We start from the raw sequence: 125,306 nt of genomic DNA on the forward strand, positions 1-125,306 counted from the left end.
GCTGTGACTTACTGTTGTAACATAGCACTGAGTGATGATCTTTAAGTGAATTTTCATATAGGAATGCCAAATGCTCACGTAGCAAATGAAACATTGTGAATTAAACCAGCCAAACCACCATGGCACAAGGGCCAGCCAAACCACCGTGGCGTAAGGGCCAACATTCTGAAAGCTCTCTTTACCACTGCACACCACAGTTTTGAGCAGCTCCGCTGAACCCACAGGGGCTTTGCCCTTCCAAAAGGGCTGAAAATGGTGGAAAATCTGACACAAACGAGTAATGAATTAATTTGTAAAAACAAATACTAACAAATGGTTGAAAGGAGTGCTACAAGAACACCTTCTTATTGTAAAGGGCTTTCCAATTCGCATATTTACAGCTCTTTTTGCATTTCAGAAGAAAGATGTTTTTCTAGTTTTTACTGAAGCAATAGTTGTTAACAATTCATTTGGACTGTTTTTGCCTTTTTGCAGTGCTAATTGCCCAGAAATCCACTCTTTATATCACTCTTGCCACATGACCTAACAGATGTTTGCATGCCCCTCTTCTGTCAACATGGCTTCACCTCATGGACCTCATCAAGGTTTCCATCATTACCACTATGACAAATAGTTTCTCAGTGTCACCCCCCCTTGTGACTGGCCATGGAAAGAAGAGCTTCTCCTCTGCTCCCTGAGAGTTTATAAACCCAGTAAGATCTTTCAAAGCAATGACACAAGGGCTGTCAGTGTAGTACTCATGCTTAAAGTCACTCAAGGCAACAGGTTTTCGTTACTTTTCCCCCAAGTGGCCTTTAGTGCATCGCCCCTGACACAAACACCTGTTGCAGAGACCTGAAATACCTCACAGAGCCGAGGTGGGGCTTTAACCTCCCCAGTACCCTCTAGCCTCGTTTTTCACGGGTGTAACCCAGGCCATTCCCCCTCTTCCTCACTATGTCGTAAGGCCGTGCCTAGGCAACACAGGCCGATACTAGACCTCGGGCGGCCGCCCGGCCCCGCCAAGCGGCCGCCCCCTCCCGCTGGCACAGCCCCAGCCACAGCCCCGCCCGCCAGCGCCACCCCAGCCTCGTTCTCGGCCCGCCCTCAGCCACGCCCCCCTGAGGGCGCGCAGCGCTGCTCCCGCCCCCCTGCCCGGGGCAGCGCCTGCGCCTGCGCCGCCCCTCGCCCTCCCGTTGCTCGGTCGGCCGGCGTGGGGGGCGGGGGGAACTGTCACCTTCCGCCGGCCCTATTGGTCGCCGGCTGGGCCAGGGCGGGTGCGCGCGCATCCCCGTGCCCGCCTACCCCCGCTGCCCGGGAGGCCCCTCAGCCTGTGCCAGCGGCGTCGGCGTCCTGCGCCGCCGGCCCCAGCCCGGCCCCCGCTGCCGCTGCGCGAGGGGGCCCGCCCCGAGCGGGGAAGGAGCCGCGGCCGCCGGGGCGGCCGTAGCAGCGTTACTCCTCCGGTACGTCCGTGGCGGTTGGCTCTGCTCCCCTCTCCCCTCACCCGCGCGGCTCCGTGGGCCGCAGTGCGGGGCCGCCCCCGGGCTCGGGGGGGCGGCCGGTGGCCAGGCCGCCCGCCTGCCTGCTCGCCCTGCGCGCACGGCGACCTGCTGGCCGGAGGGAGGCGGGGCGGCCTTGCCGCGGCGGGGCTGGGCGGCCCGGGGGCCTGCGTGAGTGTCCCGGGGCGCGGTGGGCGCTCCGGGGCGGCTGCTCGTTCCTCGCCTGGCCTCGCGGGCCGCGTGGTGACCGGGGCCGGGGGGTGCGCGGCGGTGCCGCCTCTTTGACCTCTCCGGCGGCAGGTGCCGCGGGAGATCTGGCCCCGGTTGCCGAGGGGTGCGCGCCGCCGCCGCTGGTGTCTCCTTAACGAGTTGCAAGTAACTTTCCTCGTTAGGGACGGCGAGACCCGCCCGCGGCCTGGCGGCGGAGCCGGGGCAAGAGCCGGGGGGGTGGCAGCCGCCGGCCGCTTGGCGTGGCGGGTTCCCGGCCGCGGTGCTGCCCCGCCGGGCCGCAGCGGTGCTGGGCGTGCGTGTGCTGGCAGGTGCCGGCTTGGCGGCGTGGGTCCGCCGCCCCGGCCCTGGGAGTTCTGAACAGCTCTCCGCAAACAGCAGCTCGCCCCGGTTTGCACAGCGGCGTGTGACGCTGAAGCCGGTGCGCACACGCAGACCTGGTGGCGCAGGGATCCCGGTGCTCGCCGCTGAGGCTGGCTGCGCTTGCTGTCAGCAGCGCGCGGTGTGCATGATATTTATGTGAAATTATTTTAAAAAAAAATCCCGTGTTTCCTTCCCGTAGTTCTGTTGGCTTCGAAAGTCAAACACAGCAAGATTTGTATATTTCTTAATGTTTCTTTTGGCTTTCATGAATTTTAAAACTTAAGTTTGTTGTTTGTTGTTGTTGTTTGGGTTTTTTTTATAGGACCCTTTTAAAATTATACAGAATTCTAGGAGTTCTGGCCTGTTCCAACATAAAGCCCTTTAACATTTGGATGTGGGATACTGGATTTATAGCTTAGAATATTTGCCTTTCATCTTCATACATGCTTTAAAAAGTTGTATGCAGAAGGTGAATTGACAAGGATATCTAAATATTTTCCTGCCTTTGCTCATAAAGACGGTGCTGATGAATATGAGTTCATAAATCTATTGCTGTGTTCAAGCCTCTTATAAAAACAGTATTTTTTTTTTTAAAGGCTACTTCTAGTTTGAGTACTTAAGTATGAGCCTGTAGTTTTGAGTATGTGTTTGCCAGATAGGTCTGATATTTCATAATCTTTTTCATGTGTGGTGTTTAGCATGTGTGTTTTATTTTCTAGTATTTTGTCCACAAAAATCTTTTCACTGCCCAGGTTTGGTCAAGGAGCTGTGTGTAGCTTGACTTCACTATGCAGTTAGTCAAAATCAGTAAGACTATGTATGCATTTACTTTGCTGACTGGTCCTGCTGAAATGCACAATAGTCCCTCCTCTGCAAGCAGTTTGTATGTCCACATTCCAGGATGCAGTTTCCTGGGAAAATAAAAGTATTCAATACTAGTAGCAAGGTCACTGGGGACTTCTAAGGACACAACTTGGTAGCTGAGGCTCTAAACCGTATTTTATGTAGTGGCAGCTTCAGACTAGCCCTGTGTTAGGTTTGCTTAAAGTTTCATCTCAATGTGGGCTTTGAAAGGAAGAAAGAATTTTGTGTGTGTGTTTTCCCCCACACTCACCCCCAAATCTCCTGTACTTCCTGCACTTTCTTTTGTGGAGTTTCTTTTGCCATCTTCCTCCACCCCCGCCTCTGAGGGATTCCACTGCTTCTCTTTTTATATCTTTCACACAAGATTCTGAGTAACAGCTGTGAAATGTAGTGTTCTTGTCGATCTCTGTCTGTAGCTGTCTGGCAAATTGGTAAGATGTAGTAGTATAAGGCAAATGCTTCATGTCCAGCTTTGTGTGATGGCACAGGGACAGGGGAGGCGCTGTAAAACTGTCTCTTCTGAACAGTTGGATTTCTTAGTGCACCTCTTACAAAAATCAAACACTGACACTGAAATTTCACTGTGCAGTAGCTGCTGAACTTGCAATACTTACTGCTGACTAATTTACTTCATCTCGCAGACTGAAAATACTGTTGAAGAAAACGACAAAATGAGTAGTCGTCGAAAACGTGCACCTCCATCAAAAGTAGATGAGGAGAAACAGAAAGAGCTCTGCTGGAATATGCATGAAGACCGGAGAAATGAGGTGATAACATTAGATGATGAACTGACTGATGAGGACCACGTTCCAGGTCCAAGCACTTCTTCTGCATCTTTCATTGTTATAGATGATGATAGCATTGATGAAGATCTCATTCAAAAAGAAGGTAGTGGCTCAAAATCTGTTAAGTTTTTGACAGTTAATGATGAGGAAGACTCTTACTCCATCTTGACTCCTGTGTCAGTACAGCTAAATATTATAGTCTTGCCATATCGTGTAGATGGGTCCTGGAAAGCTTTGTTGGGAGAATTTGCTCTTCGTCTTCCTTCTGAGCAAATTCTGACTGAGGAATTCCATGAAAGGAGCTTTACCTTGATGAGAGGAGACTCTGATGATCAGCTACAGGTTTGTGTTCATGAAAGAAGTGAAGAGGAGTACAGTAATGAAACAAAAGAATACCTGGGTGCTTATGAACAACGTATTTTGGTGGAGCCAACTTTAAGTGGTGAAATATTGGAAGGCTTGAGATGGCTGCAAAAGAAAAAGATAATTGGACTTTATCAAAGACCTGGAGAGGCTCAGGTTTTAAAGGTATGGGTTAATATATTTGTTTTGCATTTTAAATGTTCATTTGTTTGTTTGAAATATAAAATAAAAACCTCAGAACAACAAAGTCTGGCAACTGCTGTGCATTTATATAATGTGATGAAAATATGTAGTTTCTGCTTGCCTTTATGAATGTCTTCAGTATGTTTTTGCCTAAAAATCTGTTTTTACTTTTGCACCATTAGTAATGCGTTACCCAAAGGAATCACAGAAGCTTTTACCTGCAGTGTTCTGTATCCTCTATGTGGTGATTTTTAATGGATATATCTGCCTGTCTACTAATTTTCAAAGCACTGCTGTTATTTTCATACTTTTCTAACAGTTATTGAAATGATTAACTGTATAACCATTTCACAGGTTGGAATTTACCTTCTGGAAGCTGGGCTAAGTAAACCAGAGTTTCTCAGTGATGGAGGTGGGAGACCCAAGAAAGCTAATCAGCTGATCCAAAAACTCATGGAAAAGTTCTATAGCTTTTTAATTCCAGGTAATGCAATTCAGTTGAATGTTGATTAATTTTTGTTATTAAAGCATGTTGGTTTGTTTTTTTTCAGTAGTATTAAATGTAAGTGAAAATAATAAGTTATTCCTCTATCTAGAGCAAGGTAATTTTTTTCAAGGTAATGTTATTAGTGATTCTCTCTGTGTTAGCATATGAATAATGGCCAGATAATGATTAGTTTATGGTCAAATTACAGGTGATAATATTCCTTGTCTACAGATAAGACCCAGAGGCACATAGAAGTTTGAGTCCTTACCTTTTTGCAAGTAAATACAGTTTTCACTGATTCTTGTTGGCTGATTGAACAGTTCTACAGTAGCTTGTCTTAAGTTACACAGGGAACTGTTTAAAAGAACCATGAATTAAGTTTGGAAAGCTTTTGTTCCTGGTTAGTGCCTAACACACAACTGTGACTACATTATAACTGCTTTACAATATAAGCCAAGGAGAAATTTTGTGAAGTACTACAAAATGCGCCTTTACAACAGTTTTAAAATTACACCAGTGCAAACTTATAAATATGGGCCTTGTTGTCATTTTGAAATTGAAGATACGTTTGCCAGATTATACTGGGTAGAGAGACAGATTTTTATAGAGTGATCAATGACCACTTTATAGTGTCATGGCTTAGGAAACTTAAGAAAACCCAACCTTTGTCTTGTTCCTCAGTGTAGAATGGCTTCAAAATCTTAGTTGAATACTGACTCAATGACAGTGACAGTAATACACTGAGTTTTAATGCTTTTGCAGAAGCAACAGAAGCATAGCGCACACCCACCCACCCCCAATACTTGTACTTCATTTCAGAAGGCAGAAGTGTATAAAAAATTAGGCAGCTTGCTAAAGAGAAGCTAAAAGGAAGAGGTAACGGTAGAATATGTACATCCGTGTCTGCTGCAAAGAGTAAATGCACAACTGTCAGAAAAGACGAGATATACCAAGAAAGGGCCAGGACCAGTATAACTTTAGTATGTGGGGAAGAGAAGATACTGCATCTAAGAGGTCATCCTTCAAAAAACTGAAGTAATCTGACTATAGCAACTTGTCAGTTTAGGTTTAAAAGCACACTGAAGCAGATCCAAAAAGAAGTCTGAAGAATAAAGAGCTTAAGATAGAGAAATGAATAATAATATTTTTAAATGCATAAAGAGAAATGTGGTATCATAAATACATTAGAAGTAGAATATCTCCTGAGAATTTGTAGACTTGAGATGACTAAGGCATTTGAAAGAGTGCTCAAATAAAATATTGCTATAGCAGGAAGCACAGTTTGCCTCTCTGCCAGTCTTCTTATTGTGGAAGAGTTGGGGAAAGGTACTGTTCACAGACAAAATGAATAGTGACCTATTTGGAGAACCAAAAATAATTTTCTGCTGGAACCTGGGACATTTGTCCTCAGTACGCTAAAGAATAGATTTTTACGGACTGCGTGATTCAGTATAGCTTACAGTTGAAGAGGTGGTGTAGCGTCTGAAATGGAAGATATGCCCCTGAATGTTACTAGAGCAAGAATGTGGACCTGAGCAATGGGTTGTTATACCTTGACTTATCTTTTCCAAAGCCATTCAACCCCTCATGCTCCTAAAGGAGCTGTGTTGCCAGTTGGTAAAATTTCTAACTTTTTCAGCATGTGCAGTTTGATGTGGTGTAAAATAATAATAGTCTTGATTCTACAGCAATGAATGCCATGTAAACAACTAAATAAAGGGTGCGGAGAATCAAAATAAATGGTTGTGAGTATGTATGAAGGTCACCAGTCAAGTCCTACAAAGGATGCACAAGGCATGTGCAGCTTAATGTATTCTGTTATTATTAATGTATTCCTAATGCTTTTGGAAATACGATTGGTGAGATGGCATCATCAACAAACTTTAAATGTCTTATTCAGCATAATAGAGATGAAGAACAACTGAAAGCTTGCAAGCAGGCTGACCAATGGAGATTCAGTATAAATTTAATGTAGATAAATATTTCCACACTGTGAAACCAGTTACATTTTCTAACAGTTTTTAAGTACAGATGGAGCATAAAGTAATATAGCCTTGATTCTACGGTGATGAAGGTTCTTAAGAAGCATAAATGGATTTATGTTAGAATAAATTCTAACAGCTTAGTCTGTGTTTGAATTTCACCTGTTTTAAAACAGAATAAATTGAAATTTTTGTAAAACTGCACATAAGTATGTATTTTAACACTCGCAATATACACCTAAAATGGACTCTACGCAGCATTCCAAGATGAGGCTTCTTATCTCCATTGATGAACAATTTCTTACATTGATGGAGTTGCACACAGGGATCTCTGTTTGCTTTAATAAATATCTGGTTTTATAATAGTTTGTATCCTTTATCCGCTGTATAATGTTGCATGTTTGTTCTTGTTGCTCCAGTGAACACATAGACACAGATCACCTATAGATCCAGCTAGCTTTGTTCTTAATATGAAAAAAATGGTCTGCGTAATTGATTTTTTTTTTTTAATTAAAGAAAAAAGATGCCTATTTAATTGCTTTTCTAGTGAATGGTAAATGTTTCGGAGTTTGTTTTCCCATAGTCTCATGGAACTGTAGTATCACATGCAGTAGCATGCCAATAGAATAGACCATATACGATCTTCCTTCAGTTTTCTTAAGAAGAAGAAATTCTTTGTACAAAGAAGAGGGTTTTGGTCTTTGTATGGCAATTTTTAATACCAAATGTGAAGCAACAAATTTTCTATTCATCCATAATAAAGGAGGAAAACAATTACATTTTCAGTGATGCAGATAGTCTTATACAGCAACCTGGAAACTGCCATACAGATAAAATGTAAAGATCCTACTGCAGGTTCAATAGTGGAACTTTAGTTCAGTCATTGAAGGAATTAAGTAGGATACTTGATGAAACCTATCAGAGAAATTGATTTTTCAGGTAGTGTAATACCATCTGTTTCTTGAAGGTTTAAAAAAACCCAAACAAACCAGAAACAAAAGCTATGTAATTGAATTATGTTTCGTTATGGTTGAAAGCATAATTAAATATTCACTGTTTAATAAGTAACTGAGAGAGGGGTAACTTCCTTAGTGTCCTTTTAAAACTCCCTGTGGTACATGAACTTTTTAATCAGGGGGGGGAAATTATCTTTGAGAGAATGAACAAAAAGGTATGGACAAAGCATACCAAGTCATATGAAAAGAACATTTTACATTATATTGTAATCTTTTCTTTCACGTAAAATTCTGGAATTACTTAGTTTATACAGAAGTCAATTTATTAAGCTCTGAAATGTGGGACTTGAAAACTGTTACTTTACCAAGTGTAATGATAAGTGTCATTATGAATCAACTTCATCGATCAAAGTTATACCCTGCAATCACTCTGATTTCTCTGTTCTTTCCGTGAAGTGAGGAATGTGTGTGAGAGGATCCCTTGGAATGGTTCTGTAATATATAAAGCTGCATGTTCTGCTTGGTGCTTTCATTTGGCTGGAACGTGAATAATCCTACACGTGCACTCTGGTTGCCTTCTTTGCAAGTCTATTTTATAAACATGGATTTATAGAAACTTCATGTCTTTTAGAATTCTTTTGTTCCTCGTGAAGCCCTGGAATTGTTCCATTGACTTCAAAGGATTAGATGAGGGCACTCCTGGCTGCCATACATAGGCACATAATTTCCTGCTGTTTGTTTTGGAAACCATTCTTCACCTTCACTATTCACTTGAATGAAAGAAAGCTTTTGCTTTCCATGAGAGTCCTAATAGCAGCCCCAAACCTTATTTTAGGATTAAGCTCTCTGATGTTTGTGCCAGGTACATCTCCTCTTTGTTAGCAGAAAGCATTGTTATTATAATTTGATTTAATTGTACCTGCCGATAGCTGTTTTCTCTTTTTTTATCAGTATATTATACTTTTAAATATACCTTAAAGTCACTTTGTGTTGAAAATGCTGGCCTTGACTTGCTTCTAAATGTTTTTGGGTTGGTTTTTTTTGAGAAAAATACTGCAAGGTAGCTTTACCTCCAATACTAGCTGGAGTTACCGTCTTGTCTTTGAACTGTAGAACTGTACAGCTATGGTATTGGTACTGATGTTTTTAATTTGAGACCTAAAACACTGTTAAAACTTGTCCTCTAAGACCATTGTTCCCTCATCTTATATCCCAAAATGCTGAGCCTTTAATTTTTCATGAATTTTTGTTCTATCGTGCTTAAATTCTGTGTGTGCCCATATATCCACTTCATGTGAAAAACAAATAAGCACAAGGCTTTCTTTCCTAGAGGATAAAAAAGAAGGCTATGCTTTCTGTCCTAGAGGGTACATGCTTCTCTTGAGGTAGGATTTTAATTTCTAAAGTACACCTTGTCTGAATTTTTGTAATGATGCAAGTGGTGAGAATTTCATGTTGTCCTACTGCTACAATTTTTTTATCCAGATAGATAATTTAATGTGAAAACTCATTGAAGAGAATCGCCTGTGGGTTTTTTAATACATTATTTTATCCAGAAAGGCTTTGTTTCATGAAAAATACACAAATCCTTGACAGCCCGCTGTGTTTTTTCTGCTTTCTAGAAGATCATGAACTCGTTAACATTTAAGTCTGAAATGTGAGTTACTTGTAGTTCTGTATCAGTTGGAAATGTTTAGTGGAAGGTCTTGGTTAAATAAATGAGGTCTGGTTGCTCTATCCCTAAATACTAAAAGAACAGCTTTGCTGATTATGTATACCTCTGTGATTGCCATAGTGTGTTAATCTTAAATTTTGGGACAGTAGTGCTCATTGTTTCCTGCTGCTGCCTAGCTGAGTCAGGTACAGCCATGGCACGTTTAAATGATGTTTTGCATTGCTTGCTTTCATATGATATTTTGAAACATGTTATTTCATATTTCAAATAAATGTATTGCAGCAAAATTTACTGAAGTGTTGACCACGGTTGATTGATAATGCATGTCTTGAATTATTTGGTGTACGCAGATGAGCTGGAGGAAGATGAGGAAGAGTCTGACATGGAACTAGAGCGACAAAATATTGAAGAGCTTTATGACTTTGTAAGGCATACCCATCAGCAGGATATCGACTTACTGAGAGAGGATGTGCAGCATCCTGCATTAATTCCTATTCTGAGGCCATACCAAAGTGAGGCTGTGAACTGGATGCTTCGCCGAGAGAACCTTGCAAGCACTCCGAGCAGTGGCAAGTATATGAGTCTGGAAAACTGGTGTAATTGAGGAAAGTGGCATTGTATTGATTGAAGCTTTGTTAATGATTTCATTGCCATTTTTATAAAAGCTGTTGTTTGGGTAGTACCCTAAATGATAAACTAAATTTTGCTGAGCAGCAGTTGTATCTTGTTGGTCATGAAGCACTGTGGAGGTAGAGGTCTGCTTTTTGTCTCTGAAAGTCGCAGTAAGGCTGAGCAATTTTAAGCGGTATGCTGTTTCTAGAGAAACCTCATAATGAACTCTTTTCTTCATAGAAAATGGACTGCACTTCTTATGGCGGGAGGTCATCACTCTGGATGGAGTAAAAATCTACTATAATCCATTTACAGGCTGGTATGTTTTTATAGTTACCTGCTTCTGAGAACGCCTCAGGGTTGTACTTTTTGAAAACCATATTGGCAGCTTTTACCTTGAGGATATGAGATAATTCATAACTGTCATTTTTCAGTTAGCAATTGAAGGAGTAGAACAGTGATATTTTTAATTTGGAAAAAAAAAAGGCAAACTGGAGTACATAAAGCACAGGTAAATATGTAAATCTCAAGTTGAAGACATTCTTAACTTTTTTTTTTTAGTTTTGGTACAGATTTATGGGTTTAAGATTAACATTTTTTTTAAAAAAATAGAGCATTGGAGGCTTCAACCTTCTGGTCCAATGTTTTTAAAGTCTAAAGGAAAGAGGTACTATAATGCTTTTTATTAATGCTGAGTATTGCATTACAAATTCTATTTCATTTTTCTCATTAATTTGTTTAGAATAGAACCTTTTGATTACTAGTTTGCTTTTTATTTTTTCCCTATATAACTTTCAGATGTTTAACATGTGAACATGAATGTATTTCAATAGTTTGGAGACAAATGTTATGATATGCTAAGGTATAGGAAGGTGAGGCCTGTTAAGGGGAAAAAAAATCCAAAAAGTTCTGGCATACGAATTCCTCTCGGTCAGGTCTGTACACCCAAAAAACTTGCTAGTTTTTGTCAGTCTCAGTTTATCTAATAAAAGATAATGCCTCACCTTAGAAACTTTGCCTTGCTGAAGCTATGCTGTGTGTGTCCCTGAACATGTGCTTCTCTGTTACACCATGCTACAGTTTAATTTGGGAATGTACTTGAATTTTAGTATTATCCGTGAGTATCCAATTGCTGGACCCCAGTGGCCTGGAGGTATTTTAGCAGATGAGATGGGTCTTGGAAAAACAGTAGAAGTGTTGGCTCTTATTCTGACTCATACTGGACCAGACATTAAACAAGATGATCTGATGTTACCTGAGGTAAGAAAACCAGGATAAGATTTAGTACGAAGAGTTAATGGAAATGCACTTCTCTTGAGTTTGTTGCTTTCTGGTTTATAGAGGTCCAGGTCTAAAGCTGGATTAAAGTACAGTGAAAGTGTTTGCTTTGTAGGCGGTGGTACTTGGTGGCATAAATAGTGGAATGGTTTGCATGAGAAGTGATTGATAGTTTGCCATTGCTGAAGAGTGTTAGCAGGCAACTGCACTCTTAATAGGCTGTTGGTAGTTTACACACAGTGCAGGAGTGTATAAATATGTAACTTAGTGTACAATGTTGGAAATAATTCTCCCCTTAATTTCATTGTGTTGATGAGTGTCAAACATCCATTGGACATGCATTCTGTGCTAAAATAGGGGTGATTTAAACTCTGTGAATAAAGATTTCTGCTCCTCCTCTATTTCATATGATAAATGGGCTTAGTTTTGTATCTTTTCACTTTCCTCATCTGTGCATTCTGTGAAAACTTAGCACACTCACTAAAACCAAAAATTCTTCTTGCAGGGAGAATTTTAAGTAAACTTTTGCCACTTCTGTGAGTTCCATCCTTTTGAATTGATGGCAGCCCATTTCACTGTACATCTATTCATAATGATCTCCTGCCTGATTGTAATTTTATCAGCTAAAAAGACCCAGTTTTAAAGATAATAAGATGATTCTTAAATGTATCAGAGAGTCAGCGCTGAGGAGTGTGAAGAAGGGAGTATTGGCACTAAAGCATCTAGACATCAACTGGCAGCAATAGCTAGAGACCATAACTTTTGGAGAGCTGGAGTTAGAAACTGTTTCATCATATGAGTAGTTGGGACAAACACTTAGCTAAAATTTTAGGATCTTTATGAACAGAATTACGTGACATTGTCTGTGATTAAAAGGTACTGTTCCACTCATCCAGAAGACCCCTTTTCATCTGTATTTTTCTTGTCTTCAAACACAAAATGACTTTGTCCTGAAGAAAAAGAAAACAGAAGCGCTTTATTCCAACAGACACTTTCTGAATGACTCCTGGCTTGTGTCAGAGTTACTCCAAGTATTTCAATTCATCGTAAGGCTCAAACAGTGTTTGGAATTTTATTGCAGTTAGTGTTTAAGAATTCAGCAAAGAAACCAGTTGGACAGGGCAGAGTGATGTGTCAATGAATACAGCTATAACAGTTAATCCAGTTAATCATAGAATCATTTGTTCCAGCTTTGGGATTCTTTTTTTTATGTCCTGGTTCTTCAATATGCATCTCCTTGAATTAAATCACTATTCCTGAATCATTAATAATTAAGTAAATTTGGGGGGGGCAGTCCCTAAAAAGCAACTGACTTGTTACACAGGTGACTAGGGCTTTTCAATCTATATTGTGTACCTCCTTTTGTGTTTCTAGCTACATATTAAGTACATATTTTCCTTCCCCCATCAGTAACCTAGATCACTTACCACTACAGTCCTGCAACAATTCTGAAGTAGCGGAGGACCCAAGTGGCTTGCACAGGGTTGTTTTTTCTGTCAGCGTAAGGTGCTGAACAGTTTGCTGAGAAACTGAACTGAATGGGGTATCACTCTGTACACTAAAAATGAGCTATCTGAGCAAATTTGTGAGATCAGACTACACATCTGTAGCAGCTTATGCTTATTTTCAAATGTGAAAAGATTAATGAAGTTCAGAATGACTGTGAAGAAATGTGAGCTAATAACTTATTTAATGTTGTCTGCATTAGGGTAAGCTCGTGAACTTCTTTGTTCCACCTCAACCTTCGGAAGGAAATAAAAAGAAAAAACCAAAGGAAATGGAGCTTAAATTGAAGGAAAAAATACAATATCCTAGTAAGTATTTTTGATGACTTTTAAAATACCTTTTGCTTTTGGCATCAGTCTTATATTGGCTGCTGACTATGAGTTCAAGACTACTCTTCAGTTCTGCAGAGTGAAATTATTCTTTTGCTGAGCACTCTGATCGAGGATTGCAATGCTACAGTCATCCACAGTTAAAAGTTACCAACTCAGAACTCTGTTCTACAGAGCTCCATGTAACTGAAGGTTGTTGTAAAAGAGTTTATGCATTTAACTGAAATACACTGCCTTTTTATAAACTTCAGTAAAAAAGAGTGGCTTCTGTTGCTATTCATTATTGTCTAAGAATCATTGAAAAACAGTGATTAGTAGGGCTACCTCAAGTAAAGCATTGTCAAAACTCCTGCCTGTCTTTATTTTGCATTTTTTGGATGAACACAGTGTTTATAGTTCCCTTGATGTGCATTCTCCAAGGCAACTTTCATTTTATCTGAGCTGTAAGTTTTTTGGCATTGATTCTACATACAGGCTTACGAGTGATGATACTAGCAGCTGTCAAGGAAATGAATGTGAAGAAAGGAGCATCCATTATTGCAATATTTAAGTACATCAGTGCTATATATCGGTATGACATACAGAGAAATAGACGGCTTCTCAAAAGGACTCTAGAAAAACTAATAGCAGAACGAGTAGTAGAGCAAGTCAAAGGACATGGTCTGGCTGGGTCTTTCAGGCTGGGAAAGAATTACAAGGAACAGAAGAAGCGAGAGAGAACCAAAGAGCAGGTAAAACATGCTGCTGTAGTTACTGCAAAGAATGTTGCAAATGCAGATCTTATTTCTACCAATTGCATGCTACTGTCAGCTGTGTTGTCTGTGTGCACTATTTCAGCGTCACTGGCTTATTGATAAAAATGAAGAAAATTGAAGCATTTACTTTTGACATTCATGAACAAAGAAGCAGAAATCATAAGTAGATTAAATTTGGGCCTAAAATATTAACTATATCTGTCATAAATCTTTTAAAATAGTGTTGTGGGAGCTGGTGGTGTATTGTTCTGTGAAGTTGTCTTTTGAACACTGGTAAATATTAACCAAATCTTCAAACTGGAAATTAATATAAAATCTTAATATCTGTGTCTTGATGTGTTTATACATTAAAAAAAAAGGTGAGGAGAAAGTCTGTATATTCTTGGTTAATTTTGCTTTGTAGATAGCAAGGTCTTCAGAAAGTGTTCAGAAGAAGCAGCTGATTGATGCTAAAACTCAAACCAAAGAATCAAGAAATAGTAATGTCACTTCTGAAAATGTCATTAAAATCCCTTCGCGGGTGGATATCACCATGGAAGAACATGATTATTGTACAACTAGCAAAAATAACAGGAAATTTGAAGCAGATCGTGAGAACTCTGTAAAAGAGAATAATGTGCAGCAGGAAGCTGTGGTCCCAAAGTCTCCTGATTTGCAAGGCAGCCTCCTTGTCTCCAGTGATGTGAGCAGTCATCCTGATTTTGATGTTTCAAAAACTACAGCTGATGTCCAGCAGGAAATTCCAAAGGACCAATCCTCACATTCCCAAGAACATGCCAGCGGTAACATACAACATAGCAGTTCTGTATTTCCATTTAACACCTCTGAATACCGATTTGAATGCATCTGTGGTGAGCTTGGGTTGGCTGACTATAAAGCTCGTGTGCAGTGCCTGAAATGTTACTTATGGCAGCATGCGGAATGTGTAAACTACAAAGAGGAAAACCTGAAGATCAAGCCCTTCTACTGTCCCCATTGCCTTGTGGCAATGAAACCTGTTTCCACAGGAGCAACTCTGATCATTTCTCCAAGTTCTATTTGTCATCAGTGGGTAGATGAGATCAACAGGCATGTAAGATCATCTTCTCTTCGAGTTCTGGTAAGGTTGTGTTCATATTCTGGCGAGCTACTTTGTCAAGGCTCAGGGCTTCCTGTCTGACGCATCACATAAAGTTCGGGGGTTTCTTTGTCCTGTGTGTCAGAATTGTGCGTTTCTTGTTATTAGACCTATGTTTTGGCATCACATGGTGCATTGGTGTCCCAGAAAGACTGGCTGCATTTAGTTCTTCATTTTTTATCTCATTAGTTGGTCACTGGGAGGTGATACATTGGACTAGGTATCTATCAAATGGAAGCAAATTTTGAGCAGTTACAACAGCAGGTGATTTGAGAGGGAAGGTTTTGTGTGTGTGGTTTTTTTTTTTTTTTTCTGAAAGCTTACCAAGGAACTTAGAAAGGCCTAACTATAGTTGTTCTGGTAGTGTTGTCTCACATTTGCACCCAAGCAGCTCTCTAACAGTTGCTTCTCATTTTTTTTCTAGATAAAATCGAATGTTTCAGTAGGTAAAGTGTGCTTGTGAATTTCTGGTTCTTGGGCTTTACAAGAGAAGTCTTGGGCCTTGGTGTTTCCAGAAAATAACACCTTTGCAACTGGGGCACAGTGTCTATAACATCTGCCATATCTTTTAGGATCTTGCTCATCTGGAGACCATGTATTGTCCTTTTACTTGATTTCTAATAGCTGTATGTGTATAAAATAATTACACATATAGCAACTATGGCTATACAGGATTTTTTAAAATATAGTTATCGCAGTATTCAAGGGTAGCCATTGTCTTTTATTAATGATGTAGTCAAGTTTTGTCCTTTGTATTTTTAGTAGGCAAGAACCTTTGCAAGGATAAAGTACTCTGAGAACCGTACATCCCTTCTGTTTTGAATAAAATAATAGTAGTAGCAGATTGATGAAGAGGGAAAGCTTTGTATTCAGGGATATATCTGATGTCTTCAGCTATGCTGCATAGATGCCCGATGTATACGTGAATTCTAGGCTTCCGGTGAGCTATTTGTGTGAGAAGTGTAATTAGTTTTAGTGCAGCAGCTAACAAATGTGTAAAACTTGCACAGTTTTCTTAGGATCCAGTCCAAGTTTTATACCAGCTTTGATGAAAACTGTCAGAAATAGATTTACATGGTAACAGTAAAAGAGCTTAAATCCCGCATGTCTGTACGTTAAGCTGTGTAACACCTTCCATTCTAAGACACTGTTTTCAATTTTTTTTAACTGCCAACTATAAGTCATCCAGACTTCCTTTCAGTGTTGCTTCAAAATGAGAATTTGTTGGGTTTTTTCTGTAACATTAACGTGAAAATAGTGCAGACATTTCAAAGAACTAGTTTCTCATGTTAACAGGCTTTGCATTGCATGCAAAGGGTGGTTTTTATTTTTCCACCAGCTTGCAACCCATGGGAAATTCTGATGGCTTTATGTAATAGACAAAGAAATTAAAATTTATCTGTAGATCTTGCTTTGTGGCAGGTTGTCTTTTCCTGCCGCTGTGAAAACAACCAACACTTGGCCAAGTTACAAACCTCCGGAAAATCTGTTCATAAATACTATGGAAGAGATCATTAGACTTCGACAGCTACTTTTTTTTCTTCTTCACAGTTGCTTCAGTGAGCATGCTCTTTTTTTTTTTTTTCCCCTTCTTTTTCCTCCTCTTTCGTTCTTTCTCTTTTGTTCATGTGCATTGACTTGGTTGCACGTCCTCCATTGTCACACTCTGAAGCTGAACAGAAATTTTCTGCAAGTGTTTCTTCCAGTTGACGGAAACACTGTTGCCGTATGCACAAACATAAAGGAAGATTATTACTTGAAGAAAAAGACCGTTAACAGTGAAATTAACAAATGTGAAATCACATACTGATCATCAAGGGGTAAAGATGGGGGGGAATCAACTAAGGTTTTATAGTGCCACCTTAATTTTGGTATTTTTAACTATTGGTTGTGTGATTGAGAGTGATAAAGTTTGTGCCAATATGAGGGACTGAAAGACACTGTGATTTTCTTAAATGGTAAAAGTGTTTGTAGGTAGTTGCAGGTAAACACTAAGCAAGATTGTGCATTCTTATATGATAAATCATGAACTTGCAGAATGAGAGACGAATAGAAAGATGCTAGTTATTTCAAGATGAGACTAAAATACAGATTCTTGCTAAAAAAGATAGGGATATTCCTGTATCTGTCAGAAGGAGGCCTTATTTATTTTAATACTGTGATTAACCTACAGACCTAGATGAGTGTTAAGGAGTAGGTAATGATAAAACTCTTAAAGTAAGCAATGGATGCCTGTAATTTTGAAGTAGGTTCCTGAAGTAAATTGGGAGCAAGAGAAAAAGTTTGTATGAGAAGGAAAAAAAAGGCGATTGATACATAGCTCTAGTAATAATTGTTCTTAGTACCTGAAAATCCAGGACATGAGGAATTGCTCCTATTCTAAAAATAGATTGTGTACTGTACCACATATTATTTGAAATTTTAACATGTTTTGGTATTGTAAGTATACTGGGACTCGTACTACGTGCTGTATTTATTTTCTTTAGATTAAGAATATTATCCTGGGGAAGCACGTAGTAAGATATTTGGTGTAGCTTGTTAATTTTTTTATTTAAACTGTATTTGGTGTAGCTTGTTAATTTTTTTATTTAAACTGTAGTATGTTTCCAAAGGATTAAAATGCTTTAAAAAGCATTACACTTAAAAAAAAGCTTTATGCTTAAAATGCTGGGAGATAAGAAAAATACTTCTGATATTAGAACAAATGTCAACATGAAAGGTTTATAATAATATTCTGTGGATGCACAGGGACTGTTTCTTACTAGGTATTCTTTCTTTCTCTTGAGTCTCTGTAGAAGTCTTTTTTTTTTTTTTTTTTTTTAGATAAAACATTACCCAGAGTATCATTTCTGGGTTTTAAATGTTTTGCTGCATAATTCTGTCTTTGCTTAATTATCCATGAAATTTTTGGGGCATTGGGGAGAAAGGTAATATACCTATGGTAAAGAAGGAGAGGACTGAATATGTAACACTGACTTACATAATGTTGCTCTGTACAACATTATGAAATAATTAATTTTGCAAAGTAACTGTTACAACAGATAACTATTGTAGAAAATACTGAAGTCCTTTTCTGTTTTTCTTCAAAGGAGGAAAAGCTTGTTTTGTAAAAATATAAATAATCATACATAAAAATTTTGCATCAGTGTCTGGATTGCATTTATTATTGGTGTTACTTCTGTGTATTTCCCACCATGCTACTATATGAATACAGGTTTTATGAACAGTTTCTTCTTATATAACACTGCTAAAAGCATGCATGTTGTAAGCTGTATGGGTGTGTTAGAATTTTTATTGAAGTGGCTCTTACCTTCATTCTTTGCTATTGTGCTATTGAACACAAATCTGTGTAGGTGTATCAAGGCGTGAAGAAGCATGGCTTTTTGCAGCCACACATGTTGGCAGAGCAGGAGGTAGTTATCACCACATATGATGTCCTCCGCACTGAACTGAACTATGTAGATATACCCCACAGTAACAGTGAAGATGGGCGCCGTTTCCGCAACCAGAAGCGGTACATGGCCATTCCCAGCCCCTTGGTAGCAGTGGAGTGGTGGAGGATCTGCCTTGATGAAGCACAAATGGTTGAATGCACTACTGCAAAGGTATGACGTTCCTGGTCATGAATTTATTTAACTTGAAAAGGTTTTGACAAGCTTATTGTAAATAATACAATAAACTTCCCTCTCCCCTTCTTAACGTTCATTGCACTCAGGTAATTTGTCCTTGCAGCTTGTTCTTTATAAGTGAATTTTTTGTTGGAGTTATTTACTAGTAAGTGGTTCTTCTCTTGGGATTTTGGCAGACTCTGAAGTATACCCACCTCAAAAAATACTTAGCGTAATCTATACCGACAGTTCAAAAAACTAGGTCATCACGTTGTATATGGTGTTTGATAATTTCAGACAAGACACTGGCCTATTCGGTGACGTGATTCAGAGGCATAGATACATCCTTTGAGTTAGAAGCTAAAATGGTCAACAGTCTGTCTGCAAACTCTAGGGCTGTAGTCTGCAGAGGGTGATTAATTAGTATTTGTCCAGTCTTTTTGCCCAAGACAGGAAGACAAAAATGCTACTTACATAATGAATTATGGGCTTTAATTGTTTGTTTTGGTTTTTTTTTCCCCCCGCATACTGTTTCTTTTGCTGTTTGTCGTCTTTGAACCTGTATGTGGTGGGTTGACCTTGGCTGAATACTAGGTGCCTCCCAAGCCACTCTTATCACTCTCCTCCTCAGCAGAACAATAGGGGAGAAAATAAGATGGAAAAAAAAAAAACACCTTACGGGTCAAGATGAAGGCAGTTTAATGAAGCAATAGTAAAGGTCACGCTTGTGGAAGTGAAGAAAACCAGAAAATTTATTCTCTACTTCCCATCAGCAGGTGATGTTTGGCCACTTTCTGGGAAGCAAGACTTCATTATGTGTAGTGGCTGCTCCAGAAGGCAAACGTTGTAAATAATGATTGCCCCTCCCCTTCCTCCTCCTTTCTTCTGGCTTTTATATCTGAGCAGACGTCGTATGCTATGGAATATCCTGTTGGTCACTTCGGTTCAGCTGTCCTGGCTGTGTCCCCTTCCAAGATTTTATGCACCCCCAGCCTGCTGGGGGCTGGTGGGGGATGTTGGAGAGGCAGCCTGGATGCTGTGCGAGCGCTGCTCAGCAGCAGTCAAACCACTGGTGTGGTATCACCACCTTTCTAGCTACCAGTGCAAGCACAGCACTGTGAGGGCTGCCGTGGGGCTCAGCCAGACCCAATACACCTTAATTGCACTTAATTATTTGGAAGTGGATATGACTTTTACCAGCTTTCAGTTACCCTCAAAAAAGCTCAGTACAGTAATTTTATACACATTTTTATAATATATTGTATCAATGCTGCTTACAGGTCTGCTAATCTCACATACTGAAAAAATGTTCAGACCTTTTAAAAATAAGGTCCACGTCTTTACAGACTGTGTTCCACTCTGTTCTTCCTTTCCAACTGTTGGTTCTATCTTCTTTTGCTAGGCTGCTGAAATGGCACTCCGCTTAAGTGGAATCAATCGCTGGTGTGTCAGTGGCACTCCTGTGCAGCGAGGATTAGAAGGTGAGATTTTATGTAGCAGTGTCTTCTGTGGGTTTTTCTTGTGCTGATAATTAGGTGTAGTGGTTTGAAGCAGTTAAAATGTCTGCTATTTTTTCTCTGAATTCTTTAGATGCTCTGACTTGGGAAGCAATAATCTTTAAGAATGTAATAAAACCATCAATAAATAAATGTATCAGTACAAAAATTGCAGAGCTGAAATCTTTTTATCTCCCTGAATTAGCAAATACTTTGAGGAGAAAAGCTGTATGGTGGAACAGCTGACTCAAGGCTGTTCTCCAATTTTCACTTAGTAAAGTGGGTAAATATTAACCCTTCCTTATTGCAGCTAAAGATAGTCTGCACTGCTTACAGAACCCTTCTGTCCAATACAGCAAGCAAAGCTGTATTTGCTTTTTGCATAGCCCCGTATGAACTACTGTGGGCATCAGCTGCCATGAATATAAATTCTAAAAATTGTACTAAAGCTTTATGAAACTGTCTTAAGTCCTTATGTAAGGACTTAATGAATTGAGATGAGTGGCGTAGGGAGCTGTATGTTAGCAGGTGTCATTTATCTTGTCTTTTTTGTGAGGTACTCAAGTTTCTGTAGACAGGCTTCATACAGAGATAGAAAAAAGAAAGGAAACAGAGTAACTTCTTTATCTCCCTGTGTTCTTTGGATTTAGAAATATGTGGTGCACATTGAGGCAATTTGAAGGTGGATAAATCGGTGTAAGCATTTGTGCATTTGTGAAGTATTGTTCAGATACCAAGCTATTATAAAAGTCAATATTGTAGATTAATTCATTATGGAATTATGGATTAAATTTATAAATACACACAGTAGTTGTGAGAATACATAGTTAATAAAGCAAACACTATAGAAGTGATTCATTTGACTGTCATGATTAACTTGTTCAAGTCCTTATGTATGATAGTGTTGATTTAATACATATCTGAAATGTTACGTTGTCCATAATACGTGTTGGCCAGGTGCTCAGGCTATATTGAGGCAGCCCCCATCACAGAGGGGAGAAAACTGCTGACTGATTTCAGTTTGTGCACCAGTGTTGTAATTAAATGGGATAGAATGTCTGGGTAAAAATTGCTTCCTGCATAGAAATAATTCTTAGAATTTTTCTTCCCCTGGTCTGTGATGTATTTGGTGAATGTCTCGCATTTCTCATCTTTTCCAGTAAGATTTAGATATGAGCTTAAAGTCAGTATGTCCTTAAATTTTGTCCCCCAGAATGATGGGTTTCTGAACCATCTCTCAATTAGTAAGAAAACAATAAAAGTGTGTTTTGTTAATGTCTTATGCCTTAGTAGAAAAGTGAATGTCTTCTGAATTGCAGCCCTTTCTAGGATTGTGGGCAACAGACAGTTGGTGCACAGCAGGCTGTGAAGTAATGATACTGAGCAGTATTGCTTTAGAAAAACCTGGCAAATCCAGTTAACCATATGCAATCATGTAATTTCTACCTCTCACCTCTGCTCTGAATAGGTTTACGTTCATTGCTCTTGAAAACTTGAAAAGAGGGAAGTGTCTCACAAATAGTTATAGTCCAGAAAGTTCTATGAAAATCAACAACTAGCTAAAGGAGAGAACCTCAGTCGTCCTCCACTTGGTCAAATTACCTATTTTGGTGAGGGAATGACTGGAAAACAAGTGGAAAGATGACAGCCAGGATGTAGTTGCTTTATGTCTGGTAACCTTTGTATGAAATGTAATTTTTTTGGAGGCATATTGTGAAGTATTAGAGCACAAACACTGTACTAAAACACTTCCTTTTCTTGGCAGATCTGTATGGATTAGTCCTTTTTCTTGGAGTTGATCCTTACTGGGTCAAACATTGGTGGGACCAGCTTTTATATCGACCTTATTGTAGGAAAAATCCCCGGCCTCTCTACAGTCTAATTGCCAAAATAATGTGGAGATCAGCAAAGAAGGATGTGATTGACCAAGTAAATAAGAGTTTTGGCTTTTAAAATTCCTGAACAACATTTATCAATACCTTTATTTGCAAATTACTTTTCTTTTTTAATTGCAGATTCAAATCCCTCCTCAGACAGAAAATGTACACTGGCTTCACTTTTCTCCTGTGGAGAGACACTTCTATCATCGCCAGCACGAGGTGTGCTGCCAGGATGCATTGGCAAAACTCAGGAAGATTTCAGACTGGACTCTTAAGCTTAGTAGCCTAGATAGAAGGACTGTGACTTCTATTCTGTACCCTTTGCTGCGGCTGAGGCAGGCCTGCTGTCATCCACAAGCTGTTCGGGGAGAGTTCTTGCCATTACAGAAAAGGTGAATTTCTGTCACTTCTTAAATGGCTGGCTTTATCCAAAGCAAAAACTCTGATTGTCTCCAGCAGTGCAAGATCCTGTACAGTTCTCAAACAAGCTTAATTTTAAGCTTATTTAGTTAAATATGCAGCTATGGCACACCAAGGTATCTGACTTCTGAAGCTGAGTAGGATGCAGTAGGGTAGTTAATGTAGTTCTTGTGTAAAAGACTATGATACTGGGAGGCAGTTGTTAGTGCAGTAACATTTTAACCTTACGATGCTGATGGATACTGATGGTGTTGCAGGTGACAGAGTTTGAAACAAACCCGATTCTTTTTCAGTTTTAAATAAGCCCACTGATTTTTTTATTCATCTTAGAAAACTCATGTTTATAAATGAGAACAAAAACCAAAATGAACCAACAGAATGGTATAATTCTTTAATTCAAAGAAAATGTTGTTAATCTAAGGTTGCAGAATTGGTAAAGATAGATCCAACATTGAAAGCTGTTTAAATCCTTCGTTCTTTTTTTTCCTCCTTTGTGTGCTTTCAAGATCATCTTCAAGTGCCCTGCAGATACCAGTTTGGTCTTAGCCTTTGTTAGACCAACAGCATGTTGCTAGCACTCTTTGTGAAATATAGCTACTATTACTTTTTCAGTCATTTAGAGGGGCGTTGTGAAAGAACAGGCTGTTTTCATTCCAGGCTCTCAAAGTACTGTCTATGTTGTTTCTGTTTGAAGCTACAGGTAGGGAAAAAATTAACACTGCCAGTGTTATTTCTGCTGTGCCCTGTTCTTGTTCATCCATTCTATTCAGTCGTTTTCTATCCTTTTATGAAGTTTTGTGCCTACTCCTTCCCCTTTCTCACACAGGGCACCTACATTGCCTAAGCAGCTGTAACGGACGTTGCACCTACTTTAGCAAGTACCAGTAGTAGGCGCTATGCTATAGCACTTTCTGTCCAACAGTCTGCTAGTGTGGAAGCAAGGACTCAGACATGGGAGAAATCAATATTCCCACCAGCCTATACAAGATTATTTGCATTAAAATGAGCCCGTGGAGTACAAATGAAACATCTAAACGGAGCTGAGTATGCTGGGGACAGCTTAGTAGGGTGTTGGCTTTGGTGGAATGGTTGCGGACTAGCAATGAAAATTTTTCTTAAAATTTTATGTACAAAGAAAATTTGTTTCCCAGCACTGTTTACATATCTTTTTTGTGAACCAAGCTTGACAGCAGCAGTGGACGTTCCTAGAACAGAAGATTTGGCTCCTGGCCCTGGCTTTGATTATATTTAGGAGAATAATGAAGAAATTCAGTGCTAGGAGTTTTGATGAATAAGAGAAATCTACTGAAACAAGCAAGTTGATGCTGGAGCATATGGATAAGAGAAACCGGCCCGAAACAAGAAAGCTGAGTTTGAAGCATGTTGCATGTTAGATGACATTTTTTCCCACTTGTGTAGCAAAGGCAGTAAATGAGAGCATCTACTCAGCAAAAATATAGCCCTCAAAAGGGAGTTTTCTAGGCTCCTCTAGTTAAACTGAGTAAAAAACGTTTGGTTTTGTCTCATTTGGTAGTCTCAGGCTATGTATCAAGTTGCATACTCTTTATGTACATCATTTTGCTTTTACAATTTTTCTTGAAACTGCTGATGGTTTTGAAAATGAAAGGTAAGTAGTAATAGCAGAATTATCAGAGTATGAACAGCAGGTGCTATGTGTATATGCCAATACCCCTCCAGAATTCAGCTAATTACAAAGTCATTTTATTGATCTAAAGCCTACTGTAGTGTAAACTCGAGGGCAAATGGAACAGTGTTGCAAGGCAGGTAAACTAAAGGCTTAGTCAAGAATACCCTTCCAGCATATCTTGGGACCAAACTGCACAGGAGTTACATCACCTCTTACCCTACTCCATCTACAGCACTATACACCAAATAGTAGATGCTTCTCCTGAAGGTCAGTGAGGCTGAGGAGCAGAGTTTCAGGGAGCACGGGGTGGTGTCTGTTCTCACAGAAACAACTGGTCACAGAAGCAGCCTCAGGTCAGCTGTTGTAGACTGTTGCAGTTTACTCTCCTATCTGTTCACATCAGTCTTGCTGCCTGGATTCTTTGTCCCTTGGCCTTACTCCAAGCTGTTCTTCATGCTTCTTTCTTTCTTCGTTTTCATCTCTGTTCTTCCTCTTACCTGTCAATTTCCTGTATTTTTATGTTAAGCTAATTCTCTCCGGACTAAATTCTTCTCATGAATTACAAATATTACAAACAAAAGTAGACAAGGAAGTTTGAACGATAATTGCTAATCTTTACTACTCTCATTTCACATAATTTTCTGTTTACCTTGACACCTCATGTGTTTTGCATGTTTAAATTGGTAGAAGAGGGGAGAAACACAGTCTCATAGCTGTTTTCATTTGAACAGCTTCTAGCAAAATTAGGTCTATTTTTGCTTGTTTCCAGGAACGATTTATTTTGCCTTGTGAAGGAATATTTTACCCAGTTCTAATTTTCCTTTTGCTTCTTATTTCTTGCTTTTAGGAGCTGTCAACCCCTTGACATAATCAAGTTAGGGTAAAGCTCCAGCTGGAAGAAAAGCTGACTAGGTGTTTTTTTTTAATAAGTAAATAAATCACAAGTAAACATTTGCACAGTATGTTGCATGCAAGTAATAATCTTCTATGCTGCACAGCATGACAGTTTTACCTCTCTAGTGTTGTGGTTTTGTTTCAAATTTGAGCCATTTGGTCTCCATTTCAGCACCATGACCATGGAGGAACTGTTAACATCTCTACAGAAGAAATGTCGAACAGAGTGCGAGGAAGCTCACCGACAACTGGTGTGTGCTCTAAATGGCTTAGCTGGCATCCATATCATTAAAGGTAAGATTGGGTGGCTGTAGCATATTCTTTACTCCTTTTAGTAGGCTAATAATGGTTTAGACAACACAATGTAAAAACAGTGGCTTTTTCTAATTGAGGGAGAAAGCCATAGTGAAATCCAGGGAAGCTAGAGAGGCTTGTAACAGTATTTGTAACAAAAACCAACATTCATTCTAGATGATGGAAACAAGGTGTAGTTTGGTGTATCTTTGAGATGTCTCAGAGTATTTCTGGCTTTTATGTTTTATATTCTTTCTTGATTCTACAACCTGTGTACTGAGAGGATAAAAGAAGTAGTACTTGTGTAATTGTACTTAAGCTGCTTTTGTTTTATCAGTACTGCTTTCTGGGCTTCCTTTGTGCCCCCTGCCATGCAAACTGCTATCCTGACTGTGGAATCTCTTTGCTACTGCTTGCTATAGAGCTTTGTATGTATGTAGTTTGTCTGAGTTGAGGGGAAAAAAGCTTTGAATGGGAAACAAAACTAATTGTGTTAATCTCAAATGTCCCATTAAACAATATTAGAATAAACTAAAATAACTTAGTCATGAATGTGGAACAAATGCCTCTTTGCCAAGTAATAAGACTTTTAAAGTTGACAAACTGCTTGAGTTTTTCCAGCTCATGTTAAAGTCTTCCTTCAAAGAGGAGAACAAGCGAACTGCCTGTTCTGTTACTTTCAGAAAGACTACAGAGTCTGTAGTTAGTAGGTTTTTTTACTTTGTTTTGATTGCAGGATGGAGATCAAGTGTTCCAGGTAGAATCAAGTGCTTAAAAATTTAAATACTTCTAAATTACATTATTAGCCAAAGTAAAGTTTGGCCTTTTTTGAAAAGTAGGTTGATGAAAATTGCATCTGGTGAGAAATAAAAACAGGACCGAGGCAGAGTTCTGGTCTATAACACACACACACACCATGCCCCCCAGCATTACTGTTACTCAGTCGTCTTTATCAGCAAGGAGGAAGTGCATATTATATGGAAATGACGCCATGAATTTATTGTTGGTACAGTTGAAATCTTAGAAGTCTAATTGTTATTAGTCCAACTCTAATTGCTCTGGGCAAAAAAAGAATAATCATCGCGCTTATTTCTACTGCTGGTCCTGCTTTTATGCTTACCTTTTTACTGCCCTTCTGGGTCCTGAGGTCAGTGGTTTCATACTGGGGGTGGCAATGCTATGGCTAGTTATCATTTGGAGTTCTTTGTCAGGAAGAGTAAGATGTTTCTGTTGATGGTTTCTTCTTTCTTACTCAAGGATCCAGTTGGGGTCATTTTTATGTTTGCTAGCACACTTTTACACCTTTCTCGTTCATCACTGGTCTGCAGTTCCACATTAACACCAAACTTCGTGTACATGATGCCTTTTATGAATGTTACATACTATTTCTTTGTTCTCTTTGTTGCCCCTAAAACCAGTTTTGTCCAGCTCTAGGTCTTCATTTCTTTGACTGTGGGTGAGTTACTTATAGCCATGGCTTCCTTATTCACTGCCGAGCCTGTGCACCATCTCTTAGCATCCCATGGCTGTACTCTACACTGCATCCTAATCTTTACTTTTCAAGTTCTCTGCTGTTGTTACTAGGCCTGTATTTCTCTACACTACATCGTTGTGTTAGTTGTAAATATCTCATTCTATGTGGAATAACTGCTTGTTACTGCTGTGTATATAAAGCTGTGATTGTACCACACAGAAAAAAGTTCAAAAAGAAAAAAAAGACAAAATTAGTCATAGACACCTAGCGAATTAAAGAAATTGCTGTCACAGCTCAGCCAAGGAAAAGGTCCAGGTGGGTCAAGAAGAGTTCAAAGGAGGCCTGACAAGCCTCAAGCTTGAGGCCATGCAAATTCAGCAAATTTCAGCACTTTTGGCCTGTTACTAGTAATAGCAACAGTATATTGCAGGACTACACTCTTACAACTGGCAACTGTTTCAATGTAAGAATAAACAATCTTGTTGAAATAGAGTTGTTACACTTACAGATAGGTAGGAAGATGATTTTTGTTTTACTGTTATTTGTTTTTATACTTTTCATGTCCCTGTACTTCTCCATGTTTTAAGAGTCTGCTAAGGCTCTTACTGACTTAAGTAAATTTCAATCGGTTGAGAAAAGAAAATAAAAATTGATTATTTTTTTGCTGCTTTTCCATACGCAAGTTCAATTTTATATTTCTTTTTTAATTTATATATATTTAATTTATAAATATATTTCCTGAGATGTGATTGTGATGTTAGCAGCTTACATCAGTAGTTATGCTCCCTGCATGTATTTAATCATTTCTGCATTTCTGAAGTATGACACAACTTTCATTGTTTTCACTGGAGGAGTGAATTTGCAGTGCAAATTTAGTAATGCACCACTGCAGTGAGTTGTAGATTATGGGGTTTTCAGACTTATGCAACTGTGAATACGTATTCTAGGATCAAGAATTCTACGGATTTTGCAGTCACAAAAGATAGTTAATTTGGAAACTGCTTTAGTATTTGTGAAATATAATACTCTGTCTTTTACCAGATTTTTGGGGTTTGGGGTTTTTTTGATTTATTTTTTTTGGGGGGAGAGGGTGGAATGAATAAGGAAGGTTTGCTTGAAGACAAGTAAATACTATACAGCCTCTCTGAAAACATCTCTAGTATGTTACAAGTGACGGCCAGTTGTGACTGCTTGTATGTTTAAAAACCAACACAATATGTGTATGTTTTTGTTACTTTTTTCAATTCAGGAGAATATATATTGGCTGCAGAGCTGTGTATATTTACAAAACAACACAATATGTGTATGTTTTTGTTACTCTTTTTTTAATTCAGGAGAATATGCATTGGCTGCAGAGCTGTACAGAGAAGTTTTACGATCATCTGAAGAGCACAAAGAAAAGCTCAAAACAGATTCCTTGCAAGTGAGTGAGCATTCAAATGTAAAGAGATGTAGTTAAGAACTGGAATACTTTAGATTTAATTTACCAGGTCACTCTTTTCTTCCTCCCATTGGTGTGCTGAATGACTCTTTCAGTCTGCTGTCGTTGTCATGATCTTTAGATAGGAGTCTGTCCAGTGATCTTCATGTTTCCTTTTTTCTTTTTTCTAAAGATACCGTGAGTCTTCACGGTATCCCAGAAGCAGTGTATGATCTCCACCTGCTGTTCTGCAATAAACTTAACAAGCTGAATTCCTAGACTTGTGTATGTAGCTGTGACTACTCACATTAATGGTACCATATTACATCCTGCAAATACAGGCTGCTGGGTTTTTGTTGAGAATGATATTAATGTGCTAAATGGTAGAGAATAATAACATTGTTGCACTGCAGATGATGTTCTCTGGAGGGGCGTCAAAGCGTGAAAAAGAATAAAAGTGAATTTTCTCTTCAGGCAATATATTAATACATTTTGAATACTGTATTAAAAATATGAATATATTTTCCTGGTAAAAAAGCAGTGGTTCTCTAAGTAACGTATTTTATGTCTTCAAGAAATGTCAGTTCTAAATTGACCAAAATTTTCTTAAGCATAACAAGATATTTAAAATGTTAATGACAGGTAAATAAGTGTTCAATTATCTATTTCTTTACTTTGCTTGCTTCCATAAGTTACTGTTTGATGATCCTGCCTGTGGTCATCTCCTGGCTCTGTTGTGTTCCTTTGATCTTCCTTTCTCCTTTGTGACTTCCCAGAGGCGTTTTTCACTTAGCATAGCCATATCAGCATAAACTTTTTAAGCTACTCATAACAAGATTAATTAAGCTGTTTTATTGGATTATGCAATCCAGTAAAGCTTTTTTTTTCCTTCTGAAAAATGTACACTGGTTAATATAGCCTTTGTGTAATAAAACTCAGCTTCTGTTGAGTGCTTCCCAGTTGTGTAGGCTTAGCTCTTTATGATAATGGCAAACTACTGCTGGCCAGTGCTCTTCAGTGGCTGAGATAGTAATAGGGCAAAGGGGAACTGAATCCAGTAGGTGAGAACTGCACAAGTTCGCGATAGTTGAAGTTATTAGTATGAGTTTGTGGGAGATGAGCAGTCAGCGTAATATTAGGGGTCTGGTTTAGGATGCGTAGGGTGAACCTAGGTAAAAGGAATTGCCTTATATTAACAATCAAGTTTATTTTCCCTAAAAACAAACAGAAATGTCATGTTCTATTCAGTCACCTTTTATTTTAGAAAAATGAAAAACATGAAAAAAGATTGAAGCTTTTGGAAGCTGTTTTGTTTTTCTAATAGCTTATCTAAAGCAAAATAAAGTTAAATGAATTATAATACTCTGAAAGATATTTACAAAAGAATGGGCTCTGAGATAAATAATTCATTTTCCATACTGTCAAGGGCTGTTTTAATTAAGAGGGTGAGTATAGGACAGAATCTGATGACTTGGCATCAAAATTGCCTGCCGATTTGCTTTCGAGGTGTTGAAGGTCTTTTTAATGTTTCATTTCCAACCTCGAAGAATCTTCATTGCCTCTAGAAGATGCTTCTAGATTAACAAAGAAAAAATAAAATTAATTGTAAATGACTACTAACTTCTTGCTCTAAGCTTTCTTTGCTGTTAAAGCTTTTCCTGTCACAGATGTTGCAATGTATTTTTTCATGATTGCTGTTGACTTTCTGTATTTAGAGACTTCATTCTACACACAATTTGATGGAATTGTTGGCAAAGCACCCAGGAATTCCCCCAACTTTGCGTGACAGCCGACTTGCAGAAGAGGTAAATGTTCATTTATTATATATGAATAAATTTTGAAGAGGACCTCTTCAGTTTTTTATTTTTCAATATTTTCTGTAACAGAAGAATTAACATTAACTAGATTTCAAATAAGTGCAACTTAAAATGTAACTACGTACAGTTCCTTTCAGGTTAGTAAAATCAAGAGGTGTTTATTGTGTGAGGTGAGAGCAGAAATGTCCAGTAAAATGCTGCTGTTCCGAGTGCTTGGTAATCTCTGTTTTGTGAGCGTCTTTTATTGAGGTTTTAATAATTTTCATGTCTAAAATGTGCTTTTCCCCACCCCACAATGTTCTTGTGGAAATAACTTGCATAGATGTTACTGATAAAGAATACATCATCCAGAATTCTGAGTCCTTTATTTCCTCAGATTTTCTTTACTTTTCTCATTTTGACTGCAGACAGTCACAGTCTTCTCTAGGTGAAGTTTGTTTCTTGCATAGATGCCCTAATCATCTTCTCAGTCATGCCTTGAAGCTGGTTTTATACCTCTTTTTTTGGTCCTGTGTGTGGTACTGATAACATCTTCTTTGAATCCTTCTTGAGAAGGTCCTGATTTGCAGTGTTCTTTGTAGCCTAAAGTTTGCCAGTGGCATCTGCCCAGGTCCTCCCTGTATTATCTATATTGTATTCACATGCCCTACAGCAACTGGTTCACCCCATCACTCTTATACTGCCTAAACATATAGAAAGGTTGACAGTCTTTGGCCAGATGAGTGAGTCGCTGTGTGTTACTCTGTGTCCCTGTTTAACTATATCCTTAACCTTAACTGGGGAAATACCTGGTAAGATAGCTGGGATCACTGGGCCTCCTCACTGGTTACTCATAGTGGATATATGGACTACATTTGCAAAAGAACATTGTTACTGTGGCATCATTTAGGTTGGAAGGGACCTTGGGAGGTGTCTAGCTGTACCTCTCGGGCAGAGCAGGGTCAACACTGATTTCTGGCAAGATAACTCAGGGCTTTATCCAATTGGGCTGTTAAAACCTCCAAGGAAAGAGATTTCACAATGTATCTAAACAGCCTGTTCCAATACTTAATAATCCTCGTATTGGGGGCAAAAAGTAATGACATAGAACCTCCCATTCCAATTTATAGCCATTGTCCCTTGTTCACTTGCCATCTACTTCAGTGGAGTGCCTGGCTCCCAGTTCTTGGTGATTCCCTTCTAGCTGCTGGAAGGGTGCTATTTTATATCCTCTAAGCCTCTCTTCTCCAAGCTGACAAGCCCAGTTCTTTCAACATCTCCAGTTATATGGTGGTGTTCAGTATCTGTCTTATTATTTGAATATCTTGTGATATTTTATCATTTTTATGCAAATTCTATGCATAGGTAGTATTTACTCTCTTTTAATGAGACTTGTTCTTTAAAATATTTAAAGAAGTTTCTACCTGCTTTTATAGAAATACTGCCCATTTTTTCTATTGGCCTGCAGCTCTAGCAATTTTTTTTATATCACCTTCTTCTGATATTGTAAAGAGGAGGACTGGAGAATTTGTATTTTGCTTACAAATAATGAAGCAGAGATTGTTTTTTGTAGCTATCTTTTGCCAGTAGCTCATCCAAATACCTGAGAGTCCTATACACTCCTGGTAAACTGAGCTTCATCTGTAACAATAATACTATAATTATTTTGATACTAGCAAACAAAAAGAAGACACTTAAACACATCCTAAGATGCACAGAATAAGAATACCTAGTGAAATCACAATGTAATGGTGAAAGATACATATGTGTGTACATGTTACTTGTAAGAAATGTAACTTGTTCATCAGTTGTTAAAATATCAAATAAACTGGTACTCACTGTATTGTGGAGACACCTGCATACCAAGAGGGGTTTTCACTGTCAGAAGTATTTTTTATGAAAAAATTGTGATCCACCTAAAAATAATGAAATATAAACCTTTCTTGGTTTTTTATGGGTAAGTTTTCTATGTAGGTAAGTTAAATTGTCCTGTTCTCATGTTGTTCTAGGGTCGTTTTATTGTTTGCCTGTTCAACACAATGTATTTTAATTTACAGAGAAGTAAGAATTAAGAATTAAATTCCAGTTCATTTTTGTAACGCAGCGTATCCTGTTGTGTTGTTTGAGCTTGTCCAAAAGCAAAATTGCATAGTTAGCATCTTTGTAGTCATTTCTCTTCTGAAATTCTTTTGTGGGCTTGCTAATAAATGCTAGATTCTAGAGGAAAAAAATGCTAGATACTACTTATAAATGAAAGGTAGAAGTAGGAAGCTTAAGATTTTAAAATTTTATGGTAACTGGGAAGTTTTTATATTTTCAGTTATTCTTCATAGATATGATTTGTGCATAATTTAAGCTCTTATTTCCATACAGGCAGAACAGCTCCGACAGCATTATATGAGTAAATCCAATGCGGAAGTTGCAGAAGCCCATCAGGCCTTACAACCAGTTCTTCAGACCATTCGGGAGCTCCAGAGAAAGGCAAGTACCTCTTATATGTTTAGTGTCTGAATTATGAGGTTTTTAAAAAAATATTAGTTTCATCTGGCTATCCAGTACTCCAGCTGTTTATTATCTGAGTTCTTTGAAGGCCTATTTTAAATGGGACTTTGGCAGTGTGTGCACACACGCACAGCTCCAAAACATATTCTGTGTTCCCCGCATAGAGGCACACAGTCCTCAAAGAACAGATGACTAAAACCAGAAGTACATGGAGAGATGATTCAAGTAGTTTAACATCATGCTTGATTTTTGTTTTGACTGTGCTGCACTTGTAATTTAGGTAAATGTTACAGGTTTTGGCCTTGAACATTCCTGTGTTGTATCAGATGGCGTTTCAGTTACTTTCAAAGGAACTGTTCTTCGACATGCATTTAGTCATTGTGCTTTGGGTTTAATTGTGTTTAGTCAATATGACAATTCAGGTTTCATGGAAAGATGGAAACCGTTAATGAATTGATGAACACCTGAGTTGAAATGCTGCTTGTCATTTGCACAATAGGGGAGAAATAATAAAGAAATAGGGGGAAATGGCACATGAGGAAGTAAACTTCTGCATCTTCTTTCACATTAATTTCACAGAGAGCTTGCTTTCTCTGATTAAATGATCCTTTCATCTCTTTGAGAGAGAGAGAAAGAGGAAACTTTGAGATTACAGTATCTGTGTGGCTCTTCTGTGTAGATGGCCTCAGTGAATGTAACTACTGCAGCAATTTGAAGGTGTGGAAGTAGGTGGGTATGTAGAAAATTCCTTAATCATATTCACTTAAACAGGAAAGGGAATATTTTTTTAAACATACTCTCATATTCCACTTTCCATGGAATTTACCAGTCTGAGTGTGGCCTAAAGAGCACTGTAAGCCTTTGCTGCAATGAGTAGATTGGTTGTTTGTTGAATGATCATGGAGAAATCTGTTTTTACATACAGATACATTCAGGTTCTCCTTGGTGGTTGGATGTCATCCAGACAGCAATACAGTATGCCATCGATGAGGAGCTTGTTCAACGTGTGCAAAATGAAATAACCATCAACTACAAACAGCAGACTAATAAACTCTCCATGGCAGAGAAGTAAGAGAATAGCTAAAATAAGCTAATTAATACAGTTGAATCTGCTCAAGTCCTCTTACCAGTTTGTGCTAACAATTGCAATTAAATAGCAGGCGTTTGCTTCAGAGCATCTGGGCTGCAATTAAGTTTCAAAAACAGTCCCCCAAAAAGCATAACTAGATAAAAGACTTAGAAAAGCAGGAGAATTACAGGTTTTTCCTAGACTAGCATTCTTTTAAATGTTCCTTTTTATTATCTACTGTGATTTTACAGTCTTCTGTACTCACGCAACTGCTGAGCAAGAAAGATTCAAAGCTTACTGCATTAAAATTGAGTAACCTCTAAAAAAAACCTGAAGTGCTTAAATGGAAAGTAGACAATATGAGAAAGTCCTCGTGTAACAACATAAAATAGCATCACTTCTTTTCTAAGGGAAGAATTTTGGTCTGGTTTCATGTTAGAGACAAAACTACCGCTATTGTGTAGAATTACAGAGTAATGGATTGGAAGTGATATCTGGAGGTCACCTAGACCAACTCCCAGCTCAGAGATTCAGCCCAGTTAGGTTGCACAGGGAGATTTGTCCTGCTAAGTTTAGGATATCTCCAAGGAGGGAAATTTCATAGCTTCTATGTGAAACCTCTTTTGGTATTTGACCCATTGGTGGGGGAAAAAAATATAATTAAAATCCTTCTATCTAGTTAATATTTCCTGTGTTGCATCTTGTGTCTGTTTTCTGTTGTCCTTTCACCATACACCTCTGAGAAAAGTTTGGCTCAGTCTTCTCTGTACGTTCCAGTTAGGTGGATGTAGAAAGCAATAGTGTCTCCCATGAGCAATCTCATTTTAAGGCTGAATAAACCCTTTTCTCCCAGCCTTTTTTTGTATGTCCTGTGCTCCAGCTCTGTAAGTTCATACAGAAAAGGGAGACGTAGGACAGAGAATGCTCTCACAGTTTAACTTCAGGCAGTTTTCTCAGCTACATGAACAATCGTTATGCTCTTAAATACGATCTTTCTGAATCTTGTTTTAGTTAAATACATATTTTTATTTATATATATAATATATAAGTACATGCATATACATATGTATATAAATACCTAATGTTGTTATAAAAATGTGTATATGTGTGTAAATTTAAATACTTAAAACTGCACAGGTGTTAGTTAAATATGTGAAGATACATCATCCACTATGACTACTCCGTTATCATGATCACAAAAGGTGGCACAGTTCCTTGCCCTTGCTGGAAGTAAGCTTCATTTGCTTTTTGTACTTAACATAATTCTGTCGAATAATCTAAATAAAGATACAAAACTTTACCTCTTCTTTCTTCAAAACTCAGAATTATGGTGAGAAGGAAGAAGGACGTTCTGTCTGTTCAAAGTGGATATTTGGGACACCCAGCTGGAAAGTAGCTTTGCGGAAAAGGAACCTGGGGGTTCTGGTGGGACACCAAGTTGACCAAGAGCCATCTATGTGCCTTTTGTGGCAAGGAGGGCTAATGGTATCCTGGACTGCATTAGACAAAATATTGCCAGCAGGTTGAGGGAGGTGATCTTTTCTGTCTGCTCAGTGCTGGTGAGGCAACACCTGGAGTACTCTTTGTCCAGTTCTGGGCTCTCCAGTATGAGAGAGATGGACATACTGGAGAGTGTCCAACAAAGGGCCAAGAACATGATGAAAAGGCTGGAGCATCTCTCACATGAGAAGCTTAGAGACTTGGGACTGTTCAGCAATTCAGGGGGGATCCCCTTAATATATATAAATACCTAAAGGTGAGGTGCAAAAAGATGGAGCCAGGCTATTTTTTAGCGGTGCTCAGTGACAGCACAAGAGACAGTGGGCACAAACTGAAACACAGGAGGTTCCTCTGAAGATCAGGAAATGCTTTTTTTACTGTGGGAGTAACTGAACACTGGCACAGGCTACCCAGAGATGTGGTGGAGGCTCCTCTCCATCCTTGAAGATGCTCAAAAGCTGTCTGAGCATTGTCCTAGGCAACCAGCTCTAGGTGACCCTGCTTGAGGAAAGGGGTTGAGCAAGGAAGCCTCCAGAGTCCCCTTCCAGCCTCAACCAGTCTGTGAGTCTGGATATGAGTGTTTTATGGTTAAGTGTTATTTAAGAGTGATAGCATCTCATTCTGGTTAAAATAAATTTGAGGAAAGGATTGTTCGCGTGTTCACACTGTGCTCATGTGCCTGTGTGTCTGTCTATATGATTGTCTGGGTCATACTGGGAAAAAAATTCGAGGTTTTTTTTTTCTTACTAGGAAGTATGTTTTTAAATTGTTGCTGCTTACAGGTTATATAACTTTGGAAGAGCTATCTGCGACTCATATCACCTTTATAAAATAGGGATAAAACTTATTTTCTTTTTAATTCATCTTAGCATGTGCAATAAAACCTTAAAGAATAGTGTCTTGTGAAGTACTACTGGTCAGTGGTGGAAGTAACGAGTGCTAATCTCTGGTTGAGTATTAGAGATGGTTAATCCAGGGTGTAGTGTGGGAGATTTTTATAAATCTGGAATATTTGACAACTGATGATACTAACAACAGACTTGTGATTGCAATTTACATGTATTTTCAGGCTACCTGGTTAGGCAGACTTCTCTATTTTATTTTAAAATATATACTGCTTAAGTAGGTCATCTTAAATGCCAGACTTTCCTAGTGGTGTTAAACCTGTGCTTTTCTCTCCACACTTTATAAAAGGGATGTTTTGGATCAAACTTTCCATATGGGGTAGAACCATAGTCTTGTAATGCACTGTCCTGTCCATGGATGCCAGACCTTGCATAACCGGTGCATTCTCAGCAAGAGACCTCTGCTCACAAGAAGAACACAACAATACAGGAGGTGTTTAATTGGTGTTCATGTTCCCACTCCAATCAAGACAAGACAGCTGAGTTTTAGGAAAATAGTTCAGTGTTACGTCCATTTAGTAATTTTAACTTTGAAAGCTAACTTGCAAAATGCAGTGTAATTTTGTGATGGGTGCACGTGTCTGCTGTGAATGGCACAGGTGCACTGAAAATCAGTTTGTTGGCCAACAGATGCAAATAAAACTAAGTATATGGAGTTGTTTACCTTTAGTAGATTTGCATTGTGGACCAGAATGTTGCAGGTTGGTGTTGCCTGCTAATATTCAGCTGCATCTCTCAAGTCATGGAAAGTGTCTTTCTGTTCTAGAAATATCAGGCATCATCTCAGGGGACACGATGGTATGATTTCTAACAGCATTACACGTAGCAGTAATAAGCATTTACTTATTATATGATCTTTGTATGTTGTCCTGGATTGCTATTTCTCTTATACTTCAAAATACTGAATTAAGTTTGAATTTGGTGTCTCGGTGTGCAATTAGTTCCCTTTTTCTTTAAATCAGATTCCGTGATTGCAGAGGCCTTCAATACCTGCTCACAACCCAGTTGGAAGAAGTGAAGAAGTTCCAGAAGATTGTAAGAGAAGCAGTGAAAAACTTAGAAGGCCCTCCCTCTAAGCAGGTTATTGAGGCTGCCACTATCTGCCATTTGCGACCTGTTAGACTTCCACTTAACAAGTATGTCTTGAAAATGGAAAATACACTTTAGAAGTGTTTCATTAAATTTTTCTTTCATTTTAAATAAGAGATTAAAGTCTTTATTCTGTATTCAGGATTTGTACGCACACAGATATTGCAGATCTATTTGTTAGAATCACGACCTTAATTTGGTTTTATTCTTACAAAATCTTTTCCTGTCATTACTGTATCAAGTATACATAGGACTGTTAAATTGTTCTTTTTTTAAGGACTTTTTGTGGTTTTATATATTGGAATAGGGAATTGCAGGAATTACTTTGATTTCTGATGAAGCAAACACTTGGAATTTCAATCTTCTGTATTGCAGCTGTGTCTTTTGTAAGGCTGATGAGTTGTTCACAGAATATGAGTCGAAGCTCTTTTCTCATACGTAAGTTCATAGCTTTATAAACTTCTCACTATAAAAAAAAGTGAAAGTTGGACTCTTTTGTATTTTCTCCTTTAAGTTTTCTGAAATAACTTTATGCACAAATTACAGCAACTTCTTGCTAGTGGCCTTGATGGCAATTTTACTACTCAAGTTTAATTTTTTATGTAAATTTCATCTGGAGAAGTTGTGCACAAGGAATGAATACATGCCACTTTTTCTCAAGCTCCTGTAATATAACCATACATTTGAAATGAAGTGTTTAAGTGTTCAGAAAGTGTGTATAAATACAAGTATCCTAATTAAACGCATATTCCTGTTTGTGCAAATATTTATTTTCAGTCCAATTGCAAGTGGTATTATACCATACTCATTCATAGATTTATTGTTTTAATTCTGTATAATAGTAACAGAATTTAACTAAAGCTGTAATGTGACAGGAGATTTCAGACACGAAGGCAGCTGTGAGCTGAAAGAAGGGTTGCATCAGCACATGGTGTGAGAGAAGTATGCATAGTGGACATTACTGAGAGGCATAGATTACAGCCCTCTTCATGCTTTCTCTTTGAGTTTTATCTCTCATGTCCCTCACAATGTCAAAATTAGATTGAAAAATCTTGAGGTCGCTGAGAATACATTTTGAAAAGTCTTTACTAGTGGGATCTCTGTTACATAATGATGCTGGAATCATTAGGAAATGTTAGTGTGTTTCTGAATTAATATTATTTGTCAAGGAGTGAACTGGGAAGCTGTAGTGTTTTTAAATAGTGCAATACACAGCAAATTTTGCATTAGAGTTTAACTGCAACTCTTGCTGCTTTAAAAAGTCAATATTGCATTTTTTTAAATGAATGTGACATTAATCATTAATAACTACTGAAAGATAATTAAGATGTGTAAGCCTTTATTAATAGCTATAGATGATTTTGAGCTGACAAAATGGCCTGTACAGTGATTTCATTGCTGGTACTGAGGGCACTGTGTTTGAAGCAAGCTTTTGGGATATTGAGTAAGAAAACAGCTGTTTGTATTTGTTGGGTTTGCATTATCCTTTAACCAAATATTAGAAGGTGAATAAGTAGAAATGGATGTGGAAGTACAAAACCAGTGATAAGTATTGTATTGGGTTTGTTTTTAAGTGTTAAAGGCCAAATGGCAATATTTGAGGAGATGATAGAAGATGAAGAAGGGCTCGTTGATGACCGTTTGCCCACCACAAGTAGAGGTCTGTGGGCGACCAGTGAAACTGAACGTGCCTTGAAAGCTCTTCTCTCCTTTGCCAAAGCTCACCGAATGGATATCAAGCTAACTGAAGAAGGCAGCATATTTCTGGAACTGTATGAAGCATGGAAAAAGGAATATAAGGTACAGTAAATGCGATGGTGATGGAACAGTCATGTAGTCCATTTAATGTAATATAAACAAATTTAGGTTGAACATGAACAAATCTAAGCTGTATTCCTGAAATTAGGGTTTACCTACACAAAGCTTATTTGCAGTGCTTATTACAAGATTTGATTTTAAATGGTTTATATATGATTTAAGAGTTTCTAAAAGCTATACTGGCTACTAAGCATGTTAGTAAGCAATGTAATTGCATCTATTAAGACAGTATACAGATAAAATTAAATGTATTAATCTGTTCAGTTAAATCAGAATATAGCAAAACTCAGCTAATAGAACATTGGTCCATTCTGTAATTCAGTTTACTTTCAGTCTTATGCTAGCTACAGACATCCTTTCATTATTGCTTTATTTCCTGGATCTTGTTTACTGCACAATGCAACCTGAAATTAGTCTTCTGTTTGGATCAGAGAACTGCAGGAGTATACTGTGAATTTCTTTATGCATGTGTGTGTGTGTGTGTGTTTCCTTGTAGTGAATATATACTGGTGATGGAGAAGAGGGAATACCTGTTGCACACATGGGTATCATCCTGTCTTACAGCTTAGGTGCCATCAAAAGTGTTTTCTCTTGAATGCTTCTCCTCATTAACACGGACCTCAGCTTCAGTAGAACACACTTGGTACACTAGTGCCAGGTTTGACTCTTCTGTATGGGTTGGGTTTCTTTGTGGTCTGACATCAGAGGAAATTCCTGTTCCTTGAAGGGTTATCGCCCTTGTGATCTTTCTCCTAGGCTTTCTGTTTCATGAGTCTAGGAAATTGTCACTCATTTTTTTCAAAACTAGGAGGTTTTGAAAAAGGCAAGATAATTCTTGCAGAAGTATGCTATTGAAGAATTTAAACATTTGTTATTAGCTTTTGTCTATAGAAGAAGAGACTATATTCTAGAGTGATTTGCTTTATATGTCTTAGATTGACTAATGGAATTCTGTCTGTCTTTATTTTTCAGCAAACTTGGTTACTGATCACCTATTTTCCTCAAATTGGTAGCGCTACTTAAGAGTGAGACTTAATCCAGAGCTGCCTTAAAAAAAATTTAGCAGGTTACAGTGTAACATAGTGCAAAACCTTTTTAAACAAAATGACATCTCGATCAGTATTTAGTTATCTGATAGTTGAAGTTATTAAACCCTTAAAGTTGTGCTGCTGTCAGCAAAGTCAGGTCACTCACTTAGGGTACCCAAATGGTGATTGGAGAATAATAATGCTAGCTCTTCTTGTGCTTTGTTATTTTATATCCTCAGCTTGTAGCAGTTCACAAAAGGAGGAGGACATAAGATAACTAGTTACCAAGGCATTACTATGTATTGGAGATTTTCTGCTGCAGGAAAGGAACCCAGTCTCTTCGTGTCCTTTTACTTTAGGAAACAAAAGTTGGGGCTAAAATACCAATGAGAATGAAAATAGTGCTGTTGTGATTCCATCTTTTGTGACTTGGAAATACTGAGTCAATTGTCTGTACTATTCTCATCTACATTGAGCTACAGGGATGACACTCTTTAAAATAAGCCTTTAAATCTAAAAAAAAAATTGTGGTGTTTTTTTTTTTTTTTTTAGCAAAAGCAATTTTAGTTTAGTTTCCTTAATTTTGGGGAAGCAAGCTCCTTTCATCTTATTCACTGTCCTTACCCTGAATGCCAGATTTAATACACAGTAATTTTATGTTTCTCATATAGGCATAGCTCCAAACAAATGCATCATTAGTCTTTCTTATGCTAAAAGAAAATCCCCAGACTTTCAACCAGCACACCCCCCAGCAGCTGAGTGTTTAGAAATATCTCTACAATTCAAAAATCAGAAATCAACAAATAGTAATTTTTGGCATTTGCAAAAGGTCTTAGGATTTCAGTAAGATCACTGGAGATATTTTTTTTTATAAAATATGTAAAAAGTGGAAAGTAGGGAAGAAATATTTTACTGTACTATTAGTAATTTAAAAATAATGTCTGTTTTATATGTATAGTATACTTCCAGTTGTATCTGTCTGTTTTGTAGAAAGCAAGAATTTTTCTTGGGAGAATTGAATCTGCTGTTATCTTCGCCTTGTACTTGTCTGTGCCTTTATCAAGACCACTCAAACTGTTAACGTTTCTTTAAAACATACTTCATCATTAAGAAGCAGTCTTAGTACTATTATAGCTAGCTATTTAAAATTGATTAATCACTTTTCCTTATTTTATTCAGCATTTGCTTAGTCTTGTAAAGCATTTTGTTTCTGACCTTTTATTGCATGAGTTAAAGCAATTGTAGAAGAAATGAGAGACAGCTATTTATAGCTGTTCATAAAGAGAGGCTGGGAAAGACAGCAGGCAAGATGATCTCTTTATCGTTTGTTTTCCTTCATAATTATTTGTTGTTGTGGCTGAATTACTGTAAAGAAATATTATCCCTTACTCCAAAAAGATTTTCACATTATACATTGTATGGCAGAATCATATAAAGGGAACTCAGCTCAGTTCTGCTACCAACTCATTTGGACTTTTCTTACAGTTACTTCATGAATATTGGATGGTGCTTAGGGATCATGTGTCTGCCATTGATGAACTGGCAATGGCTACAGAACGGCTGAGAGTGCGTCATCCTGATGAACCAAAACCAAATCCACCAGTTCTCCACATCATAGAACCACATGAGGTAAAGTACTTGGCTGGAAATAAATGGTTTTTTTCTGAAAGAACCTATACCTTCTACAAAAAAAAGTCTGTATCTAGATCTATGTATAATGTCTGTAATATGCCCGTTTCCATTTGAGAACATCTTGGTGGAGTAGAGTTCCTGTCTGTTTCTACATTCAGTGTAGGCCTTTTGAGCCTGTAACTTTTATTTTGAGATATTTTTGTCAGCCTTCTGACTGTAAGAGTGGCATGCTTCCAAAAGATTGCTGTCCTCCAGCAGCAGGTGAATGGCTCTGGGACCTTTCTCTGCAATTGCCCAGTTTTCCCAAGCTGGTGGAAAATTAAGTTGATCTGTTTTCTCACCTATATTGCTACTTTCCATAAGGACCTAAAAACGAGCCGTGAAAACCTAAAATACAATTACTATTTTTTTCCAGTATCTTGGATTTCCTGAACCAGGTCTGAGACTTTCTGTTCATGAACACAGAGAAAATGCTGGGTTGATTTAACCTCAGTTTTGGTTTTGGTTTTTTTTTCCTCCCCACCAATAGAAATATGTTTTCAGTAGAACATTTTGTGCTTTTTTTCAGTGAGATTCAGTGTTAGATAAAAGTGGTTTTTTTTCTTTCTGTAGGGAAACAGTCAATTTTGTCTGTGTATTAAAGCAATTTTTAAAATGGAGCACTGTCCTTAACAAATGTTTAACAAAGTCTAAGATCTGTGTATGAATTTTTAAACATAAAAGAAACACTCATTACTTTATCCTTCATCCTTCGGGTGCTTGCCTCTTCTGTAGTATTAACAACTGTACCACTACCAACTGTAGTTAATTTAAAAGGTGTCAGCTTGATGTTTTTGTCTTTGTATAGGTTACATGAAAATTAAGGGCTTCTAAGAAGTATAAAAAAAATAATTGTTTCTTACACATTGTTTTTGAAACCAGCAGTAGAATCTAGGATCTATTTGGCTGTAAGAAGATAGATGATAAATTGAACTAAATTTGAAAGAAAGTTTTTAAAAAATGCTATTTTAATTTTTTTTCTCTGTAAAGAACCAATAATGCAAATAAAACAATAAAGACCAAGTTTATATACTTCCTGGGTCTTAACCTGTTCACAGTACTGTGTTCATACTGGGTACAGGAAAGGAATAGTAATTTGCTTGGTGAGAAGTGTGTCTTAAATTTACGGCATGAGCTGTTCTTCTGTCTGTCCCCCATAAATTATTCCGTTGAATTTTGCCAAAAACGTTAATGTAATCCTTATTGTAAAACTTCACTTTTTTTTTCTTTTTATTAATTTGTTTAATACCGTTTCCTTAGGTAGAGCAAAATCGAGTGAAACTTTTGAATGACAAGGCAGTTGCCAAATCACAGCTTCAAAAGAAACTAGGACAACTTCTGTATCTCACCAATCTGGAGAAAGTAAGGTTTACGGTTCCTTGGTCTTTACCGAACTGATGTACTCTGTTTACCTAGTGGAAGAAACCTGCCATTATTTTTATTGACAACTTACATTTTAAAGAAAATATATTTTCTGTAAAAATTCATTACATATTAAAATTCCATGTGTCATTCTTTGTGTTGCTGAATAGTTGTATTTTGCCTGTTTGCTTCATTACACAGTTACAAAACTATGAACTAGTTTTAGATGGTTAAAAATTTAATTAAAACTAACTGGACCATATTTAGTAGAAGTCTTGTAAAATTACGTACCTCTCCATGTACCCTTGATATTTTATGAAGAGCTTATCTTCTTAAACAAAGTCAAAGAGATCTGTAGGTTAAATAAGTGTAAAGAAACCAACAAACCAAAACAGTCAAAACCTATGTATTATACATTATTTTAATCATACTGTACCAGTAAGTACAATTATGCCTAAATAAGCATAGTTAAGCATGATGAGGTATATTAACCTGTTTTTACAACAGTGTGAAGCTAGTGAGGAGTTTCTTGTTTGAACCACGATTTTACTTGGATTTTTCAAAGTTCGAGTAGAAATTCAGATACTATCTGAAGGACTGCAGTATGAACAGTGCTCCTTTTATTTACCAAAAATGACATATTTTTTTAACTTCTCAAAGACTTAATTATTCACGAATGATCTTTACTTTGCTCATACAGGTTTTTTTAAGGACTTCATTGTTCATTTTTTCTAGAAGCATGTCTTAAATATAGAAGAACTTTTTATTTGTTGAAACACCAAGTTTGTATTTTTTTTCTACTTTGCAGTCTCAGGATAAAACTACTGGGGGAGTTAACCCAGAGCCGTGTCCAATCTGTGCACGTCAGCTGGGAAAACAGGTAAGATACTTAGCCAGCAGGTTTTGTTCTTACAGTGTCTACCTAGATCTGAGTCAGTTGTGTGTCGGTTTTTTTCAGCATCTGATTTTCAATGAACATTGTATTGAAACAGGGGAAATAGGCCCTTTCCTGTAGTGCACCAGGCAGCCGCTCCCCTGAAATAACATCTTGCTCAGATGCAGGCGCCTCTTCTGCCTTCGGCTGTTGACATCAGTGCTTAAGTGTTCCAACAAAAATATTCCAAAAATGTGTATTGCTGCTTGTTTTAAAACTTCGAAGTTTTGCTTTCATACTTCTGTCAGAAAAAAATCTTTGTCATTTATAAGCTAACAGATTGAAGAAATAGGTAAGCTTCTGTAGTATACTGTTGTATTTTACTGTAACAGCTCTCATTGATAGTATGTTTTTTCTTCTAGACTTTTAAAGAAATAGCTATCAGCTACTTAAACAGTACTAAAGCCCAGTAGAATAAAGACTGGCAATCTGGATTTTTTTCCCCACCACTTAGCTGCTGAACTACAGGAGCTGAAATTTAAATGAGATTTAATCAGAACTGATCTGTATCATAAAGTACAAAGCCATAGTTTATCCTTTACATGCATTAGGTAAAAGCATGAGCAGACTCCTATATAGTCAAACTGAATTGTCTCTTTTTTTAGGATAGCTATTTTAAGGTTGTTTAGCTTCTGTTAGCTTTATAGACATGTATAAGCACGAACCGGTGTCCTGCAATGTTTGCAAAATTCTCTCTGCATTCCTCTTCCAAGGGTTTTTACAGAAAACAGTTGTTTGCACTGTTTCATCTCTGAGTTGGAGGAGCTTACTGAAAGGAAAAATAATCTTTTCTTTAACTTTGGCTGAGACTGCCACTTTGGATGGTAGTAGCAGTCATGTTGCAAGGAAATTTTCAAGTGCTTTACATCCCATTTTGATTGAAAGAACCTTACAAAGCCTAAAATATCTTCAAATTGATAGTCATGTAGTCAGTTTCCTTTGCTACTTGGACCCATGAAAACTATTTTTTTTCCTTTTAGGTTGGCCTATAGAACAGACTAGTACAGAGAAAGACACTATTTCTAGGTGCAAAAACACTGGTTTACAAATTACTTCTCTGTTACGGAAGGTCACAGCTGACACATAGATATTCTATGCCTGCAAAAGAACAGCTTCTTCAATGTAAACTTCTGTTTCTAATGCATTCTATCAAAAAAAGTTAAGCCTCTCTATTCAAAATCTTCTAAATTCCCAAGATGTTATCTAGGACGTAACAATTGATAAAAGTTAAAGCAGTTTGTTTATGATTTTTTAATAAAGAGTGATCTGTTATGAATGTATAGATAAAGACTTTTAAAGAAGGCTAATATAAACAGGTTTGTAATTTTTTTAAAAATGGTGTAAATACTTAACCTGTTTACTTAACCTATGCATTAAGAATCATGATTCATAGAAATGTAAGACTTTAATGTTTTTCCTGAAGTTTAGGACTAGGGAAATGCAAAAAAGAACAATAAATGCAGAGAACTTCTGTGGATTGTGAATCTTTCTGTGCTGGAAAACGTTGAAATCCAGGCTTTTTAGCAGTTGGAATGCTAAAAATTTAAAAATTCTTCAGTTTTAATCTGAGTTTCATAAAAATAATGTTTCTATGAAAATCTAAATTATCACGTATTAGTACACTGTTTTCCTTTTGCATTGATCTAAAACTGATACTGTGTTGTGTTGTTTTTCTTAATTCCCTGCATAGTGGGCAGTGCTGACATGCGGACATTGTTTTTGTAATGAGTGTATAGCTATCATCATAGAACAGTACAGCGTTGGCACCCGCCGGAGCTCAATTAAATGTGCCATTTGCAGGCAGACAACATCTCATAAAGAAATATCTTACGTCTTCACTGCAGAATCTGCAAATCAGGAGGATGATATTCCTGTAAAGGTATGTTGTTTATATGAGCTTTGTGGCCCAAACTTTTTCAGCAGTGTGTATTTGTTGTGTTTTGTTGCACGCTGCATCTATGTAGATGAATCTACCCAGTTCTTATAAGTAGGTTCACTTTTTTTTTTGTTTATAATGGGTATAGTTCTTTTCCTTTTGAATTGGATGAGATGTATATAGGCTTTTCTTATAATGTAATCAATGTTTTTGGATTCTTCCCCAAGGAAGGTTGCACATTTTCCTGTCAAGTAAAAGATTTCTTGGGTTTTTTTTGTTTTTTTTTGGTTCAGGTGGTTTTTTTCTAACTTACCCTTTTCACAACATTTAAGGCTTTTGGAAACAAAACATGAAAGTAAACAGTGTGAAAGAGGGTATCTTTTTAACACCTACTCTTTAAATGTGCCTGAGGAAAGGAAATTACACATCTGTTAAAGTAATGCTGTCTTAAGGTGTGGCGGGGAGGGACAGCTTTTGCTGAGCTTTGGTTATGTTTGGGGTATTTTTTTAAGCATTTGGCACCGGGTAGAATAAATTGCTGTTTGTATCCAGGTGATCAGGGTTGGGTTTTTTTTTTTCTTATGGTGGTTTTGGCTTTTTGTAGCCAAGGAGAGATGAGGCATAGTTGTGATGTGTTTGCTTGAAATGATTAGTTTGAGAAAGCTGTCTGTACTATGAGGCTGTTAGGATGATGTAAATATTTCAAATTAAATCTTCATTGTGAGCCAGAGAACATGAATCCTGACTCTCAACTTAAGATTCATTATCTGGAATGTTTCTTGAGCTACCTGAGAAGCAGAGTAGTTGTTTTGAATTTTGCATATCTATGGTAATATTGTCTGCTGTAGGAACCATAATTAGGAGGAAAGAAACTGACTGCTTTTTTAGTAGAGGTGAACGAAAAACCTGAAGGGAGTTTATTTCTATGCTTTCTCCATCTAACTTGGCCAATAACAAATTAGTGGACAGATTTTATTGAGTATATCCAGTAACTTGTCCCAAAGTTTATTCAGTAATAAATCAAATAATAGTGAAGAAAATAGAAAAATGTTAATCCTGTAAAATACTATTTCTCAAAAATAATGCTTTCCATTGGAACCCGTTGACCATGAATTTGTTCTTTGGAGAAGGGTTTCTCTGGTGTGGTGTTAGGGACATTCTCTTTTCCTCACAAGTGTCATCCATAACATGGTTGTGAGGCCTCTTTCTTCAAGATCACCCCCAATTCTTTCCATCTAGTAGTGTGCTGTAAGCTTTTTCTCTGTATTCTGGATGAGTGTTGACTCGATGTAGCTGGATACTCTGCAAGTATTCTTTCTGGGTTTTTTTGGTTTTGTTTGAAAAATCAGAAGGAAAACCTTGGGAAAACTATTCGTGCTTCTTGCCTATCTCTGTGTTTTAAACTTGTCGGTATTTGGCTAAAACTTCACTGACTTGATACATATACCTACTGAAAAGTTGACTGTCGATTAAAGACTGAATTTTAGTCTTAAAATAGCTCCCTATCTGAGCAGTTTGTTTCTCATGGCTTTCCGCTAACAAAGTACAGCTCTGTTGAAGACTGGTAGCTGTTCTCTGCAGTAACTTTCTGTTTATTCCTTTTAGCCTAACTTTCTGAGGAGACAAGGTCTTTTCATTGTACTGTCTTACTTATCCCTTAATTTAGCAACCCATTAGATCATTTCAAACAGCTTGGCAGAGAGTCTGAGTTTCAAAGGTAATCAATTTTCTTCAAGTCTTATTAAAATAGCCATACACATAAAGTATGTCTCCTACTTAAAAAAATACTGTAGCTTGACTTTACTACAAAAGAGATCTTAAAGTTCAAGTCTGTGGGGGAAACTTTATTTGTAATTTGTATGCTGCCTTAATGACAAACGTTAATGAACCTCTAGACAGAAATATGTAGGAGATTGGTTCTGATTGCACTGTTTTATCTACTTTTCTTAGTAACAGAGGGTTTTCCTTGGGCTGAAGGCAGGGGTGGAGGAAGAGACAGCATCTCCATGAGTCTTTAGTAATACTGACATATATGTGGCGCATAGGTACATTTTTTGCTTTGCAGAAATCTGTTATAGAATAGTGTTAAACCAAAAAACTGGTTATTACAGTTGTGGAAAAAACCAGAGGATTCTGGAATAAAATGCAAACATGAAAAAAAGAATACTTATAATATTTTTATTTAGATGATCCTGCTATCTTTAATTAAACTATGATTATAATATAGCTGGACATACCAATCATAGTTTGATTAGTATAGTTAAAAGTAATAACACAATGTGCTGACAAAGACTTCTGTGGTATCTGTGCAAGTCTCCGTCAACCTTGCGGGTATACTAGGGTTGCTGTCTTGTACTGAAGTCAGTGCTACCACGTTCACAGTAGTTCATGTCAGCCTCCCTGAACAACTGGAATTCCATTTTGAGCTCAAATCATTAGATTTGAAGTAGTTGACAGCATGTGGCGCCAGGGGGAGTAAATACACCGTGTATTTGAAGTGCTAGTTCTTAGGACCTTGCTATATATGTGTTTTAACAGATTATTTCCTCAGTGTTTAGAGATACCACCCTATTTCTAACAAGAAAAATTCAAATATTTTTAATAGATTACATTGAGCAACTAAATTTCATAAATAAAACACAGAAGGATAATGTCATTTACTGTCCTTTGCAAAGAGTTGTAGTGTTTTCTTGTAGTATTTCTTCATCAACACTTTGGGCAAAGCAAAAACACGAATTCTGTGAATTTGCATGGTGTCTTGAGCAAGGCCCCGTTCATGAAAAGTCTTCATTCATGGAGAACATTAATGAAACATTCATGAAAAATTAACAGTTCATACTGTAGCTTCACTGTATGTACTATCGAAACAACCAGCATTTTAGCATTGTTAAAAATTTCTACCTCGTATTCCTTTAAGGACTGTTAACAAAGAATTACTAACTTACTATGGTTTCTATAGAATACTGAGGTTAAGATCAGTATCTTACAGCATATAATATGAAAATTGTGTGATTTATTCAGCATTTACATTTTTACCTGAACTTTCTCAGACCTCTGGTCTCTTTATTTTCTTCTGTTGTGTTGTATACATCTTGCTTTTCATTGTACCAGGACTAGCTATCTTAAGTTAATGTCTTAGATGCAAAATGAGTGCTGTAAATGGCAGCATTTTATTCTAAGAGATTACTGGCATCCTTGCCTGTTCTGGTTCCGTAAAAGCTTCCACTGTGGTCAGTATCGCAGTGGGTATTGCCAGCCTGTCACCTGAGACAGAAATTGTTTGTTAGAGGGTAGTTTTGATTCTAATGTGTCCTGCTCCATAATTAATTACAACTAGCTAATCAGTTTATAAATACTTATCTGGATATTCAACAAAATGGCAAACTCGGGTTGAATGGGTAATGAGTGGGGTAACATTTTTTTTAAGATGCACTGAAAACAAATAACTCATAATAGCAAGGGTATTTCTGTCAGTTTCACCTCTTCCTAAATATTGAGAACAAAACTGAATTTTGTGTGCTGTGAATGAAAACTTTAGTCATTTGTTAGTTCAATGACAAGCCTATATGTAGTTTGTCTACTATAATGTAAGCAGAGAGGTGGATAACTTTTCACACTTGGTTATCTTATTTTTAAAAATAGAGCAAAAAGACTGTAACCACTTTGATTGTTGTGCTGTTCTTTGCCAGAGTTCCTCTGACCAATCTTGTACAAAGTTCCATTTGTAACACCTGAGTCACAGGAAGTCTGGAGGGTGGAATAATCAACAACAGTGGCTAAAGCTGCTATCTCTTACAGTAGGAAAAAATAGGACCTATGGTAAGGTCCAAAAAATGTCTCTGAGGAAAAGACAGAGCAGATTAGCTAGAATTTTCATCATTGAATCAAAGATGAATTGTATCAGAAAAGCACATAAATGACCCTGGAATATATAGGAATATTAGGAATATATAAGAAAAAAGTTAGTTTCAGATCTTCTAACTGCAGGTGATTATGATTGGCAGGCAGCTGCCATAGGGCTGCAAATGTGTCATTCATCCTTGCAGATCATAACACCTACTGACATACCAATTGTTCATTGTCTATCTGACTTTTGGAAACAGTGTTAATGTCTACCAGGTGCAACAGAGGTGACGTGGAAAAAAGCGGGTTTGTGTCTGTGACAGAGTTGGAATCGGTATGGAAGACCCTGGGAAATAAAATGGTACTGCTTATTGCAGCCTCTGGTAACAGTGCGCAGAAAGTCTTTTACATGTATTTCTGGAGCGTTCATTTAGCTGCATAATGTATGAATGATCAAGTAGCCCAGCATCGGTTCCCAACTTGTGCCTAGACTGCTGACATCCTTCCCTGCCAGTTCTGCAGGCAGCATAACTTCAGTAAATTTGATCTGTCATTGTAGGAAGCCAACATAGTTAATTCAATGTTCAGAGGACAGGTGCAGACAGAAATAAAATAATATTTGTCCAGCTGAATCTAGCATGGCTTGAAATGACTATGCATGTAAGAGCTAGTAGGAATTAAATAAGGGCTTCTTAAAAAAGCCACATTAGGTAAAATTACTGTGATACAAAGTACATACTGGAGGAAATAGAGGGAGAAACTAAAGAACTGTTTCTTGAAATCATCTTCCCAACTTAAGGGGAAAAGAGTACAGAAATCAAAGTGGACAAGAAGTAGAATGTAGTATTGGATTCATTAAGCACTGAAATACTTCTGAATGCAGAATATGAAGATGTTTTCATTGCAGCGTGCAATCCTTCAATAATTAATTTTATTAACCAGTTTCTTATTATTTTAAAAATAATTAACAAGCATCATAGTACTGAGTATAAGTTTGGTGTTGCCAGAGTGAGAAACAAAAGCAACAGAAAGAGCATTCAGGTAAGTGTTTTTTCATTGCCGGTTTTCAAGAGATGTGAAGGAAGGGAAACTTAAAAGTGCGTTTGGAAGATTCTGTAAAGATTGTACCACTAAGTCAAACCTCCGGGGGCTTAACTGCTATGTTTGGTGCAGCTGCACTGCTTGGGCTACCCACTCTGCCTCATGCAGAACTAGATAGGTGTATCTGTGTGGCGCTTCATTTTTCCGTGTACTGTACATGCTGTAATACACTGCTGATCCTACAGCAGTGCATTATAAGGGAGACATAAAAGCAGTTCAGTGCTACTTAACCTGCCCTTCCTCCAGGTTGCTTATTTTTCAAATTTCTGTAAGACAGTGCAAGAGTCCTAATATAATTTTATTTAATAAAGCAATGAATGTGGAAGGAGTTGTTTAATATCCTACTTTACTAATGCTCTTCCTTGACTTTTCAAAGGGAAGTCATTCCACAAAAGTGGAAGCTGTGGTCCGAACGCTGAAGAGAATTCAATTTAAGGATCCAGGGGCTAAATCCTTAGTTTTCTCAACGGTATTAATCACCATTTTCTGTTTTGTCTTTGTGTGTGTTTAAAACGGTCATAATATTTTCAGGCTTTAGTTTAGCTACAAAAATGTTGAATCACTCTGTACAGCCACTTGATTGTTTTGAGAATTTGTAGGGCAATTCATGTAACTGGGACATGAACAATGATTGTAGTCAACAGATGTAAAAGCTTGTTTCTTCAAAGGGCAAACAGATTTATATGGGAGCATTAGAAATTCTAGATATTTTTCTTCAGATATTTTTGATATATTGTAAAACTGGTTTTGTGATGGCTGCCAAATTATTTTATTCAAGGTTATCTTTTTAATTGCATTTCTTATTTAGTTTTATGGTAGGTTCAGTTCCTGGCACATTAGTCTCTTTTTTCTTTCTCATTTCCCCCCCCCTGTTTTTAAATTGCAAATGCCAGTATTTTGAAAGTAGTTTCTATCTACTGTTTTTTAGGGAAGTTAATTGTATGTTTTAGTTGTTGTTTGTAATGTTGAGTTACTTTTACTGTGTTGTGTGCTTTTGTTTTGTTTGTTTTTTACAGTGGCAAGATGTGTTGGACATAATTTCAAAAGCTTTATATGACAACAACATGATTTTTTCTCAGATCAATGGAATCAGTAAATTTCAGGTACACAAAGAATATTTTTCTTAAAAGTATTTTCAGTGGGGAAAATTACAGTTCATAGAAGTTAATATGATCCTTTCAATTCATTGCTTCATTTGAGAAACTGAAAGGTCAGCAAATTTGTTCAGCAGAAGCTTTGATCTCTGAACTCCTTAATTCTGAGAATTGTAATCACAAAAAGCCACAATTTAAACCCTTCAGAGATAAACAGTTCATTCACATTTGAAAAGGAAGTGTTGGCATGGATGTTAAGGATGAGGCACACTGATCAGCCAGGATGCAGGATTGTCACTCTGGGGCCCATAGTAGCTGCTATAATTTCTTGAAAATACAGAGATGTTCTCCACACGCTTCATTGAGGAACTTTTGTCATGCTGCCGTGATGTTTGCCTTTTAGGAAAATCTCTCTGCATTTAAATATGATCCCAACATCAACATTTTGTTGCTGCCTCTTCACACGGGTTCCAATGGACTAAACATCATCGAGGCAACTCACGTTCTGCTTGTGGAACCCATTCTGAATCCTGCACATGAGCTACAGGCTATTGGCAGAGTACATCGTATTGGTCAAACAAAGTAAGAATTAAAATTGCGTTAACTGGTTTAGATATGGTCCAGAGTAGAACTGCATACTGCAATAAGAATAAATCTAGTTCACTGAACTTCTCAGTTTTGGAGATGAGTGTTTTCACAGGAATCCTATTTTTAAAGATGATAAGAGACAGAAAGATTTTTTTTTTAAAAAAAAAGTTTGCTGAAAATACACAATGTGTATTTTAAGGAATTCTTTTGTGTTATGAGAGTAAGATGCAGAAGCAAATTGCAGTTAGGAAGAGTAGTAGACTCTTGAGTCCAAAGTCCTGAAAAGACTTGTTCAGCTTCTGCCCTATTTTATATGTGCCATTGATACCTTGTTTTTTAACTTCAAGGTTCTGCTTGTAAGCATGTCCAGAATGTCTTCGATTTGCAGGTCTGAGCAACTTGCCATTTATGTCACAAGTTCAGGCATGGTCCTTCCTAGTGTCATTGAGAGGTTCCTTCTAGCTGGTCATTCCCACTTCCAGATTAGAAGCTGCATAAGTTGTTGGGTTTTCACTTAACAAAGGTTTTGGAATGTTTATCCTGAACAGATAAGATGTATATGTTTTACCTTAGGTTTTATGTCATTTGAAAAAGTAATTTAAAATCCCTGTACATGAACAAGAAAAATAGCTGGAATCAATTCTGGAATAATAATATTCTAGAATAACTGTGCATTTTGTGTTCTGGAAATGGATACAAAGCAAGAGGACATGAATGAGCATGTGTGTGAAAGAATGTTTTTGAACAGGTGTGTATTTGGGAGTGTTGGTAAAGATTTTGAATTAACTGCAGGCATGGGAAAGATTGATTGCAACAGCCTCCATTATAATTTTACATGACGCTGGCACAAAAGGTCTGGCAAAAACCTCACAATAAAACCAGCAAGAATGTGTGCTGTACTTAAGAACTAAGACTTCAGCAATGCTTACTTGAAAAAGGGCTGTGTTCAAGTACAGTGATCATAAGGGAACACTGTGTTTAGTTTCACTGGTGCAACTATTACCATTCCCGCTGCGTTCTTACTCTTTTTTTTTTTTTTTTGGTAGGCTTTTGTTTGTGAACCACAAAGTATTCCCCCATCATTTCTGTGTGTAACATTACCTACCAAAGTTTCAATATAAGATCTGAAAATCATCCAAGCACTTTCGAGGGTTCATATCTTGAGAAGTGTTTATACTGGGGGGCCTGGAATGACTTTCCATTTTTATCTTTGGAGCAGACTCTTTTCCATTTCACTTGTGCCTGACACTTTTGAAATTTTATTTGGTAAATGGAGCTCTCATTTTATGTTTATTGACGTTTTGGGTTATGTATGAGTGCTTACGATTTCATGTTTGCTGACTACAGTTACTGACTTCTAAAAGAAAAAAGTATAGTATTTTGCCATCTTCAAGAACAACATTGTTAAAACTCTGGGACTGAGCTTTAATTGTCCATCACACTGAGCTCTCTCTCCTGGACTGACTTGTGACAGTGCAGTATAAACATTGTATATAGCCAGTGGGCCAAAGTCATTTCTTTAAACAACAATCTAGGTTCTTGAAGGCTGTTTGTTTGTAGCAGGGACACAGAAAGCAGAACTTTGCCCAGCATCTGCTTTAGGATTTTAGTTAATACAGCTTATATTCATTTAGTATGTGATCCAGCCAAGTGGAAGTGTGTGCTCTGGGACCCACTAAGTATCCTTAAATGTCAATGAAAGTTGTTAATCGCCTTGTAAGATTTTTTTTTTTCTTAATACAGAGGTGGTTTTTTTTAAACACTTAAAATAATTAGTATAAGACTTAAATGTAGTCTTGAACTTTGACAGGAACAGCATAACTTCTGCTGACTTCTGGTTTTGTTTGCTTTTTTTTAAAAAAAACACATTCAGGTCTACCATTGTTCATAGGTTCCTGATAAAAGCAACAATAGAAGAGAGAATGCAGGCTATGCTGAAAACTGTAGATCGAAGGTATGTGTTGAATTGTTTTTTAAAACATCATTAATGCACGGAAAATGAAAAGGTGGTTCTCAACCATACTTTTATTACAGTTAGATATGTGTATCTTAAATATAAACATCAACTGTTCTTCAAATTGTTTTGACTGACAAAAAAGTTTGAAGACTTGAAAAATTGATCTTTTAACCTCGTTCTTGTAACTTGAAGCTTAAGGTATTTTAATTCTCTGGAGAATATTTTGGTTACATTTTGTATTTCATAAAAGCCCAATTGATTAATAAATCATGTGTTAGGCAAACCGAAAAGATAAATCATATTTCCATTAGTATGAAAGCATTGCAATTAATGGAGTAATACAAAGTCTGCCACTGGAGTAACAGCATATGTTACAAGTTCTAATATAGGACATTAATTCTTTCTGTCATTATTTGTAAATTCTGCAAACCTAGTCTGTCAGTGCTGTGTCACAGTGGTTGGATTTGCAGTCAGTGCAAGTGTTGTCCAGATGCTAGCTCATAAGTCAGTCTGGTGAGCAGACACAGAAAGCTGTTTTCACTGTTTATCTTACCAAAATCTACAAGTAATAACGGACTGGGAGTGGAACAAAAGTGATACTTATGTTCTTTATGCAGGAAGTATAAGAGGTTGTTTGTACTTCTTTAGCTATATTGCATACACATATAAAATCAAGGACGAGGCCTTAGTTTAAGGCAATTAGTTATTTTTCCAGTTTTGTGACTGTTACAGAGTATGAGACTAAAAGTTTGCATATCTTTGGCTGTAGTTATGAAAGATTTCAGCTTTAGGTTTGAAAGAAGGATTTAATCAGTTTCCATATCTGTAAAGTAGCACTACTTTTGCATATAAAATTCAGATAAATGTACAGTGGCTGAACGATCCAATGAAGGCTATTGTTTTGAAAGTAATATCAAACTTTACGCTTGGAAGCTGAAGCCAATTCCTGAAATGTTAAGAGGGCAAAGCGGATTATCCCACGTTCTGCTGCCTCTGCAGCGTTTGGTGTTGACCACTGGTAGGGACAGTAGATGGACTTTGTACCTTGCTCAGAATGTGCAAGAGAAGTAGCTGATCGGTGTAATTTCCCTGGCAGAAAATACGTTTTCTGCTGAGCTTCAAAGCTGAACAGTTACTGGGCTCTGAACCATGTGGTCTCTTCCATGTGTACAGCTTGTTACTTCAGTTGATTCCTTCTCTGATGCCTGCATGCAATTTTTTCCCACAGCCACACGAGCTCTTCCATGAAACAGTCAGAAGCCTCAGTTCTGACAGTGGCAGATTTGGCTGACCTTTTTACAGAGGAAACTGAAGAACTTGAGTAAAAACATTGGTTTGGCCTAATGAAATCAGAAAGTACCTGACGTAATAAGCACTGGTATATAATCCGCTTGATCTGTTACTCCTGTAAACATCATATAACATTTGTCCATAACAGAGCTATTGGAAACTGAAGTCTTAATTGTTACTATTTTATTCTGTGGTGAAGTTCTTAGCAGCACATACTTCTGATAGCACTGGAGAAAACTTGCACTTTGCACATTATACGAAAACATGGATTTTATTCCCAAAGAGCATTTGAGCTGGATGCTAAAACTGAGATCCTGGACCCTTGGTTGAGAGGATTTTTACCATCAGGTTTGACTGGCTAGTAGCTCAGTCTGAGAGCAAAACTATGTGGGTGGTTGGGTGGGAAAGGGAAGCAGATAAACACAAATCTAATTTTTTTTACTGTACAAAGAATTGTTAGAAAGAATGACTGTAAATTAATATTCTTCTAGAAAGGGCTTGTTAGCTTTTAATGCAGAGTTACTGCACGTCTTATTGGTAACACTTTAAATAATCTTTACTAATAATTTGGATATTTGTATTAGGCTTTTAGATATTCAGAAAGACTTGTGACAGTTAAAAAATCGTTGTTAATGCTTACTCACTGCAAAATTATGATAATTAAATTATGCTTTTTGTATGTGTGTTGGTCTGGTAATCAGTTAAATACTTGAACTTACTGTACGTGTTTTCACTTATTCCTGAAGCCATGACTAATTTGGTACTTTGTTTAGAAAAAAATAAATAATGCTTTTGTTACAGAATTTTTCAAAATTTAATTGGTTAAGCTGCTGATCACTTTATTTGGTATATACATTTGCTCACCCTGATTTTTTTTCTGTAGGTCTCCCCTTTAAAGGTGCAGCAATTCACATATTCAAAATAGATAAAATTAAGATAGGTGGTCTAATTATTAGGTACATAATCCAAGTTAGATAATCAGTGAAGAGAGGTGAAACTTCATCCTTAGGTATGTGAGATCACTCTACCCTATCTCTATTGACAGTAGAGAGTTTAGAAAACAAATCCAAGCTAACTTTTAGGCTGCTGAAAGTAGATACGTTTTAAGCCTTTGGCATAAATTGTGGGTATACATTTACACAACATCATTTCTGAAAGTATTACAGAAGCAAGCTCGGTTACACAGTAGATGTTAAACACAGTTTTGTATTTAGAGACTGGGCAAATGTGTATGCATAAGCAACAGGCTACTTCCCGCAAATCACAATATTTACTGTTTCAGTACACGATGGTTTTTCTATATTTTAGAAATCTTACTTGGGGTTGAAATTGAGACCTTTGAGAAATCTCATCTTGGAATTTGTAATAGTCTTCTAAATAGATTTGCCATATAGTTACTGAGCTTCTTGAGTTCTGTTTTCAGTCATACTACATTTGAGTTGCACTGTTGTGTATTAAGCCTATCCACGTGACAGACAGGGTTTCCGCTGGTAACAACAAATGTGTGTAGAATTTACAAGAAAAATATTGTGGCTTTTTTGGCATTTATAGTCTGTTGTCTTTCTGAACTGATTAGATACTTTGTTCTAATGACTATTTGAGTAAATTTACAGACAATGTATCTTTATTTCCCATATTTGTAAAAGGTATTAGTATTATCTATATGTTTTGGTTTGGAGATTACTGGTTTTTTGCAGATTACAGTTTGAAGCAAGGGAAATAGAATAGATACTAGACTTTTTTAAAATTAGATTGATCAAACACAGACTGTGGCATCTCCATCCTTGGATGTATTGGGAACTCAAATGACCCTGAGCAACTTGATCCAGCTTCAAATTTGGCCCTGCTACGAGTGGTGTGTTGGACCAGATGACCTCTCCATGGATCTGTTCCAGCCTAAATTATTGTACAGTGTACTGGAGATCACGCTGTACAGACACTCCAGGAACTCTGAGGGCAGCAACATTCCAGTTCCTCATCGTCCTCAGTGAATTTTAATATTGTACAATGTAATGTGGCTGAACAAGGAGCTGCTGTTTACTCTGAGAACTGTGGAAGCACATAAACTGTGGAAACATGTAGTGTTTACATCCATAGCTCTCATTTTAAGTAACTAGATGTGGGAATAATAGTTGTCAGTGAATGTGAAGAAGAGAGGCAAACTGAAACATATCTGCTGAGAGGTTTCCTGAGCTCTGCTAGGTTTTGGATTATTTATATAAGGACAATGGCATCATTGTTTGTTTACAAAAATGTGGCTTTTGGATTCCTAACCAAAAGCATAGCTTCTCATCAAGCAATGCATGTTCCTTTACTCCTGACTTCTTTATTTTATGCTCACATAACGGCACGGAATGCCAAAGATCTGGTTCTAGGCGCACTCCCAACTGCCCTGGAGTGCCAGTACCTAAAGCTCTGGAGGTATAATCTTAAAATGTGTATACTAATTGTGTTAAAGCACCTTGTGAAATTGGAAGGTTGAACCATCGGCGTATATAGCCTGTGTCAGTAGTAAAATGGATTCTTCAAGTTGCACATAATACTAAGTACAGAGACTAAATTTAAAGAATTACCTTGAAAAAGAAACCAAACTGTAATCTACTGCTTTTTGCCATTCTCTGCAACATTTTCTTTGACACCTTGTGAGGTAAACTTTTTTCCTTTACTCCCCCGTCCGCCCCCTTGCTAAGGGTGCAGCTTGTACGTCTGCAGTTTTTCTCTTACCAAAGCACAGTGAGACGGTTTTCATGGTGCTGCCATGATTTTGCTGTCTCAGGAGAACACTCTTTTGAAAGACAGTATCTTAGCTGAGAACAAACTTTGTTCTATCATAATAGTTCCAGTATATTCATGGAAATGGTGTTTTCTACAGAAGACACAAATCTATAAATACTGACTACAGTGTTTACATAACTATTGTGTGGACATACCCACAGGCACGTACCAGATTCTCATGTGTTCTCCTGCTAAAACATGGAAACACGATCGAATTGACAGTATTGCTTACCCAGTGAAGTCAATCCCTTTAAAAATGAGGCTCCAACGGATCCCAAAGAACTCAGTGCTGACCTTTCATCTCTTTCAGTTCCCTGACAAATAATTTTGGGAGGTTTTTGGCTGTAGTTGGTGAGGATTTCAGGACAGGTTTTTCTCCCTGTATGTAAGTTCAGTGCCTTATAGAACCGAGCCGTCCTCTTACTTGGGTATCTGTAAAAGCTTGATGCAAGTAGTAGACTTCCTCGAACTATACGATATGAATGGGTTGGAAACTAAGGAGTAGATACCCTTGTGGTGTTAAATTGAGCTCTGTGAATTTCACTGTTGATCTTTAAATGAGTTTGTAAGGTTCTCATCTGTTCCTGGCATAGACTGATTTAGAAAGCATTTTGTCTTAACCTGTCAGGTAATGTTTTAGCATACTACTGAAAGTCCAGGATGCACTATAGTTTTCACGCATGTTGGATACTACAAAAGAATATTTACCTCAGTCTTTTCATGCATATTAAGGAATGGACATAAGAGTCAATGCATTTTGTTAGATAGGTCTTCCAAAACCACTTTTCTGCCAATACCTGCAGATGGATTCAAGTTGTCTCCCAGCAGACAACCCTCTACTTCAAAAGCAACTGTGCTTCAATACAAATGTGACTGGGATCCGACAGAAGAAAAAATGCGTAGTTGTTTCTGGGTAAAACCATAATTAGACACACTTCCTCCTGTAAGATTCTGTCTGGATTCATGGCTGAGGACCAGTTTATGGTCTTTCTGACACAAACGGTGCTGTCCTCTTTCCATCTGTTTTTGCAATCCTTATGTTATATTTTCCAGGAGTCCCAGAATTATTCATTTAATTAGCAATTACGCTTCAGGTAAATCAGAGGGGAAAAAGTCTGTATTGGTCAATCTTGGCATTGACCAATGTAAGAAAAACTAATCTTGAAATTTATTGCTCCCCCAAGGTAAGGAATTAGATGGGTTTCTAAAGGAAAATCTGGGGTTTTTTTCTAGCTATGAATGGAGCCTGTTGCTGAAGTTAAGCTTCGGAAGACTTACTGCTTTAAAACTGTGATAAGCTTTTCTATAGACTTAAAGGCTATTTGCAAAACCACTGTGCCTGCACTTTTCTTCCTTTTTTTTTGGTTGACTGACACAAGTATAATCTTGTAAAGACCTTATACTATAAATGTGGGTTGTAGGTTAAAGGAATTTCATAACAGCGGAAAAAGGAGGTCCAAGACATCCCTCTCTCTCCCCTGTCTGTCTGTCTCCCTTCCTCCATGTTTGTCATCACACCCCCTACACCCCCCCACCCCAACCTTGCTCAGTTTGTTACAAAGAATGTTTGTGTTTGGTCAGTGGAAGTACAGTAAAAGAGTCTTAATCCATCAAATGGCTACAGCAACACTAGCTTATTGTGTCAGAGGGAAAGTGTCAGGGGTAAAGGAAACTTTAACTTGGTACAAATTCTTTTTAGTACTTGTAATGTCTTCATGCGGGTCTGTTGTTCACCACTGCAGAAGCAAATGTTGAATTTCACTCTAGTAACTTATGTTTCTGGTTTTATATTTTACAGCTGACGTATATAAAGGACCTGGTAAAGTAAGCCTCACTGATTGCTCAGTAATTAGAAGTTTTTTAGTTTTAAAGTCTATAGGTTTTGGGTTCCTAAAGTACACCCGAACCACTGTCGCAAGTCCCAGTGCATCCACTGTCTTCTCTTCAGAGGAGAAGGAAAGAATAGGTAACTACTGAATCACTGCAGGATTGACTTCAAGTCGCAAGTAGTCATTCTAGGTACTCTGCAGTCATACACCATGTAAAGAGCACAGTTAGTTGAACTTGTAGCTTTCAAATGTAGTTAAGGAACGAAGTCATCTTGCGGGGGGGAGGTAAATGACGTAGGGTTTCTAAATACTTGAGTAATTCTACTTAGAAAATTGGGATGTGAGGTACCCATAAACCTCTGGCTCAATTTCCTTCTGCATACAAGATGTCAGCCATCCAGGGCTTAAATTCCAAGTCCCTTTGTTTTGTGTATTTATAGATTTCATACAAGCAAGTGCCCAGCCCTCTTCATTCAACTGGACACATACTAAATTTTATCAGTTTATAGCAACAGATGTCGTTATTTCTATGGTGTAACATCTCTTGGTTTGATAACAACTTCCGTATCGGGTAGAAACTACCTTTCCAAATTCCACCAAGTGCAATGTCTGACTGCTGACAGGGTGCCCCAAAGTGTAAGTTGTTAGTGTAGCCTGGCTTGGATAGTTGTGGGGGGGTTATTATGCTATTCTTCCTATCCTGTGGGGGCTAGTGAGCTAGCTGGATTCATGCTACGTTGCCATGAATTGCCCCCTCTTTAGGCTAACAGGTTATCATCCTACATCAAACAAGTTTTGCTGATGAATCTAGGCTTTTTCTTGACTGTGTCATTTGGTTAAGGAAGAAAATCTAGACTGCCTGTCTTGTTACCCTGGCAGAGTTTTGTCCTAATCACTCTTGGAGACCCCTGAGATGGAGGACCACAAGTGTGGAAACAGTGACTTTCCATTTGTGGATGCTGATATTGTAAAGGATCAGCTCAATGTTCACAAGCCCATGGGGCCTGCTGGGATTCATCCCAGAGTTCGGAAGAAGCTGGTAGATAATTCTGGCAGGACACTTCTCGATCATCTACCAAAGGCCTTGGGAGTCTGGGGAGGTCCCTGCTGACCGGAGGCTAGCCAGTGTTATTCCAGTTTACAAGAAGGACCCAGTAAAATACAGACATCTTGGTCTAACCTCAGTTCCTGGAAAAAATTACAGAGATAATACCAAATACTATTGATAGTAATTTACAAAATAATGCAATCATCAGGCAGTCAGCATGGGTTCACAAAGGGAGAGTCCTGCTTGATTTTATATTCTTCCGTGATAAGGTCACCCACCTAGTGGATGAAGGGAAGGTGGTGGATGTATTTTATTCTGGATTTTAGTAAGGCTTTTGATACTGTCCCAAACAGCATCCTTCTGGACAAGTTGTCCGGCTGTGGTGACACAGGTCAAGGTGGACCGAAAAAACCACTATGTCTGTGTGGCAGGGTTTGGACAAAATGGCCTTTATTGTTTATACAAATTATTTATATATCTTAGACAGTACGCTGGGAACAAGTATGAACTGGGAGAGTGGCTGGAGAGCAGCCCTGCAGAAAGGGATCTGGGGGTGCTGGTGGACAGCAGGTTCAGTGTGAGCCAGCCAAGAGGGCAAACTGCATCCTGGGGGCAACAAACACAGCAGAACCAGCTGGTCAAGAGAGGCAGTTATCCCCCCCGTGTTCAGTGGTGGTGCAGCCTCACCTTGAGCACTGTGCGCAGTTCTGGGCCCCACAGGTAAAGAAGGATGTGAAGGTCCTTGAATGTGTCCAGAGGGCAACAGAGCTGGTGAAAGGGTGGAAAGGATGTCCTAGGAGGGGCAGCTAAGGACTTTGGGCTTGTCTAGACTGGAGAAAAGGAGGCCAAGGGGTGACCTCATAGCTTTCTGCAGCTGCCCGATGAGGGGAAGCGGAAAGGGAGCTGCCCATCTCTTCTCCCTGGTATCCAGTGATAGGATGTGTGGGAATGGTTCAGAGCTGCACCAGGGGAGGTTAAGGCTGGACTTGAGAAGCATTTCTTTACGGAGAGGGTGGTCAAACGCTGGAACAGGCTTCCAGAGAGGCGTTCTGTGCCCCAGGCCTGTCAGTGTTTAAGGCATTTGGGTAATGCCCTTAACAACGTGCTTTAATGTTTGGTCAGCCCTGAATTGCTTAGGCAGTTGGACTAGATGGCTGTCATAGGTCCCTTCCAACTGAAATATTCTGTATGAAAACTGCACTTAAAATGCCAAGGTGCATTCAACCATTTTTAATGGCTTGTTTTGCTCTAATAAAGTGTATGTATATATTCATATGTGTATTCAGCATGTTATGTTGGATAGCCAAATAATTACTATTAAAATATATGAATATAATATAATATTAAATAATAAAAATTAAATAATTAAATACAAAATAAAAATATATAATATGAATATAAAATATATAAAAATATAGGGCCACTGCTCTGCTAGGTGCTTCATAACGCATTTATAAAAACTCAGCTTTAAGGTACATTGATAAGATAGGGAATACATTTTATAAAGAACAGACAAAGCCATTATATTTAATATATTTATTTCTCATTCTCCCACCGTGACATTTTTTTGTTTTCCTTCTTCCCTGTGTGCCATTGATTTGGTTTGTATTCTGTACTGTAGACTTTGAAGCAACACTAGAACAAATGGTGAGGGAATAGAGGACACACTTGACTGAAGTGGTGAGCACCTGCTTTTACATCCCCAAACTGGAAGTTTACTTAAGCAATGTGAAAGTCAGTCAGCCTAAGTCTTTTTTTTTTTTTTTTTTTTTTTCCATTTGGCAGGGAGGAGTATTTTTGTGTAACTTCTATACTAAATTCTAAACATTATCATATTGCACTGTGGAATAATAATTCCTGGGAATGCCTCTGTTTCCCCTTTGGCTACCCAGGTTCTGCAAATGGGAAATCTCAATTGCAAAAACTTTCTGGTTTCCTGTTTGTTTACATAAAGGCCATTTCCTGCTCACAGAATGACAAATAATGATACTAATTCTTCCTTCCATGTATATTAACACACACTTATAAGACTATTCAGTCGCTGTAAGCAGCGGAATTGGTTTCTATTCCAGCTTCTCCCAACTTTCTGGAAAGTAAACCTAAGTAGTGCAGGTGTAAACCTAATAGCTCCTCTCTGCAATGCTTGCTTTGATATGGGGCACTTTTGAAAGCATATACGCTATTCTGCTGCAGATTAATAATACTAAATATGATGAGATTTTCCGTAGTGTACTGCTGTTCTCTTATGTGTGCCACCCTCACAGTGCTAACCTTCAAATACCACAGAGAGCATGCTGTGTGCCTTGTCCGCACAGGAGGAGGGCCAGCAGCAAGGAAAGGATGTATATGTGTTGTTTCTCTTCTAGTCTTCTACAAAGTCTTAGTAAAGCAATGTAGGACTGTGGAAATTAATACTGTGCTAAGTGCTGCCACCATTGTTAGGTCTTGAAAGCAGATCTGATGAAAAGACACTGTCCTACAGCTCCTCTTACAGAGACAGAAAGCCCAGAGCATTTCACCACCAGCCAGAAAGAGATGGAGGGAGTATCTGCCAAGCCCCGGTGGTCCATTCATTGCTGCTGCTCTTGCACATGCTGCAGTGGAGCTAGAACCTGCGCTAGATGGAGTTGGAAGAGATGGGGAGGAAGCCGAGGGGAAAATTTGAGGAACAATTGTAAAACCTTCCTCTGAGTGCCCTTCTGCTGATTTTCCTCAGGAAGGAATGAGGAATGATAGGAGCAATGAATAAACAAAGGGTGAAAGATCCTAAGTGTAATCTACTCATTGGAGCTTAATGTTCATCTAAATGCAGCAGCCCATTTTTGTGTGTTCATGATTTGAGAGTATAGTAATTTTCTTATTGAAACCTTGGGGTTTGAATGTGCAGGGCTTTGCAGTCATTGAGCAAATGGGAACATTAAGAAGTTCTACCCCTGTGATGTGATAGGTATTTTAATGTGCACTTCAGAAAGTCACAGGACTCCCTAGCCAGAGTTATGCTGTGGATTTATGAAGGATGACAGTTCAAACTCATAAGATATAAATTTATAGACCTCCCCAAAACAAATTGACAAGTTTTGCTTAATAAAGGGAAGGTAATTAATCACTTCTGCTGAAATGCACGAGTGTCTCTGAAGGGGCGAGACAGTGGACTTCGTAATTGCCGCTTGGGAAGTTTTGCACTTCGTGAGCTTCCATGCCAGCCGAGGGGACGAAGGGCAGTAACCCCACAGCAGTCCCACTGTGCAGGGAAGTGGAGTGCTGAGGCTTGCCAGAGGTTTGAGCCTGCTCTGTCATAAGAGGACTATGTCAAAGATATTTCTGGGGAATCTCTCCTTTTGCATACTTTAATCATTGGGCCTCTTGTAAGCATAGATTTTCTGTAAAGTTTCTACAATTCTTAACATACGCTCCATTAGCAAACTACCACTGTTCAAAAGGATTTCTCTGTTTTCCCTGTGGAGCATGTATTTAGTTTTTGTTACTCATGCTTAACAATGGGGTGGGTGCCTCTAAATCATGTACAGCTCTCCTTAAAAGCCTCTGAAGTGGAACTGAAGGATATGAAACACCAAGGGGGTAGACACAGGGAACGAAGTGAGGGAGGTTCTACACCTGCCTAGCAAGGGGCACCCTGTGCTGCTGCTGGAGCACGAGAGAGAAACGTGCGAGTCGGGGTACAGGAGGGAGCGGGTCTGGTCCTGTCCTGGTGGCATCAATTCTAAAATAGGTAGAAAAAGCTCTGAGTGGTGTTGGTCTCCACTAACTACACTTTAGGACTCCTATTGTTGGGCACAGGACTTTTTTTTTTTTTTTTTTGAGGCACTTGGTCCTGTGGAGAGGTTTTAAAGGCCAAAACTATGACCCTGGACTTAACAAGTCTTGAGGGATTCTTTCACTTTTCATTGAACTGAAAACCCCACCTCTTAGTCCCACCAGAGAAAGCAGCTGGAAGGGCAAGGGTACGGGAGGGCTTCCGAGGTGCCCTGACTTGGAACTGCAGATGGAAGTTTGGTGCTGACTGTGCTTTGCAACCTATTGTTGCTGGTTTGCTGGCTGCTTCTGCGCCAGTGATTTCAGCAGATGATGCTGATGTGGGAGAGGGTGAGTTGTGTATTTTGCTTGAAGAAAATACCATCGTTGATTATTTAAATAAGGGTGTTTCCATGGAGCACCTATAGCAACACAGAAACCCTGTAAGCCAGGTTCTTAACATACGCTGCTGCAATTGGCAGCTTTAAAACTTAACCTGAAATCAGAATCCATCATAGCTATGTAATAACAGAAGACAGTCCTTCCTTGGTGTCATGCTGATGTACAGTGGGATGTGGAATAATTTTAGGTGGTACCAAAACAGAATTTATTTCATAACCCTAATTCATCCCCTGGATTAGTTTTCTGCTATAACTTTGTTGCTTACAAAAGGATCACTAGAGCCTTTGTAATATTTTAAGTCAAAACTGATACAGATTTTAAAATAAAACGGTCAGTTGCCTTAGTGTCAGTGGTGCCAGTTCCTTGTTTATTCATGATGTTATTTGGTTACTGTAATAATGTTAAATTTAAAAATAATTTGCAAATGAATCATGGGATAGATCTTTGAATTAATTTAGGGGTTTTTCCTCATATATTGTTTTAGTAATCAAATTACTATGAAGTCTGTAAGTTACCCACTTTTTGTTAGAAAATGCTTTCTTTTATATAAATACATATTAACAAATACTTTGTCAGGTATTTGCAAGCGATCTGGTGTCCTGTAATTTAATTATAGATTTCTGTATGGAAACAGAAAATAATTGAACTGTTCTAGTAACAGAATAGTGTGACTAATCAGCTTTTGCAGTGGCAAGTTAATGAATTTTAGAAAGCAACCCACAGGAGAGAAAAGAGCAGTTTTCAATTGTGTTCCAAAACTGAAGTTCCTGGATGATAAGCTAAGAAACAGTACTCGGATTACCTGATCTATTTCCTTGCATTATATAGACGCTGTAGCATCAATGGAATAATTTATCTAGAAAGTAGCAAAACTAAATTTTAATTTGAAAAATTACCAGGGATGGATAAATGTGCAACTTAATGCTCTCTTGGTCTCTGAGTACCTTAACATTCCTGCAATCGCCTTTCTTTTGTATTCACAATTTGCTGTCAGATTTACATCCTACTGTCTCTTCAGGTTTGCAGCTTTTTCAGAGTCTTTGTAAACACAGATTTTTGTCTTGTATTATCCTGCTACTGATATAATACTTATTGTTGTAATATTCATTAAATATCCTTTTTTTTTCTGTCTTTCTGGTTTGTGGAGAAATAGCTGGCGCCTCTTCTGAGAGACAGTGCTTCATAATTTGTGTTCCTATTCCTCAGCGTGTAACTGAACTGTCTGATAGATGTTACCTGTTAAATAGTATCAATTAATAGGAATGCTCTGCATGTGTAAAGAATTGTTATTCAAAACTACAATTACAATATGTGTCGAAGCCTGGGGTCCATAATTATTCTTTTCAGTGTGGTTGGTTGAGCCCAGCTCCAAAACTGCTGCCTTCTGGAAGCAGCTAACACTTCTCTGCAGCAGTTCTTCTCTGCAGCAGTTCTTCACTGCAGTCTCCTGCTCTCTAGAGACTGGCCCGTGACATCTCCCTGATAAAATCATCTGTCAGATCAGTTGTGTCATATTTTCCTTCCTAGAACTGTAAATCAGATTTTCTTAATCCCAATATATGCAGAACGATTTTTAAGAGTGTGGTATAATTAAGAGACTTCTTTGGCCCACTGCTGTATTGCAGTTCCTGTGTTACTGGTTCTAATTCTTTTAACATTTTAAAAAATGAGTAAAAAAAAAAAAAAAAGTGTTAGTTATATCTAGATAGAACCTAGAGGGTGAAGAAAATAGCTGATATGCTGCAAAAAACTACACTTCTTGACAGAGCATGAGAAATGATGTTGACAATAAGGTATCTTAACTGAGTTTAAAGTCAGCCCGACCAGCAGGTCCTTATTTTTCTGGGCACTGTACAAATGCTTGGCATATAATCCAAAGTCCAGATCCAAAGTGGGAGATTCTCTGAGTTAAATGGTCTGTGGGCCAGTCACACAGGGATGGACTAGTCACACAGGGAGAGAGGACCTGCAACCAAAGCGCACCGAGGCTGCAGAGGACGTCAGGTCAGTGAAGGGACTTGCCCAAAGGCAGACGCTGGCGGAGGGGAGATGAGAGCCCCGGGACGCATCCTGGGGGGAGGATGAGGCGCCCACCTGAGCCCGCCGGCACCCTGCGTGTGGCGCCCGTACCACATGGAGCTGTTGGCACAGTCACTGTTGGAACATTCAGCCAAGCTGTTGTGCACGGTGCCCGCTGGCACACAACGGCATCCCGCTCCGGCTCTTACTGTGGTATTGCATATTGATGCAAGTCCACAAAGGCTCTTGTAACTTGTCAGGTCGTTCCTTGCAACGCTCCCTGTTCCTGTGTGTCATGGGCAGGCAGGGCAAGAGTTTCTTCCATGTCCCCCATGCCTCGGCAGATGGCTTTCAACAGCCCTCCTGCACTGAGCAGCCACTCAGCCTTCTTCAAGGGGTGCCTGTTTGAGCAATAATGTGGAAGAAAGTGTGACCCTGGAGAAAACACCACCTCTACTGATGGGCCAGAGCATTTTATGAGTGGATATGCTGAAATATTTATGCTATAAATAGGGCAGGAGATTAAGTTTTTCTATCAAAAGGCAGTACACCCATCAGAAATGCTGAACGCATCAATCGGGGGTGTTACAGATGGTTATACTCTGGAACAGCAAAGTGTCCATGCGTTAGGGGAAGGCACTAAGGCTCTCCAGGGTCCAGTTATTAAAAGATGGTCTCACAGAAGGTCCATCGTGGGGTCTCATTAAATCAAAAGGAAAAGAGCTGGTGTGAGTGACGTACCAACTTTCAATAAGATGTGTTATGATGACACTGTCTTATGACATCACTTGTACCAGCACTCGCACTAAGGAAGGAGCAACTTTTTTTCAGTTGTTTTCCACCTTGCTGGAGAGAGGTCTCTTTAGTTTTAAATACTGTAATATGTGGTGAGAAATGAAAGGTAGGGCTTCAATGGAATCACCCTGAAAATTTCTGTTTCGTATTGAAATTTCACTGTGTCAACTCCCCTCTGGCTTTGGGAGCCTTGCTGGCCAGGCTTGGGGCAGGTGGGGGTGCGTGACCCATAAGCATATGTGACTGAAGGCTGCGAAGGAGCCTGTACAGTGTGCCAATTCCACCACCCACTGCGGGGAAGCCCTGGCTTGAGGAAAGGTGGGTGCACACTGGTGATGACTGGGAGCTGTAATCATCATCCAGGGAGGTGGAAAACAGGGGAGGGTGAAGTAGAACTGCAATGACAGAAGTGGGAGCACATGGGTAACGCTTTGAGAAGCAACTTTTTCCTCCCACCACACACAAAAAACCAAATTATTGCTACATCTAGTTTCCCTTTGCTTAGCTATCCATGGTATCCCAGATAAGGAAGATGGTGTCTTAACAGAACAAGTTGTTAGGTGTTCATGTGGTGAGGGAAAAGGGAAAATCTGGACTTGTGACAGAGCTAAAAAGCTGAACAGAAGTCACAGCTGGAGGGAAAGGTCAAAAGTTAAGGTGTGCTGCTGGCTATTTCCAACGAGATGCTTGAACAAGTTGGTTCCTTTGGGTAAGTTTCAGTATCTTGGAACACATTTTGCTGTCAGTCAGTCCACTGTAAATCTGGAGCTTCATGGAGTTTTTCCATGCTCCTGCCAGTGCAACTGAGAGTAAACTTTGGCTCTGGTTACATCCATCTAGAGCAAGCTGCAGCTTGCCTTATCCACAGAAGAATTCCTGTTGACTTCATGAAGTTTTTCGTGAGTTGGGACATCTGGATTTGGTACAGTACTCCTTAACATTGGGATGTTGCTGTAAACACTAGGATGTTTACAGAAATGAGAGACGAATCAGACCCCTGCTAATTATTTCACAGGAGCATAGGGTTTCTTCCAAGAAAAATATCTGAGCACTCTAGGGCAGCATCTGCTCCCAGTATTTTGTTGTGCAGGAAAATCTACATTCGGGAAGATTAAAATTAGCTTCCCTGGATTCCTGCACAAAACTGTCAGCTTGAGAATCTCCTCTTCCTCGCAACTGTTAATTGCGGTAATGCCCTTAAGTGTCAGTGAAACTGTAATGGGTGCTGAGCATCTGTCTCCCATCCCTCGGGAGTTCCAGCCTCAGTCTACCCCGAGCCAGGGCATGCATCACTGGATGATTAAAGGCTCGGCCTCTGTTCCAAGTGAACTGTAAGTAGGCTACTATGGAAATTAAGGATGAAGATGAATATTTAGAAAGTGAGAGCTGTGTTTTAGATACCCTTCCCTTGTACCCGAGTCTAAATTTCTTTCTGAGTTAGATACACTGTACGGTTGCATTTTTGTTCCTTGGTTAGACACCTTCTTAAATACAAATCATACATTCCAAGCAGAAACTGATCTAGCCTATTTTTCTACCTCCTGCAGCTCATGATCCACTCCAGCATGTAAATTTTAAATGAGTAGCCGTGTGACAATTGGGAAGACAGTACATAAAAACTTTCATGAGCTGCTTCAGTTACAGTAAGAACTGGACATAAACCGGCAGGAACTTAGCTTCTGCCATGTGGCAGAAGCGTTTGGAGCTCTCTGTGCCAGAGGTTAGCTGGCAGCCAGAGGGAACTGCTGCTGCTGCTGAGGTGGAATTAACTGGCTGCAGCTTACACGGGTTGGTCAAGTTGATGCTAAGCCAGTGACTCAGTGGTAAACAGAGAGCTGGGGCTCTCCTTGTGCAAACCCTGCAAGTACAAGAAATAACCTTCCCTTAATTTTGCAAAATACCAGATTTTTTACAAACACTTGCAAAGGTCATATAGAAAACGTAAGATTTTCCTCACCCTGGCCAGTATAATTAAAATGCTCCCTGACACGATTGCCTTGGGATTTTAGCACCAGCCTTGAACCTGAGATGCTGCTGGAGCTCTGCCCTCGCTTACCAGAGGGGGGAGGACAGCAGCACTGGCTGATGCTGTTTTCAGTAACCATACTGGCACAGCTTCACGTGGTCAGGAACCCAGCTCCAGCAGATGAGTCACACTCAAAGAAAAATCTCTTGTGGCTGGAGATCGTCTCTTCCACATCACCAACTGGATTTGCTGTAACAGCAATATGAGGCTGAATATCATCTATTACTTTACTGTACTTACTGAGTATTATTATGCAGTACTCGGTATTTCCTTGTTACTTTTCCTAGAGACTTCACATATGCACTAAAGGAGGGAAAAGACACGGCAGGACCTTCCTCTATCTATTTTTCAGCTTGGGGGCTGATGTTCCCACATTGCTGAACAGGAGGAGAGTACTCCGCTCCTCTCTGGAAATGTCTGTCCCTGCTCCAGTGCTTCAGGAGGTGTTTTTCAGATCTGGTACTCGGCCGTGAACTGCCTTGCTCAGTGGAACTGGCTGAGCTGGGGCGCGGTAGTTCAGGGCTGTTGCATACTGATGCGGAGCGGTGCCAAGCCATCCCTTGGAGTCAGAGCAGGCACTTCCAGAGCCTTCTGGTTCCAGCAGCCTTACTGGGCAGTTCATCCAAATTAGTGTTTCATACTGAGGGGTAGGAATGCGTCTTTGTAACTCCCTGACACAGTGGGTCAGGGAGCCAGCCAGGGGAGATGCCCTGCTGGACCTGCTCTTTACAAACAAGGAAGGAACTGGTGGGCGATGTGGTGGTGAGAGGGTGTTGTGGGCATAACAATCGTGAGATGATAGTTTTCAATTCTCAGAGAAGCAAGGAGGGTGGTCAGTAGAACTGCTGCCTTGGACTTCTGGAGGGCAGACTGGCCTGTTCAAGAGCCTGGTCTACAGAGTCCCCTGGGAGAGAGTCCTGAAGGGCCAAGGGATCCAGGAAGGCTGGACATTCCTCAGGGAGGAAATTTAAAGGTGCAAGAGCAAGCTATCTCCATGTGCTGAAAGACAAGCTGGCAGGAAAGAAGACCAGCCAGGCTGAACAGAGAGCTTTGGCTGGAATTCAGGGAAAAAAGGAGAGTGTACCACCTTTGGAAGAAGGGGCAGGCAGCTCTGGAGGACTGTCAGCATGTCACAAGGTTATGCAAGGAGAAGATTAGATGTGAAAGCCCAGCTAGAACTTGGGCTGGCCGCTGCCATAAAAGATAACAAAAAATGTTTATACAAATGCATTAGAAACAAAAGGAGCGCCAAGGATAATCTTCATCCTTTATTGGATGTGGCGGGGAACATTGCCACAAGGGATGAGGAAAAGGCTGAGGTACTTAATGCTTTCTTTGCCTCGGTCTTTAACAGTAAGACGAGCTTCCCTCTGGGTACTCAGCCCCCTGTGCTGGAGAACGGGGATGAGGAGGAGCAGAATGAAGCCCCCACAGTCCAGGAGGAAACTGTTAGTGAACTGCTGCCCCACTTAGACATGCACCTGTCTATGGGCAGGATGGGATCCCCCTGAGGGTACTGAGGGAGCTGATGGAGGAGCTCGCCAAGCTGTTCTCCATCATTTATCAACAATTCTGGCAAACTGGGGAGGTCCCAGAAGACTGGAGGTTAGCAAATGTGATGCCCATCTACAAGAAGGGCAGGAAGGAGCATCTGGAGAGCTACAGGCCTCTAATATGCCAGGGAAGGTTATGGAGCAGATAGATCATCCTGAGTGCTGTCATGTGGCACATGCAGGACAACAGGGGATCAGGCCCAGCCAGCAAGGGTTTATGAAAGGCAGGTCCTGCCTAAAGAACCTGATCTGCTAGAACAAGATGACCCATCTAGTGGATGAGGGAAAGGCTGTGGATATTGTCTACCTGGACTTTAGTGCCACAACATTCTCCTGGGGAAGCTGGCTGCTCATGGCTGGGATGGCTGTACTCTGCGCTGGGTAAAAATCTGGCTGGACAGCTGAGCCCAAAGGGTGGTGGTGAATGGAGTTACATCCATGTGGTGGCCAGTCACAGGTGGTGTTCCCCAGGGCTCAGTATTGAGGCCATTTCTGTTTAACATCTTTATTGACAGTCTGGATGAGGGGATCGAGTGCACCCTCAGTAAGTTTGCAAATGACACCAAGCTGGGGAGGGGATCGTTGATCTTCCTGAGAGCAGGAGGGCTCTGCAGAGGGACCCGGACAGGCTGGATGGGCTGAGGCCAATTGTATGAGGTTCAACAGGGCTCAGTGCCGGGTCCTGCACTTGGGTCACACCAGCCCCACACAGCGCTACAGGCTGGGGCAGAGCAGCTGGAAAGGGCCTGGGGGTGCTGGGTGACAGCCATGAACATGAGCCAGCAGTGTGCCCAGGTGGCCAAGGTGGCCAACAGCATCCTGGCTGGTGTCAGAAGCAGCGTGGCCAGCAGGACGAGGGCAGTGATCGCCCCCCTGTACCCGGCACCGGTGAGGCCGCACCTGGAACCCTGTGTTCAGGTTGGGGCCCCTCACTGCAAGGCAGACACTGAGGTGCTGGAGCGTGTCCAGAGACGGGCAACGGAGCTGGGGAAGGGTCTGGAGCACAAGTCTGATGGGGAGCGGCTGAGGGAGCTGGGGGTGTTTAGTCTGGAGAAAAGGAGGCTCAGGGGGCACCTTCTTGCTTTCTGCAACTACCTGAAAGGAGGCTGTATACAGGTGGTGGTAGGTCTCTTCTCCCAGACAAAAAGCAACAGGACAAGAGCAAATGGCCTCAAGTTGCAGAAGGGGAGGTTTAGTTTGGATATCAGGAAAAAATTCTTCACTGAAAGGCTGGACAAGAGCATTGGAGCAGGCTGCCTAGGGAGGCTGGTGGAATCACCATCCCTGGAGGCAGTAAAAAAATGTGTAGATGCAACGCTTAGGGACATGGTTTATTGGCGGACTCGGCAGTGCTGGGTTAATGGTTGGGCTTGATGATCTCAAAGGTGTTTTCCAGCCTAAATGATTCTATGATTCAGTACCACGGTTTGTGACAAACATTGCACTCTTCCCTATACCATCCAAAGATGTCAGTGCTTAAAAGCTTTTTTGGTCTCGGTATCTATGCACATACCCAAGTCAGACTTTGCACTGAAAACAGCTCTGTGTGTGTGGCACACACTACCTTCAGCACCAGGAGGGTCATTACAAGGAAGAACCTGAAAGATTAGCTACATTTTCCCTAATACGAACTCCACATTAGGATTTGTTCATTGCACCATTTGCTAAGATCTGAGCAGAAGGGTCCTGCATTTGACAGGGAAAAACAAAGGATGTTCCTTTCCATTCCTGCCTTTTCTCCAGGGACACTGTGTCCCTGTGCTAGGCACTGGTGTGAGGGAAGAGGATCTTCAACTCCTGGACACAAGACAGAAACATTCTGGATCTCCACAAGCCAATTTCCAGTTCCCCAGAATCTATATTTAGCAGTACTAATGAAACTGCAAAGAAACACCTTGGGTTACCCTGAACAGATTTTTGTTTTCTTTATCTTTTAACCATTTCTCAGGCTGCTGCAGTTGCTCCCTCACTTGAATTCCAGGGCCACATGACAACTGAGCCGTTCCTTGGTCGGCTGCTGGTCTCAACCTTAACTCTGTGCTGTGGCTGTGAGGCCCCTTGGTAAGCTGAGAGAGAGGAACCTGTGGCATTGGTAATATTGGAGCATGGGGTAAGCTTGATTTCTTGCTCAGTCTTCACTCAGGCTGTTGTTCTTCTCATGAATGGATTGGCAGTGGACAGGTTTGCGTTGCTGCTATTTAACGTGGTATCATTTATTAAGGAACTTGCTGGTTGGTGGCTTAGGTAAGGAAAAAGAAGGCCCTAAAAGGAGCTTAAATGATCTCTCAAAGAAAGCTTTTTCAAGTTTGCACTCTATTTCACAACTTAAAAATTGGACTATGTTAAAGAAAAAAGATAAAGTTTCAGAACTTTTTTAATGATGGAAGTCATTTGGTATCATGTGTAAAAGCTTTATTGTATCTCTATTACAAGCAGTGGAAAAAGCACTGGGCTGGTTCCTAATTTCAGTGATCATTAACCACCCTGGTGTGATAAGGTGTGAGGCAGTAATTACTGTTTTTCTGGCACATTCTTTCAGTGATCTCTGAGTTAGGGACCTGCTAAATTAGGTTAGGGCATGGTAAGATTTCATGAAGATGGGCTGAGTCACGCATTCAAGCAATGAGGGATGAAAGCTTCCAAACCAAGCTTTGTCCCCCAAGATGTCCGTCCCACTGCATTAGTTTCCAAAAATGACAAGGACTGCCAAGTATTTGGCAAAACAGGCCCAAGGAAACATCCCAATGAACAGCTGACTGCTTTCCTCAAAAGATGCGTGTTACACTAGCGCTTACAGCTAGGCACGTGCAGATTTTAAATACCTTTTTCCTATGCGGAACAATACAGAACGCTTCATGGAAGTCCAACCTTGGGGTCAGAGACTGATCCAAACATGATCCAAAGAGAAGAAACCATTTCCTAAAAATAAAACCTGTATATGAGCTGGACTTGTTCTGTACTATATACAGCATCACACATAGTTAGGGGCTCGTAAGGCATAACTGGTAAGTTGAGAGCAGAGTTGTTACTCTACTCCTGTTTCTATAGCTGACCTGGGATTTCTAGGAAAAATATACTTTAAATACAATATCCAGTTTCTGTAAAAGTTTTCCTTGAGTCATTTCCCTTTGAGAGTGCTAGTCTAAATGCCTCATGTATCACACGGACCAAGTTCTTTACTTCATGGTGCATCACGGGATTTATGGGAAAGCTGCAATGAGTGGCAGGAGGTATAGCGCAGGGAAGAAAGCACAGCTTAAAGAATAGAGTTGAAGCATGAAGGGTCTGAAGAAAAATGTTCCCAAGGCACTCTGGCCACTTACTCAAGCACAGTTCTATGTCAAACTGACCTGAAATTAAAAAAATGCCATTCTTAAATGTCAAAGTATTTAAATTTTTACATTTTTGAATCAGCATGTTCAAAAATCTTCTGTTTAATAGAGAAGATACTATTTCTGATTCAGGATGATGATTAATATCAAAGTATTAGGAAATTATGAAAAATGGACATACTGACTTTTTTTTCCTTAGCTGTACTTATTTCATTGTACTTTTTGTGACTGAAACTCAGAATAGTTGTATTTCCACATAAATTTCAGTCCAGCAATCTTTTGTTGATTTCTTCATCAAAAAATTCAAAAAATTCAAAAAATTTTGTTGGTTTTTTTGTTGATTTTGTTGATTTTGTTGATCTTCAGGTAGAAGGGTTTCTGTTAAATCTGAATTAGGATTTAATATGATGAAGAATCAAACTGGACTAGACTGTATAAACTCAAGTGCTTAATTTTAATATTTATACAGAAATCAATGAAACTCTTGTCTGTACTAGGGACCTGACTGAGGTGGAGATTCCAAGCACCTATTTTTCTGAAAAAGAAATCACCAGTAAGCACTCATCCACATTAAACAAATAGGATATTTTTATGCCTTCAACTGTGGTTTTTTTCCCTTTGATCTCAGTGGCAATTACACATTCCTGTAGTCAGCCTTGCTGGAATAATGATAAACTTACTGAATTCGGACAGACAGATAACACAAGACTGTGGATGTCATGGGGGAACTGCACCTGCAGGACAGTGGGCTCTCTAGACTTTAATCTGAATTCAAATGTCTCACTAGATATCTTCGTGGCAAAGGAAAGAGCAGAAACAATAAACTATTTTATCTTTAAATCCTTCTAATTTTCCCACCCCTTTCAGCAGTAGAGGAAATAGAAATTGGTGGCGGTAGCACAGAGACAACTTGGCTTTCATGGTGAAAGACCAGAACATGTTAGACCCAAAATGACAAAACAGCATCTGTCCCATCACTTCTTGAGTTCAGCTGCAAACCTCTTGGGCTCAGTGTTGTCTGATCATCACAAGGACTTTACATGACACAATGAGACCCATTTCCCACCTGACATAAATCAGCAGAGGCCCAAAGAAGTCAGATGAGGAAGATCTTCCGTAATAGCTCTTTCCAGAATCAATGATGTGAGGTTATTCCTGTCATTCAGTCAGTCTCTGAAGCACAGAGGAGGAACCAGCAGCCTTTGTCACTGTCCCCTCCAGCAGCAGCTGGGAATTCAACCTCATTCACTATGAATTCTGATGGATAACATTAAAAAACAGTCACAGGTCTTCAGATGCAGAAGAGCCTGCAACAAAACCCTGGCCCTATTGTAGTTCTATTAATATTTCTAAAAGAGTAAAGGTTTGCTTTGCAATTCTTGCACTTGAGTATTTCACCGGTCTCTTTTCTCTTACTTTCACATAAACAGATACAATCTTTACATCCTATATTACAAATGATACAAATTTACATACAGCTCAGTTTGTCATGTGAAAATCCTTTTTTGTCCTACCTACTTGAGTTGAATGAAAATGTGATGGTGAGTAAAAGGCTCTGCTTTCCCACTTTACTACATATTTTGCTCAGTTGCAAGGGACTTGTGTTCCTTTTTGTTGACTGCCTACAGTCAACAGCACACAGTGACTTGCATTTCAGGGTGCAAGAAGAGATAATGTGGAAAATAACACAAATATGGTTAACATCCAGCTGTTCTTTGCATGAATTTTGCTGGAGCTGGATAGTAAACACCTACATGGTGTTTACTGTCCCTACACGGTATTTACTTCTGCTCTTTGACCTCTTACCTAGTGCTGGGCAATTTATTATTCTCTCAGCCCATTAACCAAACATAGTTGAAAAATGAAATTTTGTATCATGAGAAGGAAGGCAGAAATACATAACTTTAGGCTGAATTTTTCAATGTGCTCCAGTCAATACCAAGGAGAAGACAATTATGAAAGTACTGGAATACTTTGCTTTGACATTTTAATGACTTGTTTAATGTTGGAAAAGTAAAAAGAAAATAAAATTTTTCAGTGCCTTCAGGAAGAAATATGTTAGTTGGCTTTAAAATCACATTTCTCATTTTGCAATTAACCCAAGGGAAAAAGTGAACATCTGAATTGATTCAGAATATTCTTCTTTGTTGGCCTCCTTGTTTTATCAGAGATAAAAATACATTTAATTTCTATCCAAACAATTTTTTCTGGTTGTTTTCTTTTTTAAGAAAGAAATTTTTTTTGTTCTTTCTTTCCTTCTTTCTTGGCAATTGATTCAAAAAAGTCTGTATTTGTACAAACAAGCTGACAACATTTAAGTTATCAGAAATGTCATCTTTTATGTGTCATGGTTTAACCCCAGCCAGCAACTAAGCACCACCCAGCTTCTCCCTCCCTCATGCTTCGTGGGATGGAGGAGAGAATCATAAGGGTAAAAGTGAGAAAACTCATGGGCTGAGATAAAGACAGTTTAACAGGTAAAGCAAAAGTCACACACAAGTAAAGCAAAACCGGAATTCATTCACCACTTCCCATGGGCAGGCAGGGGTTCAGCCATCTCCAGGAAAGCCGGGCTCCATCATGCATAATGGTTACTTGGGAAGACAAACGCCGTAACGCTGAATGTCCCCCCGTTCCTCCTTCCCCCAGCTCTGTATGCTGAGCATGATGCCATACAGTATGGAATATCCCTTGGGTCAGTTGGGGTCAGCTGTCCCGGCTGTCCCCCCTCCCAGCTTCTTGTGCACCCCCAGCCTACTCGCTGGTGGGGTGGGATGAGAAGCAGAAAAGGCCTTGGTGCTGTGTGAGCCCTGCTCAGCAGAAACAAAACATCCCTGTATAACCAATGCTGTTTCCAGTACAAATCCAAAACATAGCCCTACACCAGCTACTGTGGGGAAGATTAACTCTATCCCAGCCAAAACCATCACAGTAAGAAAATTGTTTTGCAGCATAAGCCAAACAGTAAAAGAGGAACAAAGTTTATACTGGAGCTCCCTAAATCAAGCTCAGAGGATTTTGTTGTGGCTGCCTTCCAGCTCAGATGATCCAGGCAGGTGATTAGACACAAGAGATTTGCCCCTCACAATTCAACATAAAAAATCTGCAAGAAAAAATCCCAGTGTTTCGGCCTACATTACTCCAGGGCTGCGTACAGAGCCTAAATGGGAGCTCTACTCAGCTGCCAAAGAAATTCTGGGTAAATGGGGACATAAATCTCCTGCTGCTGAGCATTCTCCACCAGTGCAGCTCCTAGCTATCAACTGTGCATCCCGCGGGTCTGCAAGCCAGAGTTCTCCATGCTGTGGTTGAGAGTTTGATTCAAAGAAAAGACCTAAACTCCCATTTCAACACTTTGGACCTCTGTTCTTTCTGCTGTACTGCACAGTTAAAATTAATAGCTCCTTGTTTATTTTATTCTTTAGAAAGGAAATGCTCTGTTTCAGAGCCTGGAATGTATGTATATAAGGTTATGACCACCTAGCTATAAAGTGAGCTGACGCTAGCACATTACATGCTGCTATAAATCATCATTTCATTGCAGATCTCTGATTTACACCTGAATGACCCCAAATGCCATGGTACTGGAAAAGGGAAAGGTTTATGTACTCAGCATTAAAACCAATTTGACAGACTGCAGAAGCAGAGTGGCAATATGCACAATGATCTGCTGTTGAAAAGAAACCTTATTTTCCCTAAATGCCATGTTTATTTGTTCTGGTGCTGCAGCTGGGGTGGCTTAAGCTACAGAATAGCACACGTGTTTGACGATGAAGCACACAGTTTTGTATTTTCTGTGTCTTTCATTGCTGCTGCTGCCCTACACTAGTTTCTTATTATTCACTGAAACTTCCGTGAGGACTGCTGATGTCTCCAGAAATTTTATGACCATGAAGAGTTTGTATAAACTTAATGCACCATTTGAATAACTAATATCATTTGTAAGATATTAGAAGCATTAGGCAATGAAAGCAAGTATGCCTATTCTGCAAAACTACATTTTCTTTGAAAGACTGATGGACACCAAGCAATAAGCTGATGTTGCTCAAAGTCCATGCGAATGGATCTTTGCATAGACAAGAACAAAAACTTGCTATATGTGTGGTTTCAGAATATACATTAAAGAAATAATCTTACAGCTATAAAAAGGCCAAATTCAGATTTATCATAGGTGTAACTTGAAAAAAAAATATCAAAGAAGGCTCAGCAGCTTTCTCCAGTTACATACCTTCAATTAATAGCCATAATTATATTTTGCAATATGAATTAAAGAAAGATGAAAAAAATTAGGATAAACACATGTGCACGTTGGTGAAAAGAGGGAAACACTTTGCCCGAAGCCCAGACATTCCATGCAGAAGGAAGGGGCATGTGAGACCGCCTGAGTTTTAGGTTTTAAACACCTGTCATCAAAAAGGGGATGTACTTTTGGCTCCACTGCCTTATGCAGTGTGAGTTTAATCATGTCTGGCACCACCTGTTAGTTTGAAATTACTTTAATGAATGTTCATTTTCTCCTCTTAAGCTGCTCCACTTTGAGAGCTAACAAAGCTTGGCTCCTTACAGATTTGCATGTCACCTCCTGCTTCCACTGCCGTAACATCAGCCTCTGCCAATGCCTCCATCACGAGGTTTTGTTTCCTTTCAGATTTTCTGGAGCTACCTTCTGCCAAGCATTCAGAGAATCTGCCCCAGAACCCCTGGGCTGGAAGGGACCGCGGAGACCACCTGGTCCCAGCTTCTGCTGAAAGGTGGTGCTTATCCAGGACCTCATCAGGCCAAGCCTGAAGTGTTCCCTCCTCTAGACACTTGCACAATCAGACCCCTAGCTCTCCCACATGTCCCTTTTGGTCCTTCACCAATCCCCCCACACATTCACCACCCACCCCACCATGGTCCACAGCCAGGCAGCCTGGGGCCAGGGCTGTGCTCGCTGGACCCATGTGCCAGCAGCCCACATCCAGGGAGGGAAAGGGAAGGGACAGACCCTTCTCCCTCTCAGCACTTGCAAGGTTTCCCTTCTCCATCGGGGTGTAGTTTTACACGCAATGTGTGTGCAACCTTACTGCCCGTGGGAACGACGCCGTAGCAAACATGGCTGAGGGCAGGCTGCAGCCTCAGAAGCTGCCAGGACTGCTGGCAGGTAGATGATGGGGTGGTGCTCCACACTGATTTCCCATGGCTCCTGTCTGTGTCTTTGCGTGCCTCACAGCAACGTACAGAAGTGCTCGCTCAGATGCCCTGGCGTGAGAGCGAAAGCAAGCCTGGAGCATGTGCCTAAGGCCCCCCTCAGGTTACCCCATCCCAAAAAGCAGTCTGCCTGCAGAGCTGCGGCGAGGCCAGGCATTAAGGCTGGGAACCCTCCAGAGCAGAGCAGCCCACCTGCAGTTGGTGTAGCACCTGGCTCAGAGGAGCAGAGGTCTCTCTTCACATCTCAGTGTTAACAAAATAACCACAATTGTTATTAATGACGGTTGTTTTTAATGGAGCTGTGTGGTGCAGCATGATAGAAATGTGCCCATTATGAAGGTCTGTACAAACAGCAACTGCTGACAAGTCTTCCTGTCTCCTGATATTTATTAACTTTCAGACTTCCAATGATGCACGTGTTATCTTCACAAACACAATACAGGGTGATTTCTCCAAAATAGTTGCAAGAACCTGTGTCAATATTACATTTGCTTGCCAATACCCTACCCATTACATGAAACAACAGCCTGACGGGGAGAATAAAGCCGGTGTTGACCTCAGGTAATTTTATTTTTCCTCCTAACTGGAGCTAATAAATTGCTCTGTTTAAAGATCCACTAGAAGAACCAGCAAATTTGTCTAGGGAAATTCCCCACCTTGTAAGCGTGCCTTCTCACATGACTTCTGTAATAAAGAACGAGGCTAGCAGAATTTGCCTTAGTCTGCTTCAAACCGTAAGATGTCATGATCGATTTCCATAAGCACAATACTTACTGCAGTGGGGTTTTAGCTTCAGTCATGGCCTCTCTCCAGACCACGCAGCCCTATAAATTTCCAGTACATTTACTGGGATCCTGCAGATCAAAGTCTCGCAGTCAGAAAGCTCTTGAGCTAGTGCCTTAGTTTGCTGCAGGGATTGCAGCAAACACCTACAAGCAGCTGGTCAGATGTGCGCCCCCAGGGAAGGACAGACAAGTCCCACAGCTGAAAGCCTCCCGTGCATCCTCAGTGTGGCTTCTGTTGAAATAGACACAAGCACTGCCCACTGCTGGGCCACAGACGCTGGTTAGCCTGGGTTAGGCATTTCTGCCACGAACACTGACTCAAAGCCTCACAGGACCCACCACTTCTCCTTCTCCGTGGTTTAGAGTGAGGAATTTCTGGGTCACGCGCTGGACAAATGGCCACTGAACATGCACGAAGCTGCTGTGCAGCCCATGCTGGGGCACCCAGCTGTGTCACACCTACCCTGCACCTGCAGCAACGAGAGGACATAAGCTTGCATGGACTGCGGGCTTTGGAAGCACTGAACCCAGGCGCTGCACAGAGCAGTCACCCGGGGCAGCAGGGTAAGCTGGCTGTGCTGTGTTTGATCCGACAGTGTGGGCAGGTCTGGGCCAACTTTCGTATTTTTCTGAAAAGTTCAATGGAGCCTTTCACACCACAGATCCCAGTTCAGCAGAGCACTGAAATCGTGCTGCAGTTAATGTGCATGTGTCCTACCGACTTCATTAGGATTTGAGTTTTAATTTCTGGCTTTGCTGAACTGGGCTCTGGAGCAAACTCAGCTTCATGTATCGCCTGGCAAATGGTGGCATCAGAAGCACGGTGCGTCTGGCACCATCATAGTTTAGAAAATGTGCTAGTTCATGTGATTTCAAAGCAGTAATTCTGTTTCTCAAACTATGAGGCTCTTCAAAGACAATTCAAAATTAAGATTTAAAGCACCAAAATATGGATAGCTGTAAAGCATGCAAAGAGTGATTTTCCAGTTCAGACATGCTTCTTATGATCTGTTCACACACTGTCTCAGTCTAACTATGTGATTGATCCGAACTGTTTACAGAACAATTACATTGAATACAGAAGATGGGAATTTCTCTGTCTCAGTGCTGCTATACAAAGATCTGAAGTTTGAGGATATATAGACCACCCTTTTTAACTCTGTAAAACATTTTTGTTGAAGTCGATTTGATATGTTATGTGATTGTATTGGGTTTTGGTAGCAGGGGGCTATAGGGGTGGCTTCTGTGAGAAGCTGCCAGAACCTGCCCCCGTGTCTGATGGAGCCCATCCCAGCTGGCTGCAAGATGGACCCACTGCTGGTCAAGGCTCAGCCCATCAGCCATGGTGGCAACACCTCTGGGGTAATGTGGGGTAAAGCCCGCGGTGAAGCCCAGGCTGAGGCAGGCTGTCCCCTCAGCCCCGGGAGCCCACGGTGGAGCAGATCCCCCCGCAGCCCGTGGGGACCCCACGCCGGAGCAGGGGGATGCCCGCAGGAGGCTGTGACCCCGTGGGCAGCCCGCGCTGGAGCCGGCTCCTGGCAGGGCCTGTGGCCCCGCGGAGGGGTGAGCCCAGGCCGGGGCAGGGCTGCTGGCCGGGCTGTGACCCCACGGGGACACACGCTGGGGCCGTTCCTGAAGGATGGCACCGTGTGGGAGGGACCCACGCTGGACATGGAGAACTGTAGACTGTGGGAAGCGCTCGTGTTGGAGAAGTTCATGGAGTGTGCCTCCTCTGGGAGGCAAAGCTCTGTCCTGTTTTCCTTCTGTTCCAGTGATGACCACCACAATGACTAGCCCAAGCCATCAGTCCCAGGTCTCAACCCGAGAGAGAAGTCTCAACTCCTGTTCATGCTCCCCTATTCATGCATCGTTCTGGTTCCTACAGTTTTGTCTTTTCATAGGAAAGATCCATTACAAAGTCAGATCATGCTTCAGATGAGCAAAATGAGTGACTGGATGATGTGACTTGCAACAGAATTGGGCTCTCCGACCTTCCTAGCCTGATGGGCCACATCTCTCCGTGGGCAGGTCAGTGGAAGGCACCCTTTGTTGTATCCCCATAATGATGGACATAAGGCAGATGGAGGCCAAGATGGGGAGTAAACTACTCACCAGGTGTATCCTCACCTAGCTGGTAAATAATGCATAGCTTTCAGTAAAGGGAGGAGATCATAGAGAATGGGAGGCCTGAGAAACAGAAGAACCTCATCTGACAAACCTGCCGTGGCCAACCAACAGAGCAGGTATCCTTGCTGCGATGAGTCAGTACTGCAGTCAGGCCAAACAGTATCTTCACAGCTTTTGTGATCCATTACCTCCTGGGTTGGCTTTTCTCCTGTCTCTAGAGCTCTCCTCCTGGTTCTCCTGCTCGCTGAGTGAGAGTTGTTCCCACACAGAAGACCTCAGTTTTTCTGTCTTGTGTCTGTACCTTGTACTTTCTCACTGTGTGTTTTCTCTGCCCCACTCCTCTACCCTCCCTGGCCACACATGGCCAACATTGCCCCTGCACTTTCACTGCTCCTCTGTCCCTGGAACTTTGTTTCCAGCCACAGCCTCTGTAGCATCTGCCTTTCAAAGGCTGATCCATTTTGGTGGTGGATTTCTTACTCTCAAAGCAAGATGAAGCCATTGGGAAAAAAAAAAACCAAACCAAAAATCTGTTTTAGATTAAAATATTTTAGTTAGCTTCAGGTTATTAAACCATTTCTAACTTACGGTGAAATTTAGATTTCTGAAAAAAAGTATTACTTTAAATGTGAGGGTCAGAACTTTTCATTTTAAAAGTGTTGGAAAAAAATGTTGGGAAAAGATTTTAACAATGTCCCTTCTCCCTTTTAGTCAAAACTAGTTACTTAACTGAAGTGAGTTAGGTTCAGCTTCATTCCAAACTATATTTGAAGGGAATTAATTGTAAAGTACTGTTATATTTTGAAAAAAATATAAACCAAGTGAAAGTCCGAATCAGTTAGTATTACAAGAATTTTCACCTAACAATAACTATCCTCTCTTCTGAGTCTGTCACAAGTACCAATGAGGTGAAGGCACAACCAAGACGCCTTTAACTTTGGAGCTAAAGATTTATAATCATCACAAAATTATATCTGTCCCCTTCAGGCTCCAGGTCATTTATTAATTCAAACTGAAAACTGCTGGACTATACCAACAAAAGACCTTCCCATGCTGTCCAGTACTCCTTTACAGAAGAAGGTTTGTATTCCTACATCATACATCAAACATTATTCAGAAACTAGGGTTGACTGAATTTTTTCGGAACAGCATATTTTTTGTTAGAGAAAATATGCTGTGAAATTGAGTATTTTTCCACAGGAATATACTGACTTTTAGAAAAAAAGTAATGGAAAGAATTATTGCTTTGGTGAAATTCAGTGTGCTTCATTTGGACTTAATAGGTTCTGAATAAGGCTGAAGCTATTCCAAACAAAGGTCCTTACTTTCTGAGATTAAATACTTCAAAAAGACCTGTTTGAAACTTTCAAATAATACTGTCTTGAATTCTCCCTTCATAGGAAGTTTGAAAATTTAACTTTCCCTTTCAACTCATGACACAAGGAAAAATCAAAGTGGTACTTTGTATGTACTGAATATACTGTAAAGGAGAAATTTTATATATTTACCAACTCCATTATAAGATCATCAGCTGAACCATATGTACAGTCTGACCACGCAGCCACACATATTTTTGTATTACAATAAGTTCCCATGTAATTTTATTCCTGAATTTAAGAATGCATTAAAATAGTCACTAGCTAAAGCAGCTGGGAAAGAAAACTTAGAACATGTTAAGTAAATGTAGATTTTCACTGTGATATCTCCATAAACCTGCACAAAACACATACTTCTGCAAGGAGCTTGCAGTTCATCTCTATGAACTAGTAAAATGGAGACTGATATTAATTTAAAGATATTGCCTTTTCTCTGATGATAATTTGAGCGGAAACGCCACACTAATGTGTTTATCTGCCGGTAATGAATGGAATGACAAGCCAGGGATGAGCAATAGCTGCTGCTGCAGACTGCGGGGATGGGGACGTGGGCTGCCGTCTGACAAATTATCAGCTGCTCTTGATCCAGGTTAAGACATTGCTAAATCGCTGTCTCCCAGCTGCTCACCACATCTTTCTCCTCAAATCCTCATCTCTGCAATTTTAGCAGTTCAGCTGAAGCTCTAAGTTACAAAGGGAAACAAGTATTTTACATAGCAGCAGGTCTTAACGTGGACCACTGTGCAGAAGCAGGTTACTGACTGATGAGCCAAACCAAAGGCCAGTTAGCAGAAACTGTCCCCTCCAACAGGCTTCTTTACAAGGCAGGCGCTTTCCCTTATGGCTTGCAGCTGGATGCATGTAACCCTTCACGGAATTTTTGCTGGGAGCACTCAAATACTTTCTGAAATTCATCCAGAAACACGCATGCCAGTAATTTTAGGGTGGCCTGTCTTGCAATTTTACTGTTAAATCTTTCAATAAGATGATCACCACAGCTTTCACTTTAAGGGAAAATTAAATTTTACAGTGTGCAGAAAAGCTAACACATGTACAGGCTTGAAATAAAGAAAAAGAAACGAGAAACTGACCTTTTCAGCTACTGAAAAACTTCTTTGAGGCAAATGTATTTACAGTACAGTCACTCTTCCCTGCCCTTGTCCAAGTATACTAGCTGTGTCCGTATTTCATTAAAAATGCTAAAACCTCAAATTCAAAACATTTTGATTCAGGATGGCACCATGTTTCCTGGAGTTACAATTTGTTTACAATCCATTTCTCCATTTTCTGGCTAAGCTGCATTTTTTTGGAATATGGAAGGTATGACAAAATCTTCAATGTGGCCAGAGAATCAAAAATATAGGGTACTGGATCTACATCTCCCATTAGGTATCAATATTGTCAGCAGTCCACCTTCTGATAGTATGCCAAATAAAAAAAAAATGTAAAAAATATTTTGCCAATACTCTTCCATGAAATTATTATTTTCTTTTGTGACCATCAAACTGCCCTAACAAGAAAACCCTTTTCTTTTTTTTTCCCCCATTGATACTGGGAGCTTGCAATATTAGATTCTTCTCTAAAATACAATAAATGTATGCAATGATGTCAAACAGGCCTCACCATAAAGTCAAAAATTTGCAACAAGTCACACAAAGAGTGATTGCAGATGAAATGAACTTGCGTTTCCCTTGAACCCTTTTTTTAACAAGCATTAAAACACTTCTGAGATCTTCGTTCACTCCTAGTGTTAAATCGCATCACTCTCAGCAGCACAGCCTCAGGAAGGATAGCCCAGAGATGACCTGCTCCAGCCCTTGCTGCAGAACCCCTGGCCACCCACCCTGAAGTGAAGGCCGGGTGCCTGGGAGGGCCCTCTGAGCACCAGGCAAACACCAGGCAAAGTGAGGGGAGGCAAGAAGTATTGTAATAACACACCTGAGACAAAGTGACTGTGTGACATCCAATGGCCACCACTATTGGAAGGATGCTGTACCACAGAGGCCACCTCCCCTAACCATCTTTTATCTAGCTATGCCCCCCATCTCTGACAGTCCACTGCTCCATGTGTCAGACTTAACTCTGACATCCCACTACTTAATTTACCTTAGGCCACCCTTTCCCAGGTGGGCACTAGCACTTAATTCCTTTTGGTTGCTCCACCTGAAAGGTCAGACTTAGAAAGGATCATCTGCCTCCTCCTGAGGCCGAGCTGGTGTATATTTAGATGCCTCCCTGTTTTAAAACAAGATTTTGTGACCCTGCTTCAGGAATTTTCTACTTTTGTTTCTCTGTTTTATTCTAACGTCCACAGAAGAAAGAGCAGACAAAAGAATAAGAGAAATGTATTTCCTTGCAGTCCTTCGCTTTTTGAACGGTTATGAGAAAATTTAAAATTACTATTTAACAATGAAGTGGAAACTGGGATTTTGTTATATGTGTTACAGCCTTCTGAATAAGAAACCATTTTATTATTAAAATTTAGCAAATTCTCACTTCTGCCTTTCTCACTGATTTTTATTCCTTTAGTTCTAATTTAGATTAGTTTGTGGGATCATATCAAGTTTCCCACTGGATCCTGCTGTTTAGTTAAATCTCTTCAATATCTGGTACAATCCATTTCATAGCCTAAAAGTCTTGTGATCTCTGGATCTAACTGCATCATATCTTTTATCTTATATAGTTGCCCAAAGTTGCCAAGGATGAAACCTTGTCTATACTGATGGAGGAAGAGTGGAAGCAATGTTTAGGATCCAGATGTTCAGATTTGTTGGTGTCTCTTACAATCACATTTTTCTGCACTGCAACACTCAGATTTGTCACGGCACTGCAGCTCTTTGCAAGCCCGTAAGTTTTCTGTGTGTGATGTGAGAATAAAGCTGAAGTTGTGTTACTGCTGGGTCAACCTAAAACATCAAGATCAGATTCCTTACATGGGAGTTTCTGAACCCCAACTGCATCATTTAGCTGGTGCTTAGCCCCAAGATAGTGTTCAGCCACTGGGCTCTAGCATGCCCATTTACAAGAATAATAGTTCTTACTGCAAGCCTGTGCAATGACTCAGCAGAAATTAAACGGAGGAGCAATCTGCAAAGGATTTTATTTTAGCCTTACACTTGCAGCTAGATAGCAAACTATTTAACCATGATTAAAGAGGCAAAAGTCCCATCAAAATCAATTTGTGTTTTGTCTACATCATTTGGACTGATAATACTTTGCATTATTTTTAGAGCAGCCTGTCCGGTGTTGTGCATAGAAAAAAAGATCTGTACTGATGGTAGTTTACAGCTTAAATTACACATTGTAGTCCTGAAGGAAAACAAACAGCAAAGAATTTGTCTCTCTCTGATCAGACAATGTAATGTGGTACCGGAAAGCATGTGGTATTACTTGTTCCTAGAGGAGTTTTAACTAGGTGACATTCAAAAGCATTCAGCTAATGAATTATGGGCTCTTGAAATAGAAGAGGAGTTTTCTAATGGTAGCACTGTAATATTCCATCCAGAAGAACAGATTCCTTTATACTGTGGAATCCTATAGCATTGTGATAATAATAAGATTTATTATTCAAAGCCCAGAGGGGAAATATTTTGCAGATTGGAAGAGAATATGTTATATCATATTCTCAGTGCTTACGAGATACTACGATACAAAATACTATATCTACTTGATAGGTTTCAGGTGGTAGAGGTTTAGATATTAATGGCAACTGCCTCATGCCAACAAGGTTTTACAAACCAGTCTGTTTCTTTAAAGATGTATCTGAAATGCCACCATGCTGACATTAAACAAGGGAGGAAATCAAAGCAGAAGGCAGTATGACATTTTGGAAACGGACTCAGAACCAGATGCTAGGTCTGAAAGTCACAAGATTGCAAATGCACTCAACAAACTAAGTCTGACAAAAACAATACTAGGGTTTGCTTCTGCTTCCAGATATAAATATAATTTATTGCTTCAGACTTTGTTACATAAGCTGTCCACACAACAGCATCAACTTCCCTTAAAAAGACAAAACCCCAAAACTCCAGCAACATGTGATCTTATTAAATCACTGCTTAGTTTACCTTGTGATTCAAAACCTCAGCAAACCAATGTCATCATATTAATAAAATACTTTTGAAGGTCATAAATAAGTAATTTACCATTGCACCAGGTTTATTTTATTTTTTCTACTAGGACCTAACCTAGACACATCTAGTGCTGGAGAAAAGGAGATTATGGCACCGTGAAGAGTAGGGCATACTCCATACTGACCATTGCTAATGTGAGAAACAAAGACACCTCAGGATATATCTGCAGAGTTGCTCTTGATTTGATCATACAGGGTCATTCAGTAGTGGTTGTCTTAATTGAATCTCCTTTTGCATGTGTTTTGTATGTATTAGTATAAATGATAGCTGTGTTGCGTTTACCAATCTATATGAATAAAACTGATGGGGAGAGTAAGAAAGCCTTAAAATGCATGGCCAACCTTAGATCTTCAAAATGTGCAGACTAATAATGCTGACATCTGCTCACTGCAGCTGGGTCCACTTTCTCTTTTTTTGGAGTAAGGTAGACTTTCACCATGTAGGTTTTTTAGGTTTTGGAACAAAATGACATTGAGTTCCAAGTCTAACACACAGGCAGAGAGCTTGGCCTTACCCAATTGTCAGTGCTTACGATATCTACGGTCTGTACATTTGAGAGGATGCAGTACCCTGCTTCCAGTAAGAAACTGGCCTGCCATAACAAAATCTTATGGCTGCAAATGAAGTCCTGCCTATTGACTCCTTCTGCAGACCTCTTTCTTTGCTATTGCACAATATCTTGTGGGGGAGATTGGGACATTCTAATGGGACATTCCCAAAGCTCCAGCATATGTTTATGGAGGAGAAGAGATAGCTACAGCCCTAGTAACTTCCCTGCACAGCTGTGACTGGAGGGAATTATGGGCTGAGAGCCCAATCAGTGAAGCAAGGTTTTATTTTCGTCTCTGCAGCTGACCTGGATGTTCAGTTCTGGGTATGTTGCAAGGGTGTGAAAGGGGTAGAATTTCTGAATCCTTATCTGTTTCATTATGGATGGTGAAAGTTCTTCCTTAATCCTCAGTCTTGTTTTTGAAATTGACTCTTTTTTTGGAGAACTGGACCAGGACAAAGCCATACATATCAAGACCCTTCCCCAGATGACTGAACACTTTGGGAATTCCCTTCCTCGTTCCAACCAAGATGCTGAGAGATTCACTAGCATTGCTCAGTGGAGTTCCCCAGCATCATTTGCAAGAACTTGGTCACTATATATAGGGCTTGGAGAGAGGGAAGGCTTTGTCCTTGGAAAAAGGGAGTGTGCATGATGCCAGATTTGACCTGTAATTCCAGACAGAAGCACTTAATACGAAGGAGTGGCCTATCTCCTGTTTTCAGAGAGTCTTGGTTGGATCAGCCTGCTTGGGAAGAAAAAGTAGAAACAGGGGAACTACTATAAAAGGCCAGTTTTACCAATAGCTTAAAAATACACTGTTGCTGTATATCTTCTTGGCCATATACTTCTAAATCTGAGCATTCATTGCAATTTCTCCTGGTTACACCCTCTTCCTACTAGAACTGTTCCCTTCCAGATCACATTGACAGCCCTGTGTCTTTCCTTGCCATGCCAAAGCTGCCTCTAATTTTTCTGCTTAAGATACATCTTTCAGACCAACAGTGTGCTCGCCATTTTTTGAAACAGCCACAGTAGTTGTCCTTGCATCTGCCAGTCACCAAAACTTAAGCCATAACTCAGAATTTCTGATGTATGTGGAAATCTGGCCACATGAGTAAATGCTGACAAGAAAAGAGTTGCATTTCTATGCAATATATAGAAATCATACAGAATTATATATAATATAGAAATGTAACATACAATATTATATACAGAAATATAATATACAATGATACTATACATAATATCCTATATGATTGATGTATAAGTATATAGGAAATATAAGCCTAAATAAGCAAATATGGATATTTCCTCTTGTCATACCTGCAAATCAAGAAACAGAAATCTTTCAGGCTCACAAAGTAAAAGGGTATGTTTCAAGCCTGAACTCAATTCCTGAAGTATTTTCTAGTATGTCTTCCATCATCCTAGAATTTCACACTCATACATACAAGTAAGCTTTCCCATTTTGGATGTGACCAGAGTTGGTGGTAACAGCTCTGAAACATAAATACAGTTGGGGGAAGTCAATAAAAAACCCATGGTGTAAGAGTAAAATGTCCAAGTTTAAACCCCCTTAACTTACTTTCATTGCTTTTGTTGCTGAGTGTATCCTTCGTATGATTAAAAGCATATGTGGTTAGGAATTAATTCTCAGACAGGCTGCTAGTACCTCTTTGTGAATGATACTCTTGTAAAAACAAAACCACCTTTTGCAGGAACTACATTGATTTGCCACGGCAGAAAATAAAATCTGGTATAGCTCTACTTGGGCAAGCTGCCCCAGGCTGCCTGTAGTTCCAGGTCTTTGTCTGCGGGTTCAGGCTACTGTTGACCTCAAATGACTTTGAATGAGCTTGGCTACAAAAAAAGTGTTCCACTACAAGACCTCTGAGTAGCAGATACTCCTGCTTTGGCTGCAGGACAAGCTGTGTCTTGTGTCTCTGGAGTACATGATGTATCATTGGTTTGTATATATAGGTCTCAGAGCCCTCTTCTGAACGAAGATAGCTCCTATACAGGGCCTCACGGAGCTGGTAGAGCTGTTCCTTCCTCTACTTGTAAGCTTTTGTTTCTAAGCAAGCAGTGTTGTGCATAAATTAATTGACTTTTTTTAGAGAAGCATATATAAGCCTGATAGTTTGCCATTTCTTTTACAAGAATTGTACCAGCTATGGCAGAATGACCAGAAAGAAAAGATGCTACTCCATTCCTCACTCACATAATCTCTTACAGTCCCATAAAGCAAAAGCTAACAGACAAGAGAGAAGCAACTCCAAGTAAATGATTCATAAAGTGGTTCAATAGAAATAAAAAAGTTTTATGTAGTCTGGTGCAAATCACCAGTATGTTATCAAAGCCAAAAATGTGACACTGCTTTGAAATTGGATTCTTATCACTGTTTGAGGAGATTAAAACTGAAATCTACTGTAATGCAAAAAACTTAACTGTACTTATGCACACATATCACAAAGGGGCTTGATTTCCTTGCCAGTGTACTCTTTTGGATTAGCATGTACGTGCACAACCCCAGCAGATGTTCCTGTATGACTAACGAATACACTGCTTTCTGATCAGTCCTAATGACTGGGAGCTACCGTGTGGATAACTGGCTAGCTGAAAAGGGTCACATAGACATAGTCCAGCTGGCTGGACAAAAATGCACATCGCTCTCAGCTTATCTGAAGTAAAGCAAAATACACTGTCTTTGGCTGTCCTTGTTACACAGTAACAGGAAGATTTCGGTGGGAAAAGAATGTTGCAGGTGGGAACAGAAAACTACAGAAGAGAAACTAGGGGCGGGCTTGGTATTTAGGCAACTAACCAATAATGAGCTTAACTTTTGTAATATGTATGAGCTAATTATAAGAAGGCATAAAAGGTGACTGTAAGAGACAATAAACGAAGTCTGCTGATCACTCATATTGAGCGACTGTGTCTTCCCTCCGTCGCAACACTACCGTGCCTTTTTTGTCAGTAAGTTGTGATAAAAACTAAAGCTAGTTGTTCTGAGGCACATATGGTTGATAGTAGACTTAGGAACCAACCAGCTCTGATAGCATTCCAGTTAGTCCCAGCTCTCCTTCTCCCCCCCATCATGATGCTGCCAAAGCCAGAAATAAGCTACAGTTGCACAGCAGGCAGTAGTGTGTATATGATATTTTGACCCTTGCTTTGCCTTGCAGCCCTCCATGGCACTCCCAAGTTCAATCATCTGATGTTGTTCTATCACTTGACCTTCAGCTCCTTTCCCCCTCAGATAAAACACTGAAGTGGCATTTATAACACTACCAACTCAGTTTTGTAAGGGAAAAATGAAAAGCACCTGTGGCTGACTGAATCTTGCTAAGTCTTCTGAACCAATCACCCCAGTCAATGCTAGCTGATGCTTTACTTTTAAAATACAACAGCTCTCAAATAGCATCTTTATTTCTAAAACAAATGATGCACCTTGGAACCACTGAAAACAGTATGGCAAGGCTGTCTAAATATCCCCCAACATATGGAATAAATAAAAATAGTAATAGATAAAAATTGCTGAAACGTAGCTATGCAAAGAACTTGCGAGTGCCAAAGAGAATGAAATCAAAAAAAGGTGTTATATCCTTGTTGGTTTTATTGTCTAATGGGGAACTCCATCCTCACTAAAAAACAATGTTGTGCTATTAAGCCCAGGAGGTACAATGATTGTCCTGAGGGCTGCAGCTTTCCAGTCAAACCTGCTGTGAGCTCAGAACCGTCTCCTTGACACTGCCATGAACTCAGAAATGTGGAGTCAGAGGGACCAGCTCTTCCCTCTTCCCACGACTCCAAATCAGACACAACTCCATCAGATTCACTGTTACGCTGTTACAGAACTTAGGCAACTTAAGGAAGAATTCAGTGCTGAAGTGCTGTCTAGCCTAGCTGCCACCCATAATAGAAGATGCAGCACCATGTGGTGCAGAGTCTTCCCCTCAGACTGGAGACTAATTCATCCTCTCAGCTACATCACGGAGGATGAAGCCTCTGTGAAACAACAGGAGACCCACAGGACTGACAACAGCCTCCTTCTCACAAAGGCAACCCCTGAGTTGAAGGGGCATTATCATATCCCAGATGATTGTATCCTGCACGTGTGTATGGCACAAAAGTGTTCTGGGTATCTTTTATGTAGACCACCGCTGTCCCTTGCTTGGCTCCTTTAACAATCCTGCTCTGTTCCTCCTGCCTGAATGAGAATTGGAAGTAAAAGTGAAGAGAGCCCAGTAAGTCACAAATAAATAAATTTTGCATCAGTTTGCACACTGTTCTATATTACTAACTGCTTCCTCAGAGTTTCAGCCGCAGTACCTACCCTTTCTCCAAGTTAAACAAACTGGTACACATTGTTTCTGTGCTGTCACTTCGCTTCAGAAATGTTTTTTTATAAATACTTTTGAATTGGGGAAACCTCATCTATACCAACATAATTTACTATCAGTTAGATGTCATTGCAAGAGCCTCTTCTGTAAAAAAACACTGCCTATCATTTTCTCTCCAGGCAAACCCAAACTTCTGCTAGTTGAAAGCTTAATTCTTGGGGGAGCACTGATGGCAGTTTTAATCATAACTGGAATCTTTGGAGAACTTCTATTTCAGCTAAGAAGCACAAACCCTTCTACACCAGTGCAGCTGACCATGACATTTTCATAATTCAGAAACAGCCTCACCATCTGTGGATTCCTCTGTAATTTCTTAATGTCTTTGGTCTACTATCACAACAGATCAGAGGGTGCCACCTCTAATTAACCATTAAGTTCATGGTTTTCATTTTGAGATAGTTGAAGATATCAGAGAACTAATGTTTCCTTTCAGACCAGTATAGTTTACTAAGAATAAATAAAATATAAACTGTAATTTATTACAGGTATATTGTGGTATGGATTTTTACCTACAAAAAGTACTCCAATCATAACCATCATCTGAGTTTTCACCTTTGCCTTAAAAAGGGGTGTTTTTGTGTGAAATCAATGCTGAATGACTGTTGAAGTCCTGGGACAGTGATTCAAAACACTGATGGGATTGTTTCAAAGAGTATAATGACATACTAAAGTATTCAGGAATACATACACTCATAAGACTTACAAGTTTCCATGAAATAGCACATTAGTTTTTTCCACTCTGAAAGCAAGCACTGATCCTTTTTATCTTGCTGCTTCATAGGTCTAGAACTAACCAAGAGAGTCCACTTTGGCAGGATCAAAACTTTACTGATTTGGTTCTATTTATGCCCCAGTATCTGGTATATATAGAACACCAAAAAGTCCCACAAAACCTACGTGGCACCCACCCACCACAGTTTTCATGGTTGTAACTAAGTAGGTGGGCAGTTATGCTGACATTGAGGCATCTGACCTGATGTTAGGGTGGATTTTCCTACCCAAAAAACCCTTCTCAGGTTAAATATTGAATATGACAAAACACCACCAAACTGTAAAATTCACGAGCGTCTCTAGTGGCTTCTTTTATAATTCATGTTCCACATGTTCTAAAAGATCAAGTGTTGCTACTATCAAAAAGCTTTACAAAAGAGAATCTGATTACTATGCTACTTCAAGTCTCTAGGCTAGCTGCAGGCTTTTTTAATGACAGAAGAGGTATCTTTGCTTGGAAAGTAAACGTAAAGGCATTAAAGTAAGTGTCAGATCTCTTGATGGGCCTAGATTGAAAATACAAACCCAGGAGGCGCAAAAAACTTCTTCTGAGGTCTCTGTTGTTTGGAAACATCCTGCTCCCAAAGCTGTGCAGTGCAAATTGCATATGCGGCTTTGTGGGCAGATCTCAGCTGTTTATTTTTACCCATTGCTAAATACGAATGCTCACGCATTAGTAAATCTACTTGCAAATGCATTTCGGAAACATTTGTAATTTTTTCCCATCTGTATCAAGGGGAAAGACCCAAATTACACTGACTCAAGAATCAATTTACACTTCACTCTCCTCTTGACTTCAGTGACAGTGTCATGTACAGAACAACAGTGGACCAGACATGGACACTCATTTTCCATTTATGAGTAACCAGAATGAAGTTTCATTCATTTTGGATTTAAGCCAGTAGAAAATAGCCTCTCCAGTTGTTCACCCACTGAATCCTCAAAGACTTTCTGGCTTGTACATCAATGGTACTAAGACAAATTATATGATTACAACTTGCCTAATTACCTTAAATAGCAGTTCATGAGAAAGATAATGATTGGCAGGTGGGGTAGAAGGGGATAGCTCTGGGACCATGAAAAAGAAAATGCACTAAAATATTAGAGAAGCAGCAGATTCTTCCCTGAGTGGCCAGAGCAGTCTCAGCTGAGGTATGAGAAAAGAAGCCCAAGCCACAGAAGTTCACTGTCCTTACTCAAAAGAAGCAATTAAAATAAAAAGGCCTACTTCTGTCATAGAAGTCCACTCCCAGCACACAGTCAGCCGAAGAAAAAGCACTGCAACACCCTATGTAATTAATACCTTTGCACTAGGTTGATGTCAGTCAGCCACAGAGTATATTCCACTCTGATGAGAATAAGATGCACAGCAAACTTCACCTGTCTCACAGACATTTCCAATAAGAGCAGTTGTGGAAACCAGTGACTGCCTACATGGCTTCTGCCCAGCAATTTATATAATTGCCTGCTGAGCAGATGAAATGATTTTGTTTGGCTTCTCTGAGTCATGAAGCCAATCCCTACCATCTTCTGGAGCTCACTTGGCTAGATTATTATGGCTTGATCCTATAATCAAACCTATGAAGGAAAAAAAGGGCCTGTCCTCAGGATCAAGAAAGATCAAGGCTGTAGTGTAAGGGTGGAGCATACCTGAGAGTGCTTATTATAGGAAGAGCTGGCAACGACACCCCACATTAAGGTCATCTTATGCTTTGTCTTGCATACCTAACATGAAAATGATGGCATACAGCTTTCTTTCATGCTCTCTTATTTTTAGAGTAAGAGAAGGTAAGAATCTTCCAAGACGCTGAATGTCCAAACTTGCAACTACCTTTTTTGTGTATCTTTCACTTACTTCCCACCGAACCTGGGTTAAGTGGTAAACTTAGAAAATCTATTTGGCTTGCTTTAAAACCTCCACAACTTCTCTCAAACACAAATCTACATGAGCTGCAAGGAAATGAGGTCTCTGGAAGCTGGGTGCAGACAAACAAGGTTTTCAACTGGAAGTGTAATGTTAAGTACATTATGCCTCACAAATCAAGAAACCGATCTGGATCTTCCATAGCCACAAAATATCTTTACATTAGTCTGTTCCTTCTGAGCAAAGGGTATGGTCTAAATAAAACAGCTTTTCTCTCAGGACCACAAGGTGCACTGCATCCCCTCAAAACGTGACATGTGTATCAGGATTAAGGACCCTTACACTCCACATAATCCCTGCCTAGCTACAGCCCCCTCAGCAGCTGGTTTCCACAAAGAGCAGAATCTGCAGAGGCTGCCTCTATACCCTGCACCTCTGCGAGCAAGTTCAGGATTCTGGATAAAAAACTGACCCATCTTGCAGAGTGCTTGCCCCAGGAGCCTCCAGGGTGACCCTAGGCCGAACATGCACCAGGAAAGGTGTTAGCCAAGCACGGCCAGTAACACCAGAAGGTACATTTCCAACTGGCTGGCAGGAAACGTGGCCGAGGGGAGGCCTCAGCGAGGTAATGGCGTTCACCGGGGGAGCCGAGGGGGCCGGTGGGCCGCGAAGCGGCAGCTGTGCGCTCTGCCCAGCCCCTGCCTCACACACCGGCAGCGGCGGCGGCCGCCCCGCTCGGCCTCAGGGGAGTCTCGCACTCGGCAGCCCCACTGCCGGGCCGGGCCGGCTGCCAGGCCGGGCCGGGCCCCGGTGCCCCCAAGGCACCGCTCCCTCGCAGGCCGGCCCGGCCCGCGTTCCCTGTCGCCCCACGCCAGCGGCCCTGTGCCCAGCGCCCACACGGACCCGGGCCGCCTACCCGCCACCGCCAGCGCGGACCTGCCGGGGGGACGGGCACACGGGGACATCCGGGCACCCGCCCGGGCGGCCGCGCAGCCGCTGAGGTAACCTGGCCGCGCCGGCGCCGCGCGCGCCCTCCGCCCGTTGCTCCGCCCCCTGGGCCGCGCGAGGGAGGCCCGTGCCCGCCGCCCCGCCCAGCCCCGCCCCGCGCGCTCGGTTGCCCTGGCGCGCGCGCCCGCCCGTCCGCGCGGCCGTTGGGGGCGCGGCCGGCAGCGGGGCCGCGCGGGAGCCCGGCGGGCGGCGAGGCCAGGCCAGGCCAGGCCGGGGGAGGCGAAGCGAGCGCCGCGGCGGCGGGAGCAGGGGCGAGGCGCCGCGCAGTCTCCCGCGCCCTCCTGCCTGCCTAGCGACGGGGACGGGTGAGCCACAGCTGTCCGCGACCGGCGGGGCGGGCCGGGCCTGGCGTCCCCGGCGGGGCTGCGTCTCCGCTCCTGGCCGCCGGCGGCTGCCTGGCAGCCGGGTGGTAAACAAATGGCGGCCCGGCGGGGGCGAGCGCCGGGGTCGCTGCGGGGCGAGGGCGGCCGGGGCCCAGCGGCGGCTCGGTCGCGGCTCCCCGCCGACTCTGACGGGTCCCGGCCGGGAGGCGGGGTCGGCGCTGTCCGCAGCCCCCGGAGGGGACCGCGGGGGGGGTCGGCGTGCGTGCTTCGCCGGCGTCCCCTCCTCCCTGCCCGGCTCCCGCGGGGCCCGAAGTCCTGCGTGTGAGCCGGCGGTAACGTGCCGTGGGGGGCGGCCGTACCCCCCCGCCGCAGGCCGCTCGGCGAGCCGCGGTCGCCGGGAGCGGGCGGCGGCGGAGCCAGCGCTGCCGCTTCCTCTTACCCCGCGGGGCTGGCAGCGCTGCCCGGCGCGCCGCGGTGGCACGGGGGAGCGGGCAGGGCCGCGGCCGGCCTGGCGCAGCCGGGGCATCTCCGGTCTGCATGGAAGGAGAGGGAGAGCGAGCAAGTCGTCCGGAGGTATTGCTGAGAGCCTGCGCTAAGCCCCCCTGCCCAGGTGTTGCCGGTAGCTGTGCTCACATCATGCAAGGGGCGGTGGTTTGTCGCTTCTCCCATCTTCTTGATGGCTATTATTGATGTGCGTGGGAGCCCTTCCTTGCCTCCTTTATGAAGGTAAAGAAAGTTGTGTGGCTGTACTCCTGTAACCCCGCAGGTTGGCCGTCGGAAGTGTGCAGGGAGGTGACAGCAGCTTGTTGAACAGCACACTTGCTGAAACAGTCGTGCGGCCTCACTTCCAGAAGTTCTAGCATCGCTGTTGTTTGCAGCAGGTCTGAGTTCTCCAGGGAAAAAAACCCTTGGGCTGGAGAGGTGGCTTTCCTTTGTCCTGTAAAGTTCTATTCGGATTTTGCTGAGAAGCTTTTCATAATCCTCGTTTTCCTTTTGCTGATTATGTCGTTAATATGCCAGAATAAGTGTGTGTTAACATACTAATCCAATACGGCCTGTGCTGCTGTAGCAAGATCATCATCACCTTGCTTGTGCTAGCACCTCAGGCAAGAGAGCTTCCTCTGCTTTCTCTAGAATTGGTGTGTAGCACTTGATGGTTAAATTCTTTCCCTGATAGCTGCTGCCTTCTGCTGCATGTTAATGTCATACACCTTGACTTGTGCTGTGATCTGGAGGGTTAAGGTTCATGCATCCCTGCTGATGAGGATGTTAATTACACTTATTTATGATGTACCCCTCTCCCAAAAGTACAAAACTATTATTAAAAGAACTTTTGTTGGTAAGCAAGTTAAATACCTGGAAGACTGAAAAATACACTTGGCAACTTTTATCTGTTTTCCACTCTATAGGAGGTGAATACCTGTTCATAATTTCCTCATAGTGGTCAAGTTTCATCCAGAGAAGAAATAGATTCAAAGGGTGAATTGGGGTTGTATTGCAAGCTGAGACTTTTTCTGGGGTCTCTGTGTTGTTGTTTTCCAAAGTTAGAGGGTGTTAGAGAACAGGAGAATCCCAGCAGAATGGGCAAAGGTTACGCAAAAGCAGTGGTTTTACTTTACTTCTTGAATGTTCTTTCTTTTACACTAAATTCTTCTTCTACTCAATTAACTTCTTAAACTTGGATTATATTTCACTTGCCTCCAACTTTGTTGTTAGAAGTCTCGTGGGCAAAACAAGTGCAGAGTTTAACTAGCGATACCTGCTTGGAAACTTTCTGGGCAAGATTTCTGCATGTTTTGGACAGCTGAGTTTTTGACATAGGTCATAAGGAGTGTCTTGTAGTACCTTTGTGAGAAAGAAAGCATATTTCTATTAGCCTTCAAGTGGAGGTCCTGCAGCTGCTGTGGATTGCAGCTTCCTAACAAACCTTTGTTTTGTATTCAGCCCAGTTGAACTAAAAATAATAAAACCTTCATATTGATAGGCCTGTTTCTTTGGTGAGTTTTGTTTCAAATGAGGAAAATGCTGTTTGCCTCTGGCAATGAGATCCAGTGGTATAGAGATGGGAGTAGGGAATCATCTATCTAGTGATCGTTATACTGATGACAGTTCTCTTTCAGTTTCCTTACCTGCACAATAAGAATAAAGGTTACATGAGTATTTGTTGGTGAGATGGTTAGATTGTATAAAGAGAAAGTATTCCTGAACAGACCACAAATAAATGGGTAGTTACATTTCTGAGAGTTACAGAGAAATCCTACCTAAGCTGTTGGAAGTGTTTGGGCAGTGTCTAGTCTCAACACTGAATGAAGGAAACTGAAAAAATCTTATAATACAAGCTGGTCTAAACCAGGCAAGTTAAAATGGCAGGGGACCTCTAGATTCTGATTTACTTTGCAAGCTACTGTTTTTAATAGTTTCTGAAGTGACACCATGTCTTACTTTAATTTTCTTCTAATCTGTTAATGCTACTTGAATCTACAATACCCTGCAGGCCCTTACTGTCTGTGGAACATCTAATTGAGTAGTTGTTGGCCTCTGAGCCAGCAACTGAGAGGTGTAAACTTAAGGCATGAGAAAGAGAGGCATGGTGAGGTAAAATTCTGATTGGCATAGTTACAGCTCTTCATATAAAACTTAAGGTAGTGATTTCAGGCTGATCATTGGGTAGTGGCATGTGGTTCAGACTTGGTTACATAGGTGCCGGAAGGTGGTTGGTGTTTGTTGAAGTTTAAGCTTTGTATTTCTTTATTTAGAAGCATCTCTAGTAGAAATGTAGTTTTTCAAAAGTCCTATGTGACAGAGAAATTTGTTGGAGTGACAGATTCATTTCAAATAGGATCTTTTTAAGAGTGTCCTTTATTGACATAGCTGTAATGCTCTTACAAAACCTTGTTTTGGCCAAGTCACTTGTCATCGGCTGTGGAATGTGTTTGGATGGGAATGTTCAGCTGGGGTCTTTGGGGGAAAAAAGAATAGCATCAAGCCCACTGACATTTGGAAAAGGCAGCTTAAATGATACTAGAGATCAGAAGTTGATGACTCATTGTACATCCTAAACCCGTGCACAAACTTGTAGTGCAGATCTTTGTGTTTTCTAGTTCTTCATTCCAGTTAAAAGCATATTGAAAGAGCTGGTATAACATGTTCATTATGAGAGATATTCCCAGCTACCTGTCATCAACTGTTTGAGATAACTGAGTTTTTGTTTAGAAAAGTTTTTTTTAAAACTGGGTATTTTTTACTATTTCCATGGGTCAGGTTTTTTATGTCTGCTGTCTGTTTTTACTGTATGGTGGTCAGGCCATTGTCTACTAACAAGGGTGTATTTTTAATAGGAAAAGTAACCTTATATATACAGAGTATCTTGGAGAGAAGTTGTGTTTGTGTTCCATTTACTTTAAAGTTTGTTTTCTTACTTTGCTATGGGAACTGGTTAAGACCTGAAACAGTATATTAACAAGATGTTTGGCCTGATCTCTGTATATATAGAGGTCAGGAATTCTGTGGCAACATGTACAAATTAAAATATGTAATAAGAATTATTTATTAATGTTCCATGAACACATGGAAGAAGCAGCTTGTAATAGTAAAGAGCTTTTTAATATTAAGCAACTGCTTAATAAGTTCGCATGTCTGAAGACTGACGCTGGACAAATTCTAACTAGACTAAAATGCATTTATAAAAGAAGCAAACTAAATTATTTTTTTTTTTTAGTTCTCCAGCTGTTGCAATCTTTAATTCAGGTTTGGGGTTTTTTTTTCCTTAAGTGGCTCCTGCTGGGCCAAACCAAAGAATTGAGTGAAGTAGGTCAGAATAATAACTTTTAATAATATCTTCTAGCCTTAAATATAAACAGGTAACCATCTAGCGTGACTTAACAGCTAGCAATAAGCTAAAATGACAAAACGTAGGTTGCACTTGCTAAGTTTGTAAAAGCTTGTTTATTTTTCCATAAAACCTGCAAAATATTTCAAAATTTGTATCTCCAGATAGTGTAAGCACATGACCTTTTCAGAGTATTGTACATATAGAAAGCAATATGTACACCTGAAATGAAACCTTCCTTCTGATCTCAGTTCTTGCAGAGTCTGCAGGAATCGAGAAGTCACACTGAGTTCAAGTTCAGAAGTGCTTTACACATGAAATCTACTGGCTCTCTAGCTGATTCTGCCCTGTCACCATCTCAACAGGTAGAGTGCTTTTGTGCCTGAGCCATGCAGCAAGTGTAGGTGTTCCTAGTGTGGTTGTCCTGTGTCAGCGTGTGGCCAGGGGCAAGTTAAGGCCTTTGGGTTTCTTCTTTGGGGAAATGTGTCAAGGAGAAAAAAATGCATGGCAGATCTGTCACAAAAGTACTCTAAGGAAAAACCTAGTAGTTTTGGTTTTGATTTTTAACACTCCCAGTGTTTAATAGTGATAGAAGAAGGTGTTCTATCATTCCATCAGGGCTTCTATTCTAAAATGGGACAAAGCCAGATGCATGGGGCATCAGTGGAGGGTCCACTTCAGTCAAAGCAGTGTTTTGCTTTGGGTCATTTTCCCCTTGATTTCTGGTTTTTTTGGGCCACAGTGATTTGGGAGGAAATACTTCACTGAATTGTCTGAATGGGAGGAAGGTGGTTTGCCACTAGGGAGAGGGGAACTCCTAAAGTGTTATTCAAAAGAATGCAAAGTACAGGTCAGCTCCTGTAATAAGATGCTTGAGGCAGGGGTAGACATGGAAAAGCTTTTCTTTTTAAGGTTGACAATAAAAAGTTGCGCTTCCTTAGAATTCTAATGCTCACTATTTTTGCTGTAGTTAGAAGGTTCTTTTTGTTTTGGTCTGGTTTGTTTTTGAGGTAGATGGATAACTTTAATTTATGCTTCAAAAAGCAGTTAGTACATACTTCTTCAAAGGCAGATCACTGATAAAACTAGAATCTTTCCAGAAGTATGGAAACCCCTAAAGTTTTTTTCTTGCAGGAAGAGGCCATGTTTTGAGCCTGACCTTTTTCTCCCTCTTTTGTGTAATTCATATAAATTGTATGGACAATGATGATAATGGTAGAAGTAGCATCCTACTTGTATAATAGTTTGGGCTTTAGTAATTTAAACTCCTTCTCATGTGTGCAGTGATTAACAACAACAACAAAAAAAAAAATAGACTCATCCTAGTGTGTCAAATATGTGCAGTCACTACCAGGCAGGGAAGATGCTCTCTTCTTTGTTGTGGATGAATTTTGTTTGAGAACGCAGTGAAAACTTGTCTATCCAAATGTTTTGAATCTAGCTTTAACTTCCCTGTTCTGCCCAGTTGTAACAGAATCCAGGCTTGTCCTGATGAACTCGCGGGTGGGAGATGGTAATTTGTGACCCATAAGTTTGAGATTTTAAGTGTGGCATCCAAAAGGATTCTGCTTCCTAAAAGTATGTCTGATGTAAACTAGTTTGAAGAGATACAAGGCTTCACAAAGTTCTATTTAGTAGCTTCTCTTTCAAGTCAGAAAAAATGTATACAAAAGGAAAAATTGCCTGGTATATAAGATGCTAAAATATGGCCACATGTACTACCTTATTACTTGTGCAACTGGAGCATATACCTTTACATTTGTCAGCTCTTAGTCATGCCATTTCATGTTAATAACTAGCAGTTTGTAATGTTGTTTTCTTTTGAATTTACCATTTTAAAGAGTCGTTAGAAATTAGTATAGCATTAGATTAACTTTTTTGTATGCCCCCGTTTCCTGCCTTCCCAGTGCTGTGGAGAGACATTTAAGCAGGATTTGAGGTACCCAGCTCCCTAATATGAGGACAATGGCTGTACTGGCTTTGGAGGAGCCTCAGGATGGGACTGTTTAACTTTAGACTTTGTGGAGTCCTGAGGAGTAGAGTTAGAGCATCCTCAAGCAGGGATGGCAACTAGTGGTGGCACTTGCCATTCGTCAGTTGAAATGGTGCTAGAGACACCTTGCTGAACCTCCAGTTCATGTTTTTCATTGGTTATTTGAAAACTGATGAATTAAAAAAGACTTCAAACCAACCAACCCAAACTCTACCACCCCCAAACCCAAAAAGGGAGCATAACACAGAAAGTTGAAGTGGCCATGCTATTGTAATAATAGACTGAGGTGTTGAGTTTTGGGTACAAAAACTGCTACACTTTTTGCACAGGATAGGTATGGCAAGTAAAGAAAAGCTTACCTTCTAGAAGACAGCAAAGCTTGTTTAAAGCATTTGATAGTCCTGTTAGTCAAGGCGAATGAAAATTATTCTGCCATGCATGGTGGGATATAGAAAAATAAAATAGCTTGTTAAATAAATATCTATAGTGCTGCCAATTCTATTTTGGCAGAATATTCTAAAGCTCTTTTTTCTCCCCCCCCCCCTTTTTTTTTTGTGGTTGGTTTTTGTTTTGGTTTTTTTTTTTTTAATTTTTATACTGCTCTCTGCCTCTTGTTCTATTTTTCATTACCTTTTTTTTTTTTTTTTTTTTTTTTTTTTAGCCAGCTATCACTTAAACCTTTCTCTAACTTGGTCATTTCCTCACTGAAAGTTTCTGCATCTTACCAGAGTCGTTAGCCATTCTTTTAGCCAGGGACCTGGGTAAAAATGGAAGATTCAGAAATATGGCAGCCTCTTCCACAATCTGCAAAGCAAAAGGGATTTTTTTAGAATGGTTTGCATATATTTGGCTGCCTGTGGGTGAATTTGGATGCTCCTGGGAGTTTAAACCTGTAGTACTGCTTGTATGTCTCTATTCTTCTACTTCCTTGAACCAGTAATTTAAGAACCCGTTGGCCTATTTAGTCAAATTTGATAGAAGGAAGAGTCTCAAAGATAGTTGAGCTTTATAGGTTTGGTGAATAGAAAGTGGCTGAGTAGTAAGTGTTCCAACAGCAGTAATAGTTGCTGTTTTCCTATCATATGGGCGCCAAAGAACTCATATAGGGGAGAGTAAGTAAGTAGACTTTGAGCTTGATAATACTAAGTACAGCTGCTTATACTTTGTGGTGTAGAAGGAAGTGGGAGCTCTCACATGCGGCTGAAGTATGGTGGTGACTGAAACCCTTATTATGCTATTTTAATGTTTGTGTTACAACAGCAACTTAAAAGCATGTGGCTGTAGCAGCTGGAATCTTAATCCTTTTAATTATGACAGATTTTCAAAGCATGTTCTGGCTGATTTGGTCAGCTGACTGTATAGTATGTACAATAACATCAAGTGATTGCACAAATTCTGAGAGCAGTGGTCACCTCAGTGGAACGGGATGTATTTTTAGGTTTCTCTGCTAGTAACAGTCAAGTGTGTGTACTTCAGCATCTCATATGAACTGAAGCTAGCTGCTGACACTACACTGTCAGAAAAGGACAGCTGTTTGTTCTTGCTCTGGCCATTGATCTGACACTGTCTTCTCACAAAATTATGGCAAGGAACACAGTGGGACATAAAGACTGTGAATAGTGTTGTTATGTGTTTTAATGACAGGTATTTTTCTTCAGGTCAGCAATGACACTTTGCTAACCCTTTCAATTTTCTGTATCAGAGGAAATTAAAGCACTTTGTTACTTCCAGCAAGAGTTTTCTTTCTCTCCCCTTTACCCAACAGTTTTTTCCTTTACAAGGCAGTGTTTGGGAAGAGGGTGGTTCTTGTTCTTAGTGTAGTACTAGCGATATATTAATTTTAGTTCTTTAAAGGAAAATGATTCATATGTGGATCCTCTTAATGAATCAAAGAGGTGCCAAGTTCCGTGGTTCACAATGTTAGCTTACAAAATAGCGTGAGTCATGACCATTTGTTGATTAATGAATGCGCTAATTCTTGAGGTCTTACCCATTTATTTCACCAGTTTGGTAGGGTCATTTTGTTTTTTGCCTTTGAACTTAATTTGCAATTTGATAATTGAATTGTATCAAAAGCCTTAACTAGTTTAAGCAGTCCAGGAACTCATGACTGCCCCAAACAGCTGTTGAGTTTGAAGTCCAGGTATTAAAATTAAAAATATAGAAAAGGACCTTTAATATAAATAAAAAGACTTTGTAGTAACCTATAAATTAAATGTGACATTTTGACTAAATTGAAATTCTGCAGCAGGTGCTGTGAAGTTAAGGCTTGTAAGCAGGACACGGAATTTTAGTGAATGTCCTGCTGATGGTCTACTGATGTCCAAAGAGATTTTAAACTATATATTTAGTTAAGGTGCAAAAGGATTTGAATTTTAAGAGAAATGGGAACTAATATCAAACTTCTTAGCGACCAATAGACTTGTTATTTATAGGAACTGAGAGAATAGGTTACTTCAGCTATTTATTTGATTGTGTGCGTAACTGCTTCTGTATAAAAATGATTGCAAGCATCTGTTATAGAACTAAACTAGCATCTACCTTTGGTAAAATGTGGTGTTTTAGAGTCTTCGCTGGCATGCATATGCTGTGAGTTAGTGATATTTGGTGTTTTCACCATGTCTTGTCTCCTCCTTACACACTTCAAAATTTCATTTGCTTGTATGGAATCATTGTTTTGATGAATATTAGTTGTGTGTGAAAGGAGTCCAGAAGCCTGAGAAAAGCCAGTATCATCATGCACCTTGGGTTTCACAACCTGACTTGTGACCAAGATAGTGTGCTAGGGATGAGGATATTTTACTGTCTTAATAGAATGTTCTTCTGTGTAAGCTCATGTAGGCTATCTAAAGATAGTATTTAATGATGGTTGACTAATTTAGGGTATGTCTACACAAATGGTGCAGGCAAACTTGAGCTCGGTTTGACTGTGTTCTGAGCTGTCTGCATGTGGGCCACCTTGTCCTAGAGCAGTAGAATGGTGCAGGCACAGCAGCGGGCACTGGCTAACGCACCTGCCTTCTGCACTAGAAGTTGCTCGCTTCTGGCCATCTTAAAGTGAGCAGGGTGCATAGCTTCTTGCAAAGTAGGTAAACAATTTTTTTCCTTAATTATTTATTATTTATTTTAATGTGTAACTGTGGGTAATTGATTAAATTAAGCCTTACTGCTACCAGATTGTTTATTTTACGGGAGCAGGACTGTGTTTAGATACATGAAGCACGGGCTGGGCTCTATGAGGGCTCTTGCATTATAAACTACCAATTGTATTTTTCAGGGCTATTTCCATTTTGTGTTAAGTGCTTCAAAATAGATAAATAACCTGAGAGTTTCCTTTTGATCTCTGCTCACCTGTTGACTTGAAAACTAAAGTTTGATTTCAGTATTGCCGCAAGACATTGAAATTTTCTTTTGTCTAGCAATAGGTAGGCTGCTGTATTTGGCAGGAATTACTTAGAGAAGGTTTTGCTGAAAGAACTAAGAATATCTCAGAGAAGTCAAATAATTTTTTTTTTCATTCTTTACTGAACATATTTAAGCTCTTTGCAGTAGATGCTATCTGACATAATATGCAAGTTGAAAGCAGGTTGTGTGCTGGAAAGGGTTGCTAAAATGTTTAGCGAGTCAGTCAGTCCCTGAGTTCAGTGACTGATGCACTTGATAATTAATTCAAAACTTACTTGTTATTCAGTATATAAATACTAAGGTACGGTGGGGAAAATTCAGCTGTGTTTTGCCTGCTAAGTGTAGCACATATGCTTCTTTGTTAGAAGTGTTCAGGAGAGTGGGTGGCTGAAATATTTGAGTTATCCAAGTTACGACGGATGAGGGGATGCGGACTGATTGCTACTTAAAGTTGGCATGAATTTCAAAGCATTAAAAGAATACAAGTGAGTGAAGTGTCACATAGGTTTCTATTTAAATGCTTTAAATTATTTGAAGTGGATTGTCCAAAAGGCAGCTTTGTTTCCTCTTACCTTCAGTTTGAACAAAAGGAATAATATTCAGCAGTATTATTTTTACAGTTTAGAGTAATTTTAATTTAAGAAGTTTTAATGCATTAAAACTGCAGTGTTTAGTCTGAAGACAATGTACGAGTGCACTTGTTGGCTAGATAAAGAACCATTTCTATTAATCAGAAATTCTGTAAGCGTTTTATTTTTCAAAAGAATTGCTGGAGGGTGAGCAGTAAGGAAAAGATGGAACTGAGAAATGTATTTTTGACACAGTATTTTGAAATTTGGCTCTCTACAAGTCATTCTCTGGTATCTCTTAACTGTAATCCCTGGTGGTATCACTTCTGAGAGGGAGTTTGTTAGAGCTTAGGGGAGAGCTTGGTCACATGCATGGGGCTGCGCTCCAGCTAGTGAGGGATTTTAGAGCTTCTCAAAGTACAGTACAAAGATGCAAAGTTTGCTTTCTTTCCCTGCCCCTTCCCGCAAACCCCCCCCCCACCCTGCAACAAGGGTTGAATGTTTTGTGTCAATGTGTTACAATAGATTATGCAATTAATTTTATTTCAAACTTTATTGCTCTTTGACCTTGTTATGGAAAATTATTGTGATACCCTTATACTTTGAACTTATACTTTGAATATTGTAATCAGGGTGGTCATAGGATGCACTAAAATTTACCTTTTGTGTGTTGAACTTGACGTATAGATAAGACCATGTGGGGTAGTACAGTTTTATGTAAAAGTTTTCAATGAAATAAAAGGACTTACTTAATGTGTAGTATAATTGCTACCCTTGTGCAGCAGCTACTATAAAAACAAGAGAGGAGCTATAGGCTATAGATGAAGAAAAAAAGAAGAGTAAGAGCTGTTGTAAAGGACTGCTGTCTGTCGGAAGCATGGAGTGGGGGAGAATGGGACATGACAGGGGATGGAGCTACATGCTGAGGGCTGCAGATTGCCTTAAACAGACCTGCATGAATAGAGTGTCAGAAGCTTAGGTGGTAGCAATCAGCCCAGGGAATAGGTTGCCTGACTTTAATTTAGAGAACTGGAGATGAGGATGAACCTGGATTCTTTTATTTTGTCTCCCTACTGTGTAGAGTTGTATGGTTTATGATTTCAGGTAGTAAGCCACAGTCAACAATCATGCTTTGTTTTTCATTGAATCATCTATTCGCAATGGGCAGGGGAAAAGAACTATTTCAGAGGGAAGGATTATACAATGTTTTTACCTAAGCTGCATATATTATACCGGGTGAATAATTTCATAGGTTGTGTGTCTTGAACTCTGATACAAATGTGTATCCTTAATTTTCAGGGCAACTTTTAAACACCATTTCTTTGAGATAAAATGTCACGTTTTCTCTTAAAATGGCTACTGATCAGTTCAGATGGTGTTGACCTATATTGCTCTGTATATGTAGAAGATGCAAAACTGCAAATAATAGTAAATATTAACAACATGGAGTTAATATTCTATGCTTTTCTCTCCTTTCTCTTCACTCAGAACTGGATTTACAGTCATGGAGGAACATCAGCAACATTTACACTGTGTGAACTGTGTCAGCCGTCGTTGTATGACCAGACCAGAGCCTGGCATTTCTTGTGACTTGATTGGCTGCCCGTTGGTTTGTGGAGCAGTTTTTCACTCATGTAAAGCTGAGGAACATCGCATGTTATGTCCACTTGAAAGAGTGCCTTGTTTGAACAGTGGCTTTGGGTGTCCCTTCATAGTAGCCCGAAATAAAATTGCTGATCATCTAGAAGTTTGCCCTGCCAGTGTGGTATGTTGTACCATGGAATGGAATAGATGGCCAGTCAGTTACGCAGACCGAAAATCTTACGAAAATCTGAGTAAAGATGTTGATGAAGTGGAGCAGCTAGACATGGCTTTAGCCCTTCAAGACCAGCGCATGTTACTAGAATCACTTAAAGTAGCAACTATGATGTCAAAAGCAGGTGATCAAATACCAGAATCCAGAGAGCAAACCTCTGTCAAATCAAGTGCCCCAGATACAGTGCATTCAAATGGTTTGATGCCTGTAGATGAAGAGTCGTATGGTGCACTTTATCAAGCTACTGTAGAAACAACAAGGAGTTTAGCTGCTGCTCTGGATATCCTGAACACTGCTACAAGGGACATTAATATGTTAAATTCAAGCCTCTGCATTTCGCCACATGAAATGAAAGAAGATACTGAGATTAAAGAACAAGCTTGTAATGGCATTATTCAGGATAAAAAGTCTGACCATGGATATCCAGATGAAGATAACATAGGAGCAGTTGGGGGAATTAACTTTGATAGTCTGAGTCAAAATTCACAAATGGAGCAAAATGGTTCTAGTGATATTTGTTATGATGTAACGCAAAAACATGACTTAAATCTAAACCTCAGTAACTCCTCACTTTTGTGTAATGGCTTTCATGTAGAAAATGAATGTTCAAAGGTGTTGGACCAGAATGAAGATCTTGGTGTGTCTAATTCAAAACCATCCAGTGTAGCAAATGGTGAATGTACTGCATCTCGTGACGATGAAGAATTACAGCCTTGCAGCTCCTTCCCTGTAACAGCACAACTTAAAGAAGTAATATCAGATGATCACTTAGTTAATGGCAATGTTAATCATGTACTACTTCCCCGTAGTGCTAATGAAGAAGAAATGTTAGAGAGACAAGTGGAGCAGGAGAGACTGAGAAATGTAGATGCGTTTTCAGTTTTACGGCATCGGTCATACAAATTCCTTGTTAGCCACTATTGGTCTGCACCAAAAGAAGACAAAGCTGTTGATACATCAGATTTGGAGATAACAGAAGATCCTATGGGTCTTCAGGGGATTGATCTTATCACTGCAGCTCTGTTGTTTTGCCTAGGAGACTCTCCTGGAGGTAGGGGAATATCAGAAAGTCGCACTGTCGATGTGTATCACGTTGACTTTGGGACCCAAACGTTTTCTCTCCCATCTGCTATATTGGCCACAAACACAATGGTGGGGGAAATAGCTTCAGCTTCTGCATGTGATCATGCCAACCCACAGCTCTCAAATCCAAGTCCATTCCAAACCCTTGGACTGGATTTGGTATTGGAATATGTGGCTAGATACCAAACAAAACAGCGTTCAATGTTTACATTTGTTTGTGGACAGTTGTTTAGGAGGAATGAATTTTCATCGCATTTTAAGAATGTGCATGGTGACATTCATGCTGGCCTTAATGGCTGGATGGAGCAGAGGTGTCCTTTGGCATATTATGGGTGTACATATTCCCAACGAAGGTTTTGTCCTTCAACACAAGGGGCAAAAATTATTCATGATCGCCACTTAAGGTCATTTGGAGTTCAGCCTTGTATATCCACAGTATTAGTAGAACCAGCAAAAAGCTGCTTAATTGGACCGCACAATGACCATCTGAGTAGTCTACCTTTTGAAGTTCTGCAGCACATTGCTAGATTTCTAGATGGCTTTAGTTTATGTCAGCTTTCAAGAGTGTCACGTTTAATGAGAGATGTGTGTGGAAGCTTGCTTCAAGCACGTGGGATGGTGATCCTGCTCTGGGAGAAGAGAAGGTACCCAGATGGAAGTTCTTCTTGGCAGATAAAAGAAAAGGTAAGTTATTTTCTATTTTGAAGATGAAAGGGAAAGCATTAAATTGGTCATGTGTTTGCTTTTTCCCTTCATATTTTCCCTGATCACTATTGTTATTGCTGTTTTTTGATAGAATATCCCACCAAGAAACAGATTGTTGTATAGAATAATAATTAGTGAAAATTGCTAGCAGGTTGGTTCAGTCTTCTCCACACTTGAAGTAGTAGAATTTGAAGTAGTTTGTCTAGTTTATACTTGATGTAAATAAATTAGCCTCTCTTTTTTTTCCCCGAGATTTTAAAATATTAAATAATTACTTTGTTATTTTCTTTAGTATCAATATTCCATGAAAGTAGGAAAGTTGCCTACAAAGTTTGCTTTTCTTGCCTTTATACTGTTTACAGCAGTTTTATTTTTTGCTAACCTATTGAGATTCTATCTATTGCCGTGATATTCAGTGCCTTAAGTAAGTAAGTAATTGTTAAAACCTTTGGGTGACCTTTGCAAAGTGCAGTTTTCGCCATTTCCCCCTCCACTGCAGAGTATCTTCAGCCATCATTTGGAATTGAAGTTGATAGTTTCAGAAATGGATTCTCGTGACTGGTCATGCAATACTTTATTTAACTTCTGATTGTAACTACTTTGTAGACACAGAAAATATTTTCCCAGGGTTCAGAGTTGCCTTGGAATCTGAATCAGCCTGGGACTGACTATATAAAATTTAGCATTGTATGCTTGTGTCATGTTGATTTTTAGTATGGTTTATAGTAGATGCAAAACATTGCCTGGAAGTATTATAACACAAACATTTATTTTCCTGCTCTGAGTTCAGGTATCTTAAAACATTTTGAACCTAAGTGCAACTTATTTTTTAGGTTTGGCGCTTCAGTACAGCCTTCTGTACTGTGAATGAGTGGAAGTTTGCTGACATCGTAAGCATGGCTGACCACTTGAAGAAATGTAGCTATAATGCTGTAGAGAGAAGAGAGGAGGCTGTTCCGCTGCCATGTATGTGTGTAACACGAGAACTCACTAAAGAAGGACGTTCACTGCGCTCTGTTTTGAAACCAGTACTTTAAATATTGCAACCACTCCAATTGCACATACACTCAAGCACCTGATATAACCTCGGTAATATTGTGACACTTTATTAATGTACTAAAGATACTTTCTAGCTAAATCTACTCTGTCACTGTGTATATAAGGTTTGAAGTGACATTTATTTTTTATAATACTGTTTAGCTGGAAAGTAATGAAAGTTGCCTTAATGTTTGAAAAATTCGGAACTTGCTGGACAGGGTAGTTTTATCTAACTTATATAATTTAAGAACAAAATCCTAAGGTGTGTTTTCTGATTCACTGGTGCCCATGTTGCTGTTGACTGATAATGTTTCAAAAATGGCCTCTAAATGGTGTGCACGTTTAGATAGGAAACACTGAATTGTAGTGAGAGAAAATCCTGACCAAATATACTTTCTGTATTTGGTCTATTTTTTTTAAGAAATTACAATCCAAATATTTGAAAGATAAGGAAAAATTCAAAACTTTATAGTAGATGTCTCAAATGCAGCTTTTAAGCACATCTTTTCTCATGAAATCATTGTTCTAGTGCTCTTCCTAGTTAACAGGTGATCTAGGATCAGGTTTTTTTTAAAAAAATTTTTTTAGGAATGATCTAAGCGAACTCAGATTTACAGCAGCTTAATTTTTAGTATAACTTTCTTTTGACATGTCAACAATGATTATTTTTCTTCTGAACTATTAACAGTTATTTCACTTTTGGGAGCAAAACTTTTGGAACTGAAAACATGGAATACTGGATTTTACTCTTGCACCTACAATGACATCGATATAAAATGTTTAAAATGTTTTTCCTTGTCCTGCAGTTGGCTGAGGGTTAAGTTGCTTGAGCAGTCAGAAATTGAAAGTATGTGATGGACAGTTACGGATTTATAATGCAGCTAATGAAAGGGCTTTACTTGTTCTATGGTATTGTGAGATGTATTGTCTCATTTTCTGTTAATTTGTCTATAAAATGCTGCTTTTTTGAGGAGCATTTTAAATTACTGGTATGTATAGCAAATGTATCATCTTCATAAGATGAGACATGATTTGTTAATTGCATAAGGCATATCAGAAACGTACGTTCAACCACATCTGTTAAATAAACAGCTCCAATTTGCTTCCAGTCTTCCATAATAAAAGCTCTTACAAAGCATTTGTGAACAGAGGATCCATGCTATGAAAAATGGCCTGGTATAGCAAAACTGTAATAACTTGAACCGACTTTCCAACTTGTTTGTATTAATGTTGGTGTCTCTATCCTGTTGCACGTAGCAACTGTGCCACAAAGCTAAAACAGAAACAGACCAGATCTTGGAACAAAGAAATACAGTACGTATTTCCATTATAGGAAAAAAATAAGAGATTAGTAAGGAGGAGATGTTTACAAAAATGGCTAAATTTATTACTCTTAATTTCTGTACTGGACACTTGTTTATGGCTAGTCTGACTGCAGTGCACAGCTTCAGTATCTGTGCATTTTCCATTCTGGGTCCAGTCCAGCTAAACATTCGCTGCCTTTTTCTATCCAAGTGCTACAGGTGCTCAGAAAAAAAATAAATCTAGTTCTTCAGTGCCATGAGTTGTAATTACAAGAGCTCAAATGGAAGTTCTGCCTGAATCTTCAAACCACATGTTCTCTTTCTTTTTTTGTTTGGAGAGAGGAAAGAATTAAACCCTCTACAGAAGTTAGTAGTATTTGCGGTTGTTCTAAGGTGTTACCACAGTTATCTGGAAAGGAGAATCTAGATTCATATACAAATCCGACTACACCAACTGGGTTTTAGGTAGGGGTTTTAAACCGCCACCCCTGTTCTCTGAGTGTATTGAAATGCTCATTACCTAGAAATTTTCAGTACAAGGTAGGAGACAGACTTTCATCAGTTCTTGTCTTCTAGCTCTAATGGCTCCTTGCTGCTGCTCTCCAGTGTTTAAATGTAGTTGTGTGCCTGGAAGGACCCTGAACGTTAAGAAGTTGATGCTTGCGTTTATGGCTAAACCTACTTTAAAACATCTCTCTTGGGTTACTGGTATTTTTTAGTCAGCAGTGTTGTGGGTTTGGTACTTGGCATTCTTTGTAGCTACCCAGAACCCTGGTAAGTGTGGTAGGCAGGCATGTGTTTCGGTCGCTTGGGAAAAGAGGGTGTTCAGTTAGAGGAACTGGTGTCGGTAGAATCTCGCATGTAGCACAGCGCAGATCTACATTTAAAGTATCATCATTTTTTGATCTATTCATATGAACTTTTTAAGTACTCGGTGGGGTTCTTAAGAAATAACACTATTTCTCAGTACATGCACTTTTGTTTTCAAATGTAGATACAGGCTTTTTTGTTAAATTAGTTTATTTTTTATGAGAATCCAGAGCTATTAAAATACCATTGTTGTAAACAAAATCTCTGCCTTGTAAACTGCTCCAAATGCAGGAATACAATATAGTTAGGATAATTTTTTTTTTTTTACACTGCTATGCAGTTTGTAAAACATCTACGGTGTACAGTCAGTCTATCAAAATGTGGCTTGTTCACATTTGCCCTTGATTTTTAAAAATGTTATATCCCTTTGCTGGTACTTCTTTCCTTACAGCATATATAGACAGCTGTTCCAGTATTTCTTTTACTTGATACCACATTGCTACTTTGTTTAAAATATTATGTTTTCAATCATTATGCAATATTTTTTGCAATGTCTGTTGAAATCCTAATAAAACTTTTGGAGTTTCTCTTTTAGTATGATTGTACTTTTTTTAAAGCTTATCTCCAGCCTGCTGGTGTTCAAACTGGTGCTCAATGTCTGTCTATAGCGAGTACAGTAAGTACTCAGAAGAGCAAGTTACATAAAGAAATCTATTTACAAACATTTAAAATTGCATAGTTTGGAAGTGAGTAATATGTATTCACATTCACTTCAGCATGAGGATTGGTCATTCCTTTTTAGACTATATACCCATTTTTATTGCTTTGCTCTATCATGATAATGGAAAGATTATCTGATCAATATGATACACATGCTACCGGTTTGTGAAGAATGTTTTCAGTGTGTCATCTCATGAGTAAAGGTCTCTGTAGAAAGTTGTTTAAAATAGTGCAGGAGCAAAAATTTAGGGTGGTTTTTAGATAATAGTTTTAGTTCCGACTGTTTGTGGAATGGCAAAACATAAACCAAAACCTTATTAAAATAGAATACTGCCCTGAAATTGACCTTTTGCCCTGCCATTTGCTACTATGAGTATGCTAATAGTCTTTACAAATAAAAATGTACCTATACTACAGAAATCTCATAATAAATTAATATAAACTGTGTCAAGTAACATGGTGTGGCTCATGGTTTAATTTCAGTCATTAAAAACTTGTGGCTGTTTTATTTTTTTAGACAGGCCACATTTTGTTTTCCTGTCTCCATAAATGGATGGTATTCTGCTGTGTAAAGAAATATTTTTTGTCTCACTTTGACTTTCTTGATGCTTAAAGTATGCTAAAGGATTTGCCTGTATGTTTGACTTACCTTTTCTGAGAATACTACTGCTAAAACTATCTTCATAGGCTCTCACCTGCGGAATGTACTTTCCTAAAATGAGATTTACATTCAGTGGAGAATTCAATGCTGTAATATCAGAAAGCCAATTTAAATTCAGTCAGAATGGCTGTTCAGGCATCTTTGCTCATCTTCAGATGAGCAAAATCTAGTGGTTGTTTACAGCACTGAGGTAAAAAGAGCATTCAGATAGTGTTTGTAAGAAAGTTATGGCCTATAAAGCAGAGTCAGTTTGACGAATGGGATTCTCATTGTGTGACTGTTGGGCATGTGAAGAATATTATAGCAAGAATCCAAACTGGAGAGGAAAACTGAATGGAGAAGTAGGCTTAAAATAACAAAGACATGAAGGCCCAGCATACAGAGTCTTCTGAAGGACTGTGTGTGAGAGTGCTGGCAGCTTCTGATTTGTGCATGCTTCAGCTGTATTTTACTGATGATTTATTGGTCTTTCCATTATAGTGGGAGTTGCCCTGCTGCTGTTTAAGCTCAAATACACTTTAGTTATAAACTGTCTCCAAGTGCTGCCTGCATTCCTCAATCAAGTATTGATTAAATTGAATGCGGTCCTCTACTGAATGCAAGTTATGTATTCAGCATGGGTTCTACATGCTGGTGATGTCAGAGGCAATATTTGGTAAGAATAATAGAAAAACTAAGTCCTTCAGACACAGAGAATTCATCTGCTTGGTTTCCTTCTGTATTTGCCAGAAAAAGGGAACAAAAATGTGTTAGACAATGCAAGGAGCAAAATAAGAAGACTTGATAGTATTCAGTATAGTTTGCCAATGGCCTGGTAGTTGACAAAACATTATTAATCATCGTTTGATGCTCTATGAGATGTGACAGCAGAAGTCCACACCTCTGCCATTTTGACAAACCGGGTTCTGTAACACATGCAGTAGTAGGTATGCAGGCTACTTTATAGCCTCAGGTAGTAGCAAAATGTATACAAAATAAGTTAGAATTTCACGAGGTAAGAATTCACATAAGGCTGAATTTGTAGAATCAATCAGAAAAATGAGTTCTACCCTGAGGATATTTTAGTGTTCTGGTGCTTAGTTTCATCCTTAACTGTGCAGACATTACTTATTTTAAATCGTATTATGAACTGCAGAAAAGTACTAGGGGAAGTTGCAATGACCTTACAAAATTTTTTCAGTTTGACAGAGTCATAATGTAGTATCGAACTGAGAATTTTGCAGTATAAAAACATGGAACACAAGAAATAGATTGTAATAGACATTTTTCATTTAAGATCTGCTTTTTTCCCCCCTAAGGTATGTTTTCAAGCATGTAACAAAAGAGCTATCTTCAAGCTTATTGGGATTTAATTGGAGAGAATTCTAGCAAGATGAAAGTTGCGTTGTGTTAGTATTTTGACATGAACTTCCCAGCAAATGGGTAGGTTGCAGAATAAACCTAATCTGATTATGTGGCTGGTTAGCAAATGAATGGTCAACGACCTGGCATGAATATATGTTGAACTTTGTTCAGAAGTGTTAATGTTTGATCGTTACTTGTTGTGTAATCCGAATATTTTGTACTCTTTAGCATTGTAATTATATAGTTGTGTTCCACATGTAATTCTGGAGGCCTTTGCAGCAAACACTAAATAATATGCTGCTTAATGAGATTTTAACCTTGGTTAAGATAAAATATGACTGTTCAGAACTGTGCAGCTGTTTATGAGCATCAGCTGTCTGGAGTTTCACATCATTATGTGTTTCAAGAGTAAGGGATGAGTGGATGCCCTGTTGCCTAAGCAAGGTGGCTTTACTTCTAAGCAAGAAGAGTTTTATATGGTATCTTACAGTGCACGTGGCTTTTGATATGTGGATGAGTAAGATGTTCTTGAGTTAACAGTGTGGTAAGACTTAACTTCTCAACAGATGGCATTGCACACAACACAAAATGGCTTTTGTATTTTGTAATAAAACAGGTTCAGTCTAAATGACCTGTGACTTGGACTTCAGTTAACTGGAGTTGCAACTTGTAATCGTATTTTTCAGCTGATGGCATTTTGGATAAACATAGAAGCATTATGTTCAAGGTTAAAAACCAAAATAAACCAACCAGAAAAAAAAACCCCACAACCAAAAAACCCCACCCCAACAGCTAGAAAAGTTCTCAGTGATGGATTTCTGTCCTCTTTCTGTATATAAAGTGTTCATTAATGTTTGTTAGGACAGCCTGGCAAGTAAATAGAAAACTCAATTTCTGTATTTTGTTCAAATGAAATCTACTGCATATAGATAACACAGTGCATCATTTTAATGAAAACCAAAACCAAATGCACTTAAAAAAAGCTGTGTGATTGGCAGTGTCACCTTTTTACTGTCTCGTTGATCTTCAAATGAAGCTTAAATGATATCCGAGTTTTATCATCCAGATGGTTTTTATTCTCTTTGACTAATTCAAGTATGTAAATAGGTGAAAAAAACCCTCAGGACTATTATAGGTTTTTAATGGCCTCAGACAGTTTGAAGTACAGGATTCTATCATTGATCTTTGTCATGATTGTAGGGGGTCTTTGGCAAGATTCTGGTGATTATTGTATACCTCAGATGCAAGGGGATGATCTTTTCAACCCTATATTGAAGATCGGGGAGAAGGACAATTCTCACAATAGCTATATCCTCCATACCATCTTAAAGCTCTTCAGTTTTCTAGGAGTCACATTGAACCAAGAGTCTTATCTCATGTCAGTGCTTATCTATTTAATGTTTTGTACTTCATGTCTTTTTAATTTCAAATACTGTGTGGGTTTCATAGGAAAAACTGCCTTTATACTTAGCAGGGAGTTTGACACAAAAAGGTGTCAGAACACGTAATTGTCTCTGTGCTTGAATGTTCACAGTTCAAGGAATTTGGAACATGTGCCAGATGAGTATCACAAATTAATGTTAACCAATATCAAAATCATTATCTTTTCCATCTAAGGAAAAATCTCTGGATCGTTACATTTGTTTTGTGATCACCTGATTAGGATATCTGAAGCAAGTCTCTTTTTTCAAAGTGGTAGGGGGAGAGGCAAATTGCAACTAAAAAAATGGTTCTCATTCTGGCTGAGGAAACAAAAACCTGCCTTATTTTTAAAACTTTCTGTAGTCCTGCTTCTTGATTTAAGCCATTAGAAGTTCTGTGGGTACTGTTCTTTACACTCATGTCCTTTGGAAAGTGAGTCATGGCAGGTGAACTCATGTTCAAAGAGTTAGGCATGCCAGTTCTCTTCCAAAAGAATTAAATGGAGGCAAAAGACTAGGAACTTTGTCTTCTTTGCTTAAGTTGAAAAGTTTCTCTTCAGTGTTAGGTATGGCACAGTCCCTGTGATTCTTGGTTACTGATACGGTCTGAGAATAGGAAGCTCTGCAAAGTTTAGTAAAAGTGCATTCTGTAGCCCTTTGCACACCAGTAAGGGCCATTCTGTGTTTTTGCAGTCATGTCATGTCACAGGAAGATTTACTCAAGGATTTAATGTACTGCTTCTGCTTGCAAACTGTTCATTAGCACCAGGTTAATGTCTCTTCATGAGGATATCTTCTGAGCATGTGCCTCCTTCCGTGGAAGCTAATAGCCTTTTTGGTGGCTATGATTTCCACTGAATGGTGTTAGAAAAATCGGGCTTTATGGCAGATTCTGTTCATGCAGGGTACCTTCCCTCCCCCATGTTGCCCTGTGTGCGTACTTCAGTTTCTTCCCTGGGATCGTGTCTTGCTGCCACTGAGATCAGGAGATGACTCTACCTGATTCACCCTGAGGTGTATGTATCCAGGACTGAGGCCCTCCTCCTTGAAGGGTGTAAAGCGTGCTTCATCTTGAACAGGACTGTACTGGGTTTATGTGGCAAGGGTTTGGTAGCAGGAGGTGAGGGTGGGAGGGGGAGACCTCTGTGAGAAGAGGCTAGGGGCTGCCCCATGCCGAAACACAGTTGGTTCTAGATGGCTCTACGGTGGACCCGTTGCTGGCCAAAGCTTAAGACCATCTATGAAGCTGGTGGTGCCTTTGTGAAAACACATTTAAGAAAAGGTAAAAAACACTGTGCAGCAGCTGTGAGAGGAGTGACAAAAATGTGGGAGAAACAGCCCTGCAGACACCAGAGGGCAGTGAAGAAGGAGAAGGAGGAGGTGCTGCAGGTGCTGGATCAGAGATTCCCCTGCAGCCTGTGGAGAGGACTATGGTGACTCAGACTGTGCCTCTGCAGCCCGTGGATGCTCACACAGGAGCAGGTATTGGCTGCAGCCCATGGAGGACCCCATATCAGAGCAGGTGGAGGTACCTTGAGGGAAGCTGCAGCCTGTGTTGAGCCTCCACAGGCGCAGGCTCCTGGCAAGAGCTGTGGCCCATGGGAAGGAGCCCACACTGAAGCAGGCTTTCTGGCAGGACCTGTGATCCTATGGGGTAACCATGCCGGAGCAGTCCGTTCCTGAAGGACTGTACCCTGTGGAAAGGACCCACGCTTTTGAACTGGTTTTGAACTGCAGCCCATGAGAGGGACTTACGCGGGAGTAGCTTGTGAAGGACTATCCCATGGGAGGGATCCTGCTCTGGAGCAGGGGAAAAGTGCAAGGAGGAAGGAGAGGCAGGCAGGAGCTGTTAACGACTGATCACAAGATCACAACCCCCATTGTCCATCCCCCTGTGCAGTTTTGCAGGGGAAGGAGATAGAAGATTTGGGAGTGAAGTTGAGCCTGAGAAGAGAGGGGTGGGGGGAAACGTCTTCAGTTTTTGTCTTTGGTTCCCACCATCTTGCTCTATTTTTAGTTGGTATTAAATTTGATTTTCCCCAAGTCAGTTCTTTTTTGCCTGTGATGGTAACTGGTGAGTGATTTCCCTGTCCTTATCTCAACCCACAAGCTTTTCTATCTAATTTTCTCCCCATCCTGTTGAAGAAGGAGAGTGAAAGAGTGGGTGTCTGGCAGCCAGCCAAGATGAAACCCAAGGACAAAACCCATTAGAAAGCACTTCACCTCTTTTGTCTCTGTGGCAATTTGTTTCTCAGGTGTGGTTGTCTCCACTCAAAAGGAAAAATCTTACACATCTAGTAAAAGGCCTGTTCTTCAGTCACTGGAAGGCTACTTGAGATGTATCATCCCTATGCATGTTTGTACCATTTCCAGTGGGGGTTGGAACCTGGAAGAAACATGGAAGGGCTTGGGAGGCTGAGATACAAGGCTTTCTGAGTTGCTTTGCACCAGAATGAGATTCTGAGGTCCTGTGGCTCAGCAAGGTAGGTGGGCACCACCCCTGCTCCATGTGAGAAGAAACGGCCTGACCATGTCATGAAGGTCCTGGCTCAGACTGAAGAGTACTTGGATTAAAATTATTGAATGCATAGGTACTCATAGTATGAATTAGCACCAGCAGCACCACTCGAAAGATTTTGCTTCTTAGTAGCCACTTTTCTTGTTTCCTCTTACTCAAGTGGTTGAACAGTTTTGACTCATGGGTTTTGATCCAGAGTAAGGCATTGAAGCCTTAATTAGATTTGTCATCGGGGATGCAGTGTTAATGATGGAGTAAAGTAGGTTGTGTGGTTTAATGATACTCAGCAATATCATTCAGTTGGAAAGCTATAATTCCCTTGTAAGGAAAAAAAAAAGTATGTTTTCCTTCTGCTTTGGAATGAAACACAAACTTTTTGGTATGGTTTATGTCAAGAAAGCAAGCAAGATGCAGATCCTCATTGTAACAGCTGAATGAAGGGCGTTTGGTATGTGGAAGATTCAGGTTGTCTTGTCTCCAAATCAAGCAGAGAGGGGACTTTAAGTAATAAGGTGCTGTTTCTCACATCATAATCACTGTGAGAGCTGCTTCTGAGTTCTCCCTTGCTTTCCTCTTTCTCTCTTCATAGAGTGAATTATGTTAAATTATTCCACTACATTGAATAGTCCCAGAGCAACACAGAAAACCCTGTATTAATTAGTTACCTTGTATATAGGTGTGTTAAACAAGGTTGGACAGAATATCCATAGAGAAAATAAAATGTCAGTAAGAAATCTTCAAAATAGATGGAGAATATGGGATAATTTATGCTTTGAAAATTGGTCAAGATAAATTGTGACTGGTCTCTTTTTTGCTGTGACCACAGGTGGGCTCTCAGCAAAAGTGGGTTTGAGAAGCACTGCTCTAGAGAGAGCTGGAGCACAGCGTGCCTTTGGAATATTCTGTTTGAACTTTAAGCCACTCTAATTGGACAGAAGTTGGATGAGCAACTTAGTGTTAATGATGGTAATTACTGACAATAACATATAAAGTGGTTTAAGTATTCCTGGCAGTTATGGTGACATAACAGAGCTTGGAAAAGTTAACAAGTGCTAACTGAAGCACGCTCTGCTACTTTGGATCTTGAGCATGTACCTGATGGTTATATGAAGATCATGGGAGAATGTTTTTCTTCAAAGTCTGAGGCAGTATATTGAGTTAGAGTGACTACTTCCATCCATGGAGGTAAAATTTTAGAGTTGTGCTCAAGCTGCAACTAACCTGAGGAGAGACCAAAGAAAGTACTGGGAACATTACTAACTGCACATCTGGGGAGTCACCCATGGTGAGGGAGTTCCCTGCTCCCAGATGCATGTGACAACATAGCTTGTAATTGCAAGCTACTGCAGTCTAACGAGTTACCCATTAATCAGCTGAGACATCATGGTAGTGTTAGCAGATGTGTTACAGATTGCAGCTGGAGCAGATTGAGAGAACTAATTTACCACAACTCAGCTAATGACACATTACTCCACAAATAATTTGATGGAGGAATTGCCATGGGATATGCTAGAAGCCAAAATCTAGCCTGCACTGTCGGTGATCCTATCATTGCCAAATGCACTGTCCCAGCAGATTTACTGTCACTTGTTTCCCTCTGTGGCATTAGATACTAGTCTATTGATTTTTTTACATTAGCAGTAGAAGTAACGATATTTTTCAAAATGACGCCTATATGAGAGACCTTTAAAGTTGCTAGGCTTCAAGGGGATGTTCTCATAAACTCATCCATAATGCAACTTGGGTGAGGGAAAAAAAATCACTTTTTATTTATTGCTCTCTACAGATCATACAAATGTAATCACATTGAAATGAAATGAGATGTTAAAGCTATGACTGCAGTAATTCTGTGAAATTCATGTAGAGTTCATTTTATGCTTAGTTGGATCAATATATCAAACATGTCTGTTTTTATTTCCTTGATTTATGTAGGTAGTGATATTTGAACAAAGATGTGCTACAGCAAAACAAATATTAATAAATACAGAATAATAAGCGTAATACAAACCCACTCATTCTCTAGCAGAGTAACCAAACAGAACTGGTTTACTTAGGAAAGACTACCAGCAACTTGTTTATCTGACCTAGAGGCACTCGACTGAAAAGTGGTGCCAGCTGGATTTGTTATGTAAATAAAACTTTTTAACAGATTTTGTGGTATTTTTGGTTTCAGTAGAACAGTCTTAAGGTTTTTAGCTACAGGGATATATGTGCTGGACATAGTCATGTTCTAGGATATGATAACACTATTACTAAATTTACATAAAAGATGTGTTTGTGGGGAAATGAGTGGATTCAATTGACTTCCACACAATTTGCAAACTGTTCTAATCTAGGTCATACTGGTTGCTGCTTATGATATGTCTCAATTCCAAAACAAAGTACTAGTTCTCCAAGTCTGAAATAAGCCCTTCTAGCTGATAATGTGCAATTCATCCATCACTCTAGTCAGCTGCCAAGTAACAATTCAGTAGCTTTCACTTTTGTATTTCTCTGGTTGATGACATGTCCCCAAAGAAAAAGTTGTTATATTTGCAAGCATTTCTGAAAGGCAGAGAAGAATTGCAGTGTTCAAAAAAAATTATATAATATCCAAATCAGTAGCTGAAGTTTAATTAATCCCTTTAAATGCTGGGCTGATTGTATGTGAACTGTAATGAAATCCACAGAGCTTTGCAAAAAGCATGCCTGAAAGCAGCAGCAGAAAAATGATTAGCCTCTCAAGTCTATGTAGTCCAAACAGTGAACGGTTTCCTTGCACTATTCCTTTTTTCTTGACTTCTGTTATTTTCCTTGCATTGTTCTAAAAATAATATCCCACTGACTGTCCACAGTGAGGCTCCTAATTTGCAGTCCAACTAGCCTAAATATGTAGAAGAACATTATTTAGTAGTTTTATAAACTGCAATTTCATAAAGTCTCAAGTTGAAACTTGCAGCACTGTTAAATACCCAAATAGATGGCTTAAAAGCATAGAAAATGAAAGGTGTATTTCCAGAGGGACTTCCTGCGTTGATAAAATCAATAGAGGGTACTGGTTTGTCTTATTTTAATTGTAATATTTAAATCTAATTGTAATAATTAAAGTCTCAGCTTTAGGCTTCCAAATTGGAATGCTTTTGCTAGAGTCCCTTTGAATCTACTAGTAAGTGAAGGCAGTGACAGCATGTTTGTTTTTTTCTTTTTTTACACTTTTTAAAGATGAATAAAGAAACACCTGCCTTCTAAGATTTAGCGTCTAAAATGTCAGAGAGACTCATCTGGTAAGACAGATTGGTTTAACTTTCCCTACAAAGCCATGGAGACTAGAATGGTATGAATACTGATTTGTGCTCTCTCCTTAAAAATATTAAAAGAAAAAGCATTAGAAGATAATCTAATCTAGTTGTTCCAGCAGAATACACCACCTTGGCTCAGTTGCTTTGGCACGTAAACAATGGTGGGCTCAGCTTCTGCAGTATTAAGTGTAAAAAAAAAAATATATATATTCTCATGCTTGTTCAGTATAGGATCTTTCTGGAATAAAATAATACTGAAGTTGTTCTCCTGCAGATGGTTGTTGTGTACGTGGATAGGTCGGCCGCTGCCATCTCCCCTGCAGTGCTTGCCTTGGAGCGTGCTGTAGCATGGGTTGTTCTACTGGTCACATGCAGCAGCAGGCTTGATTTTTTTTTAAAGGTATTGGCATTGGTAACTTTGCCAGACTGTTTACTTCCATCTTGTGGTAGGTACAGACAAACAAGTATCTGTAGTTAGCTAAGGGAACATGCAGATCAATATGCAAATATTAAATGTGCCTTTCGTGTGCATAATCATTTCTTAGAAATACAGTTGAAGAAAACACTGCCAGTTATTTTAGCTTGTGTATTATTATATATTGATAGAATCTATGTAGAAGGAAATGGGTGTATAGCTGAAAAAAAACGTAATCGGAAAGCAAAGGTAAAATATGTGGTTTGTTACACTTGAAACACACAGGCGGTCCCTTGCTTGATATGCTGCTGTTCCTGGTGAGGAGCTGTGCAGCAGCACCGGTCACGTTCACTCAGTCAGGACTGATACGCTCAGACATTCAGATTACGGAAGCAATAGATTGAGTTATCACACCTAAACCTTTTCAAATTGCTGAAGTTTATTTTGTTTGCCATTTAATGCAGTCAGCATAGCGAATATTTATGCTATCAGTATCATTGATCACTAAGGCAAAAAATTTTACTTTATTTGTATATTCATACTTACAGTAGAACTGAAAATACAGAGCTTCATTGTTGCTTTCAGTTAAGTAATCTGAAATGTGGATGTTTACAAAGGAAATCTAGTGACTGCTCATCAAGTGTTTCACTGTGCTGTCCCTGTCAATCCAGACTGGCCATCACACCAGTCTAATAGCTCTATTCCCTTTCCCTTTTCCTCCTTAAAAATATTTTAACCATTGGGATAGCTGTAATCAGTAATAAATGAAAAATAATCATAAATGTGTGCAGTGTAAAGAACTGTTTTTTAAACA

General features: G+C 39.8%; 2 protein-coding genes across 3 annotated transcripts; both read left to right on the top strand.

The window, feature by feature from the left end:
* Positions 1 to 1,275: 1,275 nt before the first annotated feature.
* SHPRH (SNF2 histone linker PHD RING helicase) lies at positions 1,276 to 66,456 on the top strand. Its single transcript, XM_055809688.1, has 30 exons — positions 1,276 to 1,442; positions 3,575 to 4,246; positions 4,619 to 4,748; positions 9,715 to 9,933; positions 10,217 to 10,295; positions 11,086 to 11,236; positions 12,963 to 13,068; positions 13,564 to 13,820; positions 14,248 to 14,943; positions 18,315 to 18,566; positions 19,972 to 20,050; positions 21,831 to 21,994; positions 22,081 to 22,337; positions 25,080 to 25,201; positions 28,010 to 28,098; positions 29,811 to 29,900; positions 32,265 to 32,372; positions 33,319 to 33,461; positions 36,830 to 37,003; positions 37,332 to 37,394; positions 38,531 to 38,756; positions 41,288 to 41,431; positions 42,734 to 42,835; positions 43,644 to 43,715; positions 45,460 to 45,648; positions 50,966 to 51,058; positions 51,606 to 51,692; positions 52,087 to 52,265; positions 54,145 to 54,225; positions 55,457 to 66,456. The coding sequence occupies exons 2-30, from the start codon at positions 3,605 to 3,607 to the stop codon at positions 55,551 to 55,553; spliced, it is 5,091 nt and encodes a 1,696-aa protein (XP_055665663.1). The 5' UTR covers positions 1,276 to 1,442; positions 3,575 to 3,604; the 3' UTR covers positions 55,554 to 66,456.
* Positions 66,457 to 97,368: 30,912 nt separating this feature from the next.
* FBXO30 (F-box protein 30) lies at positions 97,369 to 114,722 on the top strand. Of its 2 annotated transcripts, none has more exons than XM_055810813.1 (3): positions 97,369 to 97,565; positions 108,868 to 110,962; positions 111,817 to 114,722. In XM_055810813.1, the coding sequence occupies exons 2-3, from the start codon at positions 108,884 to 108,886 to the stop codon at positions 112,018 to 112,020; spliced, it is 2,283 nt and encodes a 760-aa protein (XP_055666788.1). In that variant the 5' UTR covers positions 97,369 to 97,565; positions 108,868 to 108,883; the 3' UTR covers positions 112,021 to 114,722. The 2 variants fall into 2 exon arrangements, with proteins under 2 accessions (XP_055666788.1, XP_055666789.1); XM_055810814.1 differs by lacking the exon at positions 97,369 to 97,565 and adding an exon at positions 101,677 to 101,777.
* Positions 114,723 to 125,306: the final 10,584 nt, after the last annotated feature.

Source organism: Falco peregrinus, chromosome 7 (genome assembly GCF_023634155.1).
Source record: "Falco peregrinus isolate bFalPer1 chromosome 7, bFalPer1.pri, whole genome shotgun sequence".
In the NCBI taxonomy this organism is placed as follows: Eukaryota; Metazoa; Chordata; class Aves; order Falconiformes; family Falconidae; genus Falco; species Falco peregrinus.

What these genes read in the sequence shown, in the direction of transcription:
- SHPRH (XM_055809688.1), top strand. Translation starts at nt 3,605, where the DNA reads ATGAGTAGTCGTCGAAAACGTGCACCTCCATCAAAAGTAGATGAGGAG. An exon ending in CATCTTCTCTTCGAGTTCTG is followed by an intron (nt 14,944 to 18,314) that starts GTAAGGTTGTGT and finishes AAATCTGTGTAG; the next exon opens with GTGTATCAAGGCGTGAAGAA. An exon ending in ACAGCCGACTTGCAGAAGAG is followed by an intron (nt 29,901 to 32,264) that starts GTAAATGTTCAT and finishes ATTTCCATACAG; the next exon opens with GCAGAACAGCTCCGACAGCA.
- FBXO30 (XM_055810813.1), top strand. Translation starts at nt 108,884, where the DNA reads ATGGAGGAACATCAGCAACATTTACACTGTGTGAACTGTGTCAGCCGT. An exon ending in CTTGGCAGATAAAAGAAAAG is followed by an intron (nt 110,963 to 111,816) that starts GTAAGTTATTTT and finishes CTTATTTTTTAG; the next exon opens with GTTTGGCGCTTCAGTACAGC.